General features: G+C 42.3%; 9 protein-coding genes across 10 annotated transcripts in view; 5 read left to right on the top strand and 4 right to left on the bottom strand.

Annotated features, from left to right (window-relative positions):
* Positions 1-423, bottom strand: part of LOC311003755 (high choriolytic enzyme 1-like) — a gene marked incomplete at both ends in the record, with an annotated part of 777 nt that extends 354 nt beyond the window's left edge. The window contains one exon of the mRNA XM_083995588.1: positions 1-423. This exon is cut by the window's left edge and continues 354 nt beyond it. Coding sequence (XP_083851714.1) covers positions 1-423 — 423 coding nt within the window.
* A 20,375-nt stretch (positions 424-20,798) lies between these two features.
* On the bottom strand, positions 20,799-25,391 carry LOC311005672 (nuclear receptor subfamily 2 group F member 1-B-like; the record flags this gene model as incomplete). 2 transcript variants are annotated; one of them, XM_083998182.1, is made up of 3 exons in its annotated part: positions 20,799-21,073; positions 23,211-23,735; positions 24,866-25,391. In XM_083998182.1, 3 exons carry the CDS (start codon positions 25,389-25,391, stop codon positions 20,799-20,801), a joined length of 1,326 nt encoding a protein of 441 aa, XP_083854308.1. The 2 variants fall into 2 exon arrangements, with proteins under 2 accessions (XP_083854308.1, XP_083854309.1); XM_083998183.1 differs by having other exon boundaries at positions 24,899-25,391.
* A 14,553-nt stretch (positions 25,392-39,944) lies between these two features.
* On the bottom strand, positions 39,945-65,519 carry LOC311001340 (solute carrier organic anion transporter family member 3A1-like; the record flags this gene model as incomplete). The annotated part of the gene is made up of 10 exons (XM_083992405.1): positions 39,945-40,321; positions 40,600-40,664; positions 41,055-41,227; positions 41,423-41,558; positions 43,136-43,334; positions 43,859-44,023; positions 44,114-44,383; positions 44,610-44,708; positions 61,999-62,458; positions 65,361-65,519. 10 exons carry the CDS (start codon positions 65,517-65,519, stop codon positions 39,945-39,947), a joined length of 2,103 nt encoding a protein of 700 aa, XP_083848531.1.
* Positions 65,520-69,787: 4,268 nt separating this feature from the next.
* LOC311001371 (high choriolytic enzyme 1-like) lies at positions 69,788-70,564 on the top strand (the record flags this gene model as incomplete). Its single annotated transcript, XM_083992453.1, has 1 exon — positions 69,788-70,564. One exon carries the CDS (start codon positions 69,788-69,790, stop codon positions 70,562-70,564), a length of 777 nt encoding a protein of 258 aa, XP_083848579.1.
* Positions 70,565-75,135: 4,571 nt separating this feature from the next.
* On the top strand, positions 75,136-75,909 carry LOC311007310 (high choriolytic enzyme 1-like; the record flags this gene model as incomplete). Its single annotated transcript, XM_084000442.1, has 1 exon — positions 75,136-75,909. The coding sequence occupies one exon, from the start codon at positions 75,136-75,138 to the stop codon at positions 75,907-75,909; it is 774 nt and encodes a 257-aa protein (XP_083856568.1).
* Positions 75,910-80,200: 4,291 nt separating this feature from the next.
* On the top strand, positions 80,201-80,980 carry LOC310984145 (high choriolytic enzyme 1-like; the record flags this gene model as incomplete). Its single annotated transcript, XM_083969280.1, has 1 exon — positions 80,201-80,980. One exon carries the CDS (start codon positions 80,201-80,203, stop codon positions 80,978-80,980), a length of 780 nt encoding a protein of 259 aa, XP_083825406.1.
* Positions 80,981-83,828: 2,848 nt separating this feature from the next.
* Positions 83,829-84,602, top strand: LOC310984146 (high choriolytic enzyme 1-like; the record flags this gene model as incomplete). Its single annotated transcript, XM_083969281.1, has 1 exon — positions 83,829-84,602. The coding sequence occupies one exon, from the start codon at positions 83,829-83,831 to the stop codon at positions 84,600-84,602; it is 774 nt and encodes a 257-aa protein (XP_083825407.1).
* A 4,319-nt stretch (positions 84,603-88,921) lies between these two features.
* On the top strand, positions 88,922-89,695 carry LOC311008230 (high choriolytic enzyme 1-like; the record flags this gene model as incomplete). Its single annotated transcript, XM_084001712.1, has 1 exon — positions 88,922-89,695. The coding sequence occupies one exon, from the start codon at positions 88,922-88,924 to the stop codon at positions 89,693-89,695; it is 774 nt and encodes a 257-aa protein (XP_083857838.1).
* Positions 89,696-99,818: 10,123 nt separating this feature from the next.
* LOC311008136 (putative gonadotropin-releasing hormone II receptor) lies at positions 99,819-104,055 on the bottom strand (the record flags this gene model as incomplete). Its single annotated transcript, XM_084001572.1, has 3 exons — positions 99,819-100,327; positions 100,750-100,954; positions 103,507-104,055. The coding sequence occupies 3 exons, from the start codon at positions 104,053-104,055 to the stop codon at positions 99,819-99,821; spliced, it is 1,263 nt and encodes a 420-aa protein (XP_083857698.1).
* Positions 104,056-127,991: the final 23,936 nt, after the last annotated feature.

Genomic DNA, 127,991 nt, shown 5'->3' with positions numbered 1-127,991 from the left:
TCTGCCTCCCTCTTTGCCCAGAGCAGAGAAACATCCAGCTTTGCTCTCGATGCTGATGTAGTCGTACTCGTTCTGACGGGGGACGAAGCGGATGCAGGTCCTGCTGTGGTAGGACTTCATGGCAGAGTCGATCTTCTGCTTCTCCCAGCTGGTGAACTCCCTGCTGATGGTGAAGGGGATTGTCACATAGCCGCTGGAGGCCTTCCTCCACAGGCAGCTCTGGGACCAGCACACCATGGCGTTTCTGGTTCTGGGAGCTAGCAGGTCTCCTTCCAGCAGGATTTCATCGGTGCCATTGTTGGAAGTGAGGATCCTGGTGGTGATGTCGATGGTGTCATCTTCCTCACTTCCTTCCTCCTGGAGAGGAAGAGCCTGAGAGAGGCCGAGCAGGAGCAGCAGCAGCAGGCTGGCAGAGGGAGTCATCTTCAGGGTCAGTCTGGCTGTGGAGCTTCTGAGGAGAGACTGTTTGAAGCTTGATGTTTGACTCAGTGCAGTCCAGGGTTTTATACTCTCCTCTGCAGGTGTGTCTGCAGGAGGATTATGGGCTGGGGTCCACACTGCTAGGCCTAAATAAACCTGTGAAGGGAGGACTCCACATACAAACCTACTGTTTCAACATCTAATCCCCCAAAGTTTTTCTTTGTCCTCCTCTTGTGTCAAATGACTCCTCTTTCCTTTTCTCTAAGTCTTTCCTTTACAAGCGGCTCACTCACAACCTTTACCAAAGCATATAAGTTAAAATTAAACCAGTTAAATTCCTGTGACCCAAATACTATGATGACCTGCGTAATTGAAATCCCCTGTGTGCCTTTTATGACAAGCTGTTAAAGTTAGAAGCAAAAGCCGCGTGTCCCTCTGTGAGGATGATAGACGGCCTATTGAAACTCTTGCATATGTAGAAGATGGTAATAGGTTCCTGTGGGACGTGTTGCTGTGGCCTTGCCTGAGATGGCTCCCTCATCAGAAAAAAATGAATACTAAATTGTATGAAACAGGGCAGAACTGATGGTTTCACACAATGGCCTGGTACCCATTGTATAAAACCGTCATGGCTGCCCCTCCATCAGGGACAGTGAGTGTGCGGCATTTACATTTGTTTATTGATGCATGCATGCAAATTTATCAGGTATTCTCTGTGAATTTGTTTGCCATTAGTTTGATGTCTGCGGGTTTAAACTCTGAGTGTCTCTAATATTCTTCATCTAATTTTCTCATTACGAAGTGAATGATGAAAAATCCTCAGCCCTTCAAAACATCTTCAGTCTGTGATAGATTGTAAAACTTTATGACATATTTATTTTAGTGGCATTTAGCAATGCGCCCTGGATCTTCTCTTATCTCGTGAAAATATGAAACTTGTTTGTTCAATTTAATTATCACATAAACGTACTACACCTCCCTTGAAGCCTGGCCTCATAAAGTGTAAAGATGAATTGTGAAAAGAATGTGTTTTCTCTCAAATGCTCCCCCCCCTCCCCATCACCCTCTCCCCTCAATCTCATCAGCCACTGTGATTAAGGTTTGGCATTGGGGATTGTGCTGTCTTTTTGGAGAGATATTTCAGCTGCATTTCTGACACTCTGAAAGGAGAGGGAGATAAAGGAGGCGTCGGGGAAAAAACTCCTTCCCGTTGTGTGAGTCCTAGAGAGGGCCTTGAACCCTGCCATTCACGCCTTTCTCTCCATCAGCTGAGTCTAATTGCCAGAGAGGACAGGAGACCCCAGGCCCGATCGTTCCTTATCCTCTTTAGCGCTTTCAGGCGAGTGAAAGGCGAGCTTCTGCTTTTGATCTTTTCTCTGATTCGCTTTTTCTTCTCTGTCATCCCTACCATCCTCTCCTCAGGAGTGACACCAGCTCCTTTCACTGGCTGCCCCCGTCTCCATCTGCCCAAAATAATGACCAAGGCCCAGGCATTATTAAACAGAGGTGGAGAAGGGAGGTCAGCACGGGGAGAGGGAGAGGGAGGTCTGGATGGGGACTCCAAACTCGTCTAAGGAGGGGTGCCCCTATTCCAAATCTACTCCGTAGCCTCTCTGTGTCCCCCTAGATTCATCCCTTACAGTTTTCATGGCCTTAGCCTGGAGAAAGCCCATTCTTTAGCGGACCACAGACGTGAAGGCTCGTCCTTTCCCAGAGGCGCTGCTACAATAAGACCCCAGGCTGTTTGAGACAATGGGGCCTGTGTGATCTCTCAGCCAGACTCAGGATGAGACGATGCCTTGCTTGCCAGTCCCATGGGAGGGTAGACCCAGTGGTCATTGTTGACAGCTAATGGACAGCATCTTTCCACTGGCAGACCCCCCCAGCAGACTGTGTCATTTTAGGTTGCTTAATAACAACACTCAGGCTGGACGGAGGAATTCTATCAAGAACAGCAGTTTGTTTGCAGATGAAAATCATTCCCCTCACAAATCTGAAAAGCTAACACTGGGGGGTGATTGGATGAATGAGGCCAGCAAGCAAAGATGGCATTCAGCGGGGGAAATTCAATATAACTTATCAAAAGAGAAACTGGTCATATGTGTGAAAGGAGCAGAATTAGCATCACTTCATTCAGCAGGAACAATGAAATTACAGCCGTTTGTTTTTCCTAAAGCAGAGCAGAGACATACTGACAGCTAATTATAGAGCCATACATGCTGACACACAATACACAAGACAATGCCAGACATCAGCAATTACACTCTTAGCACATACAGCAATGGTACATGCAAGACGCAGAGTTTAGAATGAGTCAGATCAGCTTGAGAGATGATGTAACAGGCGTCATCTGTCGGTAAAAACCAGGGATGATTTATAGACGCACGCACACACACACACACATATATATATAGGTAATGTATATGTAATGTAATTGGAGCACGGATACAAGCAGTGGTATGGACTGTTTGCTTTTCAGATTTAGACTCTTCTCCACTAACACTGAAGCCCATGAGTTGAAAAACACACAAAGCAACTCTGAAGGGCAAATAAGTGACATCACTCCTATTATATTTGGCCAAAGTCCCAACAAACAAACACATATGAGCCATGTGTACCCCTCCCCAACCCCCAAAGCTCTGCTTTGTCGCCAACTTCATCTTCCTAATATAATTTGTTTGTCTTGCAGATGAAGGCAGAATGAAAACTCTGAAAGACTTAAATAGAAACTTGTTTTCTGCTGCTGTGGGGGAAAAATTTGTTAATTCGCACTACTCCCGATATACTCTTGTACAACTAACAGTGAAGTATCAAACATCCTGCTTGAATACCACTAGAAAAATGTAAAATAGTTGATCTTGTTGGTGCTTTTTATCCTACAAAGTTTGCGAATTTGAAAATTAAATCCTTGAAAGCTTTTGAAAACAGACATTATGGAGCTTGGCTTTTTATATTCTGTACAAAAATAGACAGTTACATTTTTCTTTATTTCTTTACATACTTTAGTAAATAGGCTGCATGCCACAGTCTGCATGTGTGTGTGAAAGAGACCACAGTCTGCCATCACTGTAGTGTTCACACATTCAAACCCCACTCTCTTTTTAATTGTTGTCTGTGAGCTACTGTGCTTCTAAAGTGCTCATTATACAAATTCTTAGTGTGGTAACAGTGATTATAACTTTGATCTGTGTCTCAAAATCTGCTGCACCAGGTCCTTGAATTTAAGGGAAGTCCTTGAAAAGTCCAACAACTTGATGTTAAAGTACATGAAAAAGTGTTAAATGCAGAAAAATCCGCCTGTGAATGTTGAATTATGTTATAGTACTCTGGATTATGACTGGCACAATTATGTAAAGATCGTTTTTCTGTTTTAGCTTGAGCTCATTAAGACTCCAATCGTCTGTTGGTTTTCCCTTTAACAGCACATCACATGTTCTTAACTTATACTGTAGGTTTTCCATTTAAGATCTTGAGCCACTTGTGCAACAACTTTTCAAGTGCTGGTGAGATAAAAGGAGTCATTTTCCACCATTACTCTTCTTAGTAATGACTTCTCTGTGAATGTTGTTAAAGTCATGTTACATTGTGAAGAATCAATGAAGTCAGAGATGCATATTTTATTTGAATGTACAACTCTCTCTTATGTTCATATTACTGCACAGCTAACACTGATTAATAGGTGAGTGAGAGTCTGACATAACTAAAAGGTTGCTGCTCAGCAAACTAAACCTAAGTCCTAAGTTGATGAGCTGACTGGTACAGTGGGAAAACTTTGTTGTATTTTTCAGAGTTTTTGTTTACACCTTTTTTTTTTTTTTTTTAACTTGTAGCGGTAGTGAGCGGCTCAGGCCAGAGTGTGATGGATCCTGGAGTGCTGGGGGAGGAGGGAGGAGATGGTGGGTGGGAGGAAAAGGGCAGAGTGTTAGGTCAGGCTGATAGAGATGTCAGCACCGCTTCAGTAATCTTGTGACGCCTAAGAGAGCGGCAAAAAAAAAAAAAAGCAGGGAGGGAGCAGGCAGCTGAAAGACCAGCGGCTTGGTGACAGCAGAAGCAGAGACCACCGCAACAACAGCAGCAGGGGATGCTGGGAGGGGAGGGAGGGCTGTGACTGGGGAAGAGGGTGCGTGTGTGAGGGGGGGATTTGTGTGTGTGTGTGTGTGTGTGTGTGTATGTGTGTAAGAGAGAGAGAGAGAGAAAGGAGTGAAGCCGCAGGGGAAAGCTGATCTTCAGTTACACATTATAACTGATAGTTAACCCTCCTCCTTTCAGCAGTGTGTTAGAAATAGAGAGAGTGGTGAGCCAGTTATCAACGCAGTGGAGGATTTAAGCCTTGTCTACCTCATTTAACATCTCCACCAGGCTGTGGCTGTTTTATTGTAGTGGATGCAACCTACCTAATGAAAAACATTATTAAGGCCTCACTGCTGGAGATGAAGAATGAGTGCAAATGGGTTTCACTTCAACAATGGACCTTTCAAAGATACAGTACGACTTCCGATTTGCATATCTGCATCTGAATTTTGAATATGTTTTATTAGGTAAACAGTTTTTACACAGCATGTCTCCACAGAAGCTCATTTTACACACATACACACACAGACACTGTCGCTATGTCGCCTATGTCATGCACACTCATAAACATGAAATCGACCAACAGAGACTGTGCCATGTCGTGTACTTGGCTGTGAAAGTGGAGCCTCTGGAGTTCAGTGTCGTATTTAACTGGTGACCCGGTAATGAAATGTGATTCAGGTGGTAGATGAATATCTGTGGTGAAATATCTGCCCGTTCACTGGCTGCAGCCCAGACATGGCCTTCTGCTGGCTCCCGCTGTAAAGTGTGATTTGCGGTGTTTGGCCTTTTGTCTGGGACAATTATGTTCACCATTAACAAGCTTTCTTCTGTTATTGTTCATATCAATTAGAGGTGGACGGTAATTTGAGCTGATGGTGGAGACAGAGCTGATGGGTTTGGTGGTGGTGTGGGCGTATGGGGGGCAGTTAATGTCACAGTAAACTCCAGCTTTTGTTCGGTTTATCAGTGGCAGCATGTGGAGTGAAACAACATTTCTCCATGTTTGCCGCCATCTTTATTGGAAAAGCATCAATGAATTAGCACAGCAATGCATTCTATTTTGTATTCATTCTGCAGGACATCAGGATCGACTCATATAAAATGAATTAATTGCACAAACCTTTCTTGTTATATGTATTTTGTCGATACCTACCTGGCAAGCAGGGAGGTAATAGGCGTAGATTTTGCTACACGCCACCTGTTCTCTAGAGTAGCAGTGTGCAAAACGTTCAGGTGACAGCTTCTCAATTTTAGGCAGCGCTGAGCGTCACTTAAGCCGCTTAAAACGACATCGTTGGCAGTGGGTCATATCAGCTCTCACTAATTAATGGTAATTCTGAGGACAACACGATGACAGTCATGTTGGAATTATACTCATAGCTTTGTGTGCTCTGTACAGCTGTTGTCAATACTCAGCCAAAGATCATTTGTGAGGGAGGAAGCACCACTCTGCAGAACTGGACACAACTCCATGACTTGACTACAGATCCTTTAAGTACTGGAGTGTTGAATTTAAAAATATTTGTTTATCCAATTTAATATCAACACGTGTTGTATTGTTCCATATTTACAGAACCTAATGGCTCTGAGAATGACTGCAGACCTGGAAAAAGATACAAAGAGAAAGTCCGTGGGAAAATGGCCGTCAGTAATTTGACCAACCAACAGAATAAAACAGCAATACTTAAAGCATAACATTTTGTGTGGAATTAAACATTATGTTAAACATTTTCATGTTGAAGAATGTTTTATTGTTTTTTTTTTTAGATGAAAGAAAAGCAGCCAGCGACAAGGTCTATTGAGTAGTTGCTTCAGTTCTTCACTTTAAATGAAGTGGAGTCAAAAGAACGATATTTATCCGTTAAGTAAGAGTTATAATTTCCAAAAAAACAAAAAAAACAAACATAGACTAATACTGCTGAAGTAAAATACCTCAAATACTGTATGTACTTAGTCACTGTCCACCTCACCTGCTGCCACTCTATAACAGCACTGCACAACTTTATTGTCCATAAAACAGTAATATAAGCTGCTAGACTTCATAGTCAGTACCGGGATATTGAGTATTTCAATCAACAAGCTTTTAAAAAATGAAATGTGTGAAATTCATGAGATTGAAGCTGGGCGATTTTTCAACACTGAATATCCTCTGCCGCAACGTCAACGGTGTCAAGATAAGTTCCCAGAGATGTAAACTCTTGACCCCTGATATTATAAAATGCTGTGCAGACTTATGGCATCTTATAAAGCTTCAGACTTATAGATGTACTAGAAAAAAACTGCATAAATTGCATGTTTAAACAACCAAAAGATTCATTCATACAGTGAAATACAATTTTTCTGTGTTTACATGCATTTTAAAAAATCTGGCACATTTTTTAAAAATTGTAATCCATTTATGCTGCATGATTGGTGGTATTCGTCTACAATATGTTATAATTAACCTCATAATTAGATTTAGTTTTGGAGGCTGTATATATTACAATCAGTAATGTTGTAATCCAGCTTTACAACACACTGATTTGTGCTTCACTGTAATATTAGTGGCATCCAATTAAATTCAGAGAAAGATTTTGGATTTAAAAATTATGTAAACTATAGTTGTTCAGTGAACATGCAGTGGGGGTGGACCATCACTGTGTTTGGCCTCAGCAACATTGATAAAAAGAATTAAATCTGTTACCAGAGGCAAGATTTGGGGCAAAAAGTACAGTAACTACTTTCTACTGCTCATAAAGTTCAATAGCCGTGAACACATATTTCTGTTAGATCAGAGCTTCATTCATCTTAATTATAGCGACAGTGTTCGTAGAGATCTGCAACTGAAACTTCAAAAGTGGGGTGGTGAAACAAAAGTAGGATTTTGAAAATAAGAAGGGAGGCCCCTCGATTTCTTTTTGGAATTACAGCCATGTCTCGGATCATATTTCATTCCCAGACCAGGACCTGCAAGAACATGCCTGCACCCATGCAGACCACTTGTTAAATGTGGTGCTAATCTCTGTCTGAATCTGTTGTATGGTGGCTGTTGTGGTCCTGCTGCTCTGTGGCATGGATAACTCCTCATACTCAGGCAGCAGTCCAATGCTGAAGCCTCCTCCTCCTCCTCCCGCCCCCACCATCCTCTTTGTCTGAGCTGCAGGATGCCCATCAGTGGCACGGCTCAGATAATGACTTATTGACGGGAGAGGATGCTGGGTACCTCGTGTATACTAGCATGGTGCCAGCTAGTCACAGTACAGCTACATTTGCTAATGAAATTACCTGTGGATGGCCCCAGAGAGAGGTTGCTCATTTTAGATTGAGTGTTAGGCCTACACGTCTTAATCTTGTCATATTTGTTTTGTTTTTTAAAGAGTCATCGATTACTGATACTCCAAGACAAAAGAAAAGTGCATCACATCTTAATTGACGCCAAAATGTCAAGACATGGCTTATACTCAAAAATGTATAGTTCACAATCCAGTTTAAAGCTTAAGCTCACACTTGTTTAGGCCTACTGTATGTCTTTCTGTGACTTCTTGGCCTGAGCTCCTCAGTGTGCAGCCAAACAAAATTTAAAACACCAACACATCTCAGCCTCCATTGGTGCACAGACTGTTGACTGACATGCAACTATACCAACAGCCCTAACAGCCACATCAGTTTTTTTGTTTTTTGTTTTGTGTGTGTGTGTGTGTGTGTGTGTGTGTGTGTGTGTGTGTGTGTGTGTGTGTGTGTGTGTGTGTGTGTGTGTGTGTGTGTGTGTGTGTGTGTGTGTGTGTGTGTGTGTGTGTGTGTGTGTGTGTGTGTGTGTACGTCCCATTGCAGTGTCTCCTGAAACGATGCCCCTATGGCAGTGGGGCATGCTGGACTTTGGTTGTTATGGTTACAACAATAAACATAGGCCTACTGAATAGTGCCAGGATACCACTTAACCTCCGTTATAATAATGATTTAGTAAGGTTTAGGCACTAAAATTATTTTTGCCAAGTAATGATTTGGATTAATATAAGTTGTTGTCATGGTTACATGGTAACTTTCTCAATGGTAATTGATAATAACCTGCTGCAAAAATAGATTCAGTCAAGTCTCACAAAACACATCAACTCAGGGGACATATTGATGAGTCTAGGAATTTATATTGGCTTAATTATAATTTGATGTGGTTCATGATTCATCTCTGTTTCATGTGTTGTCTCTCTCATTGTGATAAAGACAACAAAAGCATAGACGGATGACGGGAAGAAGCGAAGGATTCCCGTGTGTTACCCAGTCAACATCGGCGTACAACGGGATGAAAAACATTTCCAACTGGGCCAAAGAAATGATGGCCCAGTTGGAGCTTGAGAGAGGGGAGGTGGCTTTTAGATTTCCAGCAAGTCCACATGTGACAGTCCTTCGCCCAGGGCTGCCTGACACGGTGACATTGTGTGCCTGTCATAGCTGCCCTTCAACAGCAGATGAAGCTGTCAGCAGGACGATGACTTTATTCTGACAGCTGCTCCACCCTCTCTCTTCAGAGCATTGCAAATAAATATGTTGGATTTCAAAGCTGCCAAGCCAGACGTTGGACAGTGGGTCAGGGGGCCAAACGCGGAGCAAAAGCATTCCCTTCCCCTCGTAACCTGTTCTCAATGAGCCTGGTCACCTCGCCAGGGCACCCATTCAGCGTGAGCCATCCAAAGGGCCCCAGGGCCCCAGATCTCACACACTGCCCGCCGGGGGGAATTCTGTGAGCCTCTCTCTCTCTCTCTCTCTCTCTCTCTCTCTCTCTCTCTCTCTCTCTCTCTCTCTCTCTCTCTCTCTCCGTGTGACAGCCATCACTCTCTCTCCCCTCCTCTCTGTGCATCTCTCTGCTCCTCCACATCACACAGCCAAAAATATCCTCTGAACTAAACAGTTCAAACCATTTGTGACAGAAAGTGATTCAATCTGATGAAGATGAAATGACTGTTCCGCACTGACTCACTGTGACAAGAAATATTTATTCATAAAGTTTGCTTTGATGGTGAAGTCAGGTCACATAAGGCAGGTAACAGAGAGGCTCTGCGTTGGATTTAGCTGTGTGAATGGAGCCAACAGATCGTCTTGTGTGATGAGCATAATCAGGATTTTCTTCTCAATCCAAGTGAGAAATATCTGATTGGTTAAGTTGTTTAATAAGAGGTTTCACAGGAATTCAATTTATGATCTGCAACATTAACATACAAATCATAACTGTGAATGCTAACACTAACTATCACTATGTGATCTTCAGCTGAACTCCACAGTGTGTTTCTACACAGAGTGACGACTGTGGACTTTGTTCCCCATCTCCCACACTGGAGTTGCAGCTGGGCAGGACCTCTCAATGGTCGGCGTGGAGAGAAGGAACAATCACTACAGTCGCCAAAAATTGTTTCAGTGAAAGGGCATACGCACATGTGAGCATTGTTAAATCTTTATTCTTAAATTGCAGCCAGATATCAAAGTGAACTCGGTGATAATTCGTCCCTAAAATCCAAAAACTGACACACAGATAAACCACTTAATTTGTGTTTGACCATGATCACTGTGCTCCAAAAGTAATTGGTGTTATAGCCACAAACTTGGACTCCAACAACCCATGTATCCTGTTTTTGTGTGTGTGTGTGTGTGTGTGTGTGTGTGTGTGTGTGTGTGTGTGTGTGTGTGTGTGTGTGTGTGTGTGTGTGTGTGTGTGTGTGTGTGTGTGTGTGTGTGTGTGTGTGTGTGTGTGTGTGTGTGTGTGTGTGAGTAAGAGAGAGACTGTGTTAGCATGCTAAATTTGCTCTAGAAGCTGAAGAGCAAAGTACAGAGTCCCTGATGGAAGAGCGAAAGGTTATTTTAACTTTATCCTGGTGGAAATGTTTGTCAGGGATTTTCTCACACAGCTGCTTTATTCTGAAATCAATGTGTTCAACCCAGATTATATTCTGTGACTGGAGTGAGCCGACCACATCAGATCTACTTTTTGTCTGCCTGATGTTTCTTCTGACAGAAAATTCCTTCACACACGATCACTGAGAGAATAATAACAGACTATGTGAAGCTCTAACGCTCACAACACTGCATGAAGAAAAGAACAATTTCAGGTCGAAAGCAAAAACATCTGAGGCCAAATTCGGTTTGACCGTGTCTTTGAAATCTTCCTCTACCCATTTATTGTGCAGCAACACTGTGAGAATTATGTGAAAACATTGGATTATCATGTCCAGAATAAAAACAATTCTTTGTAAATTACAGATGTTAAGGAGAAAGATCAAATCCTGTGACCCACTAATTTTAGAACATTTCACTAATTATTATATAATTAAAGCCTCCTATTATACAACACATCCACACAAGGGAAGAGACGCACGCAAAGACACTGACGTCATGGACATAGAAGTGGGTCATTTGGACGAGTATTGTGAATATTTACACTATTAAATGAAACATTGGAGAGCATGAGGTTATATAACTTAGAGACAGAGAGGGGGACACGTCCAGATGTACAACTTAAAACACAACATACTGAGAAAAACTTTGCAGAGACAGACAGACAATAATTTTGACCTATGCAGTAGTTTTGTTTTCATGCGCAATTTGGTTTATGTAAAATATTGCTTTTATTTTGTTAAATAAGGTCCACAAGCTACTGTGATCTATGTAAACTAGTGTAATGTAATAACAGTTCAGCTCAGTGAACTACTGCCTCCATCTGAAGTAATTTGGGGACACAATGTTTGACAGAGGCCACTGAAATTGTTTCTTCTCAGAAGTAAACAAAACAAGAATTTTATTTACTAAACCCAAAATCTCAGCCTCATTTCCTATTTATTTCTAGTAAGAACCTGAGGGTTTTTCCTTTCTTTTTTTTTATTATGTTACTTCACGATCTATTCAAAGCCCTCTGTCAGAATTGGTAAATTAGTCTCATACTATATAATATAGAAACAATTTAGAAACAAGATGAAAAGAAATAATAGAATAATAAATATATCATAAATTGCTAATCCAATTCAAGTTCAAGTAACTAAACAAAACAAAAAAGAGCTGGGGGGGGGGGGTTACCTGCCCATGCCTTTATAAAAACGGGAAGAAGAAAAAAACACAAATGAAGGACATGTTGCATCTTGATGTAAAAAAGTAATTGTGTCATTTCCATTCTAGAGGTTTTATAAGTAATGTCAAACCAATCATCCACAGTAGGGGTCTCTGCTTTTAAACACTTTCTAGTAATGGCTCAGTTTGAGTTTTAACTAATTTACTACCTCCTATGAGTGATATTTTAAAAAAAAAAAAAAAAAAAAAAACAGCAACATTATTTTGTAGATATTCTGAATGCAATATGAGTCATTCAGTTGCAATGTCATTTTATCAAACTTAATATTCACAGAATATATATATATTTTAAAATGAAGATGTGATTTTTTTAGGTGTTCTAAATACAGTACTGGAGATGCAGGATTGAAAGACAAGGGGCAACTCCCTCTCCCTCACATCACAGTGCTTTTTTAATCACAATTTACCGTATCTGCTTTTATAAATGAAAATTACACAGTGTATGAATGGCAACACATGATACATGAAAAGACCAACAGTTTGGAATTTACAGAAATATCTCATCCAGTAAGTCTAGAGCAAGAGTTAGACACTAAAAACGAACACAAACAGTAAATGAATGCTGTCTGTGACTGTGCAGGAAAGAAGGATTCAAACCACTGACTCAAACTAGGACAGTTTAAATCAATAACATCAAAATGTAGAAGTTAATCCCAAACTCTGTCAAGAGTCAACTGAAAATGTTGGTATTATCTTCTCTTTTTATAGTTCTGTCCTTAGGAATAATTGGGCCATAAGAAATTCCTTCAAAGCCTTCAGTTTGATCAGACACTGCTACATGTAAAACCATGAGCCTTTAATCAATAATATAGTCAAGAGAAAGACAGGAAATGGGAGGCAGAGAGCCACTTGAGTCGGGATTCAATATAGGGCCAGTTGTAGCGAGGAATATAGCCTCTGCATATAAGGCGCCGGCTCTACCAACTGAGCTAAACAACACCCCCAAAAAGTCATAAAAGTTGTGCAACATTTAAGCTGTTTCTTTTTTTTTTAACACTTTATGTTCAGGTGTCATTATGCAAAAACAACAGTTTCTATCGCTCTACAAACCAATGGCCTGAAACCCCCGAGTCCGACCCCACCCTACATCTCTCTGTCCTTCAAATAGAGGAAGAATAAGACAAACAAAACGCACTTAAACTTTTAAAAAATTAAAACAAGTAAGTTCACTTCAAGTAAACAGAATTTATTTGTGTCTACTGTCAACCAAACTCCTACACAGCACAATTACAAACAATCAGCAGCCAGGAGATCAAGAGGTCAAAGGTCACAGCACACAGACAATTATTCCTGTGACCCATGAGTGAACATAGTTGATTAACAAGTGCTGAAGAGGAAATCAGACTCTTTGCCTTTGTTCAGAACAATGCTTTAAGCGATAGGCAACAGCAAACACGGGAGGAAAAACATACACCAGGGCTCCCCAATGTCACCGGAGCATGGACACGTCTGTTGGCGCCACACGAGCCACTGCCCACTGACACTGAGACAGTTGTCAAAGTTCCCCCACTCGTCACTGGTCACCGAGACAAGAACAGAAAAACTTTAACCTGGTTTATGTTCTTTTGAAAAAAGACTATATAAGTCATTGTAAATCTGGAAAAAGGCATTTGTTAACTGTGTTAATTAATATAATCATATTTAGATGTGTTATTTATCCACTGAAGGACTTCACAGAAAATAGTCACCATGCTGTTGTGTGACATTAGTGCCAAAACCATAAAGGTTGAAGCAGCAGGGTAGCAGCGTGTGTTTTTTTTTCCTAATATGACTTTATGAGCTTGCACAGGTATTTGTGTCAGACCGACAACCTGTGACACACTTTATTCATATAAAAACAGTGAATCCTGTAAACTGCAAATATTTAACAGACTTTTTTGCATCTTTAGCATATGTTTGCCAAGTTAGACTCAATACTCTGGAAGAAAACATGTGTTTAATTCATAATAATAATGTTGATCCAGTGAGAAAATAGTGTTGGTAAAGCACTAAACTTGAAGCATGTGTATTTTTCTCCATGATTTCCACTGGACACAGCAGATGGAGGCAGTCAGAGCAGAGAGACAAGCTGCAGACCAGACACCTGTTCAGATGGAGCTGCTGCTGTCTGCTGGATCATCACCATGAGCCACCGATTTCACAGTGCTGTAGTGTCTTCCCATCACCATGTTTATTATTATAATAAGAACTTTGATTATGAGAAAAAGAATGAGAAAATTCCATTCACAACAGAAACTGAGTTATCCTTATATTCCAGGAACTTTTCTTTGTTAGATCATTTTCTACAGGCTCTATAGTGGCTGTTTTTACAGACAGGTGACAGTTCTAGTTTTTATGCGGAGCTTCAGAAAGCAGCAGATTTTTATTGTTACTATCAATAAGTCAGCAGGCCTGCATTAGTCTCTGCACTGATTTGAAAGTTGGCATGTTTTTCATCATCCCAGTATGATTTTTCCTTTTGCCCCAGTTGCTTTTCAAAGAAAAACAAAAACAAAAAGAAAGATTTGCATGTTAATGGATCTTAGCAATAGCAGAGGCCCTCTCAGCACTTGTGCCTTTCAGTGTGGAAGGCACTGCTGCAACAGTATGAATAAAAAACAAATAAATAAGAAAGAAAAAAACTCTTTTGCATGTGCTAAAAAATCTGGTGAGTCCTGGGTTAGATTAATGCCCATTCCAGGAAGCTTGTTTGGATCGTGTTGTAAAAACAGATCACTGATAGCAATGTATTAGTGGGGGATTAAGACGACTTTCGGCCTGCTTTTTGTGCACAATAAAGCCTTAATCTAGGCTCTGACTGGAAGACCCGGGCTGCGTTGCTGTGTCTGTAGCGTATCCCCGCCCATGCATGGGTGTCTCCTGCAGTGGTGCCGCTGCTGAGACCGGGGCCTGGCAGCAGACTGCAGTGACAGACGCGCCCCTGGGATTCCACCTGTCAGCCACACACGCACTAATCGACAGGCCTCGTATAAAGTGAACTCTCCGTCACCTCTCTGTCAGATCTTCATCTTCTCATTCGTCTGACAGATTCCCTCTGCCCACCCCCACCCTCAGCTTATCCAGCCGCAAACTCCTCCCATCCACCAGCCTGCACGAAGCTCCACGCTGCTAAACCGGATTCATACTCTCATGCTGGAAAAAAAGGGAAAACTGGTAGGTTTTTTGCTGCAAGGAAATAATCTGAAATCTTCTTCTGTGCAGCTTCTCCTTAAGACAAACCCCACCTCCCTCCCTCTTCCTCCCTCTGTCTCAGCTTTAATGTGACAGAGGTGGGCTTTAATGTTCAGTCGTAATTGGGTAGGAGAGGGAGAGACTGTTTGGGAGGAGGAGGAGGAGGAGGAAGGGTCATGGTCAGGTTTCTCATGGAGGTTATTCTGCATCTGTCTCTTAGCAACGACAGACCGCTCTTTGTACAGTCCTTGAGTTGATTGGTGCGTACATGTGTGTGTGTGTGTGTGTCCCACCCTCCTCCCAGTTGCTGAAATATTTTGTGAGGGGGCTCCTCAGCAGACAAGGCTTCCTCCTCATATTCACTGCTTTTAAGACTTTGTTTCCTTGAGCGTCAGATGGGCTCGCTGAGGCGTGGCACACTCGTTGGAGCTTCGCCTCCCTCACTGTAAATTTACATTATTCAAAGAGCGAGGGGGGGAGAAAAAATGACAGAAAAAAGACCCAATTTAAAACAAAGGAGAGAGTGGATTTTGTCAGGGGGGAACGTTTGACATCAATGTTCCCTTTAAAGATTATTCATAACGACCTTTGTCAGTCAGGAGAAGTTTGAAGTTTTTTTTGTAAACAACACAATGTGAAGTGACTTGGACATAGATTCTGGTGGCATCGACTCCCCCACCCACCACCCATCTTCACTTTAGCCAGTGTCAGGGAAAGGGCAGCCTGGGGGTCAAAGGTCACTTGAGGGATCCAGGGGAACCTCTTGATTCACACTGTCAGCTTGAAGAGCAGGGAGCCAGAGTGGCGTGATGTCAGTCTGACACACAGAACAGGATTAGAGGGGCAATTTGGGGACAAGGAAGAGAAATAAAGGAAGAAGGAAAGACTCTGTTCTGTCTTCCCAGCAGTTTAGACTTTCCCATAGATAGATAGATAGATAGATAGATAGATAGATAGATAGATAGATAGATAGATAGATAGATAGATAGATAGATAGATAGAACCAGGGAAATACTGTGATGGATGAAGTCTGGGGAAATGCTCACATTACTCCAAATATGTAATTAAATGACAGAAATACATCTATTGATCACCTGTGAGGGATGAAAGAAGGTTTTTCTTTGATCTGATGAGGTTTCTGTGTTAAATGTGTCCCACTGATTTTGGTTGGAAACGTGAAATTAATTCTCGGATGTTTGAGCCTCCACGCACGCACAGACAGATGGAGCTTCAGCTTTCAGCAAACAGATTCACAGCGATCTGAGTTGTCCTGAACGAGCACAGCACCTGACCACCGTGACACGTTCAAGTGCATGGAGTCATCGGGGGACATCGAGCCACTGCACACGTTAACTCTAAAGACTTATAGCCACTCCGTAGCTATGATTTGGTTCAGTTAAAAACAATATAAATGAGATAGAATGAACTATTGGAGAGAAGAGGACTCGAGGCGAGTGATTAAAGACATGAAGTTATTATCAGATTGTAGCCTACCTACGCAAACTGTTCCTGAACCGGACGAAGTTCACAGTTGCGGCGCTTTAAAACTTTCACATTCTTCAAAATAAAAGCACAATGAATTGGAAAAAAATACAATGTAATAAAGTGCAGTACAGGAAAGATTCGCTGTTCCGTAAATGTCAATGGAGCCGTGTGAATAAATGTCATAAAGTAAGACGAGGCTTTTACTTCAGGCTGAAAGCGCTCACACACCCTCTGGGTCTTTACAGAAATAACCTATTTATTGTCATTTTTATTGCGTTGTCGTCAAAAGCTCTATATTGTATAGGCTAATCATCTATTAACAACTTTATCATCTGTTGATAATAAAGAATATGATTATTTTTCGTTCAGACTTGTTTTTTCACAATAGAAACTTGAGGGGGAAATAACAACAATAATATACAATTATAATAATACATAGAAAATAAATTAAAAACAAACAATGAAAGAAAAAGAAACAAAATAATAACCATATATTTGAACATAAATAGGCTAAATGAAAATGCAAGGAGTCGAAAGATGCTGGATTTTTGCAGCAGATCTAACAAAGCCCTCAAAAGCAGAATGAAGCTGTTTGCTGTGATGTATGTAAACCTTAAACCTTTAACCTTAAACAGTATAATAAAAATGCCATTAGTTTAAAACTGTCAGCGCTGTCACATTTAAAACACGTTTTGAGTATTAAATATTTCTTTTTCAACTTCACTCAACTCATCAGCGGGGTTCTCCCTCTAATAAAGATCACCGCCTATTATGTCAGTTCCGTTTCCCGTTTGACATAATCCCACGATAAAGTCATTCAACTAAACCAAAGCAGCGACACAATCCTCAAAATAAGAAATAAAAGTAACAACAACAATAATAATAACAATAATATAGAAGAGATAGATTGAGTAGCCAAAAACGGACAAGGGGGCATCTCCTCATTGCTTTCAGGAAATTGAGGATGTTTTAATATTATTATTATTTTTCTTTCCACTACTGTAAAGGTCATTTCCCTTTAGAGCAGCTAACGATTAGAAACGGCTTCATAAAAAATATCTTCCTGTCTTTCTGCTTTTTATTTGAGAGCACAAAAGCCATTGTCCTTTTCTTTTTCAGCGTGACCTCAAACTTAGGCTATTTCTTTGAAAAACCCTTGTAAATACACAGTTATATAGGTGTAATTCATATCATTTAATTACCTATATTAAACTATTTTTTCTAAGTGTAGTGGATATACGCGGGCTGAAATCAGGATAATTAATTTGAGAGTGATAATTATTGGTTTTTGAAGCAAGTCAATGAAACCGTTTCCGCAGCTTTAGGCAACTACATAACCTACTGTTTCATTTACTAACATTTGACTGGAATTTTCACAATTAGGCTGCTGAGTGACTTCATTCTTACTTAAACAAAAATATCATAAAGGTAAAGTGTAAAAAAAAAACGTAATGTGGCTTTTTTTTTTTTTTTTTGAAGGGGAACAGGCGGTGGGAGATCAATGCAATATGGTATAATTCTAACATACTTTTACCACATATCATTTTTTGTTCCCTCCTGAAATATAGCCTACTAAATGAATTAGTGTAAAAAAAAAAAAAAAACCTGAAGAGGAACATTTTAATATTATTCCAACTGTAGGCCTAAGGAAAATAAGAGAAGATGAAAACATATTTTTAAAAATTAAATTGAAAACTGATACATTTTCCAGTGACCTTAAGCTTAACAGTTGGTCTTCACTTGACATGATGAATGTTAATATTTTAAACAGGAAAAAAGAATCGTCAGAGTGATCTGATTGGCTGTGTGCTTTCACTCCTGAAAGCTGATTGGCTGCCGATCCAGCTTCAGCTGCGTCCCAACTGCGTAGCCGCCGGTGGACGTAAAAACGGAAACAACTGAGAGGGTGGATTGAAACAAATGAGAAATCCACTTGAGCAGCAGCTGCGGTGTTTCTCCTGCTCACACACACATCGGCGTGGACTGTTCTCCTCCACACAGCAGACCATTGCTCCTTAGTTTCCCCCTCCCGTCTTCTTCTTCTCGGACCTGGACGTGTGTGGGAAAATGCTCCATTGTTCTAACGTTGGCCCTTTGGCTGAGGACACACAGGGGCCGTGGAGCGCCCAGCTTCATCCTCCTCAGGCTAAACTAGTAGTGACAGAGCTCTCAGGGGCCCCTCATTAGCTCTCTGTCCGCTAAGAAGCAAAGAAGCTGCTTTAATCCCCCCTGTCCCTCAATCTGGCAACACAGACACGATTATAATTCTATTTTCATTCTGCTCTCCTCCCTTATGCAGAGTTTAACAGCCTCTATGGATGAATAGAATCCTTAATAACAAAAATCTTGTTTGGTAAGGGGCGTTAAATCAGTGTAAGTGGTAAAAAGCGGGTTAACTTCAGCGAAAATAGACTTTTATGTAGGGAAAGTATAATTTTATGCTTTATTTTGGCATTGGTTATAGCTCAAGGTTTTATTGTGGGCTATCAGTAAAGAGTCATATTTTGTGTTTTAAATGTTGTTTTGCAAAAAAAAAAAAAAATTACATTTGGTCCAATAATTCTTTTAAAAATGAAATACATCTGTTACATGCAGAGTTAACAGTCTGTTGTGGTTTTGTGTGTTTTTGTAAAGTTTTGAACCTATGTTTTAGTCTGATTGAGTCCAATGTGGCCTTACAGTTGAGGACAAAAAGTTATATGTTTTCCTGCAGGAGGTCTTCAAATAAGGCAAATTCAAATAAAATCTGACACACACATAAAGCCTGTCAATGGAGAGCAATTAGTTTGATTAAAATGTCTGATTGAATATTACAGTCAGCAACCGGCTCCAGAGCAGTGGACAGCTCTGCTTGACTTTCGTTTTCTCAGTTTCAATACACACATACACACACACACGAGTCATATTGAAATGGCAAAATAAACCAAATACACTTTATTTATAAATCTTGAGTTATAATTTAATACGGTACCAATATGTTAACCAAATATGCTTTCACAGTACATCAGAATGGTTGTCAAAAAAGAAGTAAACACAAATACACACTCGTACACACACGCACACAGATGCATGCTCGCACACACGCACACACATATACACACTTTCAGTTCAGCAATACCCTGCAGTGGTCTATTGTGCCATTAAAGAGGCCTGGGCTCATAAATGCATGAATTAAGATGAAACAGATTTGTTACTTGACCTGGGAAGTTGTGTACAGTTCATTTATACCATTAAGAAACTGCAGTCACACATCAGGCCACGTGCTCTGAACATCTCTCTCACACAGTCAGTGTAAAAGACCTGGAGACCTAAATGAATTAGAAGTGTGTGGTAATGCATCAGTAATTAATCAGGGGAGTAATATCATTACCTTTCACTCTAACAAGTTACCAGTGAAGAGAAAACATTTTTTTTCTTTAACTATTCTAAATATAAAACAAAATATCAGATAAAAGCAGGGCTGTCGAACATTTACCCTCTTTTTTTCTGATCGATATTTGCCACATTTAACCTTGTCATCAACTCTGTTTGGATAAGATAACAAGAAAATCCACTAATTTGATGAAAAGCATGAATTCTGATAGTTTTAGATGGTAAAAAAAGTAGAGAATGACAATTGTGGCAAGAATTAATTACATCTGCCAATTTTTTTGAACACAATTATTTAAGGGCATGCTGTATTATTGTTAAAAAAAAGAGAGAAAAAAAAGTAATGAGACTACCTATTCAGTGATTAAGAAGTAATGCATTACTTGGTGTAACCTTGCATCGCCCATGAGAGGTACAGTTTCGAAACATGTTGTGCTCTTTTTCTCCTCATCCTTTCATTGACAATGCAAATCGAGCAGGAACCCAAAGTAGCTAAACCGGGCTTTAATCTCACTGTTCTGTTGTACACAACTGAGCAAATAGGTTGAAGTCACAAGATGCTGGGTTTTTTAACGCTTGTGTGAAATCTTTATATGAAACGTTCCTTTAGTCCAAAGTGCCATGTCCGGAAGGTATGAAACAACAAACAAAAGAAAAAAAAAACAGATTAACACGAGACGATCCCTGCAGTTTTCTCACTAGCTGGGGCAAAAATACATAAAACGCTAAAAAAAACAACAAAAAAAAACATAAAAGGAGCCAAAACATAATTTACAAGCACGATAAATATACACACAGGGTCCAATAAATATTGTTTGTTATCCCAAAAACCATAAAGTGTGAGTGGTCACCACTCTGTAAAAATGTCCATCACGACCAGTCATTTCATCTCATCAGATATCATCTCTCTTTGAACAAGTGAAAAAAAAATCTGCCAGTGGGGTCAAATTGGTCCTCATTGGATCATTTATTGGATTCACTGCAGAGAGATCACCGCAATGGCGTCATGAAAATAGCAAAAACCAACAACACTTTGAACTGAAAAAATCTGATATTTGTCTCAGTCCACTGGGAGTTTTTTTCTCCCCCTTTGTTCGAAGAAACACAGATTTTAAGCTGCAGCAGCTGAAATGATCGATTTGAGGTGTGAGAGCTTTCCTGACCTTAAGCAGCACCACTGCAGCTTTCTCCTCTTACTGGATGGGCATGTAAGGCCAGTTGAAGCTGCTCCCTGACAGCAGCATGTCCCGTATCAGAGTTTCTATTGGGGTTTTCCCCACCAGACGGACGAAGAAAAGCTGCTCTATGACAGAGGAAGAGACGGTGCGGAGGGAAGGTAAGCGGAGCAACAGCTTCCCAAACCTGTTAGGCTGGTTGGGGTACTGGCTCCTCACATACTCCTCTAAAGCACACTGGGATTTCTCCTGCAGACCCTCCACATGGGCGATATCCGACAGACCACAAGCATCTACAGACAGAGAGAGAGCGACAGAGAGACAAACAACAGACAGGAGAAGAAGTGGTCAAGGATCTAATGGAGCCGCCAGAAAAAGTTTAAACAGTTCAATTTCACATCACCACCCACAGTGTGTTAGCACAGAGGGACTGCAGAGCACAGCAGCGTATAGGAGAGACAGACCGAGATCAGTGGGTGACGTAGCAGCTCATGAAATTTTGATTGTGACTAAAGGTATAAAACCACCAAGAAAAAAATATCTTTTTTATGTTAAAAAAAATCACAGTATAGATTTGCTCCTGCAGTTTTTCACTTGATACTTATTTAACACATCTTCCACAGTAAAGTGGGTATAAACTATAATAACACTGCCTCCCAGGGAATAGATCAGTCACTGAGACATAGTCAGGTAATAATTTACAAGTGCAAGAGTGTCAAAATGTAAGAAATAAATCAGATCTCTAAACTATGTGGTGGGGGGGGGGGGGGGGGGGGGGGGGGGGAACAACGCAACGAAAAACATCAGTATGCAGTTGTCCTGTCAAAGTGACATGCCATCAATCTATTGCCATCAGGGATCAATCAAGGCTCTACAACCACCATCAGTTAAAAAAACAACAGCACAACACCTACAGTATGTATGAATGCAGTACAGCCAGAGCACTAAAGGTACGAGGTCATTTAAGACCTCCATTTAGTGTATGTGTGGTATTACTACACACAGCAGGCTGCTGTGTTGTCAGTGTAATGCTGCAGGCCGGATGGCAACAGGGGTTAAAGAACGGTTATTGTGTCCCAGTTTAAAGACACGTGTTCAGATGTGCTCGTGGGGACTGAAATAGACCTACATAGGAAACCTTTTTTTATTTTCTACTCTGCTGCTGCTTGTCCTTTGGATCCAGCCATCAAACGCTGACTATATGAAAAGGCTGCGTAATAAGTGACATACATAGTCAGTAATGACAAGGTCATGCAGGAAAAAATTGTCAAAAGCCAAATTTAACTCAGTTTGTGCTCTGATCAATGGACTAATAAATAAATGCATTATAATAAATAAATAAATAAATAAATAATCCTTTAAAAGCTAAATCTGACAAACTGCATGTTTATTTAGTTTGAGTCAATTACAATTAAATGAAATAAATAATAAATGTGTCAATTGGATAAAAACCCTGCATTTGATAAAGAGCTGTCTTGCGTCGCATTAAAGATGCAGCAGCGATAAAATAAAATATTAGATGTGGTAAAATTACCAGTTTTATTTTCATTTGCATACTGGATGAATCATGCAAATTGTTTTCATATTTCAGGGGCTGCAGGGATTTCATGTATTCTGTAAACCCACCTAACCTCTGTCACAGCCTCTTAAATGTTTTCATAAAAATTCACTTTATAACAATAACAAATTTAGCACATCCCTGTGAGGGCTGACAAGCTGCATGAGGTCATTTAAGTTCACTGTATATCTTATTCAGTAGAAATTATACGAAGGCACAACTTTTATTCTTACAAATATTTTTTATTTCTCATTTATTTGCATTTTTCTATTAAATCACCTGGAGATCGGATTATATTTATACTTGTAAGGAAATAAATGGTTTATTAAAAAATATATATATATATATATTTATTCATTTTTATATTGAATATTGGGAAAACCCAAACTCTTACCTATTAACCTATATCAATTCTTTTCTTTCAGCATTTTAACAAAAAGTAGGTAGTTTTTTTCCCCCTTTTGTCTGAAACATAGGCCTACACATTTTTAAAGGCATATTTAAGTATTTTCCACCTTAATATGTCCCACTGCACCATTATTTTAGGCTCAGTACCACCATCTTCAATAAATATTTTTAGAATATAATAATGATTGGTTTTTTTTTTTTTTAATACACAAAATGTTACTAATCGTCTTTTTGGCCACAATAGGAGAACAAGTAACGTTTTTTCCTAACGGTCACTTCGGCCATAGGTCAGTTAGGCGACAATGTATTTTTTTTCCCTCTGCAGAATGTTTAATTCTCTTTCTTTCTTTCGGTTTTTTGGTTTTTTTTTATTGTGTAGTGGTTGTTTGGCTGTTTGTCATTGAACGCAACCACATCACACTGTGTAAAGCTCCATGTTGGGGTGTGGTGACAGGGGGGTTTACCTGTGGTGAACAGCACGATGGCCTTGATGCAGCTGTACTCTGCTGAATCCACGTGCAGCACCTTGAGCTTCTCCACCTGCTCCTGGAAGACCCGGATGTGGTCCATGAAGGCCACCACCCGGTCCGCGGACATCGGGGATGCGTGGAGGCCGGCGGCGGCAAGCAGCGGGGCGACGTGCACGGGCATGGAGCACTGCGCCGCGTTCAGGACGAAGAGTTCGCTCCAGGTGAGGCGGAGCAGCGCCACCTGGTCCGGGACCTGCAGGTCCGGGAAGAAAGGGATGTTCCGGGCCCACTCCACGGCGCTGAAGAGCATGCGCGCCGCCAGCTCACAGATATTCTCTATGCCCATGAGGTTGTTGCTCTGCAGGCACTGGGAGCCGAACCGGGAGGTCGGGTAGGGCTCTGCTCGGAGCAGCAGGGAGATGTAGCCCGACAGGTAGGAGTGGCACTGTAGAGGGTCTCCGTTTGTCAGAGCGAACTGGCCGTGATAGGACTGGGTCGGAACTCTGCCTCTTTGGACAGCTGCAAAGAAAAAGAACACACGTCAAACAACTAAAAAACGCACGTGCCATGTTCAATTAAAACAGTAGGTAGGCTACAACATATAGCAGTTGCAGTTGTCCTTTTCGGCCATTAGACCGACCGACTTTAGTCAGAAAATGTCACACCCTGCGTGGAAACTTGTCTGTAGGCCACGACCTTCACACTATGATGGCGCAGATGATTTACAGCGCGGTTGTGGACCAGAGGCAGACCACCGGGCTGAGGTCCACCGGGACGGGCCCCTGAGACAAGCCATAACATAGCCTATATTTATGCCTGTCACTGTGGGTCTCACCGGCCATTTATTTCCCCAAGTTCGAACCCCCTTAAACCCGGGTCAGGGTTATTTATTTTATATTTTATTTTCTTACATTACATGTGTTTGTAGTGAAATCTGCAAAAAGTTGGGTGTAATTTGCAACAGAATATTCTCATTCAGAAATATCACTGAGCTTCATTAGGTGCTGTAGGCTAACAGCAGGCTGCGGTAGGCCTGTACGACCAGTAGCCTATGCATAATAAATACACACACACAGACGCACAAACACAAACATGCGCGCGCTCACACACATTATAGCAATGCTACAATTAGAAGGAATAACTCGTGGAAATGAAACTAAGATGTCGCAGCAGAGTTGTCCAATCTGAGCATGTGGCATTTAGAGCAGCTTTGGGCAGTTTGAGCCACACAATGGCCGTGGTGACGGACATCAACAATAATTCAGCAAACATGCTACAGGATGCTAGCTGAACACTGTCTCTGATATCATATCACAGTAGGATGGAAACAAGCATCCGGGTTAAATGTGATGATAATAATAATAATAATAATATAAATAATAATATTATTAATAATAATAATAATAATAAACTGGGCATTATAGCTTTGTACCAGAAATGTTAATGGCGGGGTAAATAACATAAGACAAAGGAAACACTTGTCTACATGACTGTCCAGAAAGAAATGACACACTATTGCTAGGCTGTTACATATTTGTATAAAGGAGTTTGTATGTTTGAGGAAAATAATGTAAATGAATAGAAAGCATTGTGTGAAAGTGAACAGTGTCCTGGAGCGTGTGGTGCTGGATAATATGATGTGATAATACCGATAGCGACAACAGGAGGATGCCAGCGCGTACCTTCCCTCCTCATGCCGACTTTGAGGCATTTCTTGAGGCGACAGTACTGGCACTGGTTGCGGTGGTGCTGGTCTACGGGACAGTTCCTGTTGGCCCTGCAGGTGTAGGTCAGGTTCCTCCTGACGCTGCGTTTAAAGAAGCTCTTACATCCCTCACATGTGAACTGTCCGTAGTGCTTCCCGCTGGATTTATCCCCGCACACTATGCACTCGATCTGCTGGCTCTGCTGTTTGTCCATGGACGAGGAGGAGGAGGAGGAAGAGGATGTGTTGTTAATGTTGGAGGTGGTGGTCGCGGTGGTGGTGCTGGACGGGTTGGGCGGCGGTGCGCCCTGAGGAGGCGCCGCTGCTGCTGCCGAGGGTATTTCCATAGACGCCGGATTCATGTGTCCCGTCAGCTCCCCGGGTAGCGACAGAGCCTGGGACACCGGGGAGGAGAGAGTCCCCTGAGTGTCCCCGACGCCCTCGGTGTTTCTCCACGCCACCATAGCCATATCGACCGTCACCAAAACTTTGCGCGCCCAACTTTGCTCTTTTTATGCGATAATTAACGCACGCGATCTGTCGACATGAACAACTCAAACACATTCAAGGTGGGAAAATAAATACAAGCTACGCCTGGAAAATACGAATAGACCGCATAGGATTACGGCAATAAAATTATAACGCGCGACTTCACAAGTACAGAATGGACAGTCACCCAGAAACAGCTTGGCGCGGGGGAAATCCTAAAAGAAAGCTTCATTCAGGCCGAGATGTGCGCTATAACATCCACACAGGGAGACATACAGGCGGATAATTCTCAGCCAAAATCCACAAGGGGAAGCAACGTTATCCCAAAAGATGTGTAATCTGATCCTCTCTGTCCGGTGTGTCCAGATTTAAAGAGAATACCGTGCAAGCAGATCCCTCATCAGTGATGGAGTCGCCGGACCAGGCTTTCCAGACGCTCCCTGCTCTCCCGATCAGTCAGAAGTTACATTAAAAGACAACGGAGGGAGAGAGAGAGAGGAAGAGAGAGAGAGAGGGTGATGGATGATGATTTTGACGATGCTTCGCTCGGGACGGAGGAGGAGAGTGGTGCGTCTCGACGTCACGGCAGTGACTCGGTGACGTCTGTGTTTGGGGCGGAGTTGACTCCAGGAGAAGCTCGTATGGGAGTAGCAGTGCTGGATTTCTGTTGGTATACACCTCAGAGTGTGAGTCCTTATCCTCATCTCTCTCTCTCTCTCTCTCTCTCTCTCTCTCTCTCTCTCTCTCTCTCTCTCTCTCTCTCTCTCATAGTGTGTGTGTGTGTTTGTGTGTGTGTTGTTGATAGCAGGTCTAGAGGAGGAGCAGCCTCAGGAGCAGCAGGAGGGAGGAGTGGCTGGATTAATGAGAGATTATATAAAGGACTGACTTCAGGGGCAAGCACCTTAACACTTACCTGCAGCAGAGCCCTGGGCCACAGTAATGGTAGTTCCTGTGTGCAGTCTAGTGGTAGTTAAGCACATGTAGCCTATTCGTTGATGAAGTTGACAGAATTTGTTTATTTTGTTTCGACTGTGGTACATCTACCTGTACACAACACTGAAATATTACAAGAAATCCCAACTGAACAGGCTCCAGCCCCTTCGTCTCCTGGTGTCTCAATGATCCTGGCTGCACACACCCACAACATGCACAGCTGGAAACCAACATGCATTCAGTATCAAGTCTCATTTACCATGCGTGTTGATATCGCTCATTTGCAGCCTACACTGGAAATACATAAGGGGGTGATATATTAGTATATTAGTGTTGCAGACACAGCAGCATCCTAACTGCAGTAATTTGATGCCACCTAGTGACATCAGTAAATTACACAGAAAATGACCTGTATGTGTATGTATACTTGGCTCACATGGCTTGATGAGAGACACATTTTGCATGTAAAAGATTAGTTGAAGTGTTTATCATGCACGGTTGCCCTTGTAATTCATGTCTCTCCTTCCCATCTCTGCTCAATATGGACTGTAATTTTATGTGTAATTTGACTGTCATTGTGTTTTCAAATTATCTTTTTAACATGATTTAAAGGGGTTGACACGATATTTCTTTAATAAACGGAAGCATCATAAATTGAACTAGTGTGACACAACTCAGACATGAGTTAGAACAGGAAAAGAATGTAAAATTGTCTTTTTGTGGATGTAGTGTGAACAGACAACTTTTTTCATCTCTCTTCACTTTGCATTACGTAAAGTGCAGGTGTAAAATTAATTTAGATTAAAATAGTTACTTGATAATTTTACAGTGACACTGTTTTTCTACACGTCCTAACAGTTTATTCATTAATTTTTTTAGGATTTTGACAATTAGCCTACTAAATACATTAGATTAAAACTGAGATAGCAAAATAAAAAACTTGCATCCCTGCATGTTGTTTTATATTTTGTGGGTTTTTGTGTCCTGATGGTGATAAGATTTAATGTGTGTGTGTGTGTGTGTGTGTGTGTGTGTGTGTGTGTGTGTGTGTGTGTGTGTGTGTGTGTGTGTGTGTGTGTGTGTGTGTGTGTGTGCCAACAGCTGCATATCACAATGTATGTGAGATGATGCATACAGCATCATGGAGGCCTGTGATATCAACTCAGTGCCATGTGAACATGCCTGCATGGCCATTTCACTGTTGACTCATGCTTCTTGAGCCCTGACGCTGAGTGTGCTGTCACATTCTTAGAGCTGGCCAGCACTGCAGTCATCCAGCAACTGCTAACACACAAAACAGGCTTTGCTCTGCCTGCTAACAAACACAAGACTGACTTCCAAGTCCAATCAGCAGTGGAGGGTCAAGGCTAAAGTATTCATCTCAGTGGATGGGGGTGATTCACCCGTTCAGACTTTTAATTCATTGAACCCGTATCTCCCTGTCCCTCGTATCACCGTGTGAAAAGTCCAGTTAACATGAATCACGGAGTCGGGAGTTTAAAGATGATAAATCCCCCCCTGTTTTTGGTAATCTGGTGCCCTTTAAGCCTTATTACCCATAGGGAGCTGAAAGCGAGCTAAATGGAGACAAAGTGCAAGAGAGTTTGGCCAGGAGAGACCTGCTGTGTGTGCAAAACCACCAGGATGTGACTGTTTACAGCTCAGTGGGAGGCATCGCCGGCTCGCTGTTCGAGGATCTGCAGCATTTTTTACTCTTTGAATGCATTTTCTCACTAAGCTTTCCACCAGATCTAACCATCCGGTGGTGCCACATGGTTATCTGTTAAAAAAAAGTATTTAATATTGGGACCGATACAGTAGAGGTATGGCACTGTCCTTGCAATCTAGCTAAATTAAATTACCTCTAACTGGTATTAAGGCGAGAAATACTTTAGATTTGTGTATAATATGGCCTTCTAGGAAAATGCACTCCTATTCTTGCCATTCAGAGTAAATGAGTTTGGTGTAAACTCATTACCTTAATGTGATTAATGGTTGTGATCTAAAAGTAGGCCTACACTGCAGCCTGTTGGACGTCTCCTTCTAAGGTCCAGTGTGCGTGCAGACCTCGGAATGTCACAGGTCCTAAACAATTGGAAGGAAGATGAGGAAAGATATAATTAAAAAAAATAAATGCATTATTCATGTTCATTATCATAAAATATCATATTGAAATCTTATTAGCCATGTTCATCTTTCTGTTGCCAAAACGTCATTCATGTCATTAGTCAAGCTGCTCTGCATGTAGCTAATAAGAACAAGAAAATACAGAAAGGAGCTTTGTTGTTGTTGTGTTGTTGTTTCTTTTGCTGAGGTATTGTCAGGGGTTTTGCAAAGGGGTCCCCTGCCAGACGGATGCTTTGCTGTTCAGTGGGGGCAGTACGTATGCATGATGTAGGTAAGCATGGTCTGCTGTTGTGGAATCAATGTGTCTCTGCTGCAAATGAAACTCAAATTTAGTCAAAGTTAAGGGACTAATATGTACATTGTATCATAGTTATGTTAGATAGAAATTAAGATGCAAAATATAGGTACTAATTTATACTGAGTGAACATCATTTTTCAAATATGGGCGGTGAAGAGTAAACAGAGCACCTTGCTGTTAACCTTGGCAGCCACTGAAACAAAGCTGGGATCTCTTAGGCTCCTATAAGCAGGGTGAAAGCCTGGGCAGAGAGCAACAATAGTTTAGTCAGTGAGATTAACACACCTCAGTCAGGGCCTCACCTGTGACCGCTCAGCTGTCTCTCACCTTTCATCAACCCCAGACCACTGACCTCTGACTCCTTCCGGGCTGCTGCAGCATTCTTCATGAGGGGAATTTCACGCTTGAAAGACACATTGTGCTACAGGTCAGTGTGCAATGGTAACACACCACCACTGGGCTTCCCATTTGTGTACAGAGCCATCTTGGCAAAATGTTGAGATCCTCATTAGGACTTGTACAAAGTCCTACTTAACCTTTGACCTTACTCAGGCTTCTCATTATCTTGCCCAAGATTAACCTACTTAACCGAGTACATGATCAAAATAATCAAAATAACAATCATCCATTTCCTGTGCAGTCAAGAATTTATATTAAACAATGATCATGCATAAAAACACACTCTAATTAAATTTTTTAAATCATTCATTATTTTATTTCATGTCTAGTACATTGGAAGGAGGGACATGATGTCACAGTGTCCCAGTGTGTGGAGACTGCATATTATTTTGTAAGGGTTTTTCATTTTCTTGCGTCATTCCCTTGTGCTACTGAATTAATGTATAACTGAAATTACTTACTGTATGTAAATGTAAGATCATGTGCTTCAACTTTCAATATTTTCTGTTTTAAAGGGACAATATGTAGCTTATTTGACTTTTTATTAGCAAAAATCAAATATTGCTTTCATAAATACATATTTACCGAAGTCTAATCACAACCGCATACAAATGAAAGCTGTCTCGTAACTTTGAATAAATTGTTTACAAATACATAGGTGGCCGGTGGGTCATTGCATGGCCATCTTTGAATACAGTACGCGAAAGTGGACAAACTTGGCTCAAGCGCTCGTTTGAGTGTCTGTGACTAGGCTCATGCCCGGAGGATGATCGACGTAGTTGTTTTTATTTTTTTCTTCCGTTGTAAAATACTCACGGTTCTACAGCTAAGCAGCGTTAGCAGCTAGATCTTACAATGTTAAACTGTTCTTATACGAAGTGCAGCCAAACACCAGGCTGAAGAGAGCTTGATATACCTACCATAAAAAAAAGGACAGTAGGGGGCGGTGTTTAGCTCAGTTGGTAGAGCACCAGCCCCATGTGTTGAGGCTATAGTCCTCACTGCAGGCGGCCCCGGTTCGAATCCCGCGTCAAGCGGCCCTGTCCTGCATGTCATTCCCCCTCTCTCTGCCTCCCCATTTCCTGTCTCTCTCAACTGTCCTATCAAATAAAGGCATGAAAAGCCAAAAAATATACTTTAAAAAAAGGACAGTAGTCAAATTTGCAAGTTTGATCATTTAACCTTGGTGTGATCGAACAATTATCATCAGAAAAATTATGTCAACAAAATTGAATCTGTTATTGAATCATTTTTGATCCTCTTATGGAAAAATGTACATTTCCACGATCTATAAGTTTAAACAGTTCTTCAGAAAGTGCTATAAATCCTGCAGGCGAGTGGTTTTTCCCTCCCTGGTTGATGAGCAGTGTCGTGACTCTCACAGAGTGTCTGTCAGCTGGTTGGATTTGGTCAATCAGGGACAAGTTGTTCTCCTGTCCTTGATCTGTTGATCTGTAACCACTGCAGGGAGGTGGTGCTGTGATGTGCTGCATGTTACATTGGTTAAGATGACTGTGTGGAGGCCGGAGGCGACACAGGCAGCGTGAGGTTTGTATGAATGACATGGAAACTCAGAAAACATGAGTCCGTCCTGGTGGTTTTCAAGGTCAGGTGGCATAAATGACTGTAATTCGGAGAGACTGTTACTGCGGATCTGTCTGCATTTGTGAGACAGTTATAGCTTTCCAAGATGGTGGGAGACAGGTGTCCCCCTTTAAAACAGACATCATGTGTGGGGAAATTGGAGACAGTGTAATGGTTTTAATTTGGCATCTAAATGATGAAATGGTGAAATTTTGCAGCCACTTTTGTGTGCACCGACTTGGTTCTGCACAATATGAAACCTCTCTCACTTTTCCATCAGAGTGCCAAATGTCATGTCAAGGCAGAGACACTTCTTTTGTCCTTCACAATGGCACATTTCCTCAGACTGAGAACACTGTCCGCTATTTTGATTGATCATGTATTTGTATCTATTCATAGAGGCCAGATTCATCATTCCAATTTGTCAAGTTGCTGGAGTGCTGAATTAATTTTGTGCAGAAGCCCCAGGAAAAAGAGGACAGCCTCCTGTTTAGACTCATGTGAGGTTTCCCTGCCTCGTCTCTGCTCCAAACGAGCAGCCAGAGCTTCACCGGGCTACAGGAGCTGCTTGGCACCATGGGTAATTAGTGTGATGAATGCCTTAGTGGAACAAATACTGGCAGTCGGCTGTGTCGCTCATCGTGTGGCTGTGTTGTCATAGCTCAGGGGCTGCAGGCTCATCAGGGTAATGGATGATTCGGCAACAGGACCATCCCTCAACCAACAGTGCCACTACCGAGCAGGAAACACAGACTTTTACTGGTTTGCCTGACAAAAAAAAATAAGCAGTGAAGATGTCAAGGGTGCGTTTGGAAGTTTAGTAAAAGACCGGAAAGATGGAAAGATGGAAAGATATATAAACACTTTTCAAAAGGTGTTATCACAGGAAATGCAAAGGAATGAGGTTGCATATAATTATTGCATATTATTATGTTTTTTCTCTCTCCATGCAGCCTCTTTGCATATGTGTTTAATACATAATATGAATCCTCTATGGGATTCTTCTCAATGCCTGGGGTGTAGAGCCGTCACTACTGAAATGATGGATCACATTATTAGATTAGAGAAGAACAAGGATAGCCCGCAACTGGATTTGCAATTCACAATCTCTTTTGTACATGGACCTTTTCTGCATGAAAGGGATAATTGGGCCACTGTCAGTGAGTCAGAGATTGTGTTTTTTAACAATACAGGGAGCCTTGCAATAAATCAGGTCAGCTGTCGCAGTCACGTCACGAGACAAGGCATTAGTCAAATATGCAGAGTGATCCTTTTGCATACAATGTAAAGAGGAATACATCATAATTTATTTGCAGTGTGGCAAGTCCAGATAATTTCTACAACAAATGAAGGGCATATTGTGATTTTTGTTTCCTAGATGGACCTCAGGGCAGAGGCAGCCATGAAGCTCTGGCTCTTTGTGCTGTCATTTCAGTACCAGCTAATGGCCTGTGCTTACTCTGCGCCTTGACTTTTAACCCGCTGTGACAGTGAATAATATGCTACACATAAGGCTGAATTCACAACCATGTCATCCATGTAGCGAAAGCCGAATAGGTTGACTGCCACAGACAGGTAATCCATAGCTATATTAGGAAAAAAAACACAAGTTCACTGAATTGTTTCGATGGCAGTCAGATCCACAGCTAACAGAGCGTGAGAGACAGGCGAGGTCGTGGAAAGGTTAGTTCTGGGTTCAGGAGGTGAGATTTTGGGGATGTGGACACGTCAGTCCAACAGAGTCCTTGGGTCAATGTGAAGACAAGTGGAAGACACATTTCTCTGTCAGCACGCAGAAAGCCTGCACGGGTTCAGGCTTTTGTCGTGAAGTCCCAAGTCATTGAGTCAATAGCCAAAGAACATGACACAACCTCTCACAGTCACTTGGCATCAAGCAGAACAGGGAATGGCATGCTTTCCATTTCACTGCACCATGGCCCTGGCAAGACCCCATCTGCACTCGAGAAACAGGAGAGCTCTCGGCCCCGGCTCTCGCATAAAGGCAACGCTGCAACCTGGCCACGAACACGTACAAAGTAGCGGTACAAGGTGATTCACTGGTCAATCCATAACCCCGGCTATTATCTTCACTGGCTGTTGTGGCGCCACGGGGAGGCCTGTGGATAACCACGGGGCTTTGGGTGACAGGGAATTAGATCATGGCAAAGGACAAGCACATTTTGATTAAAGAGATGTCAGGATTTATTTTCATCTATTGGTGCATTTAAGAGGAAAAAGAAAATGGGACCTTTCACCTTATCTGACCTGATAACTTGTGAATGTAGACCGAACCCCAGGGTGGGTCCTGCGGTTCCAAAACCAAAAGCAGCTCTTTAGACCCTCTCTAGCCATTGTCTGCTTTTAGTTGTTTTCATTCTGCTATCATTGTTGTTAGCCAAAAGTCATCCTTGCCCAACTGTTAAAAATATGTCACCATGAATGTTTTAACACGTTGTCAATTAAAATGTGCATCATCATCACAGTGCCACTTTGCCAGATTCATTATTGAGTGCTTGACTGACTGTGGTTTTCATTTGCTTTATGAGCCAAATATTAACAATGTGTTCTATTAATCCTTCCATCAAAACAACGTACCCTTTAAAAGCAGGTCCCAAAATGTGTTGTTGCCAAGCACAACTGCTGGGGCTAAAAAAAAGAAGAATGCAGTTCCTTTAATGGCCACTGGGAGCTGGATCAGATCAAAACCAAGCCATTCCTTGTAGACTCTCCAGCAATACATTGCATACTGTACAGTATAAAGGCTACTGTATTCTCTCTCCATTCCTGTGTTACCTTAAAGGGATAGTTCAACATTTTGGCAAATTGGCCCATTGCCATAATCCCTATAGTCATAGCAGTAGGTTCGTTACCTTTATTTGTCGGTGTAAGCTATTTTTAGAACGGAGGAGCGGAGCGGCAGGCTGTTCAGAGCTACACTATGGAGGCTAATGGAATTTCTTGGTTTCCCTCATCAAACTCATCAAATACAAAATCCCAAAACTCCAAAACGCTTTCGTGGACAAGTTGTGAGCTGCACAATCACCACGCTATGAGATAATAATAGAACGTTACGAGACAGAGTTGTTTTAGAGGTAAATTCATGCAAAACCGCTGATGCGCGTTGCGTTCAGGGACAGTTTTTCAGCAAGCAGACTCTGTATTTACTGTACCTCGAAAACGGCTCCGTTTCGTAACGTTCCATTATTATCTCATAGCGTGGTGATTGTGCAGGTCACAACTTGTCCACGAAAGCGTTTTGGAGTTTTGGGATTTTGTATTTGATGAGTTTGATGAGGGAAACCAAGAAATTCCATTAGCCTCCATAGTGTAGCTCTGAACAGCCTGCCGCTCCGCTCCTCCGTTCTAAAAATAGCTTACACCGACAAATAAAGGTAACGAACCTACTGCTATGACTATAGCGATTATGGCAATGGGCCAATTTGCCAAAATGTTGAACTATCCCTTTAACCTAATTAGCTAAATTGTGGGGTCCCTGCCTGAACTTTTTCTTCAGCAAGCTTCTGGCTTGCTGACATGCTATACTGTTAGAACTCATAGTAATAATTGCACAATTGAACATTAGCATGCTGCGTGATAACATCACCCTATAGCTCACACGGCCCAACAGAGCTTCAAGTAGCCTGTGCAGGCTTGTTCTACACAATTCACCATAAATGTAATAATGTTGAAAGGTTGGGGTGGTGCGTGGCGCAGTGGTTAAGGCGGCTGCCCCATGTAGGGGCTACAGTCCTCATCGCAGGCATCCCCGGTTCAAATCCCGCATCAGGCAGAGCTTTCCTGCATGTCATTCCCCCTCTCTCTGCCTCCCCCTTTCCTGTCTATCTATACTGTGTGCTATCAAATAAAGGCAAAAACGCCAAAAAAAAATTAATAATGTTGAAAAATATTTACCGCTCTTTTTAAAATGTCAGTGTCAGATTTTAGCATAACAAACATTCAGTCAGACAACTCATGATTAAAAATGTTTATTGCAGCTTCATTATACATTTGAGTTTGGCGTCACGGCTCCGACTTCATCACTCCCTTAGAATAGGATTTCATTAAAGTATATGGGAGTGATGAGCGACTATCTTAACCCGGAGCCTACAGGTGGATGCTGGGGCAGAAAATATAGGGTAGCGCTGAGAGATGCTGCTGTGTCATAGACGAGCAAAGAGGACGATGGGTAAGTCGCCCATCTTACTGTAAATAGACCGCCAAATTGAGAGGGTGTGTATGATGTCATGAGAGTGACGCAGCGCAGCTCGAGTTGGCTGCCTGAACTAGCTTGCACGCTTCGCTCTATTAACGTTTCATATGACTGATGCTTAAAGCAGGTTTGTAGATAATAATCAGGCAGAAAGATTCATATTAAAAACAAAAATAGTATATTTAATGTATTTACAATAAACATACAATCATGTAATCTTTTCCAAGAAATATACAGAACATAAAGCTTTTAAATATAAATTCATGTAATTTAAGGAAAAAAGAAAACAAAAACAAAGAAGCAATAGAGCATATCTAAAATCTTCTGTGATGCTTTGAAAATATGTGATATTTTCTTATTTCAATGCCCCTTTCCTTTCCAAAGGTCCCCTGCAAAGAGTCATGAAATTCACATATTGAATACCGCCCACAAAATAACCAAACACATCACTCCAAAACCGTCACTAACATGGTTAGCAAGTGGTTTCACTTGAATAAAAGGCAACATGCTGCCTAAAGGCTCAAACCAAAGGATTATCTATCTGCATATGAAGAGTTTCCTTCCAAAATAGCATCCCTCATCTACAAAAGGTGACTATCTGTAAGAAATGAGTAATGGCAACCAAAGGTCAAACTAATTATGGACCTATTTACAGGTTAACTGTCCATTTTGGCTGTGTCACTTCAGATAAGAATCGCTTTGCCTAAAAATGACATATTTTGGCAGTAAACTCTTCATATGTCACTTCTCCTGTCGCTAAAGATCCGCTATAAAAGTCAACCTGCTGTTACCAAAAGGCAAGGTCATCAGAAGAGAATAATGGGAACAATAGGATGTAAAAAAATGTTAATGCTCCGAAGTTATTTTCTCATTGCAAGGCAAAACATCTCAAGCACATTTAGGTGCCAAAATAAACAGTCCTGTCGCCGCAGGTGAATACAAGGTCAGGTGAGCGCTGTCACAACTGCCAGCGCATTAAACAGACCTAGAATATGTTGGCTTCTTCTTCGTGAGTGTTGAATGTTACAGTGCACAGGTTGATATGGCACAACTTCGGCTCCCGTCACAAAGTCTCAGAGTAGAGCTTAATATCCAGGCACAGGTGCAGGACTGCTATCAGTGAAGTTTGGCTGATTTTCTACAGTCAATCTTATTTACTGTACAATGTCAGGCTAAAGCCCAACATTGGTGCCACTTATTTCAACAAAGTAATGTTTTCTTTTTTTTGTTTTTCTTGGACCAAAGCAACAAACAGTTATCAGCTTTGCCACTGATGGAAAGACAGATTAATCTAAATTAGACAATACCTTCACTAGTAGAAAAGTCCTACATATTAACAGTTATTACATCCTAAATAATACTGTTTTCTAGACCAATATACAATATTTTATAGGCAATATGTTTTGGGACACTTTTGTATGATATGGTGAAAGTAAGTGGAGGATATCACAGAAAGGCTACATACAGCTGGAGGATCTGCTCTGAGCTCCAGCATGTTGAGACAAAGTTCTCTGCAGGACGTTACAGAACACTTCTATGGTGTCACTTTGGCACTTGTATGGCACTACTATGTACAGAGGAGTCAGCACTATGACACACTGGACAGTACAGATATCAAAGACAGCGCCACCTGTTGGGGGTTGCTAAAGAGGAGATAGTAACCAGCTGGTGACATAAGTTATCACCCTCCTCCCTGTTAAGAACTGCAGAAGCTTTCTATTTTTTTTTATTGTTTGTACATCTCTGCATTATGTCCAGCTTTGTCCTGCTAGGAGACAAACTTCCCATCGGGCGCGATCACAATTTGAACTTGGAAACTGTTACAGGCACCAGTACCCAAAGATTCCTCCATTTTAAGGATTCAAGTCTTTACTGTTCACATCAAACCGAACAGCCATTAGTCTGGTCTAGTTTAAGCATGGCTCTCTGTTGAATGTAGGTCCTTTGAGAGTTGATCTCAAGTAATCTCTAACTGCTGTCTGTTTTCCCCATTTGATAAATATTATTTTATATCTGTATTATTTAAGATTTAACAGCATCAATGTGTAGTTTAAATCTTATATTGTTGGTTCAATGAGGTGCTTTAGTTAATACATCACATGAGTTGTGTGGTTTCAAAATAATCTCCATCATGAGCAAACAAATGGCTCATGAAACTTGAGTAACCAAACTGTGGGACTTTTCGGAGTATAATAGGTTGTTTAAAACAACGTAAAGGAACAGTTTCACAAATCTGGAAATACACTTATTTGCTTTCTTGCCAAGAGATGAGAAGACGGTACTTATCTAATGTCTGTACAGTAAATCTGAAGCTACAACCAGTGGCTGGTTGAAAAAAAAGGGGGGGAAACTCTTGAAAAATCCACCCATGAGCACTTTTAAAGCTCATTGTAACAAGTTTATTTTTACAGGGTGGATATTGTGAATGATTATTTCTTGGTTAGATGCAATAAAGAAAGAAAATAGGTGTATTTCGCTCGCAAAATGTTGAAATACTCCTTTAACGCCCAATCTCAAACCCCAAAGTTTGAAACATTTTGAAAATAAAATCTGCTGCAATGGTGAGTAGCTGGACAAACATCCATATTTTTGATGCAAAACATATTAAATACTTACAAAGTAAGCCAGGAAAAACAATATACTCTATAAACTTGGATATGTCAGAAATCAGAATCCCATAGAATTCCTTAACAAAAAAAATTATATATATCATTTGAAAAAAACAAACAAACAAAGAAAAACAGTATTTAAACAATCACTGCAGTGTGAGTGATTATGAGTCAGCTGAGGTTTTTTTGTTAAATGTCAACAACACAATGCAGTATGCATTATAAAGCTTTTCCATGGTCAAAAATAGAATTTGCAGGCCATTAGAGTTAAATGTGTATTTAACCATTTTACCATGTCCATCGAACCACAGTGTGTGTGCAACTTAGTAACATACTGAATATTTATTAATTTTTTTTATCATGACATGCATTACCAGCATGCTTTTTTAAAAGAACTAATTCTGGCTTGACACTGTGCGTCATGCTATGCTGTGTCTGCTGACAGCTAGCCCACCAGAATCATCACGTCTTCGCTGTGTTGACTTGGCGTTCTACTTATATGCACGTCACACTCTCAGTCAGCCTCCACCTGCAACAGCCCGACTACATACATGTAGACTAGAGAGTCTTGTTTGCAACATTTCCAGCTTGTTATTTGTCATGTTGCTATGTATTCCATGCATCACTGCTGAGGGCAGATTTACACCATCAAACTGTATCGCCGTTTACTTTTGCAAGTGACACAAGTGACAGAATTATAACGGTGGTGCGGCGGTCAAATCACTGGTTAGAGTGATGATAATGTAACTGAAGTGTCACAGGTTCAGTTACTGAATCAGCCTACACGTGTGTCTAGTCCAAGTAGGCCTCCTAAGTCCTTTATCCTCACCCACAGTCAACTGCTTTAGGTAAGATAATCATGTAGACTATGAAAAGGTATCTTTTACCTTTATGCCTAATTTCGTTAAATACCAAAGAAAAAACAAAGGTGATCAACTAAATTGTGTGAAGTAGAAAAAAAAAAGATCTTGTGGCTCTGAAACATAAATTAGTCTCAGAATCTTATCCAGCATTCACAGCAAAACTCCACACTGTAGGCTATCACAGTAAAGGGATAATTATTACAAACTGGCTCAACACCTTCAACACACGTCCTGACGTTCCCTCTGAAACCAGATCAGGCCAAATTAACCTGAAGGTTATTAAGAAGGAATCAACATGTGCAACATCAACTCAAAATGAAGAGTTTGACTCCAAAATGGGATATCCACCTTTTTAGATCAACACCTTTTTAGTATGAAGATGTAAAATGAATGACTAACTTCTGAACTATTTCATAACGTAATGCACAATGAAGTCACATATAGAAATTACTTTCAAAATTAAGATTTCACTTAAGTCAATTGTCCCTAAAATGATCTGTGTTAAAGTTAAAGATAAGAACAGTTATTTAATGATGGGTCGGAAATTAATTGATTTGTTTTTGGGGATTGATTGATTGATTGATTGGGATAGATTTTTTTTTATATATACAGTACTTTTCTCTTTTCCTTTTTCTCTGAACATTTGATCAATAAAGCCAGGAAACAGGCCCGGCTGGCATTATGACATCTCTGCATTTAAAGTGATATAAAAAAAAAACTTGGATTAGGGTAGAGGGTCATTGGCACATAAATGTATTAAGAAGTATTCGGTGGGGTTGTTTAGCCGTTGCAAGAGCAACATTCCTTATAGACAAAGGTCCAAATCACACTACAGTTGTGTGATCTTTACCCCAGAAAAGTGCTCCAAAAACAAGCTGAAAACATATCATCTTACAACAAACACTAAGTTAACTGTCACTTCTATCAGACCTGAGAAATACTTCCTTCTAAAGGAAAATAAACTCTCTAATAAAGCTGATGAATCGACAGATCTCTGCTTCTCACACAGCTCTGAATTTGAACTACATCTAAACCCTAAACCTAATATGACTATTTTTACTTCACTCTTATGTTACTATAAAGAAAATCATTCCTGGTGTGTTCAGGTAGGTAAATGGTCAGGGATGCAACATGTAACTGCAACATCCCTGTTTGAAATATGGTGCAGTTTATATTGTGTCGCTCTTCTCTTCTCTCCCAGTATTTGTTTTCAAATCCTACTCTGATGTCAAATAATTCCAAAACAAACAAAAATCAATGTTTTTTGGCAAAATACTGGATAATCTAAATTTCTGTAAAAAAAACAAAAAAAAAAACTGAATGCAATGTGGATATAGAGCATTTTGGGAAACATCTCTTCAATTTTGTTTTAATCTAATGTTTTGGGTGAGAAAAGGATAAAACGCTTACTACGGACATTCTTCTAAACCAATACAACACCGAGAAAACATCGCACATCAGGTCAGTTGCACATTGACAGTTCTAGTCTGCAGTCACTGTGCGGAGTGCCACTATAAAACTGACTCCATGTTGTTACACATCTCATGGTCCTCCAGGTTGTAAATGAACTTTGTCCTGTTGGCTGGGTTCTGCGTGATCTCCTTGCCCAAATTGTCCAGAGTCACATTGGAGGCAAAGAGTTCGGTGGGAGTGAGGTAACCCTCGCTGTTCTTAATGTATTTCCTGTAGTTCTTTCTCAAACACTGCCATGTGGTGGTGTACAGGATGAAGGCTGACGACTTGAGGGCGATGGCGATGCTGACGTACAGGTGCCTGTAGGCCACGTTGTCGTACAGCATGCAGGCTCCCTTCTCCCCACAAACCGAGCTCCAGAACAGACAGGTGGAGTCGATGCCCATGCCGAAAATCAGGGGGGGAGGGATGAAGCCTGGAGAGGGGAGACGCAGTACAGACAGGCACCAGGTCAAAAGGGCAAAGAGCACCAGTTTGAGCTGAGGTCTAAAATCCACACAGACAAGCTGATGAAGTTTCAACCGAGGTGAAAATTTGCTCTGACATTTACATGACAGAGTAAAGCTACAGGTCAGTAACATGTAGAACAAACTCCTACATACATGTACAGAAAGTGCACCGATGCAAATACAGCACTATAAGAAACACAAACATGCTGTAAGACCGATGTTTATGATAACTGAGGTTTCTTACCTATGAGTCTCAGGAGCAGGAACAGAACCCCAAGGGCATACGATTTAAGCTCTGGACTTACAGTTCTGAAATGGAGAAACATCTGAGATGAACAATGTGTACTGTGTGGTAAATGGTAAACCACTTTAGCAGATAGACAAAAAATCCTCATACATACATATTTCATAGTAACAATAAATGATACAACACATGGAGCGTGACACTTCATTATACTTATATCGTTAAGCGTTTAGTTGAAAGACAGATGTCATTATGTACGTGATTTCCATACACATCTACATAAATATGTACAATGCACTTTATATGACAAAATGTTGTCTTTTCTGTCAGTATTTCTCTTCTTTCAGTGTCACCTTCACAAATCTCTCCTCTACACTTGCAATTTCACCCTTGATCAGTCATAAATGTCAGCAGCTCCCTCTTGTGGAGTGTACGTAGAACAGCAGGTCTCATACCTGATAAGGATGATGACAGAGGGCGTCTGGGCCATAGCTCCAATCATGCTGCACACACAGATAACACATAGGAAGGTGAGGAAGGCCTGCTGGCAGCCAGGGCTGGGGCACTTCCCTGGTAAAGCCACTGCATCTTCACTGTTGCTGGATATACATGTACAGCTGGTCAGGTTCTGGCACAAAGAGAGAGGAGGAAGTGCAGCTTAGTTACTCCTCTTTCTCAGGGAAGGCTGTACAGTATGAAAATGTCTGGTGGCTGAGTGAGTGAGTGAGTGAGTGAGTGAGTGAGTGAGTGAGTGAGTGAGTGAGTGAGTGAGTGAGTGAGTGAGTGAGTGAGTGAGTGAGTGTTATATATTGTCTCCACTTACTGGTTTGGTGCAGCCAGCGAAGCAGGCTGAGAGGTAGGTGACTCCATTGGAGCCACAGACGGGGCTAACTGAGGCTGTGTAGCAGTTACAGTTATTTATGCATGCTGACTCAGGTCGCTGCCAGGAGTGCAACGTTCTGCGGAGTAAGTCAGAGGTCATATTTGAGGATAAACACATACAAAATCCACATTAACAAACACTTAATTTGACTATGAAATTAAGTTTTGCAAATTTTCATTTGATTCATTTAAGTCTCAAGTCTTAAAGCAGAAGTGAGTGGTCCGGTCGTTTTCGCTAATGCTGCGTTCCAGGCAGGCTTTTGAAATCGTAAATTACAGCTTCAAGCCACAACTTACGACTTTGTAGCGTTCCAGGCAACCCACTCGTGTTTTTCCGACCTGTTTTACCGGTGAAAGTCACTCGTAACTTCCGACCGGTGAACTCGTACCAGATCGAACTGGTACGACTTCACGGTCGGAAAAATACGAGTTTCCTTGAACGCACCATAACAGTCCTCGTCCCTACGTCGCCACATTCACGGCGTCCCTTGGCTGTACACACAGCCCTGCATGCCGTTCTCTCTCCTCATTGGATAAAAACTGTAGGATACGATAAATGTTTTCTCCTCGGCTCAGAGCAGAGCAGAGTGACTGACAGACCCGTGTTTCAGTCCAAACACTCTATGTAAGTGATTGCTGTCGGAAGATATAACTATTTAAGACTTATATTAACACAAATATATCACTTACTTCTGCTTTAAGTCAATCATTCACTTTTTTTTATCATGCAATGGGCTAAATATTTTACGGATGAACTCTAAAGGCACCATGTAATCAGTGATAAGTGAAAAGCAAATATGTTTGACAGCTGTCAGTTATATGGATATGTATTTGCTATTTATTATATAACTATCTCTATATCTGAATAAATCTCTCTATATATACAGCATATATACTGTATATATTATGTATATGGCTAGGTCTTTCGTTCTTTTAGATATCAGGTACAATAATAACACATAAACCTGATATTACTGTGCGGTGGCACAGTAATAGTAGAGTGGGTATGATATACATCCTAAAGGCAACAATAGCTTTTGTGTAATTTAAAGTCTCTTAAACATGGGAAGGGACTAAGTAAAAAATCCCTTTTACTTTGCTGTCAAAGGTTAAACAAATAGATTGATAGCAACTCTCTATGACAAACATGCCTTCAAGGCTAGCTGTGTCCTGCTAAGCTAAGCGGATTGTCTGCTCGCTGTGGCTTCATATTTACCATACATGATACATGATTGGATAGCACATAGTGAGATAGACAGGAAAGGGGGAGGCAGAGAGAGGGGGAATGACATGCAGGAAAGGTCTGCCCAACGCGGGATTCGAACCAGGGACGCCTGCGTTGAGGACTGTAGCCTCTACATAGGGCGGCCGCTTTAACCACTGCGCCACGCACCGCCCTGACTCTCATCTAATTCTTGGCAAGAAAGCAAGTAAGCGTATTTCCCCAAATGTTCAGCTAATCCATTAGATTATGCATTTATTCATCCAGTATTATGGTGGTAATATTTCTAAAGTAATTATAGCTACAACTAAACGAGAAAGTTCCATATTTGGAGAGAAAGTTGTGCCTATAGAATATGTTTCTTATACAGTTTGGTAAGGCCAATATAGAATTACAGACTCTTGGCTCTGATTAGTAGGTTATCTCTCTTACTCGTTGCCATAGGCCACTGTAACCCCTGCGACAGGTCCAGTGTCACAGCCTAAGAAGAGGAAAGAGACGTAGCAGGCGGTGGACACCAGGTTGACCAGCATGGCCATACGGACGGCGCCCAGAGCAGACAGGTTCAGCTTCTTGACCAGCAACCCTCCAAGGAAGATACCCAGACAGGCACAAGGGATAGCCGTCATACCTGGGGAGGGAATGACAGGGATGTCCACCACAGAAATTCTACTACTTTGTAGAGATACGTACATGTAGGCTACTTATACAAGTAACGTTGTTATAGTTCTTCATTTTTTAAACCATATAACTTTAAAGGAGCTAATTTACAGCTGTTTACTTACCACACAAAAAGAAAAACAAGAAATTCAGTATCAAACAGCATTCCTCTTTCTTATATTTCTGTCTTGCTATCTACTCTCAACTGCTATTGAAGATGGCATGCTTACCACCTAGTATTTTATCACTTTTCTGATACCGAGTCACTGCAACATCCAGACTGCCCTTGGGAGGTAACTGTAGCACGCATGTGAATGCAATGCCGAGTGAAGCTCCCACCAAAGACTGGTACTGTAAGTTAACAGCTGTTACTGATATCGTCTAGGAATAGAAATCCTCACAAATAGCTCATCTTCTGCCCTGATGTTTGACAAGAACAGTTCAAAAAAAGACTTTGCTCAATGAGACAATTAGACATGACTGTGACCTGCCTACCTAGCAGCTGATTGGCTGAGGAGGTGGTAAGGTTGAACTGCTGCTCCAGGTATTTTCCTAAGAAGGCAGCAAAGCCAGCAACCACAGCAATCTCCATGCAGGCTGCCAATGTGATGCAGCTGAACACCGGATTAGAGAGTAGGTGCCTGGTCACCCGGGGGATTACTGTGTCAATGATGAAGAGAAAAAAATGTTAGAAAAGATATTTTGTTTCTTATCAGCTCTCTCTCACTTGCTTCCTCTGTTTCCTCTTACCTCTCAGATGCTCACAGACTGAGAGTCCACTGTTCATATCAAAACCATGGATGGCCCCATTGGGCTTAGATCCCTGGTATTCTAGGGTCAAAGAAGAAGGCAGCATGGCCTGCTCACTCTCCCCTCCACCGTCTATGTCCTGCTCGTCCAGCGCCTGGGGGAAGCCGAACATGAAGAGGGCCGACAGGAAGAGTAAGACACCACAGAGGAGGAAGCCGCCCCACCACGCCCCGATCCAGCGAGGGTCATCTGGGGTGATGTCCAGCTTACCTGGACAAGGGGCAGGGGAATTTACCGCAATGAATAGATGCAGAATGATCCAGTAAGATGACATTTCACAGATCAATGAAGAGAAATTTAGTTTCACTGTGAGTGAATTATGCCTGCTCTGTCTGGTGTTGTTCTTAATTCTCAATATAAATATAACTAATACACAGAAAAGAAATCTGAAGAATTCGACAGCAGAAATGCAAACAAAGAATGAATGCCAACTCACTGGTGTCCATGAAGACAGCATCAACATAGACTTTGGTACAGACGGAACCTAAGATGAAGCCACAGGCCGGACCAAAAACCAATGTTGAAAATAAAATACCTGCAAGACAAAGAGGGACAGAAGAATATAAAATGTCAACTGGTTAAATGGAAGCAGCAACAGCAAAAACACAAAACTTCAATGTTCATGTTAAACTTAGGAATTCTTTCTTTTTTCACTTATTTTACAGTAATACAGCAGTGTACAGTGGCTTAACTGAGCTGCAGTTGCATTTCAGCTGATCCGACAGCAGAGGGCAGTGTTGTATCAAGACTAGAGTATTTATCAAAACATGTTTTAACATGAAGCTTCCTGCTCCACAGGACACTTATGTTGTTAAATCCACTGTATGGTTGGGAACCAAACGTATTCTATTTAAGGAAAGATTTGTATTGAATCCATCAATGCCAAAGGACTTTAAATTTCACCAGATGTCTCTCACCGACAGATTTATTCACCGCCACTGTAATATGCGGCTCATAGGTTGCTCAGGGTAATTGATCTAAGACTAGATTATCCAGGAGGATCATAAATAATCAAGCAGGAAATGGCTTCTTAGTGTTGGAGCAGTGGGGAGGCACTGACACGCAGCTCTGGTCGACTTCCTCTCCTTCAATGCGAAGCTGCCCCATTCTGGCCCAGAGGCTGAGAGGTTTTCAATAAGCAGAAGACTGTGCAGGACTGTGCGTGTGAATGTGTGTGTTTGTGTGTCTATGTGGCAGTGAAACTCAGTTATCCATGCTGGTGGTAAGTGGAACAATGGGAATAAGATTGGAGCCGAGAGCAGAAGAGGCGACCCCTCCCCCTGACAGAATGAGACGGACAGTCAGCCACTCTGTGAAGGATGTAATTATCAGTGCTGTGACTATTGCCAGTGATAGATCTGATAGCTGCCCACCCTTTATTAAATATGAATCAGAACCAAACCAAGCACAGCACACGTCACAGGTTTTGCAGGTATTTGGTCATAAACCTGTGGCAATAAACATGTTGAATTTTTGACTTGTTAATGATGTAATATGAATAGTGAACAGTCCATCTTGTGGCAGCTGTGAGCCAAGTTTCATATTAAGATCATGTTGCGATCAGAGAGCTTTGATAAAAGAGGTAGTGGGGCAATTAATTGCCATTCTCAAATCTAGAACCACATCTCTAGCTGCTATTTGCTTGTATACAGTAGTTAACAATGTGTGTATTTTGCGGCATTTTCCATTTTCTTCTGATAGTTGCAGTGAGATAGTCAGGATCGTCAGGGAGAGTGAGGTTGATGACATGTAGCAAAAGACCATAGGCCAGATTCGATACATGTCACAGCAGTTAGGTCCAAGCCTTCATGGTAGACACTGTACAAAATGATCGACTGCCTCTCCATCTCAGTGGTGATTTAATTCAAGACTAAAAAACATCCTGTAGATGTACCTCATAAGAGCAATGGTAGAAGATGCTGACACAAAGGTAAAGAGGGGATGAAAAAATATAAAATGAAAAATAATTTAACCAAACAGACAACAAGAAAAACTTGCTCATTCTGTCCCTGTTTGACTTTCTCTGCCAGTGACATTATGCCCATTTCAGCAGAGTCACTAGTGACTGAAGTCAGGTGTCAGGTTGGGGTTACAGCAGGGCCAACTCAACCACCAACCAATCAGCATCCTCCTCTCGGCTGCTCTGCCTCCCACCAGGAGTCAAATCACAGACAAATACAGGACAACACAGCTAATCCATAATGTATGTGATGCAGGCAGGCAGGCCGGCAGGCAGGGAGGGAGGGAGGGAGGGAGGGAGGGAGGGAGCCATATACACACATAGAAAAACATGGCAGTGAACCAGCAGAAAATGCTGGGTGCCAGCCAATCCGTGAATCCCATCTTCAATACACCAAAGCTCCACATCCTCTAAACTTTACTGTGGGCACAACCAGCTTTACTATTACTTTTACTGCGTCCCCCACACACTGGAGTAAGGTGAGCTCCTGGGGTGGCCTTCAAAGAGAAACAGCTGATGTTAATAGCAGCAATAAGCATGATGAGGGAGAATTACCAGTAAGCTTTTTTATGCCATGAGAAAAGACAGAAAGCTCATAATCCTATAGCAACAGCTGCTAGACACCCGTCAGGAGAAGCAGTCAGAGCTAACGCTAGGCTGTTGTTTGGACTGCACAGTTGGTAGTTGGTACATCTGAGGCCATTTCCTTGGAAAAGCTCTAAAGTTTAAGTGACTCGAACCACACAGTGAAACCTTTATTACTCCATCGCACATACATACAACAGTATTCAGAAATTTTTGATTTCTGTGACTGCTTAAATGAAGATCATATGAATCATTTGAATAATGTGAATTATTAGTTACAGTATTATTCTGACCTTCAGAGACTGTTTTTGAAGTTAAAAAAATGCAAATTGTTTAGGATTCTACAAAGGGTAGTTTATGTACTAGGTTGAGATTGTTGTTGTTGTTACTGTTGAATTCAAGTATATTTTAGCAATACCCAGAAAACTGATGTGGAAAACAAACCTGTATTGTAAAAAAAAAAAGACCATTTTAAAAAGCCTGTACAATGTGCCCTTTTTAAGAAACTTTTAGCAATATTACCTTTCAAAAATATAGCAACTTCCGTCTGCCCTTTTCCAAATTAAATATTACTTGAGATAAACGTTGCTGCATTGTAATCAGACATATTATGCAAACAACTGCAATGATTTGGGAATTATGATGTGCATGCATTTTGAATACATTAAATGCAGAAATCAATGCCTCTGAGATGGGTTCATTTTCATGGTACTGGTTTGACTTTTGATTGCTCATTACAGGTCGATTGTAAATCTGCCAGGATTATTGACTGTGCAGTGATAGCACTTCTACCTCGGTGTGAAGCGAGGACGAGATGCTCTCTCTGTTTTCATCACAGCTGCACTTATGAAAGGACTGAATTGGGAGGACGGACTGGAACATGCCGTCAGCAGAAACAGGTACAGGGAGACGGTCAGGACCGTAAAACTAGACTTTTAAAGTGACCGTCTTTTGAAAGCTTATTTTGCAGTGATGGTGCCATTTGTTGAGGGACATAGGAAAAATACCTGTGCAGGAAAGCAGCTTGAATGTTAGATGACTTTTCTTTCTAAAACAATATTAGCTATGGTAATGTTGTGGAAAATTATTTTAAATTAATCAACTTCAACAACTTAGCTTCATCCAGTTAAATGAAAGTCATGAGTTACACATTTACCTCAGTATCCTTTAAAACAATCTATATTAGTTTAAATGTTAAGTAAAATAAATTAAATAAAACAATGTTTAATTTTGAGCCATGTGTTTTTTTTGTCCAAAACTAACATTACATCATGTCCTCTTAGCCAAAGACATCTGAAACCCAAAGTGGAGAACTGACACACACATAGGCTTTTTGCAGTGCATGACTTTCCCTGGAGACACTGCACAGTATAAAATATTTCCAGAGAGAACTTTAATGGATTTCCATTATTTGTATGAGCATATCAGCCTGTTTTCGCATCCTCCTTTACCCTATGTCATATCTCCTCTCTGGTTGACAATGAACACAGGCCAGCAAGAGATAAAGGTCAAGCACTTATTCAAAAAAAGTATAATTCACAGGAACATATATTAAAGTGCAGATGATTTGGGAGGACTCCGGACTTTAGAGATAACTCAGATATCCATGTAACACTCTGGCAGCTTAGTCTTTGTGCGTCTGACCCAGCCATTTGGAAATGTCAGGAAGAAACACTCCACTTAAGCTGAGAGCTTGTAGAGGACCTGACAGCTCCTCTTCGTGTAGCTAAGTTTAATGCCATACAGTAGGCTATATAAGACAGGCCTGTAGCTTTCTAAAATATCAATATCAAAATCGCCATTACATATTGATTATACACACAAAAAATACATACATATCTAAAAATATCTAAACATAGATATCTAAGAATGTTAGCAGATAATAAGAGGAGAAAATAATGCCTTAATATCAGTGATGCTTATTTCCAGACCCTAATTTTACCTCTATCAATACAGCAGCACCAGCACTACCAATAGTACTACCAATACAACAGCACTGAAGTAAAACTGTCACAATATAAATGCCATAATGTAAGATTGCACAGTATAATGCAATGTTATGCACCAAAGTGATCATCAAAAATTGAAATCAATGCTTCTTGGGCAAAGTGCCCCATTTACTCCAAACATTTTTTGGCACCAAAACAAAGATTACAGATTTTTATTTATTTATATATTTTTCACGTTATATTTGGTAGTTGGTTTAATTAATTATATATTTCTCTATGTTTTATTTCCCCAGTGTGATGGTCTAAACAATGTAATAGAGTTTCAATTTGAACAAAGTGCTGCTAGAAGAAGAACATTAATCAACATATGATATAGCCTGTGTTAAATCATAATGCTCACCTGATTATTTTTCTGTTTAAATGACTCCAAATAAACAGAGACACACTCTAAGTGATGAATATGAAGCCTAAGCTGATGGCAGTGCTTTACCTTCATCCGTGCTCTGTACCCAGCAGTAATGAGTGCAGCAGAGGCAAGGTCACACTGTGTGAGACAGCGCTCCTCTACCTGGTGACACTGCCAGCACATGAATAATTTCTCACTCAGACTCACATTATGGCACAGTTCAATCACTGGCACTTTGTATCTTGGCAAAGGTGCTCCCAAAAGGTGCACACATAAAACATTCCGGGCTGGTCTGAACGGACAGTGTGTGCTGAGTCAGCGTCCATTCCTTCCTCTGCTGTCCTGCACTGGAAGAGTAATAACTGCACTGGAGTAAAAACATTTTGCTGCAGTGGTCTCTCAACTTGCAGCCTCACAGCGCTTCATTATGGGCATTACAGCGATGAATAGAGTCTAAGATATGAGCTAGGAAGGGAGAAGCTGACCCAGCGGCTGCAGAGCTGGACCCCTTGAGCGCCAAGGGCTGCTCTTTTCCTGTACTGTGCTGTAATGCACTGCAGCTTACTGCACTTTACAGCTCTGTACTGTAGTATAATATATTGTTGCTGCCATTTCTGCTGCCAGTCTTTTCTGCTGTAGCTCAGTCGGATGTGCTAATGCACACGTACACAATAATGGTCCTAGTGGGAATATTTATTTAGTTCAACTTCTCAGTAATCTTGATTGTTTGTCTTCATGCACAGTTGTAGTAATACGGTTGTAAATTCAGCCTAACATGATAAATAAAATATATATTAAATAGAAAATTGACCTGATGCATGTATACTATCAGAGTTACAACAGTTCAACTTCATACCAAGTGCCAAGGAAATTCATGCCAAATGTCAAGGCAATCCAATAATTCCAGAGATATTTACACACCTGTGTACAACTGTACAACTAAAGATAAAAAAAGAATCACAGTTTACAGTTTACAAAGACAGAGTTTGTGTTGCATGAAGTATATTATATTCATCCCTGCTGTGCTTTAGGTGCAATCTCACCGAGCTGCTAGCATAACTACACGCTGTGGACATTTTCCATCACATGCATTGTAGTATCAGTTCTGCATTACAACAATTTTTAAAGCTGTTTGTGTTCACTCTAAACTACCAAAAGACATAAGCAAAACAGTCTCTGCTTTGTCTGACTAGCCTGCTGCCTGATGAGCACTGCAGGAAAGAGACCTGAAAGACAGAAATCAGCTGCATTTGACTACTTCTTGTTTTTTGTTTTTTTTCAAGGGGCTGTTTGGTTAGCACAAGACATTTTCATGTTTTATTCTATGACGTAAAATATGTCACCAAATACCCCGTCATGATTTCTTTGATGTCTCATAAACAAGCCTGATTGCTAATATTTGGCTAAATGAGATGACAGGGGTTGTTGGGGATTTTTAAGGTCATCATGCAAAGAACAGAAACCAATCTGTTCTTTGCAGATGGAAATTAGCTCTTGAGCTACATCTGGCATATTTAAAACAAATTTTTATTTTTGTATGTTCAATGATCTACTCACCGGTCCACCTACTGTATATATAGCCTTCATGAGTTTATACTCTGACAAACTACCACTAACTTTGGAAGAGAAAAGACTTTTGTTGAAGCCACTGGTAGTGGCAACAATAAGATATAGTTGATTTATAGCCTAACAAGATGGTGATGGTATTCCAGCATCAGGTCTTCATTTGTGAAGACTGTGCTGAACTGTTTTTTTTTTTTTTTTTTTCATTTTCTACATTGATCCAAAAGCCCGTGTAAAAAATGTTATTGACTTCGTACTGATGGAATCAGCGTGATGCTAAGATCCAGGTTGGCCCACACTAATACGCCATCCCTGCAGCACTCTTCTGATTGCAGACAGACATAGCTACATGCAGGAAAAAAAAACACACATACACAAAGGTGATGTACACTAAGGGAAAGCCAACGCAACATGACAAACGGGCTGCAGTAATGACACAGAACAGAAATATGCTGTGGGCAAGTGTTAAGTGTTTCCTGGTTTGCTCTTGAGTATTTCCTGTGTCCTCAATCTCTCAATCAGGCAGTATTGATCCACGTGGGGTGAAAATGTGGCCACAACAGAGCAGCCTCTCTGTCTATCATCTGGTTTGTTAGTGAGCCTGTGGAGAGCTGATACTTTAATATTTAATCATCTGGTTTAGATGTTTGCTAAACAACTCCTAACTGCTTCTCTGTCACGCTGCATTATTCAGGAATAGTCTTACAATGCAACTGTGTCTTCACACGTCAGGCTTGTCAAACAATCCTACCGCTTGGAGATGGGGAGAGGGAAGCAGCAGAGATACTAAGGCATCACTTAACACATACGTACTGTATAAAGACTGGTCTCCATGCAATAACAGAGCCACAACAGACGACCCAGCAGTCACATTGTAGGAGGTAACCATGGTGATCAACATGTCTCATTTGTCCAAAAAAAAAAAAAAAAAAAAAATGCAGCATAGAAAGGGGGTGGTGGAGAGAGAAGAACAGATTATCTTTAAGTGGCAAAGACAGAAGCTTAGGGGGGGTGTTATGGAAGAAAGGATTGCTGATAAAGGCATGAGCCATGACAAACAACAGTATGTTCATTAAAAAATCTAGAGTTAACATGTTGGTCAAAGATGCACCGTGTGCCAATTTTCAAACTCAAGATTTGGAAAACAAACAGCAACAAATGATGGTACCTCTTCAAGACGTGAGGTTAAGAGACGTCCTTGGTTGACTGACTAGACTGTCAGATCTAGTCCGTCACTGGGCTAACATCAGCAGACAAATGCGATCAGATTCATACTCACAGGCAGTTCTGATACTTAAGGTCCAACTAAAATCACAGTTAATCATTTATTCTCAAGATATTTTTAGTTGCAAATATTTTGGCCCCAATGGTCAACACAGTTTTTGATGGATTGCCATGGAATATTTCTATAGACATTGATAGTCCCAGGAGGATAACCCTTACTAAGCTTTTCTTTAGCACCACCCTAAGGTTACCATTTGTGGTTTGAGGAAAATGTCTTGACAACTAAATCTGCCACCATTCAATTTTGTTCAGACATTAAGAAAAAAATGTTGGCTTCAACTTCCCAGAATAATGGTGTGATTTTCATTATTGTGGGTTTGTGGTTTTACACTGGCAGACTAAGCATCACTGTGGGGAAGCTAATGCGGGTTCAAAATATAGAAAGAAAGCACAAAAGAGATTCAGATGTAGGACCCTAGCTTTTGTTTTAGTTGTTCTACATCGAGACTGAATAAGGCCTTTAATGTAAAAATATGTACGTATATTTCGTAACAGATTATTAGAACATGATCAAATCCAATAAAGCACTGTGCGTTCCTGTACATGCTAGCATGGAAATATCAAGTGTAACATCAGGCATCTGGTATGAACTGGCCTCTAGCCAAGCAGGGTGGGTTGCTGGGTGCTGTGCAAGCCTAGTTTGCACTGCTCCATCCTCTGTCTATCCCTTCCTCCCTCCTCTCCTCTCCTCTCCCCTCCTCCTCCCTGAGTGCTGCTGGCAGAGACTGTGCAGATCAAAGCACGTACAGAACAAACCGCAGGCCTTCTCACCCTGCAAGAGGTCTGCACTGAAACACAAGCAGGGACAATACAACTGGCCAAGGCCTAGCAGAAGAGACTGTAAGGAGGTGCAACTAGCCTCATGGTAGCCAAAAAATAATAATAAGTGCAAATACAATACATCTGCAAGAATATGAGCTTAAGTATGTCTAAAAAGGCAATATTTCCCATATTCATATAGCCAGCTTGTCACATCACTCTCCTACAAAACTAGATAGTAGTTAATTAGAGTTCATGGACAGGGCTAAAAAAATCAAGATGTATCATGTTTTAGTCACTACATTTTCCAAGGAGAATAAATCCTAGGTCCACAGATTAATAACAGGGAAATGTGTTTTCAGTATAACCTAAAAATAACCGATAATGAGCATTTTAGGTCACCTGGATAGATTCTGAGGAACTGACTTGAATTAAATTAAATCAGAAGATCAGTGCCAATATCCAGCTTTATGCAAGACCATTTTAAGTTGTATCTGTAATTTTACAACTGCTCATGATTATGCAATGCATAAATGTCAAAGCTGGAAAATGTGTGAACCACACCACATTATCTCTTGGTGAACCACACCAAGAGATACTGAATCTCTACAGTGGAGCCAGAGAGCTCAATCCACCGCAAATTCAGAAAACATCTTTCAGTTATCAGTTGGACAACACAAGTGCATCAAATACTCACAATACAGGTGAAGTGTTTCTAAGGGGACAGAGAGAAGGGATGATCATGGCTGGGACGCATTTGTTGATCAATCATTTTAATGTCAAGTCACAAAGCATCAAAAAATGAGGGCAGTCCAGCTAAGTTCATTACATTTTAGTGTCTCCTGGAAACACTTGTGATGTAATCTGTACTTCTAACATTGCATTTCTGCATTTGGTTGTGTTGTCAGACTTTGCAGTGCATGTGTCGCCAACTTGATCAAGATGTTTTCTGCAATTGCTAGTGATTTCCTGTGTTGCAGTAGCTTGAGCTCTCATGACCTCTGTAGACTTCAGGGCTGATAACGATAACCAGAAATTACTGATAAGATACTGATTAACAGGTACTTCAACTTTTAGAAATAAATTGCAAGTAACCTATCATCTGGTTGTTTGACCTGTCGAATTGAATTACAGCTATTCCTGCTGTGTTCAAATCACAGAAGAAGCGCCACTCTCATAAAATTATTTTCTGATCTTATTTTTAGCATAATTCTGTTAATATAACAATGACTTTCATTTTCTCCGAAAATAGAAATTTGACCACCTCCATGTCATGCATCAATCATAATAATATTGTTTAACATTAAAGATACAGCAGCTACATATTCAGTGTGATTGCCCATGCTCTGCACCAAAACCTAACCAAGAAACATACACATTACATTTCTATTCTTTTTTGTTGTTGTTGTTAGGAGTCTCTTTTTTTTCTCGTCTTCTGTCTCATCCTCTCCACCTCCCCAGATGGAGCTCTGACACTGGCAGGTCGCTGAGCGGTGAGCAGGAACAGGAATGGCACACCTCAGTGCCTTCCCCTGTACTGTTGCCTTGGTAACTTAGGCAGACAGGCTGTAATGTGTGTTATGTCAGCCTCTGGTTTCTGCTGCAAGTAGAACCACAGTCCTCTGCTGCAGGCCCGTGAACATTTGGAGAAGTTGTGGATAAAGTGCTCTGCTTAAGGGCCCCAATGCGACAAAGGTCACACAGCCACAACTTCCCTCTCAAGCATGGACAGAGGAAACATTTCATTACTGGTCAGGAATTGCCTGTTCACAAGACTTCTCTTCTAATCCTCACCACATACTCCACGATTTTGTCCCAAAATTATTGACGGACTGATACATCCCATTACACATAACTAACATAACAAGGATATTTCCATCCACTGTCAAAACACATTATCTAAGCAGGTCAGAACTATGTCAATACTGTGCTGCACAGTATCACAGAAACATGTCACAGTTTCATCTCCTAGATGGACCCACAGTGATAGTTACGCATGTATCTTTTTTTGTTAATAGACCTTTTGTGAAATAAAATTGTGTATCAGTAGGTGTATTGTAGTTAAATAAAAAACAACTATAACCACAAAAAAACTACTGGACAGGATGGATAAATGTGGATATGACCTCCTCTCTTCATGTATAATTTTCATCTGGACATAACACTCAACACAACACAATTTACTAGCAGGACAACGGTACAGACACACTCTGATGCACACACGAACACCGGCGCTGCAGGACACATGATGTGTGAACTCGAGGAGAGGACAGGCTCTAAAAGCAGGGAGTGTAGATCAGTATCAAGAGGACGAGCTGAGCAGCTGGCACAAGCTGCCGTAGAAACTAGCTGAAAATGAGTCATCAACTGAGATGCGTTACACATTTACAGTAAATCCACGGACAAAGACATCACACTGCCGGATATGCTGACAAGTGATCTCACCACAGCACTCAGTACTTGACATGTTATTCTACATTTTCCCCACAAGAACTTTTTAAATATTTTAAAACTGTTCGTTAACCACCCTTTGGAGTTGTAACAACTGGTACCAGCTACTCCTGTCTGCTCACTGTGTGTTATCGTGTTTATAAGTACTAACTGTGATATCTTCATCACTGTCACTGTAGCACTGCTTTTGGGACTTTTACAGTGTGTAATTACTATCACCACCCTGTCACAACAACAGGTTTGATGCTTGTACCCTGACCATTCAGGCGAGGCTTTAAGCAGACAAGGCCAATGTTATCGTAATAAAATAGATAATGATAAAGATAATCATCAGCTCACAGTGATCAATTTGACCCAGACAGATGTGACCAGTACAGTATAAGCCGTTCCCACTGTATTGTAATCTTAAAATCCTAAAATGAGCCTCTCTGTTCATTAAAGAGAGAGTCGATCATTTAGTTCACACGTAAATGATTAATGCCAGTCATGTTTCAATTAAGCCAACATGATCATTCCATTTACACTGATGGATATTGTGATTGTGCAGGTTTTATTGTGCCATTGGCCTTTGTTTCATATTACTTCCAGCTGAATGGAATCACGACTCACAAATGTGAGATCATTAAGGACTCAACCTGCTGCTGGTTGGCTAGTTCAGGAATCAAGGGCTTTTTGTTTTTGTCTTTGTTAGGACTGACTCTTAATCATCTCCTTTGGTCTTTATAAACTATACATTTAAGCTAAGTCAGGACCAGTCACATCCAGCATGATGTATTTCATCTTTGCATCTTCTGGTGAGGAAGGACAGGCATCAGGTGTCATTGTAATGGTATTCACGTCCAGCATCATATTCATCAGCCCTTGAGCAAGATGCCAAAGTTTTGCAGCAGTATGTTGACAGCATAGAGCTAAAGATACCATATCACATGTCCAATCACAAACCCCATATGGGGAGAGAAACAGCATGGTAGAACAATGTGGAGCAAAGCCACAACTACTGCCAAGTTATGGTTGTGGGTTGCCAGGTTGTGTTGACAGTTGGGTTGAAATCCTATGTCTTAGCAGTATGGCAACATAAGTAAGTAAGTAAGTACATTTTCATTGTCCCAAAATGGGCAAGTATTGCAGCATAGTGCTTGACATTTAAAGGACACAACAAACCCACAAGCACTAATGACTGGCAGAACAACAAAGCCACTATAAAATCTATACACGGAAATGCATTCTTGTGGCAACAGTTCTGCCATCTCCACAGATAAAAATGAACAATTAATCACACGATAGACATCTGAAATGTATGGATATGTATGATGATTATTTATATAAGGGTTGTGCACATTATGAGTTTCCTGGGAGAGGCGGAAAGAGTGTTGGGCAGGTATGCAAAATTAGGAAGTAAGAAGCAAGAGGTCTCCAACCTGACCATACAAGAAATCATTCAAAGCATGGGAGAGACTGTATTGTCATATTATTTGGGCTGTTTTTATCAAGAAAGAGACAAGGTGTCAATGATATCTGTCTGAGAGAGCCAACAAAAAAACAGTGGCCACAAACTGAAGAAAACTCACCAGGTTGGGAAACAGACTCACTACAAAGGTCCACAGGGTCTTTTTTTTTTAAATTTAAGAGTTCCCTGATAGTTACATGATGGCAAGGGAAGGCAGCTTTATTTATATAGCGCGTTTCATACCTCAACTCAATGTGCTTTACATAAAAACAAAACTTTTAACAGTAAGAATTCACATGATGAAGATGTTTGCGTCTTGGAAAAAAAAAATCTTGGTATACACATTATATTACTGGCAAATCCATAATTGATCATTAGCTTGCTGCTAATTTGGTCATTGAGCTTGGCTTGGAAAGAACCATTTCCAAATGCCCATTAACCAATCACTGCATTATGGAAACAAAACTCAAATCTGCCAGCAAAATTGAGAGAAGAAATGGAAACACTATGCAAAGATAAAAAATGGTGAGGACTGAAATTGAAATACACAGTATCTGTGATGAATATGAATTTGAAAAAGAAATTCAATAAGGAAATTATTGTGGAAAAAAGAAAAGAAAAAAAAAACGAATTTGTTTCAGGAAACGAGCCAATGTTGTGGGAAAGCAGAACTGAGTAAGAATTAAGAAAAGACTAATGACAATTCAAATCCAAATGTGATCCTAATGAGACAATATCCATCTGAAAAGGACACAGGGGGCTTTTAGAGATCAAAAAGCAAAGTGGATTGAGGAAGGAATCAAGGAAATAAATATTTCATATTTCAGCAATTGGGAGAAAGAACACAGAAGAATAAGGTAGCTGCGAGCTAACTAGAATGCAAGGACACCAGAATCATTGAAAGAGTAAGCTTGATACATGTGCATAATCAGTCCCTGACTTGCAAGCTTTTTTGAAAAATACCAAAAATGTGATATTCACTCAAAAAAGTGTGCATCTGATCAAAAAATAGAAGAATTTAATGGCTGATGGAGACAGTCTTTTGAAAGTATATTGTTAATGGCAAAGCGAGAAAGCATAGCGAGAAACAAACTGATAGCCAAGCATCAATGTCTAATTACAGTTGTTCTCAAGCATATTAGCAAGGATAAAAGGTTACCAGACAACTAAGGACCAATTATACTACTCAGTGCTGACCGTAAACTGCTATCTGCACATATTGCAGCTGAAATGAAAAAAATGTTTCAGGATTTCTATAAAGCCCCCCATTAGTTGAGATTTTTTTCAAACTTTAAATCAGAAGACAGAAAGATTCATGTTTCATAAAGATTATACAGCGGTGCAACAGAACAGTCAATTTGCAGACGACACACCATTATCTTTAGAAGATGCTCAAGTATGGCATATGAATCGTCAACAAATACAAAACTACTCAATTTGTAATGTAGAGGTTGAAACAGGAGTTGGTACTTGTCGTCACTGTTACCAGAAATAAGGAAATAAGGGGGAGAAAATGGTTACGTGGTTCATGGTTACAGAGAAACAACTCTGGATGGGTCCTACTGTCTAACTCTGTCAAGATCAATTTGTCAAGCTTTTACATTAGAAAAAAAATCAAATGAAATGTAATTTTATATAGAAAAACTAATGATACTACAATAGGAAAAGTTATACCACGGAAAACGTTGAATGATGGTCTAAAGATCATAGATTTGTCTGCAATTTGTCCTTTACTGGAACTTAATGGGCCCTAGTTTGGTGGCGCAGCGCAGGTGGCGCAAGGTAGCGCAGCCGGTGTAATGCAAGTTTCGACCAGCGCAGCCTAGCGCAAGGTCAGATTGGCAGATCGCGCTGCGCTGAGATAGGTGTGGCCGCGCAGCAGGGGGAGGCGTCACAGATTCAGTTTGGCGCAGTGGAAGTTTCGTGCGAAAATGTCCCGCCGAGGGTGCGCTGAATGCTCGCCACCTCAAACCAGGTCTACTCTCAGCGCAGGGCGAAGTGCAGACGACACAGTGGAAGTTTGGCTGCCAGGTGCGCAGTGCACACACGTCACCAAGACCTCACAGGCAGGTTTCCACAGTTCCAGGCACATTTCAATGCAATAAATATCCACAATAACCACTATTTAATGCAACTAATGGAATCATCACGTGAATTTATATCTATATAGATTGTCCCGTCACATCTGACGTCAGATCAAAGGCTGTTGGCACGCGTAATGGAAACTCCACCTGAATTAACACAGCAGGGACGAACTGGCACTGAAAAGCAGCTGTGGATGTCCCAATAGCAGGACTGTGAGGGTGGAGGATGACTGCATGTCACTGCCGTGTTGAGACTACGCACTGCCGTTGTGATGATCGCTTTATTTATTTATTTACTTATTAATTTATTAGAGGGCGAGCGACCGCGTCGTCACGCAGCCGTAATGAAAAACAAAACACAAATCATCATCTCTCTTAGCCCACCACAACAGCCTCGGTATCAGATAGTCTGTATATAGCCTATACTCAGCATCTCTCATCACAGAAAAAAAGAGAGACGGACAGACAGAGAGAGAGAGAGAGAGAGAGAGAGAGAGCGTCCTTACGCTGATTCCATCCCTGTTATGCATGGTGTTTGTTTATGTTGTGATTAGTGTACACCTCTCATCTTTCTTACACAGGGTTTGAATAAATGTGAGTTTCTTTATTAGTTTATTAGTTGTTGTTTTTTACACTGGGCAGCGGTTCTCAGTGTATCAGATCAAACCTGATTAAGGATATTAGTAAACTCATTATTCTGTCACTCTGAGCTTGGACCTCCAGACCAAAACAGCTGTTTCCTCCTGGGAGAGGTTCGGCCTCTGGCGTCGCTGTCTCCTCCGTCCATGTCAAAGTATAAAATGACAAACTTGCAGTGCGCATCACCCGCGGCGCAGTTAAAGGTGAGGAGAGGAGCTCATTTGATTGGTGAAGATCCGAATCAGCTGTGTTAATCCCACTTCACGCCTTTCTCTCCTCCTCCTGTCTCCCTCCCGCCCTGTCTCCTCCCCCTTTGCCGTTTGCGCCGGTAGGAGGGACGAGGGGAGGGTCTGCGCTGGCCTAAGTCGGACTGCGCTGCCCACCAAACTTGCAAAATGGACCTGGACACGCCTCGTTGGCGTGGCGAAGCTGCGCTGCGCTTAGACTTCGCTCGGTCTAGGAAACTAGGGCCCAATGGGTCTCATTCATGAAACGTGAGTAAATCTGTGTGTAGATTTGCACATAAAAGCTCACTCTACTAAAACTCTACTCCGGATTCATGAACGGTGCGGGAAACTCAGATCTGATCGTAAACACGTGTGTAACTTCATGAATGCCAAGCCATCGTAAACTAACAACACGCCCCCGGTGATCAGCAATTAGCATAGATCTCCATACATGAATAGCCATATAAGGAGATCCTGCCACCATATTAGGAGGTAGGTGCATCCTGCTCACCTGCGGCCATGACGCAAACGAGGAAAGAGGGAGAGAGAGAAAAAAAGAGAGAGATCACGGATCGAAGTCATTTTGGGTGAAGTGGAGTCCAGAAAAAATATATAGGCCTATTTCTCTTCTGTTAGTAGTGGTGGTGTGACTGGGACAGGTAATCAAAGGCTGGAGGGAAGTAACAGATTTAGTGAATTAAGTAGGCCTATCCTTGGTTGATTAAATAACCATTTAAGAAGTAAAGCCAGAATAGTTTGATATGAAACATGAAAAAAAAAAAAAAAAATACACACAACTACAGAGCTACAGCAGCGACAGGAGGAGGAGGCTCTTCACAGCCTCAGCTGTAGAGGAGCATGGTTGTATCAACACATGAAGTTATATAGGCAGGTTACATTGTTACAGAAGCACCAGCCGTCTGTCACAGTTCCATCCAAACCGGTGCTGACTGCGCTACTGCGCAGGGTGAAGTGTGCGCCCACCGAGCGTGTACTGTAGCAACACAAAAAAGTTTTTTCCGGTTTTATATCAGATTATTATCATCATTAGATGGAGCCTTGACGTGTTTGTGCGTGTCCGATCCCTAAAACGTCTCTCTCTCCAAATATTTCTAATTGTTTGTCATGTTTAAATTACGTGTTTCAAAGGCATCGGCGTATTTTGAACATGAGAGAGAGTAATACGGATTAAAATTGTAATTTTCAACAGTGACAAGCAGTATTTATTTGCATTCCTACATTTACACAAGCGCTACACACAGTCCGGAGCAGGTGTAGATTTTGTGAGTAGCTACGAAAAAATCAGCACTACTAAAAGATTGATGAATGCGGAAATCCACGTAAATTTGCGCTACTCAGGGTTTACACGCAAATCCGTGCTGCTCACGTTTCATGAATGAGACCCAATGTCTTTAACTTTTACACCACACAACGCACCAACGACCATATTGACTGCTAGGAAACCACTGATTTAAGGAACATGGATGGGGCGTAATTCATCTGATGGATTGGGAGGTATTTCTTTTTTTAATGATAAAGACTTTTGTGATAGATTTAATGTTGGTTGCCTAACTGAGGAATATTACAGGGTAATGAAGACCACCCTCAACAATGATTCAACTGCTTTTAGTGTTGTCAGAATAACAATCACTCTATATTGTTGGTATCAACTTAATCAGCAAGTAGTTTAATAGAAATGTTTTATTAGCTAAAAAGGAAAATGTAATCTTCAAGAATATGGCCATGAAGTTGCAAAGAAAGGATATTTATCATATTCAATCCTCCCTGAAGCCAAATAAATAACATTCAAAAGTTTTGGAATGACTGATTATATCCATCCAATCACTTCTCACACAAAAGATTAAATTGGAACAACAACACATGTATTTTGTGAGAGGGATATTGGTTAGATCTCCCAAAAAATATTTTTAAATTATGTAGGGAAGCATTTCATTCATAAATACAGATATTTAAAGATCAAGCCCCCTATATCAACGGTGGGAAGCATTAATTCAAGATATTTGCAGAATTTCTTTAATGCCCCGGAATGTTGTTCTCTGTTGGACTGGTATGTGTTAGTTGAATAAGTCCCTAATATTATATTTCTATTTCCTCTTATTTGCCTGAAAATTTAAGAAAAAAAAATAGCCATGAAGATGAAGGTGCTGTTTTGTTGAGTTCAGTCTCTGAAACTGAATTGAAGTCTGTTCCTTCCTGTATATTGTTAAAAAGCTTAAGAGCTCAGTGACCACTAACACCCCGCACATTTATCACATGATTGTTTCTGTGGTGTCTGTGGTCTTTTACCTATGATGGAACATACTGTACATTGTGACCACATTTTAGCTGGCAGTGAGGGAAGCTACTGCAAAAAGCTATTGATTCAGTCAGTAATGGAGATGTTTCATTTCAAGGATTTGGTGAAAACCAGCACTGATGTCACAGTTGTAGAGTAGGTCGGAATGACTCACCTATATACAGTGAGGAGTCCTTCCTGTGGACATGGTCATCGATATAGGACACTCCTAGAGGCTGGACAGGTGTGGCTCCGATGCCCAGCAGAACCTGGGCTCCAATCAGCAGAAGGTACATCATGTTGGTGTTGGCTCGGTTCCCACATTTAAACCCAGAGTCTCGGTTGTCTGACCTGGAGATGTTGGAGCAGACGTCCCTGCCGTCCTCAGCATGCCATGAGTCCCCGGCCTCATACTCGTACTGATGAGTCAGGAACTCCGGCAGGGCTGATAGCAATGCCCCCAGTGCCATGACAATCCCACCACAGCCAATGAGGCGAGGTCTATGGGCCTTGGCGCCAAAGTAGCTGACAAACAGGATGAGGGCCAGGTTGCCGATTTCAAAGCTGCTGGCTATGACACCCACATCGGCACTCTGGAGGTTGAAGCGTCTCTCCAGAGTGGTTAAAACACTTACCTGGCAGAGAAAGAAAGAGAAACACAGAGAGAGAGAGAGAGAGAGAGAGAGAGAGAGAGAGAGAGAGAGAGAGAGAGAGAGAGAGAGAGAGAGAGAGAGAGAGAGAGAGCAGGTGTTACATAGAGCTTTTACAACTAGTAACCATTTAGGACTGCCAATTACATCATAACCAACCCACACAGTAGTTTCTACTCTTGCTGTAATTATTCTAAAGGGAATATAGGTGTTCAATTTTTCAATCCCATTTTGATGTTCAGAGTATTTAGCTTCAGGTGTTATTCATTGAGAGCAGAATGGAACTGCAGCCATCTGCCACTCCCTCAGAGCTTGTACCAACATCAACAACCTGTTGGTAACATACAGAAGCTGAGATGCACCACAGGGGGAGTGGGTGACGCTTCTAACATCTTCATCCCCAAACTTCTCCCAAAACAACCCTGAGGCAAGGCTGATGCCAGCCTGGAAGAAAGGGATGAGTGCACGTGTGCAACTTCAGGCGAGAAACCTCATGCAGCTGTTCTAATTATGCAACGGGCACAAACACAATCTTACCAGCTGCTGTGTGTGTAAGTGACGAACTGGCCTCTTACATCAAATCTGTGCTGGTTCAGAGTAGAAAGCTAAATTATTTTCAACTTCTATTAATTACTAATCTGCAACAAAAGGTCCTGTACAAGCTTTGAGACTTCTGAAGCAAACTGATCACATATGATATCCATTTATCTTTTCTTTGTTGCTTTTCTTATTCTGCTGAATCAGACTTTCCAGCTATTTTAAGATAGATAGATAGATAGATAGATAGATAGATAGATAGATAGATAGATAGATAGATAGATAGATAGATAGATAGATAGATAGATAGATAGATAGATAGATAGATAGATAGATAGATAGATAGATGTGTATAGATAGATAGCTGTGTATATATACACACAGTGTATATCAGAAAGTAGCTCTTCTTTAATTACCTTACTTTGACCTTCTGAAGGGTATTAGACTGTTTCTGGGTAAACTAATACATAAAAACCATTTCTATCATAATGCTATGAATTATATGAATGCTGAAGGAGAAATAACTGTGTGCTAAGCCCTCAGCATTGTCATGCATGGGTCTGTCCTTGGTATGTCACCACCAGAAGTGTCTGGACAACAGTAACAAAGCCAGACAACTGGCAGCCCCCCCAACCCCCTCTCAACTTTCCATAAAAGGATGAACAATCTGTAATTCACTTCTAAAATGGGAGGAAGGCCGTCATGGGTTTATTATTCCAACTGTGAAACACTAACCTAGTTCTGTCAACATGTAGCACACATGGATCCACTGACAGATAAGATGTTACCACTGCAAGTCTATTAGATAAAATAGTTTAACGTTTACCAAACATTTCAGCTTGTGTCCACTGTTCCTGCTGAATTATGACAGTTACAATGAACAGTTGTAAACATCTGCACACACAGCAGGATAGAGATTTACTCATGCGGCCCTGAAGGATTTCTGTCTGGCCCCATTGAGACCAGCCACTTTTCAACACCTATATTTACAGACAGTACAAATTCAGAGAGCAGACGAAAGAGAAAACCTATCCATTTCAGTTTGATTAAGTGAAATACTTGTTACGCAGGTACTGCTGCTGTGCTGACGGTGAGGACCATTAGTCATTATAGCTCGCCTATGTGCCAGGGATTTAGTTTGTAGTACAGTTTACTGTATTTTCCTTTAAATAAACACCTCGTGGACAACATGAGACAATAAAGTGGCTGAAAATATAATAGAGGCAATAAGATCTGATGACAAACAGTACAAGAGAGAAAAGACATAGAGCCTTTGTCTGCAGAGGGATTTGTTAAAGGTGCACTTCAGGAGGTTTGGGATGCTGCTTTAAAAGAGCAAGCCCTAATGCACTTCAATGTGAAGGTGTACAGTATTACTATACACTGGAGATCAGCCCATAGGGTTTATCCTCCTGCTATTGTTTTTGTTTTCTGAACAAAAGCTGAAAAGACTGGATCTGGATCCCTTTGCCTCTTTCAAACTGCTTTCTTTTCTGTGTTAATTTCAGTAAGCATTTCTCATTATGACATTTGTCATAGCAGCCTATCTGGAAGGAAACAATATTTTCTTATGACTTCTTAGGTAAAGGTGTTCAGTCTCTGGAATCAATAGAAGTAACAAGTAGGCTATACTACAAATACAAGTTATCTAGTATCAATACGCCAGGCTTTAACCGAGGAAACAATAATCCATAATGCAATGTCAGCTTTCATATTCATATAGATGCACATACATTCATTAATTCTCCTGAGCATTTACTGAGTTGACATCAGTCTGATGACATCAATAGTCCATTATTTGTGATGACACTGCCACAGTGTTTATGAGTAAAGGATAAGCTGTTGACGCCTGTGTTGTGGTGATCACGTCATCTCCTAGGCCTGCATCCTACGGTGTCAAAGGCCTCCTGCATTAATGAACGATATGGGTGCAGAGCGAGCCGGCAGGTTGGATGAAACCTCCTGACCAGTGTTTCGTAACCTGCTCTCCGGCAGACCATCCATATACGCATACAAAATTCTCCAGCAACAACGTGGAGCCTACACGGCCGCTGTGAGGCGCTTTGTGTCATGCAGATGGTGCATAGGCCTGATGGATAATACGCAGCAACTCATCAATCAGTGAAAGCACCGCGTCCCTTGGTTACTGGAGGATGTGATTATTTTAATGTGATCAGAATAATATGATTATTTACCGCAGCACGCCGAGGCGCCGCATCGTTACTCACTGTCTGCCAGTGTCTGTTTGAAGGGCGCTGCGTTAACCCGATGTTACCTGAGATACACTGAGATATGACGTTCCTTCAGACCAACGTTAGGGCTGAATCTGCTCTGCTCCGTGGAAACTCACCAGATAGGCGCCCACGGTGCCCTGTGCCAACATAAGAGCACATTCCGACACCAGGAAAATCTTAATGTTGGAAAAACACGAGGTCTTCTTCTGGTTGTCATCCTGCTCCGGGTCGTCGGTGCTGCTCCGCTCGGTGCAGATCTGGTTTTTAACCTGCATCCTTCGGGGCTCAGGCTCCAGTCGGGTTGGACGGCATTAAACTGAACGGGTCCGGTCCGGCCGAGCGCATCTGGTTCTGATGACGAGCTTGAACTGCAGAACTAAGTGCGAATCTCTTGTCAGTAGCCCGTCTTGGCTGGAATACACAGCAAGAAACGCTGCTGTCCACTCAGCATTACGCACAGTCCGTCAGCGACCTCTCTTCACCGCCTGTCCAGCCAGTGCGTATCGACTACATCATATTTAAATACGTAGGTTACGCATCTATATGTATGACGGCTTCTAAGACGAGACGTAGAATCACAGGACGCCGTTGGTTTCTCCACATCCGGGATGTTGCATCTCCTCCCGGGACCGGTGCCGACTAGATGTGGTTTTGTGAGCCCGGTTCTGATCCGCAGCTCTGCATACTGCAGGCTGTGTGATGATGCTCCTCCCATCCAGAGACCGAGAGAGGTGTAATCTCTCTCTCTCTCTCTCTCTCTCTCTCTCTCTCTCCCCCTCTCCTTCAACGTGTTTGTCCACATCATCATTTTACCTGTGCAGACGTTCAGTTTCAGTCACAAACATGCAACATTTCATCAGCAGACTGACTGTCTCAAGGACTGCTCATGGCCATGAAATGACAAAGCACAAATTGGATTGATTTCTTCTTTCTAATGGTTACAGCTGCTCTTGTTTATGTTAGGCTATAATTGCAGCTGATTTTACACTTGCAATAAATATCAGACACAAACGCAAAATGACCAGTCCCCATTTTTCACACTTCACCCTATTCCAGCCTTTAATTGTGTTATTTTGTCATGACGATGCAGAATTTATATATTTTATTTCCTTGTGGGGTCTATGAGGTTAGTGCATCACTCACATGAACTGAAATTCATTCACAGCTGGTGCTCTAACTTAATGCAACACACTTTAACTAATGTACATACAAGTAAGGACACAGACTCTGAGGGATGTCTACAACAACAACAACAACAACAACAACAACAACAACAACAACAACAACAAAAGTACCACTATGTCAGCACATCTTTGTGGCATTCAAACTATAGGATCTCTTGGTAAACCAGGAGAAGGCTACAGTTAGGGGTGTTATGATGCCTAGATGTGTCCTATTAAAGGAGGAACATATCAAAAAAAGGGGCAGTAGCTGCTGCTTCCTCTTCCCAGCCCCATCCCTATGCATGGAGCGTTACATTATGTTACTGTAATAGTAGCATTAGCTTAGGTAATCTATCTTCATGCTTGACTGAAGTGTACTTAGCTAGCTTCAGGATGGTTAAAAATTCAACACTTGCCACACAAGAACTCTATTACACACATCAGCGGCCCGCTGTGTTGCTGCAGCTGTTCTACATGAAAACATTCACTATTAAGTATTGTATCAGTGTGGAAAAATGCTCTGGGACCTTCTATGCCATATTTATTTTATGATTTCTAATGTGCACTTTAACCTTTAAGCTGTTATATTTTGATTCTTAAGGTGGTATGATTCTGTCCTAAGTGACTTCCACATTGCAATGTGGTTGCAGCAACAGGACTTGGTTCCAGTCCAACCCATGGGCCTTTGTGCCATAACGTCCTTGACTTTCCTGTCTCTCACTTGAGGCATACAATGATTTATAAATGAAAAGTAATCAACCTGCTGGGTGGGACATACTTGCAATTCAATGCTTTAACGTTAAAAGGACAGAGTTGTATAGCCAAATTCACTCCTTTTTGATGCCACCTGGAAACATTTCCAATGTGATTTTTCAGCAGCTCAGTGTGTTTCCAAACTGAATTAAACTGAATTGAAGGTATTTTATGAACTCTTAGTGTGTATTTGTAGGGTTGTAAGGGCAACCATAGCCCAAATGTTTGTCATAAGGAAGTGACAGTAACAGCAGAGTGGCAGGACATGTAGAGCAGTATAAAAAATAAAAATAAAACAACAATGGGTGAAAATTCTCCATCATGACCGTGAAATAATAGAGCACTGAGTGCCAAGGTCACTTACTACTCGCTCTGCAGCTTTTGGCTCCACTATTCCTTAGACCATTCAGGACCAATTCAGTAGCATCTCAAGCAGCACAATCTATCAGACAAACTGTGGACTCAGCAGGACGAGCGGCCATTTCTCATGGAGTCATTCAGAGTACCCAGGGTGATTTAAGATCAACCACAGTGCCTGCTGATGCAGTGCAAGCCAACTGATGACATTATTTTAGGATGCCTCTTAATCACGAGGGCCAGAGAAAGAGGAATGCCTTTACACATTTATCCTTTAACAAACAAATAAATCACCAAAACACAGATGTAAATGATGTCAGAGATTATTCTGAGTGCCAAAACCTTTAATGCCCCTTTGCAGATTTTATAGTCCTACTCTGAGACAAGCACATCATTGTTGTATTTTCAGGAAAATACATTAAATTGCACATAAGCTTTCTGTGATTGTTCATTACCTACTGGAACACTTCATTTTAAGGGAATGACAAAACAATTTACTGAACCTGTGTTGAAAACATCTGAACATCATCTCTGCTTTCTCAGGATTTTAGTTTAGATACACCAAAATAACATCAACACTTTTAAATCATATTAGAGATTCCTCCTTAAAAAAAACTTTGCCTAAGCACATTCACCATTACGTTTCATGTTACACTTAGGACATCCTCAATAATAGCTTAGTTAGGTGTATAGAACCTATGTCAGCTGTAGAACATTGTTTGACAGATGTTTTGTATCTGACACTGACTCTGTTGCTCACCCTGAGGTTTCTCCATTTTTTCCTCTGTTAAAAGGGTTTCTTGGGAGTTTTTCCTCAGTCAATGTGAGGGTCTAAGGACAGAGGATGTTGTAATGATGCCATGTAAAGCCCTTTGAGACAAACTGCTTGTAAAAATGGGCTATAAAAAAATAAAATTGCCTTGTCTTTCCTTGCCTTGCCTATTGCTGTAGGCTGCCTGTCATGTTGTTGATATAGAGACTTGACGTCACTCTACTCTTGACCTCACAAGACAGTTCAATGATGGATATTAAAATATCTACAATAGAATGTACAAACTGGTCCAACATAGACAGATATTTTCAAAGATTAATGGTTTTCAATGTCAGCAGTGGATAAAAAGCTTTGTTTTTAAGATGTAGGCCTATACACCTCATGTTACTGTATTTAAAAACTACATTATTTTTGAGGCTAGTGATTATAGCATATGAAAAGATATTAAAAAAAATGCTTATAGAGCTACAACTATCTTAGTGTGCAATTTTTGGAATCTCCTGGGGGAGCCGAAAGACTTCTAACGGCTTCAGTGGAGAGTTCACCAGCTGGGAGAGACAGAGGATCAACTCTGGTTATGTTTTGTACATGCCCTGGATTAAGAAACCAAGAAAAACACTGTTTGAGAGGGGCTAGAAATACCAGGTGGCACACTTTCATAGAAACCAGGACACTGTGCCATGTACAAAACAGAGTGACTGAGGTGTTGTGGACAGATGATCAGACTTACAAACTCAGAAAGGATTGCCTAATCAGATGATTATTTTGTCAATTAGTCAAGTAATAATTTGTTTGGTACAGAAGAGTTGATAAAAACCTTTATGATTTTCTTATATTTCTTATGTTGTCTGATCAATACTTAAGTTTATGAGCATAAAACAGCAATACATGAACCAAATAATGTTATGCATACTTGAAAAATAATACTTAATACTACTTATAATACCATTAATTTGGACAATGTATACTGTACCTCTGCACTTGTCTGCAATAGGCATTATTCAAAGGCACAATCGAGACTGGTGACCTGTCCAGGCTGTACCCCACCCCCGCTCTGTGTCAGCTGGGATTGGCTCCAGCCCCCTGCAACCCTGCACAGATAAGCAGTAAAGACAATGGATTGGATGGATGGATTGATTGATGAATGGATGGATAAAGGCACAATCAACACACAAACCAAAAAGATAAATATGTTTTGACTCTAGAAAAGCCAAGCCAAAATCTGAATCTGCTACAAGTAGATCACAAGTCTTAAACAGGAAAACATGCTTTGACCCATCTAATGGACAAAGGCAACAAACCATGTTGAAACAGTAGGTTTGTCTGTGGAGTCCTCCCTTCACAGGTTTATTTAGGCCTAGCAGTGTGAACCCCAGCCCATAATCCTCCTGCAGACACACCTGCAGAGGAGAGTATAAAACCCTGGACTGCACTGAGTCAAACATCAAGCTTCAAACAGTCTCTCCTCAGAAGCTCCACAGCCAGACTGACCCTGAAGATGACTCCCTCTGCCAGCCTGCTGCTGCTGCTCCTGCTCGGCCTCTCTCAGGCTCTTCCTCTCCAGGACGAAGGAAGTGAAGAAGATGACACCATTGACATCACCACCAGGATCCTCACTTCCAACAATGGCACCGATGAGATCCTGCTGGAAGGAGACCTGCTAGCTCCCAGAACCAGAAACGCCATGGTGTGCTGGTCCCAGAGCTGCCTGTGGAGGAAGGCCTCCAACGGCTATGTGACAATCCCCTTCACCATCAGCAGTGAGTTCACCGGCTGGGAGAAGCAGAAGATCGACTCTGCCATGAAGTCCTACCACAGCAGGACCTGCATCCGCTTCGTCCCCCGTCAGAACGAGTACGACTACATCAGCATCGAGAGCAAAGCTGGATGTTTCTCTGCTCTGGGCAAAGAGGGAGGCAGACAGATACTCTCTCTCAACAGGCAGGGCTGCATGTACCACGGCATCATCCAGCACGAGATCAACCACGCTCTGGGCTTCCAGCACGAGCAGACCAGGAGCGACCGCGACCAATACGTCAGGATCAACTGGCAGAACATCAACCAACAGATGTCCTACAACTTCTACAAGGAGAACACCAACAACCTCAACACTCCCTACGACTACTCCTCCATCATGCACTATGGGAGAACAGCCTTCTCCGTCAACGGGTATGACTCCATCACCCCCATCCCCGACCCCAACGTCCAGATCGGCCAGAGGCAGGGCATGTCCTACTGGGACATCATGAGGATCAACATGCTCTATGGCTGCTAACTGTGATGCTGACGCCAAATGCAACAAATTAATGATACCAACTGTTACACCCCTTTAAACCACATTCTTAAAAATGGTAAAGCAACACAATATATGACACCTATCATGCCTAAAATGTCTTCAATAAAAGTAAAGCAAAACCACTGATGTGCGTCATCATTTCTTTTTCTATCAATATACATGGAAAAAGTTCACTAAGCAGCAATATGATGGATGGCAAATTGTTGAAAATCTGCAAAATGTTGAAAGTAGAAAAATATTTTGTATTTAGTCCAATCTCTTTTTTTCTTTCTCTTTTGCTTTTGTAACACTGACAAGTTACATAAAAATGAGAAAGGTATCCTCAAAATAAATAAAAATAAAAATCTCAAAATGAGAGTTCAACCGTAAAAGATTATGAGAAAATAATACAAAAACTGTCCAAGAGTCCAAGTGAATATTTGCACCTCAAAATATTACTTAGCCATCACACTCATGAGAACAGGATGGACAGACTGATGTACAGACAACTCAAAATCATGATGCCTCCATCTCTGCCTGATCCAGGTGCAGAGACACAATGGGCTCTAATTTCGTGAACTAGGTGCAGGCGGAGCGGATCAGGCCTGCGCCTCGCCTTCGCTTCGCCAACGGGGAGTGGTCAGGAGCAGATTGCGATTTTCCTTCGAAACGCAGCGGAGCGCATCCCGCCTACTTCCCTCCCACCGGCGCAAATGGCATAGAGGGAGGAGAGAAGGCGTGGAGTGGGTTTGACACAGCCGAGTCAGATCTTCACCAATCAAATGAGCTCCTCTCCTCGCCTTTAAATCCGCCGCGCGCGCAAGGCGGACGTTTGATTTCACCGTGGAAGAGAAGATTTGAATCAGCACCTACAGATTGCAGCATATTCAGAACATCTATATCGATTGTCCCGTCACACTGATGACAGATCAAAGGCTGCACAGATGAAAGATGAGGATGGATTACTGCTGTGTTGACACTACACGATTATCTGCTATATTTATGTATTTACTTATTGATTTATTGAGCCGCATCATCACGCGAACATAACAAATAAAACTGAAAACAAATAAACTATCATCTCTCACAGCAAACCACATCATAGTGAGCAGATATTCACATCTCCCCTCTCAGGTAAATTCTAAAGAAAAAAGAAAAACAGAGACGCTCCGCGATGCCTCCGTTACGCACAGCTGTTTGTTTATGTTGTGATCTGTGCACACGTGTTTAAATATAGGTTACTAAATATGAGTGTCTTTATGAATGGAAAAGGGGTGTGTGTGTTGTTGTTGTTTTTTTTTTTTTACTGGGCAACAGCTCTCAATCTGTCAGAGCAAGTGAGACGGGAGGAAACTGATGTTCTAGTCCGGTCCAAGCTGGCAGTGTCCGGTCGCGCGAACAGATCGCACGGGCTGATGAAGCAAAAGTAGTCTGGGAGGGAGGAGGTTATGATGTTATCCAGGTCTATCTATATATCTATCTAACCTATATTTAAACACGTGTGCACAGATCACAACATAAACAAACAGCTGTGCGTAACGGTCCTGATTGTGGTTTGCTGTGAGAGATGATAGTTTATTTGTTTTCAGTTTTATTTGTTATGGTCGCGTGACGATGCGGCGCTGGCCCCTAATAAATCAATAAGTAAATAAATAAATAAATAGCTGATAATCTGCAACGGCACAGTGTGTAGTGTCAACACCTGCTCTTGGGACATCCACGGCTGTCTCAGTCCCTCCCTGGTTTCATCTGTGTTCATTCAGTCAGGCTGAGTTTCCATTACGCAAGCCTTTGATCTGCCATCAGTGTGACGGGACAATCTATATAGATATGGGTGTATGTGCTGATTCAGATACAATAAATAGGGGTTATTGTGATGATTATTATTATTATTATTATTATTATTAATTGCATTTAAATGTGCCTGGAACTGTGGAAATCTGCCTGTGAGGTCTTGGTGACGTGTACGCACTGCGCGCTGGGCAGTCAAATTGCCACTGCGCTGGCTGCGCTTCGCCTTGCGCTGAGATTAGACCAGGTTGGAGCTGGCGAGCTTTCGGCGCACTCTCCGCGCGGTCTATCGGCAACAAATTGTCACTGCGCCACGGCGAATCTGTCGACACCTCCCCCTGCTGCGCGACCACTCCCATCTCAGCGCACAGCAGTCTGCCAATTTACCGAATCCGCTGCGCACCTTGTTGCACTGGAGGAAAATGCCACTTCGCCAGCTGCGTCAGGGCTCGCCTCGCTGCGCCACCCTGAGTTGCGCCAAGTAATTAGGGCCCAATGACTTGAACTCTTGAGAAAATTATCACAAGATGTAAAGACGCAAAGCAGAGAGTTTTTGTAGGCATTTAAAGCAGCACTAAGTAACTTTTCAACCTTCATAAAATATTTTCATAACTTTTGTGATGATACATCGACTTACAACAAGTTGAATGACACCTCTGTCGTGGTCTGAGGGGGTCTGTATCTCTTTCTCTGGCACTAAGCAGCTTTGAGGAGCATGGTAGGAACCCGGCTCTCACTTTACTTTCACTTTCACTTTTGCGAGTCACAACAAGGAGGGAACAGGCAAAACAGCACTTTAGCAATGGATTATGTTTGTGTTTTCACTTTGAAATGATCCACTGGAAACAGAAACTTAGTTTTGATGTCTTCTGTTAATTTTAATGCAGGATATTTACAGGGCTTCACGCTAGTGTTCATGGGAAATGGAGTCTTCCTTCAGGCAAAACACTACCGCTTTGGTCCACAGGTGCCGCCAAACTCAACCAAAACTGAAAGTTCTTTAGTACTGCTTTAATTTTTGAAAATGAAATTTTCAGTAAACTCTGGATGTGATAGTATGTACTACATTCAACTAGCTCTGAGATGTTTTTAAAAAAACAAATTACTGTCAACAGGAGAGCTGGACTGTAGAATCAGTTTCTGGAGATCTGTAGACAAAGCTTTTGTTTTTACCTCGGTATACACATTAAACAAATTATAAGTTATTACAATACCTCTCATAAATGTAAACACCAGCCTGGTTGTTTGTAGGAAGTAAGAGTCATGAAAGAACAAGGTCCTCTGATGATGTTGTATGTCTAGGCTACGTGAACAGGACCTTTTAATACACGACTGTACTACTCTGTGTGGGTGTCTTTAGATGTGTGTATTACATGTTAATGGTTTATTTGAATACTGTCTCTAAAGTAATATTTACTTTGGGGATACTACAGAGCTGCACTCAGAAAATATTCAGACCTCTTCAAGTTTTTAATATTTCTTATGTTGACGCATTCTTTAAATTCTCCCAGGTATTTTTTCTTAGCTATGTGCTTTGGGTAGTTGTCCTGTTGGAAGGTGAACTTTTGGTCCAGTCTGATCTCCTGAGGACTCTGGACCAGGTTTTTATAAAGGGCATGTCTGTACTTTGCTCTGTTTAGCTTTCCTTCAACCCTAACCAGTGTCCTTGTTTCTACCACTGACAAACACCCCCACAGCATGGTGCTGCCATCACCATGATTCATTGTTGCGGATGGTAATAGGCATACGACACGTGCCAGCTTTTCTAAAGACAAAACTTAGAGCTTAAGCCAAAAACTGCGCATATTTAAAAAAAAAAAAAAAAAAAGTGTAATCAAAGAAATCTACTGCAGGTGGACTGTGGAGACACTCAAATAATCTAAAAAAATACCCAATGAAATGGGAGAGCCCCAATTAAAACTGAAGTGTGATAGTAGAGACATGCAGCCATTGAGATGGTAACCCATTTGAAAGGTTTTTACAAATTAACTATTTTGTTTTACTGTTAATGACCCATCTGTTCTGCTGTTTGGTCCATGTTGTAAAATGACAATGATCAAAAATGAAGTATATGGGCTGTTGAATGTACAATTGATGAGGGAAAAAGTATGGAGTTTGTGACACATTGTGTCAGTCCTATAGGATAAACAACAACTTTTTAGAGGTTGTGATATCTGCTCAGGCTATTTCATCTGTTTCTATCTTTTCATGGCGATATCATCAGGAGAAATAAGATGGGGAAAATAAATATTATCCCCTGCTGATTTTTGCCCTTATTTCACTTGATCGAATGTACAGTAATAACCTTTATGATGATATTATTTCTGGATTTTTATGTTGATATTCTGTCTCTCTGTTAAAATAAACTTACTATAAAAACTATGGATCGCCCATTTCTTTGAAGGGGAGCAAAAAGGGGATCAAATACTTATTTTCCCCACTAATCCACTTTCCACAAATGAAGATCGATCTTCTCAGATAAAATATTAATAGGTTTCACTGGTTGAAAACCATAGTAAGGCTTCAAATAAAGAAAATCCAGAGTAAAACTGTTGTTCTATCTAATGGACAGAGATAACAAACCATGTTGAAACAGTAGGTTTGTCTGTGGAGTCCTCCCTTCACAGGTTTATTTAGGCCTAGCAGTGTGGACCCCAGCCCATAATCCTCCTGCAGACACACCTGCAGAGGAGAGTATAAAACCCTGGACTGCACTGAGTCAAACATCAAGCTTCAAACAGTCTCTCCTCAGAAGCTCCACAGCCAGACTGACCCTGAAGATGACTCCCTCTGCCAGCCTGCTGCTGCTGCTCCTGCTCGGCCTCTCTCAGGCTCTTCCTCTCCAGGAGGAAGGAAGTGAAGAAGATGACACCATCGACATCACCACCAGGATCCTCACTTCCAACAATGGCACCGATGAGATCCTGCTGGAAGGAGACCTGCTACCTCCCAGATCCAGAAACGCCATGTGCTGGTCCCAGAGCTGTCTGTGGAGGAAGGCGTCCAGCGGCTATGTGACAATCCCCTTCACCATCAGCAGGGAGTTCACCGGCTGGGAGAAGCAGAAGATCGACTCTGCCATGAAGTCCTACCACAGCAGGACCTGCATCCGCTTCGTCCCCCGTCAGAACGAGTACGACTACATCAGCATCGAGAGCAAAGCTGGATGTTTCTCTGCTCTGGGCAAAGAGGGAGGCAGACAGATACTCTCTCTCAACAGGCAGGGCTGCATGTACCACGGCATCATCCAGCACGAGATCAACCACGCTCTGGGCTTCCACCACGAGCAGACCAGGAGCGACCGCGACCAATACGTCAGGATCAACTGGCAGAACATCAACCAACAGATGTCCTACAACTTCTACAAGCAGAACACCAACAACCTCAACACTCCCTATGACTACTCCTCCATCATGCACTATGGGAGAACAGCCTTCTCCATCAACGGGTATGCGTCCATCACCCCCATCCCCGACCCCAACGTCCAGATCGGCCAGAGGCAGGGCATGTCCCACTGGGACATCGTGAGGATCAACATGCTCTACGGCTGCTAACTGTGATGCTGACGCCAAATGCAACATTTAATGATACCAACTGTTACACCCCTTTAAATCACATTCTTAAAAATGGTAAAGCAACACGACACCCATCATGCCTAAAATGTCTTCAATAAAAGTAAAGCAAAATCACTGATGTCTGTCATCATTTCTTTTTCTATCAATATACATGAAAAAAGTTCACTAAGCAGCAATACAATGGATGGCAAATTGTTGAAAATCTGCAAAATGTGGAAAGTAGAAAAATATTTTGTAATAGTCCTTTTTTTCTTTCTCTTTTGTAACACTGACAAGTTACTATAAATGAGAAAGGTAGCCTCAAAATAAAAAAAAATACAAATAAAAATCTCAAAATGAGAGTTCAACCATAATATTACAGATTATGAGAAAATAATACAAAGACTGTCCAAAAGTCCAAGTGAATGTTTGCACCTCGAAATATTACTTAGCCATCACACTCATGAGAACAGGATGGACAGACTGACGTACAGACAACTCAAAATCATGATGCCTCCATCTCTGCCTGATCCAGGTGCAGAGACACAATGACTTAAACTCTTGAGAAAATTATCACAAGATGTAGCCTAAAGACGCAAAGCACAGAGTTTTTGTAGGCATTTAATTTTTGAAAATGAAATTTTCAGTAAACTGTGGATGTGATAGTATACATTCGACTAGCTCTAGGAGTTGAATACACCTTCCAGTGATACTTGGACACATCATCAGTGAAGAACCCAGGGTCATAGGGTGTTTCAGGTCTTTGATCTTCATACACCCTCTCCTGGGCGACCCAGCCGGGGGTGATCAGTCTTGTGTCCAAGTGGCGCGTTGCTCCACGGATCCACAGTCACCTAGAGGCCCTCTCCGCCGCCTCTAGCGAGTTCTGTATGGCTCTCTTAGATTGCAGTTCTTTCACTCCAAGGAGTTTGAGGGTTCGCACAAGTGAATGGCCTGCGAAGCCACGGCACCCAACCTCGACTGGCTCGCAGCGTGCTTTCCAGCCGTTGCTCCGACAATCTGCGATGAGCTCGGTGTATTTGGCCCTCTTTCACTCGTTGGCCACGTAGATGCGGTCCTCCCAGGGGACAGTCAGTTCTATTAAAACCACTTGCTTGGTGGACTACGATGTTAACACCATGTCTGGGCTGAGAAGAGTGGTTATGATGTTGTCTGGGAACTTAAGCTGTCTGCCGAGGTTAACTTGGAGCTGCCAGTTGCGAGCGGTGGTGAGGAGCCCCCCTGTAGAGCTGGGCTGGTGTTGGTGTGCCTTCTGTCCCGGTCTTATGAAGGAGATTGACTGCCTTGGGGCAGCCTGAGTCTTGCTGAGCTGGATCGCCGTGCAGGTAGCGTCCGCCAAAAATCTTAAAACTTGGTTGTGATGCCAGCGGTATCGCCCCTCCCCTAGCGCTTTCGGGCAGCAGCTCAGGATATGCTCCAGGGTGCCCCTCCTCTGGCACAGCTTGCATTCAGGAGCATCGACAAGGCCCCAGGTGTGCAGGTTGGCTGGGCTCGGGAGGACGTCATAGACTGATTGGATGAGAAACTTGATGCGTAATGGCTCTGCTCTCCACAGCTCTGCCCAAGTGATCTTACAGGATTCTGCATGCTCCCACCGAGTCCATGCCCCCTGCTTGGACATGCCGACCATCTTGCTGCATTGGTCTTCCTCCTCCTCCGCTCGAATCTCATCCTGGACCAGCTGACGCTTCTCCTTTCCACGGGCTTGGTCGTAACGTGGCTTTGGAAAGCAACTCAGACCTGCCCGCCCCGTTGCAACGGAGCCCACCAGCATCTTGTAGTAACAAGCAACAACATCTGAGATGTTTAAAAAAATATATATATATTATTATTATTATAACCTTTATTTAACCAGGTTTGTCCCATTGAGATCCAAGATCTCTTTTGCAAGAGAGACCTGGCCAAGAATGACAGCACATAGTTTCAACACAGTCACATTAATTAAAAACATAAAACAAAAACGAACAAACAAAACAAAAAACAAAATTTAATTTTTAAAATTAGTTAAAATAATTGACAAGATTAGTCAAACATTTGCACTCAATTAAAACATTTGCACTCCTGAAGCCTGGATGTGATGGAATTTATCATGGACTTGAATACATTCAGAGAGACCAGACTTTGGAGTTTGAGCTCTGACTGCAAACTGTTCCATGTACTCGGAGCAGAGAATCTAAAAGCTTTCTTCCCCATTTCTGTTCTCACCTTAGGAACAGTAAAATTACTGTCAAAATTACTGTCAAAAGGAGAGCTGGACTGCAGAATCAGTTCCTGGAGATCTGTAGACAAAGCTTTTGTTTTTACCTCGGTACACATTAAACAAATTATAGCCTAAGTTATTACAATACCTCTCATAAATGTAAACACCAGCCTGGTTGTTTGTAGGAAGTAAGAGTCATGAAAGAACAAGGTCCTCTGATAATGTTGTACTGTATGTCTAGGCTACGTGAACAGGACCTTTTAATACACGACTACTCTGTGTGGGTGTCTTTAGTGTATTACATGTTAATGGTTTAATTGAATATTGTCTCTAAAGTAATATTTACTTTGGGGATACTACAGAGCTGCACTCAGAAAATATTCAGACCTCTTCAAGTTTTTAATATTTCTTATGTTGACGCATTCTTTAAATTCTCCCAGGTATTTTTTCTTAGCTATGTGCTTTGGGTAGTTGTCCTGTTGGAAGGTGAACTTTTGGTCCAGTCTGATCTCCTGAGGACTCTGGACCAGGTTTTTATAAAAGGCATGTCTGTACTTTACTCTATTTAGCTTTCATTCAACCCTGACCTATGTCCTTGTTTCTGCCACTGACAAACACCCCCACAGCATGGTGCTGCCATCACCATGATTCATTGTTGCGGATAGTAGCTAATAGGCATACGACACGGTGCCAGCTTTTCTAAAGACATAAAACTTAGAGTTTAAGCCAAAAACTGGGCATATTTAAAAAATAATGTGTAATCAAAGAAATCTACTGCAGATGGACTGTGAAGAAACTCAAAGAATCTAAAAAATGATCAAATGAAATGGGAGAGCCCCAATTAAAATTGAAGTGTGATAGTAGAGACATGCTAGCCTCATAAACCAGCCTCTCCCGGAAATGCAATTCATTTCATTTCTGAGGGAGAGTCTGGCCTCATCCCCACTGTAAACGTTTGGCCTGAAACCCTCAGAAGGCCGAGCCAATCAGCATCGCCGCTGTGACTGACACAGCACGTTGGCCAATCAGGGACCGACTGGTGCAAAGCCAAACCAACTTGCTGATTGGCTGAATGGGGTTGTCTGTCAACGCTACTACTCCCGCCCAGCTCCCGCCCACCCCAAACGCTTACAGCGGGGATGAGGCCAGACTCTCCCTCAGAAATGAAATGAAATGCATTTCCGGGAGAGGCTGGTTTACGAGGCTAGAGACATGCAGCCATTGAGATAGTAAACCATTTGAAAGGTTTTTACAAATGAACTATTTTGTTTTACTGTTGATGACCCATCTGTTCTGCTGTTTGGTCCATGTTGTAAAATGACAATAATCAAAAATGAAGTATGGGCTGTTGAATGTACAATTGATGAGGGAAAAAGTATGAAGTTTGTGACACAATTGTGTCAGTCCTATAGGATAAACAACAACTGTTTAGAGGTTGTCTATATCTGCTCAGGCTATTTAATCTGTTTCCATCTTTTCATGGCGATATCAGGAGAAATAAGATGGGGAAAATAAATATTATCCCCTGTTGATTTTTGCCCTTATTTCACTTGATCAAATACAGTTATAACCTTTATGATGATATTATTTCTGGATTTTTATGTTGATATTCTGTCTCTCTGTTAAAATAAACTTACTTTACCATAAAAACTATGGATCGCCCATTTCTTTGAAGCGGAGCAAACTTATAAAATTAACAGGGGATCAAATACTTATTTTCCCCACTGTATATAATCCACTTTCCACAAATGAAGATCGATCTTCTCAGATAAAATATTTATAGGTTTCACTGGTTGAAAACCATAGAAAGGCTTCAAATAAAGAAAATCCAGAGTAAAACTGTTGTTCTATCTAATGGTCAGAGATAACAAACCATGTTGAAACAGTAGGTTTGTCTGTGGAGTCCTCCCTTCACAGGTTTATTTAGGCCTAGCAGCGTGGACCCCAGCCCATAATCCTCCTGCAGACACACCTGCAGAGGAGAGTATAAAACCCTGGACTGCACTGAGTCAAACATCAAGCTTCAAAAAGTCTCTCCTCAGAAGCTCCACAGCCAGACTGACCCTGAAGATGACTCCCTCTGCCAGCCTGCTGCTGCTGCTCCTGCTCGGCCTCTCTCAGGCTCTTCCTCTCCAGGAGGAAGGAAGTGCAGAGGAAGATGACACCATCGACATCACCACCAGGATCCTCACTTCCAACAATGGCACCGATGAGATCCTGCTGGAAGGAGACCTGCTAGCTCCCAGAACCAGAAACGCCATGGTGTGCTGGTCCCAGAGCTGCCTGTGGAGGAAGGCCTCCAACGGCTATGTGATAATCCCCTTCACCATCAGCAGTGAGTTCACCGGCTGGGAAAAGCAGAAGATCGACTCTGCCATGAAGTCCTACCACAGCAGGACCTGCATCCGCTTCGTCCCCCGCCAGAACGAGTACGACTACATCAGCATCGAGAGCAAAGCTGGATGTTTCTCTGCTCTGGGCAAAGAGGGAGGCAGACAGATACTCTCTCTCAACAGGCAGGGCTGCCTGTACCACGGCATCATCCAGCACGAGATCAACCACGCTCTGGGCTTCCAGCACGAGCAGACCAGGAGTGACCGTGACCAATACGTCAGGATCAACTGGCAGAACATCAACCAACAGATGTCCTACAACTTCTACAAGGAGAACACCAACAACCTCAACACTCCCTACGACTACTCCTCCATCATGCACTATGGGAGAACAGCCTTCTCCGTCAACGGGTATGACTCCATCACCCCCATCCCTGACCCCAACGTCCAGATCGGCCAGAGGCAGGGCATGTCCTACTGGGACATCATGAGGATCAACATGCTCTATGGCTGCTAACTGTGATGCTGATGCCAAATGCAACAAATTAATGATACCAACTGTTACACCCCTTTAAACCACATTCTTAAAAATGGTAAAGCAACACAATATATGACACCCATCATGCCTAAAATGTCTTCAATAAAAGTAAAGCAAAACCACTGATGTGCATCATCATTTCTTTTTCTATCAATATACATGGAAAAAGTTCACTAAGCAGCAATACGATGGATGGCAAATTGTTGAAAATCTGCAAAATGTTGAAAGTAGAAAAATATATTGTAATAGTCCAATCTCTTTTTTTCTTTCTCTTTTGCTTTTGTAACACTGACAAGTTACATAAAAATGAGAAAGGTATCCTCAAAATAAATAAAAATCTCAAAATGAGAGTTCAACCGTAATATTACAGATTATGAGAAAATAATACAAAAACTGTCCAAGAGTCCACATGAAACTTGCACCTTGAAATGTTACTTAGCCATCACACTCATGAGAACAGGATGGACAGACTGATGTACAGACAACTCAAAATCATGATGCCTCCATCTCTGCCTGATCCAGGTGCAGAGACACAATGGGCTCTATTTTCGTAAACTAGGCGCAGGCGGGGCGGATCTGCCCTGTGCTTCGCCTTCGCTTCGCCAACGGGGTGTGTCCAGGGTCAGTTTGCAATTTTCGTTCATTGCACGGCGAAGCGCAGCGGGGCGCAATCCCGCCTCCTTCCCTCCAACCGGCGCAAGTGGCATAGAGGGCGGAGAGAAGGCGTGGAGTGGGTTTAACACAGCCGAGTCTGTTCTTCACCAATCAAATGAGCTCCTCTCCCCGCCGCGCGCGAGGCGCAAGTTTTATTTCATTGTGGAAGCAGGAGGCAGCAGTGAGGGTCCGGGTATAAACGTATAATCCGTTTTTTCGTTTCGACGGGAAAACGGAAAAACGGAAATAGCGCTCCTTTTTTCCTTTTTTCGTTTTAAAACAAAAACGGAAAAACGGTTTTTGCTGGGTTTTTGCTGTCAGCATAAAAAACGAGAAAACGAAAAAAAACAAAACCAAATAACGGCTGAAATTTGGTTTTTGCAAATTAATTTTGTCGTTTCTCGTTTCTTTTTTTTATGAATATGATATGACGGCGGACAGACCGGAAGCGGAAGTGAAGTGTAAAACTGTCAAAATAATAGTTTAGCGTGCTGGCGCTAACTTAGCGTATATTAGGCTATAGACTACCGTCCTCTTTCTACACCATATGGTTCACTTTTTTTTCTTTTTTTTTACTTCTGTGAAACTATAACAGCTGGTTGTTTGGAAGAAGGTGGTTGTTTGGAAGAACGTGTTAGGCCTATAATTATAATTTTAGCCGAGTGTGTGAATGCACTTACTGTGGAAAAACTTTACGTCCCCTGCCTAAATTAAGAACATCTATCAAGTCAGCAGCAGAGGTCCCCATCACCCACAGTCAAGACCTGTATCCTGACACTGCAGGTCTGCAGCCAGACTGTCCACAGTCATGTGTCTCAGCCAGCCAGCTGACGCACAGCACAACAACACACAGCACGGCGACGTGTGCGGGCTGCTGCAGCAGTGCACATCAAAGGGACACCGCCGGAAATAAAATGAATAGGCTACACGTAGTTTTTAAATTGTTTTTGCGCATGTTTTCATCCATAAAATTAACAAAAATGAGCACTATAAGCGGATGTCTTGATTACGATAAACAAATTAGCCTAAAACAGCATTTGTAGCCTATAGAAATGATTCCCTCCCAAGCCTTTTGATCTATATAAGCGGTTGTTGTATCCGTGATCACTACGGTTTCCACTGTAAATCAACCTGCTCCTCCCGACTGAAATGAAGTGATCACAGACGCAGCTCATCACCGCCGTGACACCAGTTGGGTCTGTCCGGGGATTTAGTTTTTGTTGAGCCGACACACAGAGCCTGGCTGTGTTGGCCATCATCCGCCGTGGTAGCACTGAGGTCTACTATTCACGTAAAAATATTTTTAAAAAAAGTGTGATAGTAGAGACATGCAGCTATTGAGATAGTAACCCATTTGAAAGGTTTTTACAAATGAACTATTTTATTTTACTGTTGATGACCCATCTGTTCTGCTGTTTGGTCCATGTTGTAAAATGACAATAATCAAAAATGAAGTATATGGGCTGTTGAATGTACAATTGATGAGGGAAAAAGTATGAAGATTGTGACACAATTGTGTCAGTCCTATAGGATAAACAACAACTGTTTAGAGGTTGTCTATATCTGCTCAGGCTACTTCATCTGTTTCTATCTTTTCATGGCGATATCATCAGGAGAAATAAGATAGGGAAAATAAGTATTATCCCCTGCTGATTTTTGCCCTTATTTTACTTGATCAAATGTAAATACAGTTATAACCTTTATGATGATATTTTTTCTGGATTTTTATGTTGATATTCTGTCTCTCTGTTAAAATAAACTTACCATAAAAACTATGGATCGCCCATTTCTTTAGCAAACAGGGGATCAAATACTTATTTTCCCCACTGTTTATAATCCACTTTCCACAAATGAAGATCGATCTTCTCAGATAAAATATTTATAGGTTTCACTGGTTGAAAACCATAGTAAGGCTTCAAATAAAGAAAATCCAGAGTAAAACTGTTGTTCAATCTAATGGTCAGAGATAACAAACCATGTTGAAACAGTAGGTTTGTCTGTGGAGTCCTCCCTTCACAGGTTTATTTAGGCCTAGCAGTGTGGACCCGAGCCCATAATCCTCCTGCAGACACACCTACAGAGGAGAGTATAAAAACCCTGGACTGCACTGAGTCAAACATCAAGCTTCAAACAGTCTCTCCTCAGAAGCTCCACAGCCAGACTGACCCTGAAGATGACTCCCTCTGCCAGCCTGCTGCTGCTGCTCCTGCTCGGCCTCTCTCAGGCTCTTCCTCTTCAGGAGGAAGGAAGTGAGGAAGATGACACCATCGACATCACCACCAGGATCCTCACTTCCAACAATGGCACCGATGAAATCCTGCTGGAAGGAGACCTGCTACCTCCCAGATCCAGAAACGCCATGTGCTGGTCCCAGAGCTGCCTGTGGAGGAAGGCGTCCAGCGGCTATGTCACAATCCCCTTCACCATCAGCAGGGAGTTCACCGGCTGGGAGAAGCAGAAGATCGACTCTGCCATGAAGTCCTACCACAGCAGGACCTGCATTCGCTTCGTCCCCCGCCAGAACGAGTACGACTACATCAGCATCGAGAGCAAAGCTGGATGTTTCTCTGCTCTGGGCAAAGAGGGAGGCAGACAGATACTCTCTCTCAACAGGCAGGGCTGCATGTACCACGGCATCATCCAGCACGAGATCAACCACGCTCTGGGCTTCCACCACGAGCAGACCAGGAGCGACCGCGACCAATACGTCAGGATCAACTGGCAGAACATCAACCAACAGATGTCCTACAACTTCTACAAGCAGAACACCAACAACCTCAACACTCCATACGACTACTCCTCCATCATGCACTATGGGAGAACAGCCTTCTCCATCAACGGGTATGCGTCCATCACCCCCATCCCCGACCCCAACGTCCAGATCGGCCAGAGGCAGGGCATGTCCCACTGGGACATCATGAGGATCAACATGCTCTATGGCTGCTAACTGTGATGCTGATGCCAAATGCAACAAATGAATGATACCAACTGTTACACCCCTTTAAACCACATTCTTAAAAATGGTAAAGCAACACAATATATGACACCCATCATGCCTAAAATGTCTTCAATAAAAGTAAAGCAAAACCACTGATGTGCGTCATCATTTCTTTTTCTATCAATATACATGGAAAAAGTTCACTAAGCAGCAATACGATGGATGGCAAATTGTTGAAAATCTGCAAAATGTTGAAAGTAGAAAAATATTTTGTAATAGTCCAATCTCTTTTTTTCTTTCTCTTTTGCTTTTGTAACACTGACAAGTTACATAAAAATGAGAAAGGTATCCTCAAAATAAATAAAAATAAAAATCTCAAAATGAGAGTTCAACCGTAATATTACAGATTATGAGAAAATAATACAAAAACTGTCCAAGAGTCCACATGAAACTTGCACCTTGAAATGTTACTTAGCCATCACACTCATGAGAACAGGATGGACAGACTGATGTACAGACAACTCAAAATCATGATGCCTCCATCTCTGCCTGATCCAGGTGCAGAGACACAATGGGCTCTATTTTCGTAACTAGGCGCAGGCGGGGCGGATCTGCCCTGTGCTTCGCCTTCGCTTCGCCAACGGGGTGTGTCCAGGGTCAGTTTGCAATTTTCGTTCATTGCACGGTGAAGCGCAGCGGGGCGCAATCCCGCCTCCTTCCCTCCAACCGGTGCAAGTGGCATAGAGGGCGGAGAGAAGGCGTGGAGTGGGTTTAACACAGCCGAGTCTGTTCTTCACCAATCAAATGAGCTCCTCTCCCCGCCGCGCGCGAGGTGCAAGTTTGATTTCATTGTGGAAGCAGGAGGCAGCAGTGAGGGTCCGGGTATAAACGTATAATCCGTTTTTTCGTTTCGACGGGAAAACGGAAAAACGGAAATAGCGCCCCTTTTTTCCTTTTTTCGTTTTAAAACAAAAACGGAAAAACGGTTATTGCTGGGTTTTTGCTGTCAGCATAAAAAACGAGAAAACGAAAAAACCAAAACCAAATAACGGCTGAAATTTGGTTTTTGCAAATTCATTTTGTCGTTTTTCGTTTCTTTTTTTATGAATATGATATGACGGCGGACAGACCGGAAGCGGAAGTGAAGTGTAAAACCGTCAAAATAATAGTTTAGCGTGCTGACGCTAACTTCTTAGCGTATATTAGGCTATAGACTACCGTCCTCTTTCTACACCATATGGTTCACTTTTTTTTTTTTTTTACTTCTGTGAAACTATAACAGCTGGTTGTTTGGAAGAAGGTGGTTGTTTGGAAGAACGTGTTAGGCCTATAATTATAATTTTAGCCGAGTGTGTGAATGCACTTACTGTGGAAAAACTTTACGTCCCCTGCCTAAATTAAGAACATCTATCAAGTCAGCAGCAGAGGTCCCCATCACCCACAGTCAAGACTAGGGGCCCTAGTCTCGTAGACCACGCGAAGTCTAACCTCAGCGCAGCTTCGCCACGTCAACGGGATGTGGCCCAGGTCCATTTCGCAAGATTGGCGGGCCGCGCAGTCAGACTTAGACCAGCGCAAGCCCTCCCCTCGTCCCTCCCACCGGCGCAAACGGCAAAGAGGGAGGAGAGAGGGCGGGATGGAGACAGGAGGAGGAGAGAAAGGCGTGGAGTGGGTTTGACACAGCCGAGTCAGATCTTCACCAATCAAATGAGCTCCTCTCCTCACCTTTAACTGCGCGGCGGGTGATGCGCGCTGCAAGTTTGTCATTTTATACTTGGACATGGACGGAGGAAACAGCGACGCCAGAGGCCGAACCTCTCCCAGGAGGAAACAGCTGTTTTGGTCCGGAGGTCCGAGCTCAGAGTGACCAATAATGAGTTTACTAATATACTTAACCAGGATTGATCTGATACACTGAGAACGGCTGCCCAATGTAAGAAACAACAACTAATAAACTACTAAAGAAACTCACATTTATTCAAACCCTGTGTAAGCAAGATGAGAGGTGTAGGCTACACTAATCACAACATAAACAAACACCATGAAATCAGAGTAAAGGACGCGCTCTCTCTCTCTCTCTGTCCTCCTCTCTCTCTCTCTCTCTCTCTGTCCGTCTCTTTTTTTCTCTTTTTTTTCTGCGATAGAGATGCTGAGTATACTGTAGTAGGCTATATACTGACTATCTGATACCGAGGCTGTTGTGGTGGACTAAGAGAGATGAAGATTTGTGTTTTGTTTTTCATTACGGCTGCGTGATGCGGTCGCTCGCGCTAATTAATTAATAAGTAAATAAATAAATAAAGCGATCATCACAAGGGCAGAGTGGTATCTCAACACGGCAGCAAAATGCAGTCATCCACCCTCAGTCCTGCTTGGGACATCCACAGCTGCTTTTCAGTGCCAGTTCGTCCCTGCTGTGTTAATTCAGGTGGAGTTTCCTTTACGCACCGACAGCCTTTGATCTCTGCTTTGATCTGACGTCAGATGTGACGGGACAATCTATATATATATAAATTCACTGTTGATTCCATTAGTTGCATTAAATAGTGGTTATTGTGGATATTTATTGCATTGAAATGTGCCTGGAACTGTGGAGATCTGCCTGTGAGGTCTTGGTGACGTGTGTGCACTGCACGTCAGTCAGTCGAACTTCCACTGCACCTGCTGCGCTCCGCCCTGTGCTGAGAGTAGACCTGGTTTGAGGTGGCGAGCTTTCAGCGCAACCTCGGCGGGACATTTTCGCACAAAACTTCCACTGCACCAAGCTGAATCTGTGACGCCTCCCCCTGCTGCGCGGCCACGCCTATCTCAGCGCAGCGCGATCTGCCAATCTTCCAATCTGACTTTGCGCTAGGCTGCACTGGTCGAAACTTGCATTAGACCAGCTGCGTTACCTTGCGCCACCTGCGCTGCGCCAAGAAACTAGGGCCCTAGGTGTCCTGACACTGCAGGTCTGCAGCCAGACTGTCCACAGTCATGTGTCTCAGCCAGCCAGCTGACGCACAGCACAACAACACACATCACGGCGACGTGTGCGGGCTGCTGCAGCAGTGCACATCAAAGGGACACCGCCGGAAATAAAATGAATAGGCTACACGTAGTTTTTAAATTGTTTTTGCGCATGTTTTCATCCATAAAATTAACAAAAATGAGCACTAAAAGCGGATTTCTTGATTACGATAAACAAATTAGCCTAAAACAGCATTTGTAGCCTATAGAAATGATTCCCTCCCAAGCCTTTTGATCTATATAAGCGGTTGTTGTATCCGTGATCACTATTGCGGTTTCCACTGTAAATCAACCTGCTCCTCCCGACTGAAATGAAGTGATCACAGCTCATCACCGCCGTGACACCAGTTGGGTCTGTCCGGGGATTTAGTTTTTGTTGAGCCGACACACAGAGCCTGGCTGTGTTGGCCATCATCCGCCGTGGTAGCACTGAGGTCTACTATTCACATTCATTAAAAAAAAGTGTGATAGTAGAGACATGCAGCCATTGAGATAGTAACCCATTTGAAAGGTTTTTACAAATTAACTTTATACTGTTGATGACCCATCTGTTCTGCTGTTTGGTCCATGTTGTAAAATGACAATAATCAAAAATGAAGTAGGCTATATGGGCTGTTGAATGTACAATTGATGAGGGAAAAAGTATGAAGTTTGTGACACAATTGTGTCAGTCCTATAGGATAAACAACTGTTTAGAGGTTGTCTATATCTGCTCAGGCTACTTCATCTGTTTCTATCTTTTCATGGCGATATCATCAGGAGAAATAAGATAGGGAAAATAAGTATTATCCCCTGCTGATTTTTGCCCTTATTTTACTTGATCAAATGTAAATACAGTTATAACCTTTATGATGATATTTTTTCTGGATTTTTATGTTGATATTCTGTCTCTCTGTTAAAATAAACTTACCATAAAAACTATGGATCGCCCATTTCTTTAGCAAACAGGGGATCAAATACTTATTTTCCCCACTGTATATAATCCACTTTCCACAAATGAAGATCCATCTTCTCAGATAAAATATTTATAGGTTTCACTGGTTGAAAACCATAGTAAGGCTTCAAATAAAGAAAATCCAGAGTAAAACTGTTGTTCTATCTAATGGTCAGAGATAACAAACCATGTTGAAACAGTAGGTTTGTCTGTGGAGTCCTCCCTTCACAGGTTTATTTAGGCCTAGCAGTGTGGACCCCAGCCCATAATCCTCCTGCAGACACACCTACAGAGGAGAGTATAAAAACCCTGGACTGCACTGAGTCAAACATCAAGCTTCAAACAGTCTCTCCTCAGAAGCTCCACAGCCAGACTGACCCTGAAGATGACTCCCTCTGCCAGCCTGCTGCTGCTGCTCCTGCTCGGCCTCTCTCAGGCTCTTCCTCTTCAGGAGGAAGGAAGTGAGGAAGATGACACCATCGACATCACCACCAGGATCCTCACTTCCAACAATGGCACCGATGAAATCCTGCTGGAAGGAGACCTGCTACCTCCCAGATCCAGAAACGCCATGTGCTGGTCCCAGAGCTGCCTGTGGAGGAAGGCCTCCAACGGCTATGTGACAATCCCCTTCACCATCAGCAGGGAGTACACCAGCTGGGAGAAGCAGAAGATCGACTCTGCCATGAAGTCCTACCACAGCAGGACCTGCATCCGCTTCGTCCCCCGTCAGAACGAGTACGACTACATCAGCATCGAGAGCAAAGCTGGATGTTTCTCTGCTCTGGGCAAAGAGGGAGGCAGACAGATACTCTCTCTCAACAGGCAGGGCTGCATGTACCACGGCATCATCCAGCACGAGATCAACCACGCTCTGGGCTTCCACCACGAGCAGACCAGGAGCGACCGCGACCAATACGTCAGGATCAACTGGCAGAACATCAACCAACAGATGTCCTACAACTTCTACAAGCAGAACACCAACAACCTCAACACTCCATACGACTACTCCTCCATCATGCACTATGGGAGAACAGCCTTCTCCATCAACGGGTATGCGTCCATCACCCCCATCCCCGACCCCAACGTCCAGATCGGCCAGAGGCAGGGCATGTCCCACTGGGACATCGTGAGGATCAACATGCTCTACGGCTGCTAACATGCTTCTGATCAGAGTTACCATTCAGCAAAATGCAACAGAATTATGCTTTTTTTTTCAATTATCTGTAACTATTCAAAAGGCAAAACAGCTACGGTATGAATGCTGTCAATTCCAATCTCAATTGCTATACAAAATACATACTAAAATGTAATGAAATACAGAATGTCTGTAATAAAGTCAGTGCAAAAAAAAAGGCTGATTCTTGTGTTCTGTCGTAAAAATTGTGCAAGGAATGTACAGTTGGCACTGTTATGAACTGTAACTGTAAAATCACAGAAACACTTACAGTCTCACAGAGTTACATCTGAAGAGCCAGTCCTTTTTTAGCTCCACAATAACAGGTGCTCAGACCCTATAGCCCAGTGGGGGTGTGATGTGAGTAGGTGGGTGAAAAAGTGGGGGGATTCATCTGCTGTAATGTAGGCCACAACAGATATCAGCTTTAAAAAATTGTGGTAATTTGATAAATAATGATAAATGAATACATGATCTCTTGAATCTTTTGTTTGTGCCCTCAAGCTGGATTGTGGGGTTGAAACTGTTTTTTTTTTACCCTTTACCCCAGTGAGCGGCAGCCTTAGCATGTTCATCCCATCTGTTTTCATCTTCCTGTGGTATCTCTCACCTCGGCTGCTTGCCTGCCAACTATCCCTGCCATGAAGTGAGAACATTTCTTACAGGCTCTGCAATGCATATAGGCCCCTTACTCCAATCACAGCAGACACACGTAAAAGCACTTTCTGTACTAACCCTATGCTGCACAGGAAGAAACATTTGAAAATCAGCAGTTGTTTGTAGGACTGATCAATAAAAACTATTTAAAAAATTCACACACTAAAATAAGCTTTTAATTAAACTTAATAAGTTCACTTTGTCAAAACACCACTAGTTAAAAAACACATAGTTGAAAGATGTTTATTGAAATATCTCACAAAAATTACAAGGATAAGAAGGATCTAGGATCTCAGGATCTGATAAGCTATGCCTTAGGCTAAATGTAAATAGCTATTATGAAGCTTCCGTAATTTATATTTTTAAACTTTTCTTTAGTGACCTCTGGAGATGACTACATTTAATGACAATAAATATTTGGAATAAAATTTCCAGTTTATTCATGTGGAGAAAAACACTGAAATGTGAACCAGCTTTGAACTTTCAAGTAAAATTACAAATAACTACAGCCATCAACTGATGTCCAAATTGTGCAGAAAGACTCTCCTCTGAGTATGTTTGTGATCACTATCACTAATGCATCCAATTGTTTTTATTGATGGAGTAATGAATAAGTAGAACTAGTGTACTACCTATTTTCTGTAGTAATTTCATCTACAAAGCAAAATATTTTGAATATTCTGAAAAGTAAGTAATAGTAGAATAAATGCAGTGGGGAGCAGTGTACAATATGGACAATGTTGAATTTACAATTTTCTGGTCCACAAAGGTCTATTGTATTACAATACATTTTAAGTGATGTACTGCATGTAGGCCTAACTTGTGCCACTAGATGGCAGCAAATTACTAGAAAGGTTATTCATGCCTCTGTCTTCCAGCTTTGATTTTCTTCATAAGCCATGAAGCTGTTTTCAGTTACAGTGATACCAAAACTCTGTGGCAAGATTACTAACAATGACCTCTCTACACTGATCTCTGATTAAAGTCAGGATTCATCTCAAGATCCTCTTCCCTGTCTTTGAGGCCTTAAATTTTTTTTTTAACTGTTCATGGTATATCTCTGCCCAGACCCTCTGGTCATCCAAGTTAGTTGTACTACCTTGTTCAAGACTGAAAAATGCGAGTACTGAGTGTTTGTTGTCCTGAATTCCAGGCCCCAGAGAGTGTCAAAGCTTAAAACCAACCTTTATTGTTACAGTGCTCAAGTTGTTTTCGTAATCTCTTGGTTCGTTGTCATGTTGTTTTTATTAAGACTGTTTAACATTTTGTTCTTTATAAAGCAGTTTGTAACGTGTTTTGAAAGGTGTTACAGAAAAACTATTTTGTCACTATAATGTAATAATGCTGTACTGGCTGAATCTTTTACTGATGTCTGTATTGAGATTGCCATTTCATTTAGTTCATTTAGTTTCATTGCAGTCTTTTTGTCGTCTTTTATTCTTGTTTACAACTATCTGGTCCTGCTTTGGCAGACCATAAAAAATTCATTTTGCCTACTGGTCTCAAGATGATAAGAGGTTACATGTTTAAATCTCCTGAGACTGAGGGAGGAAATGAGAAACGCATCCCCCTCATCCCTAAACATACAGTATATGGTTCTATATATTGAAATATACATAGACTTCACTGGTGGATAAGACTAGTTTTAGTGAAGAGCTACCAGATGTCACTCTGCAAACTATCTCTGTAGACATTGATGTATACCTATGTTGCCCATAACATAGGTTTTAATAGTTAACTGTGAGTGGTTTGGATATTTTCCTCAAGAAGATAGCTCTTGCAGAGGGACAGCAGTACCCTCCATTCAGAGATTTTGTTAAGATAACTTCCTTCTTGACTTTTGCACTCCAAACTCCATCTGAACATCCATATCTCCAAAAACCAGCTCCCACAAACCGATTCCTCTGCTTTGACATTTTTTCTTTGAGTTCTCAAAGATGATGGGTCAACATGGTGTGGTATCACCTCACTGAGGCATTTTCAAAGCTTTCTTTGATCCTACACCCCTTTCATAGGCAGAAATGATAAACAAAACTGAGAGTGCAGAACGTCACTGGAACTTTTACATGTAGCTTTCACTCCAACTACCTCATCCGGTTACATACATACTGTCTGGAACCAGGAACACAAACACCCTGTGGCTGCTTTATTCTAGAAGCTCATACAGTGCCACCTTATACTTATCTTACTTAAAATTCATAACAAACCATCCACTCTGAAAAGCACTCCATTGTTAACAAAAAATATGGGCTTTGCATTTTGAATAAGGAAATAATCTTCAACTGAATATTGAGACATTTTCATGTCTGTCTGAAAGCATGTTGTGCATTAATTCATTGTGCATTGAATATTATGCAGCATTCTCATAATGCTTCTAGCAGTGAGCTTTGATGTATTAGTGTTATTACAAATAGCCCAGGCCACCATTTTCACATGTGGTGGTGCCAACTGAATAAAAGGTTTTCTTTCAGGATGTTCAAGCAGCTTCACAGGTAAGAAGCCGTAAGGGGATCATAATCGTGTTATCATTGTTCATCAGGTAGCCTAATCATTATGCTGTAGTAGCCTACAGTACATAGACATATCCAAAAGACTAGAGTGCATATGTGAGCATGTACTGTATCCTATATTTGTATATGTGTCACAGATTGGACAAACTGAGCTGATGTAACAAATGGAGCTATGGGAGATTCTGATGTTTTTCTGAACTTTCAATCAATCAATCAATCAATTTGTTTATTTCGGGCATGTCAATTTAAATCATCATCATCACACTTCATCTTAGTTCAAATAATACAATACACATGACCGAAAGGGAAAGCAGGAGAAGCAAAAGCTTATCTAGTCCTGCTCCCATTACCCACAGAATAAAAATCTTTATCATAATCTTTTCTTAACTTAACTTTCTGACGCCTGTGGAGGTTTTTTTTGTTTTTTTTTACGTTTAGAGTCCATCATTTGAAGACTATCATGATAAAACGTTATATGTAGCCTAAGTCGTTTGCATTTAGCAAATCACAACAGAAAAGTAGAGTGGTAAACTTGTCTGTTTCCTGTACATGGATACAGAAAACTTTGTTGCAAAATCCTGGAGGTCACTTCTAAAAGGTAAGGATTGACGAATCATAAGGCTGTAACTTAGGCCTACCATGAGGCTGTAGTGTGTGTGACTTTAAGTTATAGTTGTTGTGGTTGTGAGAGATAGTGATGTAGACAATATTACCTCAGTAAATAGTCAGCGTGGTCCCAGTGAGAAAAGCCGGTCAGCTTGGCTACATGTTGCTCTACACAGGGCCAAGACAAACGGTGTTTAAAACAACGCACATCGACTTCAGCTTCCATTTAAATGTTCTTCCCGCACTTTCTGCAGCAGTCGCGTAATACAGTTCAACCCTGTGTGTTTATGTTGTGCAGCGGTTGAAAAATTTTACATGTAGTGCCAAAGACAGTGTTGTTTTCACAGGAAGATAAACCACTGAAAATACAGTATTCTACAATTGAATCCCACATTTAAATGTATATTGGATTCTTTCAGTGGGCCTTTGAAACGTGTCACAGTTTTTCTTGTGGTCCTGTGTCAAGTGTAGGTCTGCTATACTTTTTTTTACTCTTGCAGAGATTTCCTCTGCAAGGACTGGCCATTCACATTTAAAGGGCCTCAAAACAATCCTTCCATTGCATGAAGGATAAACTCTGCTCAGCTCATTGTCTGGCCTGACCTACCCAGACAAGGACAAAGAGTTATTCAGTACCTGCAGGGGCTGCCCCACAGAAGCATGAAACAGAGAAGAGTTGGCCATGCAAGCCAACCCTTGAGCTGTGTTGAGATTAAGCTCTCTGGCTGAGAGGGTCCTGTTTTCCACAGTAGCCTTCTGTGGACTGTGGAACACTTCTGCAGCTACACTGGTTGATAGAAAGTTATCATCAAGACATGCCACCAACCTGCCTCCTTTCCTGAACAGCATGGATGATGATGATGCTGCAAGGCTGCTTTGTTGAGGTCGGGTATGGTTCAGCAGTGATTGCCCTCTGACTTCCACAGTCAGTGCAGAAAATGCCAAACTTTGCTGACAGGCGTGAGAGAGAAAGTCCTGAAGCCTGTATGCAGATAACACTACGGCTGGAAACCCAGCCATGCTGACTTGATGATCACTAGGAATATGATACACACAAACACACTTATGCTTGTGTATAAAATCCACATAGACCTATTGTAAATGCTGATAAATGCCAGATTTCACAGCTGTCCCTGTTCCCCAAATGCCTTAGAAATGGCAGTAACAATCAAGCATCTTCTAAGAGTAAACAAGGTTTCTATAATTAGACCCCTCCCTTTATAAGAATCTTTATGAAAGCATAGATTTCAAGTGGTCCGATAGCTGAACATTGAACGTTCAAATATGGAAACTATTGGCTATTAAACTACTGAAATTATATTGATAACTATTAAAACTGCTTGATAGAATATAACTGTAGGATTTAACTGAGTCATCATTCATTCTTCAGGTTTACTTTACAGCAGACCTGCAGTGATGTGATGACATATTTGTTGAGGTTATGCATGTGTTAATGTCATCTCATTATGACAAACCCAGTTACTAGTGATTGTAGCTCAATGCATATGGAAACCGATGGCTGATTTTACAGTCTAATGTGCCCATAATGACTTTCAGCTATCTCTGCACTTTATCTGCTCCTGTGTTTGTCAGATAAAATTGCATTAGCTTAAATAGCACCCAACAAATCCACCACTACCTTAAAGAGACCATCCGGCTCCAAAGGGAGATGTTTTCTTTTCTTTCTTTTTGGAAGGGGGGGGGGGGGGGGGGGGGGATACTGCACTTAAGCAAATCATGGAAGATTTTTTGTGCATCCTCAAGACTTTTACTGCACAAAGAAGAAATGTCCTTTGGCGTGATTCACTGAACTGCCAATGTTAAATGCTTTCAACAGCACCTACTACACCTACAGTAAATGCAGTAAAAAGAAGCCATCACTGTACTTGTAGCATATCTATGTCCTATTGTAGTTTTAATACAGTAAGAACAACTGGACAATAAACTAACAGTGACAGACAAGTTGGATCATTGTGGCAGAACAACCAATCCAGTCTCATGTGAAGCTTGATATGATCTCTACTAGCTAAATTCATTGATACTTACAGCAGCTCAGCTACTGCTAGTAAATGGATAGCCTATATTTGGCCAAATATTTCAGCAGGCATCATCTGACCTGGCTGACATAATGTGAGAAAAGTGAAGCAGTGGGCAGTGGTGATTTTACCAGAGGCTGAATGATTCAACAAGAGCAGCTGGCTAAAACAGAACAGATTTTACATGAACTCTGTAAAGGCATGCTGTCTTCAGGTGGCTGTATGCTGTACATTTTCCATGCATCTTTGTGCATTTTCAGGTTTATGTGCACATTGAATTGGCAGCTGTAATAAGGCAAACACAAAACACAGAGGTATCTGGGCTTCAACAGCTGTCCTCTAGAAAGCCACAGGTATGTCCATCTGTTTGTGAGCACTACAACTGAAACAAATGTTGAAAGGATGCCTGTGTGATGATGTGCTCATCGGACAGTGTGCTCCCCACTCGTTGGAAGAGATGTAATAGGAGTGGACAGGTCTGTGAAAGATCAGTGAACAGTTAATGACTTGGCGCTCTCCAGCCAAGAAGAGGAGACAATAATGTGGGCCAAGTCCAAAACAATGTAAGGAATAACTTGTTCTTCTGTAACAGTGACAGTATTTTAGACTGAATACAGCTCTAGTATCAGTAATATGGAGATAATCAATAATATGAATCCTGGCAGGTGACTAAACCAGTATAGTCTACTGTGGGTTGAAGGTGACATGTTTATTATTATTTTTTTTTTATGTTTTAAGCCAAACGCTAGTCAGTCATGAGGTTAATCAGCACAAACATCATAGTGGTAGTGCTACTGCTCTGGACACATGGACCCAACTTCAGGACCTCCCTCCCTCGAGAGATGAAGTCTGCTAACCGCTAGCTTCTCCAGTTGCAGCAACTTTAGCAAAGACCGCACCATAACCAAAGACGGTTTATAAACATCTTTGCCATAACAAACGGCGCAGTCTATTTCTCCACGCGCAAACCGCGTTCAAAAAGCCTCTCATAACCACAAATAATGCTCAGAACAGCACCAAACGTCATCAACAGTACAAACAGGGCCCCAGCACATAATAAGAGGCATCAAACATCTGTTAGCTTAGGTTTCTATTGAAAAGAGACGAAAACAACTCACTCACTCCGCGTTATGCAGCAACTTTCCACGTCCAGCATATTATCCAGGCACTGTACGTCCGACTCCGAGTCCGACTGACAACAGTTTCAGCGGCCACTGGCGGGCACTGACCACACATGACCACTTCTTCCCCAGCATTGACTCCACCGGCATCTCTCCCTCTTTCACTTTTCTCCCCCATTTCCTTCAGCTCGTCTTTGGTAAAACTCGGTCTCAAACTGATAGGAGTGCCAAATCGAAATGAAACCAGTCGTCGTTGTTCTCAAACTGCATAAACTCTGCGGCCCTGTTGTCCCTTCTGTGATGTCTGCTTGTTGTAGCCATGGTTACAAGTAGTCAGCTGTCGTGGAGACGATTACCGACTAAAGTGGAGTCCCGCAGCCCAAGGATGAAAATGTGTAATGCAATGCAGTCAAAGTTCCTATGCATCTTGCCTATGAGTTTATAAAAGTTATTATCGAGTGTGCAGGGACATGAACGGAGTTGGGCATTTCTAACTTTACATATTTGCGGGAGAAAATCACGTAAACAAGCGCGAGATTAGACGCGAGATCACACGCGAGATCTGGACGGCGTTTGTTGCCGGAAGAGACTGCCTGGAAGCAGACATCACGGAAGGGACAACAGGGCTGAATTTATGGAGTTTAACAACAACAAAGACTGGTTTCATTTCGATGGGTGCTACTATCAGTTTGAGACCGAGTTTACCGGAGACAAGCTGAATTGGAAATGGATGAGAAAAGTGAAAGAGATGTGGAGTAGCCTATGTGCTGGACCTGGGGGATCAAGTGTGGTCAGTTTGGTCACTGGCTTCCAAAGACCGCTGAAACGGACTCGGACGTGATTTGTCAGTGCCTGGACTATGCTGCACGCGGAAAGTTGCTGCTGCATAACGTATAACTGGAGGAGAGTGGGTGAGTTGTTTTCGTCTTTGATGTTTGATGCTCATATTATGTGCTGGGACCCTGTTTGTACTGGTGCTGTTCTGAGCATTATTTGTGGCTATGAGTGGCTTTTTGAACGCGGTTTGTGCGTGGAGAAATAGACTGCGCTGTTTGTCAGAGAATAGTCTGGCTCTGTTATGCTGCAGTCTTTGTTGAAGTTACTACAACTAGCGTAGCGGTTAGCAGACTTGGGGGGGGGGTGTCTAACCATACACATATCAAGGGTCTAACTCTCACGGTGGGTTGGACCATGGGTTAAATTTACGCTGGAATATCCCTTTAACATGTTCTCACTCCCAACTCATCACATATGCTTGGTCTTGGCCCCTTGGCATTACTTTTTTTTTTTTTTTTTACACCAGAGGCTCCATTAGCTTGATTTTTTTCTAACATAGTGGAAATGTTTTTTAAAGTGAATGAAGTATCGCAATTATAAATGCCAGCAGAGTTGCCTGGTTTGCATCCAGGGTCCTGTGGTTAGGTTTGGGCAACAACAGTGCCTTGGTTAGAGAAAAATTCTCATGTGGTTTGATAGAGAGATCACTCAACAGCTTTAGAATTTAGCAGGATTTCTTTTTTTGTCTGATAGAAAAAGGGTTTTACAGGGATGCTTTTCCTACAATAACTGGTCTGAAAGTCTGATGTGAAAGAGGCCTGTTGTAGTTACATAATGTATTTCGCAGCTCAAGCCTGTTAGATAAACCTTCATGGGAATCTGAAGCGATACACACAAAATAAAAGTTGTGACAGGTCATCCAGAGAATGGATCGGATTTTGCATCAGTTTCTCTCATCTGCAGCATGACCTTGATTCCACATGTTTTTCAAGCTGCTGTACTGAATTTCCTGTAAAAACGTATTAGGAAACTACTTCAACAGTCTCTTTGTAATTAGCGTTACGTAGCAAAAAATAAAACACTGTGATCCATCATCTGTTATCAATTCATACTAATCACTTTTGTCAACATGCTTGATGACAAGGTGTATTGTGGAGCAGCTTTTAATAACTCCTTGCAGGGAGAGCTTTCACAGACATGAAGTATTTATTCAATTTACATATTTACAGCTATCCATTTAACATGGTACCCGGGTCTTAATGATCTGTTAATAACAGAGCAAGATGCATAACAGTTATGCATCTTGCTCATTATAATAGCCTAATTTCCTTTCCTCTCTGTTGATCAATGTTTTGGGTTTGCCATGCAATATCTGAAATAACTTTTGAGACATACTGGCTGCACTCTGCATTGTCACTGTGTCATCTTTAGTTAATCCTAAAATATTTTGTTGATTACGATTCAAGCGATTTCGCAGATGTTTTCATTTCTGTATCTTTGATATGTTTGCAGTTAGTTCAGGAAACAGGAATAATCTATAAACATCCTCAGAGAGACTTTTCAGCCCCTGAATGTAAGAGATTTGGCTGATTTCAAAACTCATGGCTAAAAGCTAACATTACCAAGATGTCCCTGCTTCATCATAACAGCTATGCATTTAACAGACAGTGACCAGCAATGTCACTGTAATTACATCACATTAATTGTTGTATCCAACAGTGGAATCACACATTGAGACGGTGGCTTGTGGGCAGGAGAGGGGGCTGTGTGGTCTCTGGCTACCTATTCGTAAAAGTCCCCACACACACCGCTGTACGGACCATATGACCACTGTCTGACGATCATGATGACCAGATCAGCAATGACCTACTTAAAAACTTCAAATCACATTTTGTTGTACCTTCAAAATTGCAACCTCGGTAAGTAACCCCAACAGTAATTTGAGACCTCCTTCTAAACCTGCAGGCAGTGTGTAGCTAAGTACACAACACAAGAAACACTGTTGTGTAACCTGACAATCAGTTTTCTATTTACCCTCTATACCCTGGAGCTTTTAACAGAGTATGGTGGGTTTATAATGTATAGCTGACTTGTCTCAAAATAGACAGTTACACAAAGCACAAACCATAAAACAGCTCCTCACCACATTTTACTATGTTCATAAAGGTGTTATATAACCTTCGAAGTGAGATGGGCGGCCTCAAGCACTTCACACATAAAAACACATCTGGAAACAAACCCACTGGTCTAGAAAGTGAGGGACATTTTATATTTTTAGACTTAGTCTACACATGCATGTTAGATGCTATTGAATAGGCTATAAATATTTCCAGCCAACAGATAATAGTGGAATGTGAAATACTTTAACCAGTTCTGTAAGTTCGTATTTGTTTTTTCATCACATTGTGCTCTCAGTGCTGAAGTAGCGTGGTTGTCCTTCTCCTTGACTAAACACAGTCAGACACCTGTCGTCAGTGGATTTTTGCTCAGCCCGTTCACAGTTGCTGTCATTTCCACCAGTGGCCATTCCTCTTTTAGAGGGCAAAGCAGCAGCAGTACATTTCAAAGACTCTGTTATCACTGTGTTACTTTCCTTGTCTGACAATTCTGTAGCTTTGCGTGTGCAGCTCCTAAGTCCCTTGCGGAAGCGTATAGTGAACAGGCCATAGATGATGGGGTCCAGGCAGGCATTGAAAAGACCAAAGATGAACAGGATGTGGGTGAGGGAGTGAGAGACTTTTCCCTCTAGGTCATCTGGGAAGAACCAGTACCACAATCCCAACAGGTAGTATGGAGTCCAGCAGACTATGAAGCCTGTCACTATGACAATGCTCATTTTCAGAGTTCTCATTCTCGCTTTGGGGATGTTGTTCTTTGAACAACGTAGATGTGGCTCGTTGGAGGACACTAGAGAGGAGAAAAAGAGTCAGGTGTCAGTGGATAGCTGGGATGTAAGCATACATAGTAATAGGTCTCATATTTTACACCACAGTTACACAAGATATTTGTGATTTTAAGAACCTCTCAGGCCTCTCTCTGGAGCTGTTCTAATAACAGGTTGGTAAGCCAATCAGAAGAGCAAAGGATCTGAGCCTTGCCTCATACTTTGTGAATACAGGCTGTTTACATTTCTCTGTGGACTGAGAATTTTCATATTTTCACAGGATCATTTTCACTTGTTTTGTATTCAACAAAGACAAGGGCATCTACAATTTATACAATGTGAATAGTGACATTAAACCCTTTTGTTTTAAAAAAGTGAGTAGAATTTAGGTCCTTTCCAGATCTACTTGTCCTGAAACAAACCCCAGCCTCAGCAGAGAACTTACAGCTCTTCATTGTCATCCGTTTTGAAATCTGGATGAAGATCCTGGTGTAGCAGACAATCATTATGACCAGCGGCAGCAGGAAGAGGCAGCAAAAAGTAAACATATTGTAAGCAGTTTCCTGCCAGTGAGTGACAAAACTCCCCCGCGTGGTGCACTGAGTGAAGTTGGCTGGATACGTGATGGTCACGTTGTGGAAAATGAACATCTGTGGAGTAAGAAATGAAATTATATTATGATACCTTTTCATTGGCGACTATAGTATTTTATTTATCCTGGTTGGGCAATATGTAAAAATTAAAGCAGTGAATTGACTAAATAGCCCAGTATCCCTCAGAATTATGTTCATGTAGGTTGCATTCATTGACATCCAAACAAGTCAATGCAGTTCAGTTATGCATACTCATCATGAAACAAAACTAAAGGATTTTACAGGTTTGATTTTGACACTTGACACCTAACAGACAGTTGACTATCATAGTATCACTTACTACCAAGGCCAAGAACTCTCTAATACAGCATCATCATTGGCAGTGAAATTTCCTTTGCTGTGTAGAAACTGGTCCTGGATAGTGCAGCTCTATCCTGCTGTTTAATGCATTTGTTACAGTTATACTTCAGCACCCACAGCTAAACTCATTACCAGTGACAGCCTTTTCCAAACACATTGGTTTGTCCCGTCCTAACACCAATTTCAGTTGTGTTCTCTTCTCTGCTATACTCTTACAATACCTTCTATATTTAAAGTGAGAATACACTGAAAAGGTGAAAAGTAAAGTGAGAATCACTGTCTTGAGTAGCCTTTATCCTAAGAGCAGCCATGGGTTATATAACAAGCAATCTGTCTGTTTCTTCTTCACCATATTACTAGACCCATTTCCACACTTTAGTTTCTTAATTTGTCTTTTATGAAGATCACCAGCTGGTGAGGATACAGCTTTTTTGCCTGGGACAAATTCCTTAATTCTCAATTATTCGCATATTATTATCTGTTATGTATATTCAAGAGAAACAGTTCTCCTGCAAAGAAAACTAGGTCAAAGCGTAGAACGTATTTAGCTGGACCACGTATACTCAATGTGGCAGATTGAGGACAATTTTAAAAGTACTGCAATCAACTGAAATCATTGAATCTAATTGCATTCTGCTGAGATCAGTAGTTTGAAGCATTTAAGCACTTTAAACCTATTGACAAACTGCTGGTCTGCTGCTGCTACAACCAGCTATTGACTAACCAATCACTCAATCAGAGAGAAAGTCGGACAGAACACTGTGGTTCTTATTTTGTCTCTTATGCAGTGAATTGCTTGTTGTCAACCACTGAATTTCCCCAAAACGTGTCTGAGGCCTTTAAAAAAAGGCAACAGACTTAGGTAGGTTTGTATCAAATTCGGGTCTTTATTTTAAATCCTCTCTGCTGACTGGTATAATTGACCAGTATTTCCCTATGAAGCAGTTTTTTCCATTTACTTTGTTAAACTATGGCATTACTGCATGTTGATTTACTGCCCTGTGTTTCTGTCATTTAAATGCTCTGCTCTGGGTTTCTACTGTTTAGTTATTTGTCTGCCCATTTTGGTAATAGTGAAATATGGTGAAATTAGTGTATTTGCTGTAACAGAGCCAGGGCTTATTGAAAGCAGTACTCTGTTTCCCTATAGTTCCCAAGCAGCTGTAAAAACAGAGTGGCAAGATGACTGCCTGTGTTTGTGCATACACCTACCTATTATAAATGTCTGTCACACAAAGTAAAAGAAAAACCATCTCAATAAATGCCATAATAGTATATGTCCGTTTAGGTTGCAGGACCTGTTGATTTAAGACCCTGTTTTAAAATGACTTAATTTGTTGACATTGACAAGTCAGAAAGCAACTGCTTTGTAATGAGCTAAAGTTAGCTTCAGTAGTTACAGTACCAGCAGTGAGATGAGATGAGTGATTTTGACTACAAGCTCATTGCTTCAAACTTGGAGATGTATTTCGGTGGCCATTGTCACTGTGTTTTGTCTGTAATGTGTCTAAAAATGATCAAAAATGTCTATGGTAATTTCCCATAATCCAACGTGAATTAGACATCATTTTCTATCATGCAATAATTTCAGTCTTGTATTTGCATTAATCTGTCATGCACAAACATTTTAGATTTAAACTGTAACTGTCGTGATGCATCCCTTTGAAGAATCATTATCAAAGGTCTGTGTATTGAATGGATTGCACCGTATTGCCACACATCTGCTGTTCTTTCATAACATGATCAACAGTGTTACGTGCTATGCAGCCAAATATCTTAATGGTTACACTGAAACATCTACGCTGGCAGGATTAGGAATTCCCATCCTTGTGTTACTCAATGATAGAGCCACTAATCCCCGACACAGAGACTGTCTGTGGCCCCTTAATCATGCAGCAAGGTTTTCCTGCATCAAAGTCTCAAGAATTCTTCACATGTATGTAAATGCACAGAGATGTAAACAAAAAGAACGATGAAACACACATATGAAATACTTTCATGTAAATGTGAAACCAAATTATAATTCCCTTTAGCATTATGAGACTGAATAATGTATGTAGATCAAATTATCTACTGGCAGGAATAAAGATAGCTACCTGCTCATTTTAAGAAAAGACTCACACAAAAGACAGAGATCAGTTCTTTCCATTTTGTAATGCAGTGCTTCACTATGATTCACTTTCCTCTAAGCTGTTAGTGTCTGTATGCTGTATCACCCAACCTGTCATACGAGCTTCACCTGGCCTTACCTGAGGGACTGAGAACAAGGCGCTCATAGTCCACGCTACCATCAACATGACCCTGTTCCTTTTGCGTGCCATGCTAATTCCCAGAGGGTTGAGGATAGCCGACTGTCTGTCCAGACTAATCACCACTGTGACAAAGGCACAGGAGTACATTGCCTGTAGTTTGAGGAACATCAAGAATCTGCATGCCACGTCCCCGGCCAGCCACTGCACAGTAATATTCCACACAGCGTCCACAGGCATCACGATGAAGGTAACCAAGAGATCGGCCACAGTCAAATTGATTATCAGCACTCTGACGTGCGATTTGCGCTTGTGGCCGTTGGCTGCCCAGAGCACAGCCAAATTGCAGAAAGTGGAGATGCCACACAGGATAAAGGTAATGATCACTCTGACTTTAGCTGCTACGGAAAAGGTAGGCAGCTGCAGTGGCGTGTCCGGCGATGTCCAGTTACAGTAGGGAGCCAGCCAGTCACAGCTGGCATTGAGGTCAAATCTGGCACTCTGCTGATACATGATGGATGGAGGAGCACAGCATGAGGAGGCGTTCATTTTCTGACCCTCACCAAGGAGTCAGCATCTTGTCCAGCTGCATGGTGTTGCAAAGGGGGGATAAGGGCAAAAATGGATCAACCAGTCATCTCTATGCAGTCGATATAAAATATTCATCTATGGATTTCCATAAGAAGACTAGTTCTGTGAGTAACACAGTGGCAGACAAAGAGGAGCAGTCTGCTGGGTAGGGTGCATATCTCTGATGCTCACTGGGGTGGAATGATGCTATGATTGCCTCCAACAAAGCCCCTGATGTGCAAGTAAGGAGGGGGCTCGGGCTGCTGAATACACAGCAACACCAACAGCAACACCTGACAATCCCATAACCCATCTGTTTAATTATACCCTGAAGATAATATCCTCTTATCTGACTAAACAAGTGGGCTAAATGGATTAAACACATTTTTCAGGAAACCTTATCCTGGTATGTAGAACACAAACTTTTCTATTAAAAAAAAAAAAAGCATAATTCTGCAAGTGTCAAAGTAGTGAAAAACAAACAAAAAACTATAATGGCTTCAATTATGCACAATGAGGTTATTTAATCTCTGCAGCTACTGTCAAATTAAATTAATAGAATGTAGTGATAGTCTAAATAGTAATAGTCTAATGTCATGACCCTTGATTAAAAGGGGAAAACTCACCCTAAAGTAAAGACTATTTAATGTTGTTCTGTTTAGACAATAAAATAAAAGACACGTTTAAGCACACAGACTAGATGCAGCATAATAAGACTTACGTACATAAACTCCCGTGTATTAGTATTTCCACCATCAAACAATGTGAAATCCTCTTTGTGGAAGTCCCGGACTCCGCCGCGGCTCCATCTCCCTGCTGGACTGGTGGATGATGACTTTCCAGAGAGTCCGTCAGTCGGTCTGGAGGAGAGGGTCCGGTCTTCCCCCGCAGCTTGACTTCACTGAGCCTCTTTCACTTGCGTTATGTAGCATGCGCGCCCCCTGCGACGTGCGCGTCAGTCTCCGTGTAGGCGCGACCACGCGGGCATCTCAGGAGACAGGAGTCACACTTTGTTGTTGTTGTTTTTTCTTTTCTTTTTCTAATCTTATCCCCGCCAGAGTCAGCGTATAGAAACATTCCTGTCCTTACGTTATTGGATACTTCCTCAAGACTAAACTAAACTTGCTTTGATGAGTGTCCACAACAATTATATATTACATTTAATAGATTAATTTAATCTGTAGTGCTGTAGCATGAGAATGAATGCATTAAATGTGGATAATGCTTATTTAGTCCCCCTCTGTGATATTTATTATGTGCCAATGAAACCTTAAAAATGTTATTTTCTTGTTCTGCCCTGTTCACCTACCTTTTCCAGTCTTACATCTGTTTTTCATTTGCTCAAACATGCAAATAATGGAAAGAATCTTTAGAAAAGATGGTTCTCCTCCAGCTCCAGATGCTTGTGTCTGATATGGAATTTAACAGAATGGATGTACAGTATTTAAAGGACACGCACTAGGTCTGATTCAGTTATTGTTCTTTCAGATACAGCACTTATGCACAATCATATCATCATATTTGTCCCAAAGTAAACCAGTATGTGGCCTCATACAACATTTCCGTTTTGCTATTATGACTGAATTTCTTCCATATGTTCAGCTCAGAATGTTGAATTCTTGCTTCAGTCAAATCACACTTGGGCCCCACTTGTCCCACTAATGCAAAGGTTTATTTTGTCAAATCTTGTCAGACCTGCGTCTCAGACATTGTGGTTTTGGGTGGGAATGGCATGTTAGAGCGGTGAGAAAGAAGAAGAAATTTTATTTTACTTTGTGTGACAGGCTATTCAGTAGCTTATACCTGAGGTGCTATGACCATCTTACAGCAACCCTGCCCATGTAACTGCACAAGAAATCAAACTCATTGTAACAGCAATGCTTTTTATAAATAGATGAATTTAATCTCCTTATTATTGTCCCAACAGTTCCAAAAGCTGTGGCTCTAAGCTTAGTGTAAATATATTTTCTGCACTTCTGGAGGAAGTGGTTGCTCATCGCTTATATGTTTAGCATTTTTATAGTCAGACCATGAAGACAACTCTGATCTGGCTTTACAGAGATGCAGAGCCCTATGAGCTGGTACAGGGCTCTAGCCTGACTCACAGCTGGCTTTTCTTCTAGGTAACTTATACTGCTATTATGAATATGTTCAACAAATGTTGCTATCACTAACTGCCTAACTGATGATGAGATAGATTTACGTTGGCTTTTATGTGCACAGGGTAACTTTGTAGTTGTGCTTTTTATATTAGCACTTTGCGTGAATCAAATACAAACATCGAAATAAATCATATCAAATCATCAGCCAGTGTAAAAAAAAAAAAAAAAACAAGAACCAGGGTGACGTGGACACAATTTTTTGGACAGTGTGACTATTGTTTATAGAACCTTCAATGATAAATCTGTTCATGTTCATTCATGTTCAACTAGTTGAACATGTATGAATGTCTTGTTCTTCTCAGCTACTGAGCATTTTAGCATCTTTAAGCACGTTGTTTTTGTTGTCCAGCTAACATTGCTTTCACCACCTCTCTTACCAAATCTTTACACAGCAGTTTTTTTTTTTTTTTGCAAATAAATCTCCGAAAGCCAACTGCAACTTGTGTGATATCAAAGAGAAGACAAAGTTAGTGAGTAGCTGTTAAAAACTGTGCAGCATTTAACAGCAAAAGAGCTAAGCTTCCTCGTATGTTGTTATCTGTATGAGGTAACACAGAGATGGACACAAATTATTTTGATACATGTAGGGTGCACTATCACCCAGCCTCAAGTGAAGACACCATACAGCACATTACAATTAATAGACTTCTCTGTTTTCTTCACTATGTCAGCAGTGATGGAGGTGTAATCTGAGCTCTTTATATGATATGTCAAAAGAGCTCTTATGTGAGCTTTTCTTATAGGCGCTGGAGGGGGAAAGGAGAATAAAAAAGCCACTTAATGGTAAACTTAATGGATTATACCACTGTGAGGAGTTGGGGTTGGAGTTTTTAAACCGTGGTGTGGATATGAAACATAGGCTTTGCCTGACCGTGAGCTAAATTAAATCCAATGAATAAATGGAACACGTAGTTGGAAATATTAAATTTTTCCCTCTCGGCTTATTAGACAATAGAGAGAGAAGAGTGAGAGAGAGGATGGTGAGACAGAATGACATTGTGGGAAAGGTCATGACCTGAATTCAAACCATCAGGCCATGACGTAAACTGCTGTTCCATGGTGATTATTTTAACAGCATGATAAGGTATCCGATTGTAACAGAGAAAAGAGAAGCATCTGCTCATTCCAATCAGACCACTGACGGTTGCAAAACATGAGCTAAAGTCATAGTTATACATGTAAGAAACCACTACGTATTCATATGGTACTGGATCAGTTTTTCATCCAGCCATTGTTGCCCCTCATAATGTAAAACAGAACAATCATGTTCGCTAAATGTATAGAAACAAGAGGATTATTTTACATTTATTCACTTTTATTAAATCACCATCTATGCTATTCAGCGGATTCAGTTACATAATAATGACGGGCAGTATTTATCTTTTCAAAGATTAAATACAAATGGGATGCTAAACAGCACTGTAATCACTGGTCTGTATCCGGTCCAAACTCTCTTTAGAAATTCAAATGAGAGATTCAATTGATGCGGTCTTTGATGTGACTGCAATCATTTATTTTTACATCGCTAGAAATTACACTTAAGTATATTTTAATTACTGGTGCTATTTTGGCATTGACCATTCAGAAGAGAAAACAAATATTTTGCTGAGATGCCATTGCTTTCCTGATAGCCACACACCCCCTTCTCTTCAGTGGTGGATTATCAGCTGTGCATAGTGATGGAGCAGCTGATCGGGGCTGGCTCTTAGTTTGTGCAGATGTCAGACTCTGGGCCATTGTCCAAACAAGCTGTGACCTTCCCAGCTCCACAGACATTAGAGACTCATTTTCAGCGTAATCCAAGTAATTGTACTGCTTGTATTGAGGTTAAGTACTATTATCATTCATTGCTTTACTGCAATCTTACCTGAACCCCCACCCCAACCCCCACCAAAACCCAAGACAAATGCAACTTGACCAGGTTGGTTCTGTCTTACCTTTTCATACCCTGGACTCATGACCTGCTGCTTATATAACAGATGACAGCAACCAACTATCTCTTTTTTTCTCCTGAAGCCAAGAGAATGCTGAGTGTACCAGTTTTTACATTATGTTGATTTATTATATATGAATGCATAAGTGCAGAAAAAAAATCATCATTTTGGTTTGCTCTGTGGTAGATGGCTCTGTCCTCATGTCAACCCATTTGTCCATCTAACAATCAGAATACGTCAATACCTGTTATATACTCTTGTTTTGCTGCCATATTAAACTGACTGGTTTTGCTCTGGCAGGTTAAATCAAGCCAGATAAAAGAAACAAACAAACAAAAAAAACAGCCTGTAGCCTCTGTAATAGTACTACACAGGCTTCTAAAACACAGTTTCTGTGCTCATAGTAGGCTGCTCTGCTGTTGCCATCATGGCAGGCTAACTCTAAATAAAATAAACCTTGAATTTTACAGATTTGCAGGAGCACAGACTTCCTGAAGTCCTGTTAGTCAGTACCGCACATATTCATATTCTCTTTATTTGCATGAAAAATCACCCAGAGCACAACCATGCCAGAGAGGTCGTTGACCGACTCAAATTAACTGAGGTGACACAGAACAACTTGTCAACAGTGAAGACACCCACCTGTCACTCAAACAGTTTAGCTTGTCTCATGCATGTTCCCAAGGACATGTGCAAGGGTGATACAATAATCAGCCCAGCCAATGATTTTACACTATTCCACGATACATATGCCATTATTACAAAATTTACAACACTGCGTCAAAATTCAAGGAGGAGGACAATGGTCAATAGCTATGTAAATAATACAGGGTTCAAACACCTAACAAACCTCCCTTTACAAATTTCACATGTTAGATCTCAAAGGCCTTCCTCAAGATTTTTTTCATATCAATTAAGTGAAACAGAATTTGGAAGAAATGTCTAAAAAAAAAAGAGGTGCTGTGAGAAAGGCCACCGCTCAGGCACAATACTTAGAAGAGGTGCTGAGGAGAGGAGAGAGGAGCTGAACTTTGAAACGTAGAAAACAAAATAGCAAGGCATGCCTGAAGAAGGTCACAATGACAGAAAGCTTGCAATAAATTGATATGCGCAGTGTTTTGAGTGTGTTTTTTTATAAACATAAAAGGTGCTGACAATGAAGTCAGCTGATAATTGAAGTGGTGTGATTACATAAGATATTAGATGTGTGTAACCGTAAAACTTGTGCAGTGCTGCCCAGACCAGTGTGTGACCAGGACCATCCTAGCACAGATATTTAAATCATAACATGAGAGAAACCAATCAGTTATGATTATGAATTTGTATTTTTAACAGGTGTGTCAGGGAAAATAACCACTATCATATCATCAAAATTAAATTTTATAAAACAATTACATTTTGGTGAACTGTGACCAGTCCCATTAGTGTAAGATAGTGCAAATGGAATAGCAATGAAATTGCTTCTTTTGAGTATTACCTGTAATATGTCTACATATGTGGAAATGCCATAAGATATGTAGCTAATGGATATTAACTGGTGGCCGCACAAACTGACTCATGTCAATGTCAAACCAGTACAAAAGCATTTGTATGTTGTTGTTTTTTTTTCACCTGAAAGCAGTGAGAAAGGTGACCTCTACGTCCATAGAAGTAAAGAGTTGGGCTGATCCAATAATTGATCATCAGTGAGTGAGCACTGGATAGTGTTCATTCAGCCCGGATGGAGCAGAGTCACCTTGATGGGAAGCTGAGCTGACACACACTAAGATACTAAGAGCATACTCAGCATAAACACATTTTAGACTGAAGTGTAATCACAAGAGATGAACAGTGAGGACAGGGCAAGGTTCCTTAGCCCATAACAAATACTACTGCATTTATTCAATCATTGCTGTTTTCTTAATTTTTATATTGTATATTATGCTTTGCTAAGCATCTACCTCGATGCACTATTAATCGTCATTGTATTATATTTATATAATAAAAACTGTACGTTTCTCCTGCTCCCTCTTTGGAAGCTGTGATCTAAGGTGAAGCTCAAGCAATGAAGTGTTTAATTGGAAGTGATCGGCCTTTTATCTGTTTTCTGTTTGGTCTAGCCACTTTGAGCAGTTTTAGGGGTGGGTAGTAGCGCCTAAGTAGGCCTACATCTGTGTAATCCAATTTTACAGGGCTGCCACAAAATTAGTCAGTGTACAATGATGAATGATAACTGAAAAAGTTAAGAAATAAATGTTAAGTTAAATCCCACATTATTTCTACATCATATACTGCATACCACAGGTAAACTTGAGATCTACCTGCTGGCAGTTTAGAATGTAATGTCTGACCCTCTGACAGGCAGTGAAGGGTAAGGAGATTAGCAAAATATGGCTTCTTTCCAATTGACTGCATGCTCAAAAATGTTCCGAGTGGTCTTCCTTGAAAATGGGTCACCAATGATTTTTCCTTTACTAATACATGGCAAAAAGGTTGTGCTTGACTGTCTATCATCCAGGCTGACCCATGTAATGTGAAGCCTCCCGGCAGAATCAGAGCTCATACATTAAGTACTGAGTACTCCTGACTACTGATCAGTTATTACAGTAAGCAGTGGTTTAGATTAAATGTTTCAGTTTTCATTTTCAGCTAATTATTACCCCGGTTGGTATGTTGTTTAATATAGGTTTTGTGCTTCCATTATATTAGATATAGGCTATCAATTGAATATTTTCAGCCATGTTACACACATTGCTTCAGGGATGTCTGTTTATCTGCCTGTTTGTAGATTGGTCTATCACTTGAGTTGTTGTTGTTGTTGTTGTTGTTGTTGTTGTTGTTGTTGTTGTTGTTGTTGTTGTCGCTGTAGCAATTATATGACGTCACACAATACACGCGCTGGATGACGCCTCCGCTCCAACGTCGTTGCTACAGCAACAACTTGTCGGATCAGTCAATAATGTGGCCCAGTCTGAACAGAGCCAAATCAGATTTGGACACTTGCTAAAAAACAGTGTGGACAGTCAGGCCTAAAAATCTGATTTGAGAAGGAATCTGAATCAGATTCTCCTGCAGTCTGAACACGGCCTTAGAGTAATATGCATTTATTGGGTATGTGCACAGAGAACAAAATACTGTAATGATTCATGATAACAGGGTTCGAATATGTTGAACTTGGATTAATAACAATTTCCAGACATTTAACATTTTTGAACCAATCCAATATCTGTTCAATTCTGAACATTTTGTCTGACTAACCATTATATTTTAACTCTTTCGCGACCATTGACGAGTTAACTCGTCACAGCCTGCCGAACGTTCACGACCATTGACGAGCAAACTCGTCAAAACCGTTTTTTTACAGATTACGATAATAGACACTCTGAGGTACCCTGTGTGTGAATATGGTAGTCCTCTGATATGTAAAACTGTTTTAAACTAAAATCAAAACATAATATTTTTTATAAACTGTGTGATCTTGGTTTTGTTTGAGTAATCGTTCTCCTTGAATGCTGCTCTGGGGACAGCGTGCAGCGCTGTGCGGCTGTCGGCTACAGTGTTGCGACTTTCTCGCTGAATCTGGCGACTTTCCAAACCCTCTTTTGACAAAAGCGACCGACGACAAATGTGGCGACTTTTACCGGTGCTGTTCTATTTCGTCCCTCCTGACCGCCAGAGGCGGTGCTTTAAGCACTGGATAACTCCGCCCGCGCTAGCGCATGTCGAGTACGAATAACAACAATGTCACCTGTGACCCCTGTATGACCCCCGGGAGGCTATATCTTCCGGTGTCAGCAGGCAATCGGCTCCTTCATTCTTCTCGCGACCGCGCGTCGAGGTGTACGTAAGTATAGCATGGCCATTTAATTGGCCTGGTACAGTTATTGCTGGCGTGCTGCTGGCTTTGTGCAGCCTCGTGCCTCCGTGGCGGGAGTAACGGGCTGACGCTCGTCCTCCCAGAGGCTGTAGCCAGCGATTTGCACGTTGTATGTTCTTTACCTGCTCTGTAAAGGTGGCTGGCTGGGTGGTGGCGTTTCCGCCCCTCACCTTCCAGCATTGCACACAGCTGCTGAGAGCTGTGTTGCTAGCAGGTTGTGCTGCTTTGAATGCTATTAACTGTTCTTTTTTCTGTTTCTCTGTTAGTGTTCAAAGTATTATTGAAGGATTCAACTGTGTTATTGAGGTAGGGCTCCAGTCCCTCTTCTAGCTCAGTTGTGTTAAAAACTGCTTACCTTGTTGGTGAAGGTTGCGTTCCTGCCCCCTCTCCCAACTTGGCTTTGTGTTTCAAGGTGTTGGCGTTTCCGTCCCGGCGACGTCACATCTTGTCTCTTTTTTGTGTTTTTTTGCCACCTGGTTCCGGATGGCACACGCCTGTGGCAGCTGTATGGCGTCCCTGGAGCCTGAGGATGGCCATGACCGGTGTGTGTCCTGCCTTGGTGTGGATCACCTGCGGGAGGCCATCACCGATGAAGCCTGTATAAATTGCAGCATTATGCCGAGGTCGATAAGGCTGGCCAGGCTAGCCCAACTGGATCCACTCTCCTGTCTGCCTTCATTCCAGTCTGGGGGGGCGGATTCCTGTCGGGATGCTGCACAGAAGAGGCCTGCCTCACGGGACGTGGGTGCTGTCCCCGCAGGGAAACGGCGCAGGAAGACGGACGACCACCTCTCCTCAAAGGTTGACCGTCTGGCGGCTGATATGGAGGAGATGAAGGCGCTTCTCCTTGGCCTGCAGCCTGCTGGTAGGATGCCACATGCTGCTGCTACGGCTACTCGGGGGTCACCGCTGCCAGTGGACGATGCCATCTCCATTGCAGCTTCATCCAGCCAGTTTAATGATTCCGAGCAGGTTGAGTTGGCGACTCCAACGGTAGCGGGCTCCTCGCATTCTTCGGCCTCGGGTTCCCGGCGGGGCTCTGAGGATTCGTCCATGGGGGCAATCATCCGGGCTGCCCTGGCACGCCTGCAGCTTGATGCGCCTACCGAGGGTAAGGCTCCCAGTGCTTTCTACAGGCGCAACCCCCCACCGGCGAAGACTGTGGTACCACACTCTCCGGATTTTTTGAAGGAGCTGCACTCTTGCTGGGCAGACACGTCGGCCTTCACCAGGCCGGGGTCGGATGAGCGGGCCTTGGCTGCCATGGAGGGTGCTGAGGCAGTTGGCCTTCTCCACATGCCAGCGGTGGAGCCTGCGATTGCGGCCTTGATCGTGTCTCCGGATGAGGCAATGAAGCCTGACCCCCGGTGCCCTTCTGCCCAGTGTAAGGTCACTGATGATTATGTCTGCAGGGCTTACACCACAGCAGCGCGCATCGGCCGCCTGGGAAACACCCTGTCCCACTTCCTCTTGGCTCTCTCGACTTCTCTGCAGGATGCCCAGGTGGACGACTCCGTCCGCGACATCTGCGACGCCTCCCTGCAGGCCTTTGCCTGCCAGTCGAGGGAATTGGGCCGGCTCATGTCCACTCTGGTCCACACTCGCCGTCACGTCTGGCTGGCCCAATCGCCCCTGACGGAGGCGACTCGCAGGGTCCTTCGTGGGGTGCCGGCGGCGCCTGGTGAGTTGTTTGGCTCCGCAGCCCTGGAGGCCTTGGACCGCACAGCTGAGGCGGGTGAGACCAGGAGGCGGCTGGCAGGTCTCCACAAGAGGACGCCTACCTCCAGCAGGCCGAGGGCTTTCCCATCTGCCCCTCCACGTCCTCCACAGATGCCTCCCCAGGCTGCTCAGCGGCCGTCGCGGCGGGACACCAGGAAGCCGACAGGCGACTTTCGTGCCACCGTGCGCCGCTCGCCGCGTCAGCAGCAGGCCTCTAAGCCCGACCGCCGTTCCTCCGGTTCCTTCAGGGCCCGGGGGCAGCGGCGCTAGGGCCACGGGGCCGGTCGTCGGATGCTTTTCCCAGCAGCAGCTCAGTCACTGGGCTGCCTGCTGTCCGGACCCCTGGGTTGTGTCCACCTTGACCCAGGGGTACGAATTGCAATTCCGACGCCGGCCCCCTGCCTTTGGCCGGGTGAAGATCACGTCTATCGACGACCCGGCCAAGGCCCAAGCCCTGGCCCAGGAGCTGTCCACCCTCCTGGACAAGGGTGCCATCCTACCGGTGGACCCCCTCCTTCATCCCGGGGGTTTTTATTCCACGTACTTCCTGGTCAGCAAGAAGGACGGCGGACTGCGACCCATCCTGGACCTGCGTGGCCTGAACAGGTATTTGAAAGTTCTGCCGTTCCACATGCTGACTACAGCAGCTGTTCAGCGTGTGGTCTGCCCCGGCGAGTGGTTCACAACCATAGATTTGAAAGATGCGTACTTTCATGTCCCGATCGCAGCTCATCATCAGCCCTTCCTCAGGTTTGCCTTCCAGGGCCACCATTATCAATTCAGGGTGCTCCCCTTTGGGCTCTCCCTGTCCCCCAGGGTGTTTACCCGCTGTGTTGCGGCGGCCTTGGCGCCTCTGCAGGCAGGGGGCATGAAGGTCCTGCCTTATCTGGACGACTGGCTGGTGTGCGCGCCATCCCGGGCCCAGGTGATGCGGGATACCAACCGTCTACTGTTGCATGTGTCTCGACTGGGCCTCAAGGTCAACGTTGCAAAGAGTTGTCTGGTTCCCACTCAGCGGGCTGCCTATTTGGGTCTGGTTCTGGACTCCGTCGCCATGAAGGCCTACCTGTCGGAGAGACGTGTGGACAACATCCTCCGACTCCTTCCTTTCTTCAAGAGGGGCAGGCGGCTGCCTTTCGTTCAGTTCCTGCAGCTCCTGGGCAAACTGACGGCCGCATCGACTGCTATACCTTCCGGCCTGCTGCTGCTGCGTCCGCTTCAGATGTGGCTGAACAGCTTCCATCTGGACCCGAGGTCTCACAAGCACAAGCTGCTCAGGGTGTCTCGGGTGTGTGTCCACGCCCTGGCGCCATGGCAGGACAGGGCGTTCCTACTGGGGGGCGCTCCTCTGGGGGTCCTTCCTTCCTTCCGAGAGACGGTTGCAACAGATGCATCCCAGTTAGGCTGGGGTGCAGTCTGGCGTGGCAGGTCCGCCCAGGGACGGTGGTCTCCTCGGGACCGCACGCAGCACGTCAATGTGTTGGAGCTGCGGGCTGTCCACCTGGCTCTCCGCCATTTTCTTCCGCACCTGCAGGGGAAACATGTGCTGGTTCGGTCGGACAACAGGGCAGTGGTCTCCCAGATCAACCATCAGGGGGGCACCAAGTCGGCGCAACTGTTGCAGGTGTCCCAGCGCCTGCTGACATGGGCCACGCCCCATCTGTTGAGCTTGCGAGCGATGTGGCTCCCGGGGGATCGGAATCAGGTGGCGGATTTCCTTTCTCGGCGCAAGCCCCCGCCGGGGGAGTGGAGGCTACACCCAGAGGTGGTCGAGCTGATCTGGGGCGTTTTCGGCAGGGCGGAGGTGGATCTCTTTGCCTCGAGGGCGTCAACCCATTGTCCCCTATGGTTTTCCTGGACGGAGGAGGACAGTCCTCTGGGACAGGATGCCTTGGGGCACGAGTGGCCCAGCGTCTTCCTGTACGCCTTTCCACCGCTGCCTCTGATCCTCCTGACGCTGCAGCGGGTCCTCCTTCGGGGACATCGCCTCCTCCTGGTGGCCCCATTCTGGCCAGGGAGGCCCTGGTTTCCTCTGCTGCGGAAGCTCTGCTGCAGCTCGCCATGGCGTCTCCCAGGGAGGAGGGATCTCCTGTCCCAGCTAGGGGGCCGGATTTGGCACCCCGACCCCTGCCGTCTCCAGTTGTGGGCTTGGCCGCTGCAGGGCCCGACACACTTCTGACCAGTTGCACTGAGCCTGTCCGACGAACCATCTCGCATGCTCGTGCACCGTCCACCCGCCTCCAGTATGAGTGCAAGTGGAGGAGGTTCTCTGCCTGGTGTGCTGACAGGGGGGAGGACCCCACTTCTTGTCCAGTGACCACCGTGCTGGACTTTCTTCAGTCTCTCCTGGACGACGGTCGTGCACCTTCCACTTTGAGGGTGTATGTGGCTGCCATTTCAGGGCGGCATGATCTCATTGACAGTGCTACCGTCGGGTGCCAGCGGTTGGTGTCTCTATTTCTGAGGGGGGCATCGAGGCTGCGGCCCACTGTGTCCCCGAGGGTTCCAGCGTGGGACCTCTCCCTGGTGCTGAAGGCCCTGGCTTCTTCACCCTTTGAACCTCTCGCCCAGGCTGACCTTAAGTGGCTGTCGTTGAAGACGGCCTTTCTTCTGGCTATCACCTCAGCGAAGCGGGTGGGGGAGTTGCAGGCTTTGTCTGTTGGCGAGTCCTGCCTGCGTTGGGGGCCTGAGGGTGCGAGTGTGACCCTGTGGCCTAATGTTGCGTTTCTGCCGAAAACCCTGCCCCGTGGCCATGTCAACCGCCCTATTCACCTGGCGCGGTTTGATCCCCCAGCGGCTGATGATGAGTTGCGTGTTTTGTGTCCTGTGCGGGCCCTGGCTGCCTATATCAGTGCCACTGCACATGTGCGGCAGACGGAACAGTTGTTTGTTTGTTATGGGGGTCGTACCAGAGGTTGTGCCCTCTCCAAACAGCGCCTTTCTCATTGGATTGTGGACACCATCTCTTGTGCTTACAGGGTCAACGGTCGGGCATTGCCGGCGGGGGTCAGATGCCACTCCACACGCGGTGTCTCCACGTCCTGGGCTGCCCTGAGGGGCGTACCCCTGGATGACATCTGTTCTGCAGCCTCTTGGTCGTCGCCGGGTACTTTCCACCGCTTTTACCGGCTTAATGTTGCTGCTCCCCACCCGTTGGGCGTGGTCCTTTGCCCTGGGCCTTCGACCTCTCTTCAGTAAGGTGGGTTGTAGGATTCTTCATGACACGGTTGGTATATGTCATCCAGTGCTTAAAGCACCGCCTCTGGCGGTCAGGAGGGACGAAATAGAACGAAAGTTACAGTTGTAACTACGGTTCTATGAGTCCCGGATGACCGCCAGAGCGCTCTGTCACTCAGAATCCTCGCGCGTTCACGAGCAGATTTTGGGAGCCGATTGCCTGCTGACACCGGAAGATATAGCCTCCCGGGGGTCATACAGGGGTCACAGGTGACATTGTTGTTATTCGTACTCGACATGCGCTAGCGCGGGCGGAGTTATCCAGTGCTTAAAGCACCGCCTCTGGCGGTCATCCGGGACTCATAGAACCGTAGTTACAACTGTAACTTTCGTTACAAACGTTTATGGTTTGGAGACTCGGATCTGAAAGCCCGTTATCACGGCTGTTTTCACGGCGCTGTGCAGCAGAGCGGGCGCTCTGCAGCGGGGGCTGTGACCGGTGTCGTGCCAATGTGCTTATCCCCGATAGGAAGTGTTTCCCCTGCCGCGGGAGCGCGCATGCATGCAGCGAAGGTGAAACTAAGATACTGCGCTTGATTTCATCTAAATAAAAGGAAACTACGTACATTTGAGTTGTTTGATTCATCGTTTTAGTGTTCTAGTTTTATCAGCGAGGTTTTGCAAAGTGGCTCGGCTATCAAAATAAATGATTTAATCGCTAGGATACGTGTTAATCAACGCACTATTCACTACGCTGAATTGAGAACGTAGCCTATAAAACCGAGGCAATATACTGTAACGTGACAATGCGCTATGATGCACAATTTGTTAAATAAAATAAACTCCCCTTTTCAAAACCAAGATCGCTGTAATTATTTGCTGGCCTCAATTGGATTTGTTTCCTCTTTTCCATTCAAAGATACAGGGTTCTGACCATCAAATCATTTATTCTGTGTAGGCTATTACTCAGACCATTTTAATGAGCAAGTTTCCTCAATTCAGTGTAGTGAATAGGCCTAATGTGTTGAATAACAGATAGGCTACAGATTTACTTAAAATGGTCTGAGTAATACACAGAATAAATGATTTGGTGGTCAGACTTCACCAGTCCAACACAGGGGGGGGATACTTTTCATAGCAGGCAGAAAAGACAGTCTGATATAATTTGTTTCCCCCTGTTACTCTGGCTGTGAAAGAGGAAAAATCCTCATATTCACCAAGGTTACTTATTATGGTCTGACTAATACACAGAATAAATGATTTGGTAGTCAGACTACAGCAGTCCAACACAGGGGGGGGATACGTTTCATAGCAGGCAGAAAAGACAGTCTGATATAATTTGTTTCCCCCTGTAACTTTGGCTGTGAAAGAGGAAAAATCCTCATATTCACCAAGGTTACTTATTATGGTCTGACTAATACACAGAATAAATGATTTGGTGGTCAGACTTCAGCAGTCCAACACAGGGGGGGGATACGTTTCACGGCAGTTATATTTATATTATATCAGACTGTCTTTTCTGCCTGCCATGAAAAGTATCCCCCCCCTGTGTTGGACTGCTGTAGTCTGACCACCAAATCATTTATTCTGTGTATTAGTCAGACCATAATAAGTAACCTTGGTGAATATGAGGATTTTTCCTCTTTCACAGCCAAAGTTACAGGGGGAAACAAATTATATCAGACTGTCTTTTCTGCCTGCTATGAAACGTATCCCCCCCCTGTGTTGGACTGCTGTAGTCTGACTACCAAATCATTTATTCTGTGTATTAGTCAGACCATAATAAGTAACCTTGGTGAATATGAGGATTTTTCCTCTTTCACAGCCAGAGTAACAGGGGGAAACAAATTATATCAGACTGTCTTTTCTGCCTGCCATGAAAAGTATCCCCCCCCCTGTGTTGGACTGCTGTAGTCTGACTACCAAATCATTTATTCTGTGTATTAGTCAGACCATAATAAGTAACCTTGGTGAATATGAGGATTTTTCCTCTTTCACAGCCAAAGTTACAGGGGGAAACAAATTATATCAGACTGTCTTTTCTGCCTGCTATGAAACGTATCCCCCCCCTGTGTTGGACTGCTGTAGTCTGACCACCAAATCATTTATTCTGTGTATTAGTCAGACCATAATAAGTAACCTTGGTGAATATGAACCAGTTTCCTCTTTCACAGCCAAAGTTACAGGGGGAAACAAATTATATCAGACTGTCTTTTCTGCCTGCTATGAAACGTATCCCCCCCCTGTGTTGGACTGCTGTAGTCTGACTACCAAATCATTTATTCTGTGTATTAGTCAGACCATAATAAGTAACCTTGGTGAATATGAGGATTTTTCCTCTTTCACAGCCAGAGTAACAGGGGGAAACAAATTATATCAGACTGTCTTTTCTGCCTGCCATGAAAAGTATCCCCCCCCTGTGTTGGACTGCTGTAGTCTGACTACCAAATCATTTATTCTGTGTATTAGTCAGACCATAATAAGTAACCTTGGTGAATATGAGGATTTTTCCTCTTTCACAGCCAAAGTTACAGGGGGAAACAAATTATATCAGACTGTCTTTTCTGCCTGCTATGAAACGTATCCCCCCCCTGTGTTGGACTGGTGAAGTCTGACCACCAAATCATTTATTCTGTGTATTACTCAGACCATTTTAAGTAAATCTGTAGCCTATCTGTTATTCAACACATTAGGCCTATTTACTACACTGAATTGAGGAAACTTGCTCATTAAAATGGTCTGAGTAATAGCCTACACAGAATAAATGATTTGATGGTCAGAACCCTGTATCTTTGAATGGAAAAGAGGAAACAAATCCAATTGAGGCCAGCAAATAATTACAGCGATCTTGGTTTTGAAAAGGGGAGTTTATTTTATTTAACAAATTGTGCATCATAGCGCATTGTCACGTTATAGTATATTGCCTCGGTTTTATAGGCTACGTTCTCAATTCAGCGTAGTGAATAGTGCGTTGATTAACACGTATCCTAGCGATTAAATCATTTATTTTGATAGCCGAGCCACTTTGCAAAACCTCGCTGATAAAACTAGAACACTAAAACGATGAATCAAACAACTCAAATGTACGTAGTTTCCTTTTATTTAGATGAAATCAAGCGCAGTATCTTAGTTTCACCTTCGCTGCATGCATGCGCGCTCCCGCGGCAGGGGAAACACTTCCTATCGGGGATAAGCACATTGGCACGACACCGGCCACCCCCGCCCCAGAGCACTCATCGCCGGCCAGTCACACAGCAGTGTCCCGGAGCTGCTGCGCTGCAGCCAGAGACCCGCACCGCTGCACCGCTGCTCTCCACGCTGCCACACCCCCCAGATATGCCTACAAATATATTTATTTAGCCGTAGAAATGATTTGGGAGACATGCCACACCGCAGAGTACCGGTAAAATGAGCAGATTGCCACTTGACACAAAAGTGCGTTTTTCTCTGAAACTAGAGCGGGAGCTCCGTTTTTTTGGAGAAACCCAGCTCTCTTCTTCTACTTCGTCCTCACGAATGAAACGGCGGAAAAACTCGCCGTTTTTTCGTGGAGCACGTTGTAAAGTCACTCTTCAATCACGTGAAGACCGTTTGTTTCTAGGTGACGTACAGAGTTCGGTTCGACGTGAGATAAAAGGTAAACAAATAGCCAAAAACATGTGGTCCTGAGCGGATGTGCTGAGGAATTAGTGTGGTCGCGAAAGAGTTAAGAGAATTATGCAAGGATGCATCCAAGCAAGTCTGCCAATTGCCAGACCAAAGGACAACCACTCCTGTATTTCTCAGCCTCGTGCAATCAGTCCTCACTGACTAACTCAGGCCTTTTGACCAAATGAAGAAGCTGTTGTGTCAAATTTAACTTATATTCTGTGAGTATGAGCAGTGTGTCCTCTGGTTTTGTCATATTGATTATCTATGTCATTGTCTCAGGTCCACATGTGCCTCCTGATTACAGCCTATGTCCTCTGTTGTGTAAATATAATCTGAGCCATGAGATTAAATGCATTAACCATATAATACTGATTATTATGAGCATCACGTGTGCAGCCATTTAATGGCAATGACAGTTCACTAACCACTTGCCATTTTGTATAATAAGCTGTACTAGACTGCCCTATAGCTCACTTCTTAAGTTCTTCATATATTATCTCTAGGCAAAGAAGAAAGTACTTTGCCTTCTGCAATTACCATATGAATGTACAACGGCAGAAAGATAATTGACACCATTTTCAACATGAGTCACGGTCAACAAGCTCCTCTGAACATGGAGATTACAGAGAAAATCCTCAGGCATATGGAATGTTTTCCATAGTGTGTCGCCCTGCTGTCAGTGACTGCAGGCACAGAGAATATAAGTGCTCTTGGGTGTTTTGTTGTGGGTGTCATCAGTCAAACTGAGCATGAAGCATGTGATGGAATCAAAGACTGCACAATGTTGAAATCAATCCATAACAATGATGAGTGTAGATACACAAAAACAGAAGAATATGATGTAAATACATAACTATTCAGAACCGACCAGTTTTATCCACAGCTGTGTAAATTTCAAAACTGGTGGATAAAGGACATTTAAATATGTAATACCATATCCCACCCAAGGCCAATCAGAGATTAGATGCATTGTCTCTTTGAGTTTAATCTAGGTTAAACTAGGGGTGTACAAAGGCCTTCTATATTGACCTTTACCGTAACATTATAGGATCTCTTTTATGACACTTGACAGCAGGAAGAGTGTCTTGAAATACAACACCAATGTATTTTTTCCATCCCTGTCACCATTAATATCGATTAAACACCTGCTGCTGCCACTGGATTGTTCCCATTTTCATAAATCCATTGGAAGCAGCATGCACCTTACATCCATTTTGATGATCATATAATATGTGATCTTCTGGTGTAATTTCACCAAAAAGGACATTTGTCAATGGTGACAATTGGCATTAGAGATAATCCTCTGGACTTTCCAATATCACACCCTCAGCATTGTTGGTTGGCAACTTATTTGTAGATGATGTGGGGCACATTCATAGGCATTATTCACCTTTGATTCAAGAGTAAAACTATAAAAACAACAAACAAAATGATGAACATAAACTCCACCGCATTTGTTTTTTTATATGATGGAAAACAGCAATTAGTTGCAGTAGATAGGAAATACTCCTGGTTTTGTTAAAGCAGAAGTAAGCGGAATATTTGTGTTAATATAGCCTAAGTCTTAAATAGTTATATCTTCCGACAGCAATCACTTATATAGAGTTTTTGGTCTGAAACACGGGTCTGTCAGTCACTCTGCTCTGCTGTAAGCCGAGCAGAAAACGTTCCTTGTATCCTACAACCTTTATCCAACGAGGAGAGAGAACAGCATAAAGGGGTGGTCCTCTCTGTGTGTGCAGCCAAGGGATGCGCATGAATGTGGTGACGTAGGGACGAGGGCGGGGACTGCTAACTCCATCGGCTGACAAGAAGACCGGATCGCTTACTTCTGCTTTAAGGCAGCTACTTTTGACCACTGATGTTTGCCATTTACCAGTGGTTTCTTACATAATTAGACAACAGATGACATAATGACCAACTGTGCAGCCATCGCCCAAAGAAAACATAAGCAACGGTTTAATGATATTCACCATTTTGCATGATGGGGATTTTTTTGGGGATTTTCATAATTTTCTTAGGATGTGATGTATGGCAATGCTAACGGTGTTTACATCTGCCATATGACAAGCTAGTGCAGACCCAGACAATAATATGGATGGACAAATTAGGCTCTACTATTGTCCAATGTGGTCTCATGATGACCAGATGAGCCAAATTACAGTTTGCAATTAACAAAGCAACCAGAAAGTCTTTGAAAAGTGTCTTTAAAGGAAGAAAGAAATTTGGTAATAGGCCAGATGTGGGAGGTCACTAACGGGTATGGAACCAGGCCACAACACTTTAAAGGCTGTATTTAGAACTGCCTTTAGAGAATAAGAACAGGAATGGGCACAGGGTAGTTTATATAACCCCTACCCAAACCATTCCAGCTCTGCAGTGGCTGGAACAGCACCGAAAACAGTTGAGGTTTATGAATTAGAAAACCCACATGAAATATTTTTAGTCCTATCTTGCTTCCTTCGGAGTGCCAAAGCTTGTCAGCTGCTGCCTTCTCTCTGTGGGAATATAGAGGTATAACTCAGTGAGGCAGAGTCATATCAGGTTTACCCAGAGAGGGAAACAAAAAGAAGAGCTGGATGTTTTATGTCCAGAGATGCATCACTATGGCTGAGCCACTTCCAGTCCAGTCCACCTTGTCACTTAGTCATACAAGGCACAGTAAGTTTCAGTTTGGTGACATGACGGAGGAATGTTGTGGCTTTTCAGGTGAACAAAGATTCAAAGATGAAAGGAAAATTCATCTGAAATAATAATGATGTGGGTGTTTCTGGATTCTCATTCTTTTAGTATCACATAGTTATGTTTTGTAGGCTACTGTTGTTGATGTTCTGTTGCACTTTCACTTGTGTGTACAATTTGTCTTGCACTTTTTTTCAAGTAGTTGTGAGTTTCTTAAAGTCTACTTTATTTTCCTGTTAAGTCACCCCCTGGGACAAATTAAGTTTGTTAAACTGAATTGAATTTAAGCATTAACACAGCAGGTTTGATAATGACTTTCTATAAAAAGGTGTTTCTTTCATTTCTATGGACCATAAGTCATGGCAAAGAAATGGGAATATGTAACCTTTAACGTTACAAGATGACCTATTTGTACATTTCACTTGTTGTTATTTCAGAATAAATTACTATGGGAATTTATGGGAGTCATTTGGCTGGGAGGAAAAGTCAACTTGCCAGATTCTATAGTTCATCGATTTGCCATTTTCATGGCAATTGATTTCATAGTTACTTAAACTTGTGTGGCGACCACAAATGTCTACGACAGTTTTAATTGTGATAGGCAGATAGGTACTACCGTTGCTACAGCCATGCTTAGCATGGCCAAAAATATGAGGTGAATACTGTGTCACTGTGAGTGCCCCTAACTCTAACACATCCAAGAAAATACATGTAAATAAACTGAGTCATATTGTTGGCTTGCCTCTCTGCCTTCCCAGCATGGGTCAACCTCTGATTATGAGCCATCTTGTGTAATTAACAGATTGCAGTGTCCAATAGCTCTCAGCTGTACAGATGAAAACACTTGGCAACTCCATCCAAGAGGCTTTGTCAGTTCTTCAGACTGGAGGGGAGATCCTGGCATTTAGACTGTGGTCAACTGCAGCACAACATGAACTATATGGTGTGATTCATGTAAATCACCTGGGGTGAGGATGTGTGGGTGGCACAACAAGTATCTGACTGGCAGCACTGACGACATTTCTTACGCTCTGTCTGGTTTAGGGTGAAGTGTTTGGCCCCGACCTGATGAAAACAGATTGGACACACTCTGTGCTGCTCACCTCAGTACACTCTTCCCCAAGCCTGTTATTGCACATTTATGCATTATCATTAAAGTACATAAATTCTGATATTGCACCCAAAAATTATGACACATATCACTTTTGTAAATCTCTGCACCACAGTGAAAGAAATTAGATTTTTTTTAAATTCAGTAAAAGTACCAATACATCAATACAAAATACTGAAAAATCTGACTTAAAGACCGGGTAAACCAAGAATAAATATGTGTTTTAAGTTTATAATACCACAGGAAAACATATTATTAACCACTCTGTCAAATTTGGAGGACTAAAAAAGTCGTCAAGTATATAAAATTCTGCATCAAAGTTGTCAATAAATGAGCAGTTTTCTCTGCTTCAGAACGGTGGGGGCGTGTCACGATATGGTCGTGCTGCAGGCAAAGAGACCACGCCCCATGGTAGGAGAGCTGGACTTCACTGAACGTCTCTGATACACCTAAACATGTACACGTCGCCATGAAATAAAGACGGGAAAGTGACCTCAAACACACTCCACCACACACCCCAGTCCTCAGCACTGACACAGCTGATAAACCTAAAGGAAATATTTCTTACCTTCACTCTTGGTGTCTAAAACAGTCAGCAGCAGCTGCAGTTATCCAGCTGCAACAGGTTATAATCCACCATGCTGCTCCCGTTTACATCTCGTTACCGGTCAGCGTCTTTCATCCATTTGCATTGTGTGAAAAAAATAAATAAAGTTTTTAGCTAACGTTAGCTTCACGTGTCCTGACAGGAGAAGCAGTAGCAGAGACAGTGAATTTTCTCTGGACCTGGTACCGAGTCCAGACCCGGTCCAGACCGCCCGGCGCCCGTGACACACCGCGTCCGAGCTGAGCAGCAGCCGTGTCCCGGTGGGAGGAGACCGGGGGAAACAACACAGTGGAGCTACGGCTGCTACCGCGGCTAAAAACTTTTTTTCTCTTTCACACAATGCAAACGGAGGAAACGGACAGACCGCGAGTAACGATCAAAACGGGAATAATATCGATCGGTGGAAATAATAAACTGTTGGTGCTGGATGACTACTGATGCTGCTGCCTGTTTTAGACACCAGAGTGAAGGTAAGAAATGGTTTGATCAGCTGTGTGTCCGCTCGTACGTGTGGTGGAATGAGACCACGGCGGAGTTTTTATTTATTTTTTTATTTTTACGGTGTTTTCCGTCCGTGATTGTACAGTATGGCTGGTCTCCCGTGTGTGTGGATGAGAGGAGGCTGTTTGGTCGGACGTGTGTTAAAGGGGACCTATTATGCTTTTCCAGCTTTTCAGACTTTTATATATGTTTAAAATGTTGGATAATGGTTCTAGAGGCCGTGGAAGTGTCATATCATGAGGTTAATGCATTTGGAGGTAAACCCTGCTAGATGATTGGGATTTCTCTTGGATTTCTCTGCACACCCTGACTTTTTTTTGACATGAGCTCGCATCGACGTCATGGCGTGCCGGACTCCCCTACATGGTCATGCCGAGGTCTCTGCTCCAGCCGGCCCCGCCTCCTCCCATGCTGCTCTGTTGTGGCTGGTGCTTAATATAATACATCCATGGGCTGGTGTCACAGCGGAGAGCGGAGCGGTCTACTTCCTGCTTTTTCCCTGCATGTTTTAGCACTGTAGCGCCACTTTACTAAGTTTTATTTAGAAGTTTACGCCGACGTTTTATGTAAGTGAAGCTGTACCTGTGTGAGCAGCGACGTACCGCCGGGGCGACGTTGTTCGTCGGACCGACGTAACGCTGTAACGCTGGAGCACCTGCAGTGGCTCCTCACACAGGCAGAGCCCGTCTGCAGGCCTCCTTGGCCGGGCAGACGTCCGTGCTCATCGCGGTAGAGAAAACCATCGCTAATAAACATACCCGCAGGTTTTTTAGACGTTTACCGCCATGTGGTTATTGTTTTTAGGAGATAAATGTTGCTCTCATTGATGAAATCTTACAATTCTGGCAGTTGAATTAGTTTGAATGAAAAGTGAAGCTGTGAGAAGGAGAGGAGAGGAGCAGTGCTGCGGAGCTCTGTAGTCTATGTGCACAAATCACCACATTTACATCAATAAATAACTGTTTTACAATGAACTGACCAGTCTGCATATATTTTTAATTTATTTTATTAAAGCAGAAGTAAGTGATATATTTGTGTTAAATAGTTATATCTTCCGACAGCAATCACTTACATAGAGTGTTTGGACTGAAACACGGGTCTCTCAGTCCCTCTGCTCTGCTCTGAGCCGAAGAGAAAACATTTATCGTATCCTACAGTTTTTATCCAATGAGGAGAGAGAACGGCATGCAGGGCTGTGTGTGCAGCCAAGGAACGCCGTGAATGTGGCGACGTAGGGACGAGGACTGTTATGGTGCGTTCAAGGAAACTCGTATTTTTCCGACCGTGAAGTGGTACCAGTTCGATCTGGTACGAGTTCACCGGTCGGAAGTTACGAGTGGCCGTTATAGTGACTTTCACCGGTAAAACAGGTCGGAAAAACACGAGTGGGTTGCCTGGAACGCTACAAAGTCGTAAATTGTGACTTGAAGCTGTAATTTACGATTTCAAAAGCCTGCCTGGAACGCAGCATTAGCGAAAACGACCGGACCACTCACTTCTGCTTTAACCCTTACATACTGTTCAAATTTGATACCTTCACAGTATGGTTCGGGTCAATTTTGACCCGGACCAAGAATTCCCTCATAGTAAGTGTCTATATTGAATTTTAAACTACAGATCTATTTAGAATGTTTAAATAGCCTATGACACATAAATTAATGTATGTTTAAGTGTTAAAAAAAAAAATCAGAGAGCAGGGAGAGTGCATTTTTTAAGTTTTACAACACTCGTTTTTGGAGAAAAACTTCTACTATTACACAGTATTACATCCTGTCATAAACACATAAAAGCCACAATGATTTAAATATATTTCATTGAATTTTAAAATGGCATGAACATTGTGGAACTGTTGGAATTCATAATATGACCACGTTTAACCATTGCAACCATTACGCGCTATATGTTATACGCTAAATGCTATATCATAAGAAATCATAATTATCAATATTAATTCAACATTTACCACTTAGAACACAAAAACATTAAATAATAAAATGCTTATTATAAAAAAAATGCACTCTCCCTGCTTTATATATAATATGGTTTTCTTTGGCACTGTCTTCCTGCTCTGACACATCCTCCACCAAATCACTATCAACCTCATCCTTTTGGAAGATCAGATAAAGGGCCTGTCGTACCAAGTCTCGCTGCCATGATGTCAGTCACTGAAATGGCAGCTCAGGAACCTCTATGTCATGACCCTCCACCACCACCCTCCCAACGCAAATTGATTCAAATTTGTTACTTTATAGATTATTTTATTACATTGCAGGTGCAGGTGCTTGCAGGTGCAGATCTCGTGTCTGTGTCAAGGCACCCCTTGACCTCAGATGACCTCTGTTCCATTTGTGCACCATACTGTATGATCACTACTATGCTGTTTTACTATTTCACTGTTTCGAGGTTCCCCCATGCCCCCTCAAAGACCAGCAGGTGTCTGTCTCTGTGGGAACCTGGGCAAATGTGGTGGGAACACAGGCAGTTCTCGTGACAGTGTCGAAGTCACCCTTGAACT

This window comes from Trachurus trachurus, assembly GCF_905171665.1.
Source record: "Trachurus trachurus genome assembly, chromosome: 3".
NCBI lineage: Eukaryota > Metazoa > Chordata > Actinopteri > Carangiformes > Carangidae > Trachurus > Trachurus trachurus.
Note: the sequence above shows the minus strand (reverse complement) of the source record. Positions and strands in the feature narration are given on the sequence as shown.